The sequence below is a fragment of the Dreissena polymorpha genome, chromosome 2 (assembly GCF_020536995.1).
Source record: "Dreissena polymorpha isolate Duluth1 chromosome 2, UMN_Dpol_1.0, whole genome shotgun sequence".
Classification (NCBI taxonomy): Eukaryota; Metazoa; Mollusca; class Bivalvia; order Myida; family Dreissenidae; genus Dreissena; species Dreissena polymorpha.
The window spans coordinates 13,184,176-13,328,354 of record NC_068356.1 but is presented as its reverse complement, the minus strand read 5'-3'; the positions used below and the strand labels follow the sequence as shown (position 1 = coordinate 13,328,354).

Here is a 144,179-nt window from a genome sequence, read left to right as displayed (position 1 = left end):
GTAGATCGGTGCAGAAATGAAGAAGTTAATGTAAAATAACATAAAAAAATGAGTGAAAATCTTTGACCCGGCCCAGCCCCAACCCCCATAACTTTTGACCCAGTGGTCAGATCAAAATTCCGTCACTGTCACCGTCGCACATATGCTCATAGCTGCCATGTATGTAAGTTTCAAGGTTCAAATGCTAACAGTGTAGGAGGAGCTGGTGGCCAGGACAGACGGACGGACGGACAGACGCACATCAATACAATATCCCCACCTTTTCTCCGAAAAACGTGGGGATAAAAAAACAAAAATCTTGTAAACACTGTTGAAGTCACATTTCATGCTTAATCTTCATGTAACTTTGTCAAAATGTTTGTCTTAATGATATGTTGGTTGAGTTCAAAAGTGTTTCTGGTCCATTGAAAAACATGGCCGCCAGTGGGCGGGGCAGTTTTCCTTATTTGGCTATAGAGCAACCTTGTATATACACTAGAAGTCACAATTTTTGCCCAATCATCATGAAAGTTGGACAAAACATTGGTTTTATTGATATCTCGGATGAGTTCGAAAATGGTCCAGATTGGTGAAAAAACATGGCCGCCAGTGGGCGGAGCATTTTTCTCTATATGTATATAGTGAAAACATGTGAACACTCTAGAAGTCAAATTTTTTCTCCCAATTTTCATGAAATTTGGTCAGAACATTTGTTTCCTTGATATGAGAGTTGAGTTAAAAAATGGTTCCGGTCAGTTGAATGACATGGCTGCCGGGGGGGGGGGGGCAGTTTTCTTATATTTATATAGTAAAAAAAGCTTGTGAACACTCTAGAAGTCACATTTTTTGCCCAATCATCATGAAACTTGGTGAAATGATTGGTTTTATATATATATCTCAGATGAGTTTGCAAATGGTCCCGATCGGTAAAAAAAAAAAGGCCGCCAGGGGGGGGGGGGCAGTTTTCCTTATATGACTAGAGAGAAATCTTGTGATCGAACACTATAGAAGTCTCATTTTTTGCCTAATCATCGTGAAACTTGGTCAATACATTGGTATTATTGATTTCTCGGACAAGTTGGAAAATGGCTCAGATCGGTGAAACACACTTTTTAGCTCACCTGATGGCTCAGGTGAGGTTTTAGAATTGGTCTTTGTCTGCCGTCTGTTGGTCCACATTTGGTTTGTAAACATTATAGCATTCACACTTCGCAAACATTCTTTATGAAAGTTGCTGAAAGATCTCAGTCAAGTTTGATAATGAGCAAAATCACATAATTAATGCCGTAATTATTGCCCTTAGATTGTCCAAATTTTCATTATATTATACAAAATCCTTGTAAACACTCTAGAGGTCACAATTTTGTTTCAGATTTTATGAATCTTGGTCAAAATATTTATTTTTGTAAGCAAAGTTTTATGTTTAGTAAGGGGGGTCAACTCAAAATATAGGTCACCAGTTTTATAAGTTTGTTTATTGTTATTTGTGATTGACATCCTTTGCTGAACTTTGTTATTTTGAAGTGACATACACTTTTAAAAATTCTGAAGTTCAATATGTGCTAATAGAAATGTGATCTTTTAAAAGTATAAATTCAAACGCTAAATAAATAGCTCAAAAAAAGATCATAAAGACAAATATTAAACAGAAACAAAATTCAACAAATCTAAGTTTTACACATACATTAATAGGGATGGAAGACTTAACCAGGGAGGTATAACTGTCCTAAAAACTGGTTCTTTTATATTAACATGTTAACAGATGCTGTTTACATTACTTTGTTACCGGTATTCTTTTACTTCCACTCTGTTACATGCACAAACACATCAATAGGGTTGTAGAATTGTCTGTCAAAATGTGTTGATTTGACAAAAATGTGTTTGTGTTGTGGTATTGTCATTATTGTTTTACCAGTATTTTTATGCCCCCGAAGGAGGGAATATCAGACTGTCCGTCCGTCCGTCTGTCATTCACACTTTGCGTTTAGGTTTTGAAAAATGCACATAACTTCTATGTCGCTTCAGATAGCAACTTGATATTTGGCATGCATGTGTATCTCATGGAGCTGCACATTTTGAGTGGTCAAGGTCAAGGTCATCATTCAAGGTCAAATGTCAAAAAAACAAATCCAATGGAAGTAATAAGCTTTAAAGGGAGATAATTATCTGTACCTGCCAAGAGATAAAAAATTTAATAAATCAAAGTGGCGCAATAGGGGGCATTGTGTTTCTGACAAACACATTTCTTGTGATTTCAATCTTCTTGACTGAAATAAAAATTATTCTCTTATTCTATTTGTTACTTACTGGTCTGAGCTTGGTTCTTCGGTGGGCTCAATGTGCCATTTCATGTGTACATGTAAGTTAGTGTATCTCCCATTACAGACTCTGTCAGCAGCACGCCCATTAAACGTCGCCCTGTCGTCCCAGGTAGGATTCCCATCGTATGTCGCCAACTGCCACCCTTATGTCCGCACGCATGCCTGCCTTCTCACTGCATTATCCTTTGCCACATTGTTAGCCATCATGACTAGACACCAGAATCTGTTTTCAGTAGAAACTTTGCAGGGCTTTTTTCATGACTGTATTTTCATCGGACCCATGGAAATCCACAAATTTTACATTTCGGGGGTAACTTATGAGATTGATTGGAAAAGAGTGTGATGAGGTTTTCATTTGCAATATTTTTGTCAATCATCCCTAAACGTGTGTAACGTCTGTTCTAACTTCTAAGGTTATCAACAAGGGGTGTTTGAACTTTTTGAAAGCATGTTGCTACATAGAAAACCAATCCAATCTGCAAACTCAGAACTGTAATCAAAAGTCTAAACATTGTCAAAAGTTTACTAATAAAATTGGTATTTATTCACAATGTTGACTGTCAATAAAGTGCTTTCTGCGCATAAATTAATTGGGCATGGTAACGGTAAATGGCTTTCTTTGAATGTACAGTTAACAGCTGTGTTAATAATTATGAAAGCAATACTGTATTGGTATGCACACATGATCATTATCAGGAATTTGAGCTGCAGAAGACGCTGTTCAGAGCCCTGTTTTTTCTTTAGAAGGGCATGTTATGAGGTGTCTCAACCTTATTTGGTGAAAAGCATTTTATTGAACTACTTTAGCTCAGCTGTTTTCAGAGAAAACCCGAGGTATTGTCAAAGCCAGCTCGACGTCCGCGTCGTGCTTAAACCTTTACATTTTTTAAAGGTTTTGATGGCTCTAAAATCAAAGTGCTTCATCTTACAACTTTGAAACTTCATATGTAGCTGCACCTTGATGAGTTCTACATGCCACACCCATTTTTAGGTCACTAGGTCAAAGGTCAAGGTCACTGACCTCTTAAAAAAAATCAAAAAAAATCTGACAAACTTTCATTTATTCAAAACTGCACCCGCAGCCAAACATGGCACCCGTTATGCGCTGCTCTTGTTTATTGTTAATACATCTATGTGTGTGTTATAAAATTATGATACAATAATTTTTTTCTTGTTACCAAGTAACTGTTTGTTTGTGTGTGGACAGATTTAGGAATTTTCGATGTAATGAACTTATCTTGGAATGGTTTATATTTTAAGCAAAAACTCTGATTTTTTTTGCAAACAAATTAGACCCATTTTATGAAGCATTGAGCAATTTTAGTTTCATTAAAAAAAAATCTTAATAAAGAATGTCATTTTGCAAGGATTTTGAATGGGTCTGCTTGGTGTGTACTGCAGGTAAGTCGGTTTTTCTAAACTCTAGCACATCCGTAGTGAATAAATTAAAATCTTTTATGGATGACATTCAGAATGCCGCTGGTCTTGTGAAGGAAGACGCCAAGGCCTTATCCTGTCACATAACCTTAAAATCAATAGCTTAATTCTATAGCAGTCAAGCGGATGAGTATTACAGTCTCACAGTCCGTACAGATTGAGCTTATCCTTCAACATGTAATCACACAGAAATATATTTGTTATTTTGCCTTGTACAGGATGAGATCACAGAATGGCTTGGAATGGTTTTCATGCATGTGATTTACAACAAAGAGTATCGTAAGATTTCCCTTTAGTGCTTTGAAGATTGTTGCAAAAGCATAACATAAAAAGACATCATATTAGGAAAGTTATAATTTAAATGATATTTGTAAACTGTAACAAATATTCCATATATTATAATTCAGTCTTGTGTTGTTGTAATGCAACACTATCATGACAAATGCTTGGGTCTTAATGCACAAAATAAATGCTTGTTTTGTTATTCTTTCTATAACTTGTTTTGGCCAATGCTTACTACATGAATGAGTCACTGATTACGTAGTTTTGATAAAAAGTTAACTACAGTAGACTCTCTGTAAACCAGACGGTCTGGGGACCAGCCTGATCATGTACATACGTGACATTTGTCATATAGGCGAGTGAGTCGTGTTTGCTAAAAATAGCTCTGAATTAATTAAACCTCAAAGACGAGTTTGACGAATAATGATTAAAGAAGACTCATAGATTTGAGACAATTAATGCTGAAGATGCGTTTGAAATTAAGAAAAGGCAATGAATGAATTTGCAGACAGATGGATAGATATTTAACGGTCATATTTCTCACAGTTTTATCTGAGAAACAAACAAACAACAATTTAAGCGTTAAAAACATGGCTATAAGATCTTTTAAACTACCCGAGAAGATCACAAGAAAGTGATCGTCGCAACGACATGCATTAAGTTTGTAATTAAATCGTTTATCATAAGCTTATCTGAGAAACAAACAAACAACAATTTAAGCGTAAAAAACATGGCTATAAGATCTTTTAAACTACCCGAGAAGATCACAAGAAAGTGATCGTCGCAACGGCATGCATTAAGTTTGTAATTAAATCGTATATCATAAGCTTAATAAAACGATCGAGTCAATCACTTTTCGGTGTTACCGCACGTCTATTATAGACATTCACAGTTTGTTGTACATTATTTAATCGGACTTCTTTAGCGCGGTAACAACTTGCCACCTTTATGGTATGTTTAATCCGATTATCAATGATTGCGCGAGCAAAATGTGTGACACCGCACGCGCTGTGCTTACTAGGTATTGTAATTTTCACGCCTCGGGCATCATGAGAATTTGGACCGTCCGGTGTACTCAATGTATTTTACGTTGAAAATGGCCAAATTCATGGAGATATCCGTTCGGTTTCCGGTTTTCTGAGAGTACGTTTTTTTCAACATTTTTTTACAAAGAAATAGAAGGAGAAAATACGGGACTGGCCCGACTGTTCGGAATCGGGGGAGTTCCGGTATTCAGAGAGTCCGGTATTGGCAGAGTCTACTGTACACAGAAAATCAGTTTTTATTATAAATACAGGTTAAGAAGATGTGGATTTGTTACAGTTGAACATCCTTAAGCTGGGTATGGATAATTTGTAAACTTGTGATAGCTTGTCAAGCCTTGAAGAAATCTCATAGTCCCGGCAAAATCCATAAAACCCCAATAACAAATTAGTAATTTAATAATACCATTTAAAACTCAAGCATCCATAACTCTATACCTGGAGCACATGTCTCTGTCCCTTATCCTATACAATATTAAAGAAATTCATCCAAAACACGAGGGTGTTATTCACACCAGCGTTTAAGAACTGCCTGAGGGTGGGCAAATTGTTGCCACCTTGTTATAGCTGCTCTTATAGTCCAGGAGCTGTGTTCACAACACATTTCAATTAGAAGAATACTATTAACTATTACAGTATGTCTTATATTCCGGGATTGAGCATCAAATCTTGTTTATTAAATGATGGTAAACACATGTTTGTTTTTGTATTATACTAGGCATGATTTTGCGAGGTATGTTATAACCCAGCATGCATAGACTGCATAATCACTTTAGTTTTGTTCCCCATATGGCTTGGACAAGTAGTCAGGTAACTGGGTAATAGGAGTTTAATTAAGTTTCCATAAGTATTTGAACTTAAATGATGTTTCCATGAGTGATGGCCACACAGTTTGTGTTCATTTAATATTCAGGCCAGTGTTCTGTTAATAAGTTGGTTCTACATGCAATGTAAATAATATGTATAGCTATTTACATTCTTAATTACAAGATTATTATAGGACATGGCTTTTTGACAAATTGGTGAATAGACATGATTCAACATGCTGGTTACCTGTCCAATAAATCACTTGGTGTCCCAGTCCTAGGTCACAGTTTATGGGTTGTGGTTTGTTGCTTTTTAGCTCACCTGATTGCTCAGGTGAGCTTTTGTGACCGGTCTTTGTCCGTCGTATGTCCGTCCGTCCGTTATCATGTGCTCGTAAACACTCTAGAGGCCACATTTCTTGTCCCATTTTCATGAAACTTGGTCAGAAGCTTTTGTCCCAATGAAATCTCAGCCGAGTTCAAAACTGGGTTGTGCTGGGTCAAAAACTAGGTCAAAAAAAAAGAAAAACCTTGTAAACACTGTAGAAGTCACATTTCATGCCCAATCTTCATGTTACTTTGTCAAAATGTTTGTCTTAATGATATCTTGGTTGAGTTCATAAGTGGTTCCAATCTGTTGAAAACATGGCCGCCAGTGGGCGGGGCAGTTTTCCTTATTTGGCTATAGAGAAACCTTGTAAACACTCTAGAAGTCACAATTTTTGCCCAATCATTATGAAAGTTTGTCAAAACATTGGTTCAATTGATGTTTCGGATGAGTTCGAAAATGGTCGAGATCGGTGAAAAAACATGGCCGCCAGTGGGCGGGGCATTTTTCTCTATATGTATATAGTAGCAGTTTTCGCTGTTTAGCTATAGAGAAACATTTTAAACACTCTAGAAGTCACAATTTTTGCCAAATCATCATAAAAGTTGGTCAAAACATTGGTTTTATTGATATCTCGGACGAATTTGAAAATGGTCGGGATCGGTGAAAAAATATGGCAGCCAGTGGGCGGGGCATTTTTCTCTATATGTATATAGTGAAAACATGTGAACACAGTAGAAGTCACATTTTTGGCCCAATTTTCATGAAATTTGCTCGGAACATTTGTTATCTTGATACGAGATTTGAGTTCAAAACTGGATCCGGTCAGTTGAATAACATGGCTGCTGGGAGGGGGCAGTTTTCTCATTATGCCCCCCCCCCCTTTCGAAGAAGAGGGGGTATATTGTTTTCCTCATGTCGGTCTGTCAGTCCACCAGATACTTTCCGGATGATAACTCAAGAGCGCTTATGCCAAGGATCATGAAACTTCATAGGTACATTGATCATGACTCGCAGATGACTCCTATTGATTTTCAGGTCACTAGGTCAAAGGTCAAGGTCACGATGACCCGATATAGTAAAATGGTTGCCGAATTATAACTCAAGAACACTTATGCCTAGGATCATGAAACTTCATAGATACATTGATCACGACTCGCAGATGACCCCTATTGATTTTCAGGTCACTAGGTCAAAGGTCAAGGTTAGGGTGACCCAAAGCAGTAAAATGGTTTCCGGATGATAACTCAAGAACGCTTAGGTCATGAAACTTCATAGGTACATTGATCATAACTTGTAGATGACCCCTATTGATTTTCAGGTCACTAGGGCAAAGGTCAAGGTCACAATGGCCTGAAATAGTAAAATGGTGTCCGGATGATAACTCATATGCTTAGGCCTAGGATCATGAAACTTCATAGGTTCATTGATCATGACTCGTAGATGACCCTATTGATTTTCCGGTCACTAGGTCAAAGGTTAAGGGCACGGTGACCGGAAATAGTGAAATGGTTTCCAGATGATAACTCAAGAACACTTATGCCTAAGATCATGAAACTTCATAGGTACATTGATCATGACTGGCAGATGACCCCTATTGATTTTCAGGTCACTAGTTCAAAGGTCAAGGTCACAGTGACCTGAAATAGTAAAATGGTTTCTGGATGATAACTCAAGAACGCTTATGCCTAGGATCATGAAACTTCATAGGTACAATGATCATGACTCGCAGATGACCCCTATTGATTATCAGGTCAGTAGGTCAATGGCAAGGTCACAGTGCCAAAAAACATATTCACACAATGGCTGTCAAGGTCACGGTGACTCAACTTAGAAAAATGGTTTCCGGATGATAACTCAAGAATGCTGACGCCTAGGATCATGAAACTTCATAGGTACATTGATCATGACTCGCAGATGAAATAATGATGAAACTTGACCAGGATGTTTGTCTGAACAATATCTAGGTCAAGTTTGACATTTGGTAAAGATTGAATGAACTGACTCCTCTCAGGTGAGCGAACTAGGGCCATCTTTGCCCTCATGTTTAGGATGAGCATGTAAAATAAAAGTGCTTACTTAGATAAAACAATACAAATGTGGTTCTAGAATACTCATTACAAGCGTTTCGCCAGGTTAATTCTTTGATGTAGTAATTTTAATGTAAATGACATAAAGACAAAGCAGCAGTATCTGTTCCTGTTATCCTAATTGTAAAAAAAACAATTACAGAAGTGTATAAGAGCCTCCTCATGCAAAAATGTGTGTAGTGCTGTATGCTGCAAGTGTAGCTCCAGACCAGCCTGTGAAGTCGTGCAGTCTTGACAGGAGCTACCCTGTCTGGCAGAAAGTCAGACAAGGTTGCATGGTCTCATTACTGGACATTAAAGCTCCAGGCCAGACTGCACAGATGCCTGGGCTGATCTGGACACAGGATGGTGGCATATGACATTACACCCATTTTTCTACGACGAGTCAGTTTCTGAAGTGTATGAAGTGTAAACATTCCAATTTTTTTACATCCCGCTATTTTATAATAATGATGAGTAAAGGTGTCATTCTTATATTATAGCTTTATTGTTTTCACTAGTTTAACTATGTTTTCATTATATTAAATGCCAGCTTTATTTTAAATTTATTTTGTGTAGATCTATATAGTTGATAAGATTGTTCTTTTCTTTTTGATAACTTCATTCATGAACTTGCATTATGGGGCTTTGGCTCAAGGCTTCATCCACAGCTGGAGCACAATCACTGATACCTGTTTGTGCAGTACCCCCATGAAATGTACATGAATTACCGCTTGTTATAGTATGGCCTATGTTGCTCAATAGCTACTCTGAGCAAAGAATGTCCAATTGCTTTTCAGACATGCACCAGATCAGCACAGTGGAGAACCCCGCAGTGGCCAAGCCAGATGAAGAGATCCCAGAGTTGAAGAGTGAGACCAGCAAGGACCAGTGGTACGATGAGTATGATGAGTACATGGAGCCTCCTGATGCCGGTGAGATGTGCGACGACCAATCGGATATAAGTGACTTCGAGGATACGTACATCAAGAAGAAGAAAAAGAAAGGAAAGGTAAGCGATGTGCTGACAGGTGTTGTGACTTCCAGGATCAATCTTTGTTTTTAAACACAGCTCTTTCCCTTTTCTCTTCTCCATTTTGAATAATGATATGGCACACAGGTCAGTTTCCATCAAAAACAAAACTCTTACTCAATTATCCTAACTGTTAAATAATTTGCTGTCTTTTACATTGTATACCAAACAATAACAAGTTAACTCATCAAAGACTAGATAATATAATAATTATATTGGATATTTGGATAAATGTGCACATTAGAAAATACTGTTTTCGATACGATTCGGTATGTATGCATGTATTGGCGAATGACAACACAGCATGGCAATAAATAGGACCTATATTACAGTCTATACTATAACTGCAGAGCTCCAGATAACTTTTCTGAGTAAATGGGTAAATACCCACTACTTTTGAGTTCAATTGGGTATTTTCATTTTCAATTGGGTTCTACAATTGACAATTGGGTATTTTTGTATTAAAATTGGGTATTTTCATTGTCTTAAATGTTCATCTGAATGAGCTTTTTGAAGTTCCACTCTTAATTGATTAGTTTCAGAGATCTTGTGTAATTATGTAGACGTATCCATAATATACAGTCTTGATTAAAAAAGTTCGAAAATTTTTCCACCAGTTTTCTTACAATGTACCGTAATTACTCTATGTTTTCGGACACCCCTTTTTTTTAGCAAAAATAATTATTTTTCGTGACTCTTTATTTTCTGACACACAAGTTTTTGTCCATAATTTATGTCTCTAAGTTTTCGGACAGTATATTTTACACTATTTATCCAAATTTCGGTCATGTTTTCGATATCTAATGACACTTTGATCATGGGGGTTTACAACCAGATTTACATCATAAAACATGACAGGTGCATGCCTGAGGGTAACGGACCATTACATTTGCGTTATTGGGTAATAACCTTGTAAACAGGTATTAGACAATGGTTTCGCCCGATAGCATAAGCGTTATGACAATTACCAGGTGTAGTGCCAATTAACAGTTCAATTATCTTCCGCAATAAAACTACCCCTTCTCAGTAAAATAACTGTGACAAATACTAAACGCTTCAAAGTGTGATGCACTCTATTGCAAGTTTTACGAACAATGGAAGGTGTTAGACAACAACTATCTGAAATGAACAAACAAAGAATTCATAGTTTGCTTTTTTATTGCGTTAATTACAGGTTCATACTAGCGAGTATCGGTACATCACACGCTCATCTTTGAACTGGTTGGTCAAAGTACAACCTTGTAGTAAAATGCAGTGCAAACATATATAATTGTAATTTATACTGAACGGAATGGTATTTTACAAGCGCGTGCTATTACCGGTAGTCGTTGATACAATTGACTCTATTTTTTGACACTTCAATTTTCGACTCTTAAGTTTTCGGACACCAGTATTTTGTGAATATTTTTCGTATCCGAAAACATAGAGTAATTACGGTAAGCACTGTCAGCGCTTGCCTCTGACACAATATCATCAAGAATTAGTTTCACAATTATTTTTTTTCACTTCTGACTTTGTGTTGCTTGCGGTTAAATAACTTAAAATTGAGTTTTTGTGTGCCTGGGATACGATATTTCGCTTTTTACGGCCTCGCAGTTTCGACATTTTCACAACAATAACACATAGTTACATAGACGCTTGCTCCTGTACATGTTATTGTGCTGAAGGTTATACTGAAAGCGCTTGGACAAAGCGGAAAGAATCCGGGTATTTCGGACCCGGGTATTTCCGGGACAGATTTACTCGTTACGCAGAGGAAAAATACGATATGCGTAATCAGCAATTTTAATTGGGTTTCGGTATGCAGAGTTTTATTTTTCTATGCGTAATCAGCAATTTTACATTGGGTATTAATGCAAATATGCACCTTATCTGTAGCTCTGTAACTGTTTTTATAGCCCCCCCTGCAATAAATGAGCTCAAAACTTATGACGCTGTCCGTTTATAATGGGGTCGCATGACTTGGACCCCGTCATCCGCATTATATTAGAGTTACAGTGTATGACATCAGCTGCACTCATGTATTCATTTGCTGTGCACAGAATAGCATAGTGGGGCCAGAGCTCTCAGTTTCCAAGGCGCCATATTCAAACCGAAGGAAAGTGCTCATTCCCTGATAGGCCACATAACTTTTGTAAGTATTGGTCATGAAATCCATGGACATTCCCCCCGATCTCTGATCAGGGGTCTTGGGTTTCCTATAGTGAACAAACTAACAAACAAACAGAATAAAAGCTGCATTGGTATATTTGTGGGTAAGCAAAGAATATTATCCTCAAAATGAAACTTAATTATAGGGTGGTGCAAGGGGCAGAAAGAAGAAATCTGAAAAGGAAGAAAAAGAGAAACTGGATGAGGAGAAGGAAAAGCCCTATGCTTGTGAAGGTAAGTTTATTCATAGATCCTAACCTCTGAGCATTTTATTAGCTGTAAGTGAATCCTTGCATTGGGAAAATGGGTATTAATGCTTGTGCGTAAAGTGTCGCCCCAGATTATCCTTTTCAGTCTTGTTTAGGCCCTAAGTGTTGTCCGTGATTAGCCTTTGGGGACTGCACACAATTTTCAGGGATGACTTTTGTGTGCATACATTAAGCCTAGATTTCCCAGAGTTAGGCTCAACTCATTTTGAGGAATTGTGAATGGCGTGTTTTTTGTGCTATCTTCAATTTCAAATTTAAATCAGGTGCCATCAATCATCATGTTTTGCATACACAATTTATGTTAATTCTCAAGTAATCTAAATACAGTCAAAACTGACCTATCGGTCATTTGAGAATAATGGTCAATTGCAGACAACTGTCAGTCTGGTTCCCCCCCCCCCCCCCGGGCTTTTTCACAAAAGAAACAGGTGCAGATAACAATACAAATGTGTATAAGTTGCAATTATCGGCTGCATTCATAATGACTCTGCATGAGCACGTGACCAAGTCAAAAGATCTTTATCACTGACAAGTTGATAAAAACAACTCTAAGCTGGCGAGTGTTGTTATAAGAAGGCGATAAAAGGATTAGTGATCATCTGTTCAGAAGAAAATATACATTCAATTGCAACTTTTATAACAAACTAAATATTTTTTGAACAAGATTTTGGAATATTTTTTCATCTAATAAGAATGATACAGTAACAGGGGTTTTTATCTGATTTTGGGGAAAGGGCCTGGCCATTTTTGAGGGGAAAAAAATCGCGCGAAACGCCAGATTTTGGGGAAAAAAATCGCGCGAAATGCCGGAGTTTGGGGAAAATAAAGAAAGTCTTAAATGATCAATTTAACATATTTTACTGTTTTGAAAACAAATTCAAGGCAACAGATAATTTAATTATGCAATATTTTTCTATTTTCTACACTGGATCAGGTCAACTTATATATTTAAAGGTTTAAAAAAAATAAAAAATGTTTTTTTTTTTTTTTTTTGGAGGAAAAAATGAAATCTAGGGGAAAATTTACTAGCTGAGGGGAAAAAAAATCCGAGGGGAAAGGGCCGATTTTCGGCGGGTCACAAAGAAGGAAAAAAATCTGCAGTTATACTGTACTTTCGGTGTATGACAGCGAATCTGCTTGTATATTTGTTCGGACATAACGTCAATGACAGGTGACAATCTTTACTTTAAAATACAACCCAATTAATGTAATGCGAACTGTCGGATATACCGATTAAACGAGATGCATGAGTAAACAACAATTCTTTTGTTGTTAGAGTAATAGATTGAGTTTAAAAATAGTTATGAAATTAAATCGATATATAATACATCATTCTGTATTATTGAATAGAAATTATTTATGTTAGTATGCTTAGGCCTAGCTATCGGCAATGAGCCTTTGTTTTACACTGTGTGCAAACTGACCAACCATCTAAAAATGGTGATCTGAGAATAGCGGACACTCGTCGACAATGCCCACTTTGGCCATTTCCCTTGCCTGATCGCTGTTCTCAGTTTTACTGTAGTAAAATTGGGAGTCATCACTGATACGTGCCTATGGATGTTTTGTTCATATAGTGTCATTGCAGAGGTTTTTCTAAAAATGCAGCAGGTTTTTAATGTTTATCATTAATGGTAAAGCATAATTTCTTATTAAAGTGACCCTGGTTTTCATTAAAAAGCTAGGGCTTTTTTACCATATCTAAGGAAGGTATTCAGTGGAATAGAAGTTCCCCAATTTATGATTTATTTCACAGTGTTGATTTTTCCCCAAAAAAACAGCTGTCGAGATTTTGTGATGAGTTTAAATCAGTTGCTAGTTACAATATTGCAAGTAGATTGTTGTATTGCTGTATGCATTCAGTGTGCAATGCTCGATACAAGACGCGCCCCGGCCTCTCTTACCACTACAACCACTTTCACAACGGAATGATGGAACCAGAGGAACCAGAGCCCTCTCCCAAGTCTGTCGGTGAGTGCACATGTACTCATCCTTGCTATAGACTTTTGAGTAGATTAATACACAAAAGTTTAGTTTTCATTTATCTTACTGTGTTCTAGAAACAATATTGTTTTTTGTTTAAAAATTGTCATTTTCAATGAATGTGAAGCATTTACTTTGTTATTATAAATGAATCTATAATAGGTTATCGAATGGTTTTATTATCATTTATTGGAATCTTTAAGGATTTTGTAATTTATACTAAGTCAAGTTAGTGTATTGCAATTTTTGAGAGAAATTCTCTTAAAGATGGTTTGCCAGTACAGTTTACATGTACATGCTGCTCATAATAACCATTTTGTGGTAGTCTAAAACACTGTATTTGTATTTACTAGTCATTATTATTAATAATTTTGTAAATATATTTTTGGTGTGAATTTCAACAATCATCTACATGATGCAGATAAGCTGCAAATTTCAAAAGTAAATAGAAAATGTCCTTATTTTATTTTATTTCTTAAATTTTAGGTTACAAATATTAATTATTATCTTTACAGTTTTGATAACGAGTTATATAATTTTATTATTTATACATTGCACTGAAAGTGCTTTCTTTGCTAAACTACAGTTAATGTTGCTAAACAATTAGAATCTATGAGGTGAAACTCGTACACACAGTATATTTGTAACCTATCAGTTGAGATAAATTTATTGACATAAAAGTTAACAGATAGCCTTGGCACATGCATGCAGTAGTCTCTATATCTGTTAGTGAATAATTCTCCTGATGTATTCTTTTTTGTTTTATAAATGTATTTTATTTTCTGTCAGTAAAAACTCCCCCCAAACTGGACCGTGAAGAACAAGGTATGTGCACAGGGCTTTTCCTTCACCTTCTCCAATACAAAATAAGCTTCCATTTAATTGTCAACTTGAATTTAGGTTACAATTATGTTTTTACTTTTCCTTGGTGGACTAGCATGGGGAAGAACTTAATTGAGTTATACTTCTTTAATCAATTAACATGTGCACCCTTTTGTTTTCAACAGTTCTACAAATATATGCAAACAAAGCTCTTAAAGGGGCCTTTTCACAGTTTTTGGCATGTTTTGAAATAAGTCTTTAAATGCTTTATCTTGATAAATGTAAACATTGGATCTTAAAAGCTCCTTTAAAAAATCAAGAATGAAATTTAAAATAGGAAAAAAAAAAGAAGCCGCAGCTGGACTCGAACCAGTGACCCCCGGAGTCATGGAGTAACCTGGAGTAAAAACGCATTAGCCTGCTCAGCTATTCTGCCAAGCATACTTTGTTAAAGTATTTTATGCATTATATGAGCAATCTTCGTAGTTTCACAAAATTTAACGACAACAACAGAACTCTACAAATTATTCAATCGTTTCGGGTTGCAACGCTTGATAATTTTTAGGTTTTTAAATCGTCAAAAGATGCATATATTGGCTATATTAGACCATGGTAAATGTTCAGTAATACTGTTTCCTCACAAATATCATAACTAAAACAAAAATTTGCGAATCTGAAACAACTTTTTTCAATTTTGTCAATTTACCAAACCGTGAAAAGATCCCTTTAATGCTGTTTTATAACAATTGCTGATCGTTTACATTTAATTAAGACTATACTTTGCAGAGTTTTACATATGGCCTATATTATATTAAAATCTGTTTGAAGGACCATCCAAGGATGTTTCCTTATTAACTCAACTGAGCATAAGGTGCTCATGGTGAGCTTTTGTGATCGCCTTTTGTCCGTTGTCTGTCGTGCATCGTTCAACATTTGCCTTGTTAACACACTAGAGGCCACATTAATTGCCCTTTCTTCACGAAACTTGATCAGAAGATTTGTCACAATGATATCTTGAATGAGAAATGGGTCCAGTTGGTTGAAAAAAATGGCTGTCAAGGGGCGGGGCATGTTTTCTTAAATGGCTATAGTAAAACCTTGTTAAAACTCTAGATGCCACATTTATCGTCCTATCTTCATGAAACTTGATCAGAAGATTTGTCACAATGATATCTTGGACAAGAAATAGGTCCAGTTGGTTGAAAATATGGCCGTCAAAGGGGGGGGGGGGCATGTTTTCTTTAATGGCTATAGTAAAACCTTGTTAACACTCTAGAGGTTACATTTATTGTCCAATGTTCATGAAACATGGTAAAAACATTTGTTGTAATGATATCTTGGATGAGTTTTAAAAACAGTTTGTCTTTTGAAAAATATGGCTGCCAGTGGACGGGGCATTTTTTTCTTATATAGTTATAGTAAACCCTTGTTAACACTCTAGAAGGCACATTTATAGTCCAATCTTCCTGAAACTTGGTCAGAACATTTTTACTAATGATATATTGGATTAATTTGAAAATGGTTCAAGTCTTTTGAAAGCACGGTGGCCAATCGGCAGGACATTTTTCCTTCTATTGCTTTAGTAAAACCTTGTTTACTCTCCACAAATCACATTTATGGTCTAATCTTTATGAAACTTAATTAGAACTATTGTTCTGATGATAGCTCCACTGAGTTTTAATATGGTTAAGGTTCGTTGAAACATAAGGCTGCCAGGGTTGGGGCGTTTTTCCTTTTATGGTTATTGTAAAACGGTTAAACCTTGTTAATTCTCTAGTTTATATTTTTGCCAAGATTGAAAATGGTTTCAGAAACAGCTCAAAAGTTTCTAAGAGCAGTTCAGTTTCCTGAAGTCTCAGGTGAGCGAACGTGGGCCTCTTGCCCTCTTGTTTTAGTTTTGTTTTCCTTCTAACATGTTCCATTCCCCTATTGGTCTGTATGCCAGTGGCAGTATGACTTAACACCAAATATCAGCGATACCCACGTTTTTGTGATAAGTTGCATTAGTTTTAGTAAGTTTCCATATGAATTTCTGTAAATTTGTCTAGGTTTGGCTGCAACAATGAGTTCTCTTTTAGTTTTGTAAATGTATGCTAATGAAGATGGTTTGGTCAGATTTTCCTGGTTAAGCCATATTGTGCCACTCATGCTGTGTAAATTTGTGAGAAGTTGTGGGAAAAGCCCTTCCCTGGAAACCTTGTCTTTGCTTGTCACATGGCTATAATAATTGCATCATCCAACATCATGCTAAGCTGCTTCAACAATTAACTGCTACCAATATATGTTTGTTCTTAATGCATAATCCCATAAACTGCACATACTATAATAGATATATGACATAGTGATAATTCAGGTTAAGTTGAATATGAAAAATGCAATCACTTTGTCAGGCGGGCTGACTCAGTTGGTAGAGCCCTGACTTCTACTCCAAGTATTGGGTTTGATCCCCTGCCCTGTAATATTAGTTGCATGGTCATTGGTCATAAAATCCTTTCTAAGGAATTTATGCCATGACCTCTAATTCAAGTTGTACAGTTGTCAGTTACTGGCATAACTATGTGCACTTAGTACTGGTAAACCTACTATCCCAGGAAAAGCATGAGTTGGTAAAATTTAACACTGACATATGACTGAAATGCTTTTAAAAATCCAAACAAAACAAAAACATATTTTACTATGTTGGGTGAATTGATATTCATAAATGTTGAAACAAAACAATTTGTCACATTAACAATGGAGGAGAGTTTAGCCTTTTTATGCTCCCCCAAAATTTATTTTGGGGGGAGCATATAGTCGCCGCTTCGTCTGTCCGTCCGTCCACAATTTTTGTCCATGCTATTTCTCAGAAACTAATGACTGGAATTCAATGAAACTTTATGGGAAGCTTCACTACCAAGAGGATATGTGCATATTATCAGCGGGTTCTGGTCAGATGATTTTTCACAGAGTTATGGCCCTTTTGAAAATCTCCATTAACTGTACATATAGTGCAATTCTTGTCTGGGCTATTTCTCAGCAACTAATGACCGGAATTCAATGAAACTTTATGGGAAGCTTCACTACCAAGAGGAGATGTGCAAATAATCAACGGGTTCTGGTCGGATGATTTTTCACAGAGTTATGGCCCTTTGAAATTTTCCATAAACTGTACATATAGTGCAATTCTTGTCCGGGCTATTTCTCAGCAAATAATGACTGGAATTCAATGAAACTTTATGGGAAGCTTCACTATCAAGAGGAGATGTGCATATTATCAGCGGGTTCTCGTCGGATGATTTTTCACAGAGTTATGTCCCTTTGAAATTTTCCATTGTACATATAGTGCAATTCTTGTCCTGGCTATTTCTCAGCAACTAATGACTGGAATTCAATAAAACTTTATGGGAAGCTTCACTACCAAGAGGAGATGTGCATATTATCAGCCGGTTCTCGTCGGATGATTTTTCACAGAGTTATGGCCCTTTGAAATTTTTCATTGTGCATATAGTGCAATTCTTGTCCGAGCTATTTCTCAGCAACTTATTACAGGAGTTCAATGAAACTTTATGGGAAGCTTCACTGCCAACAGGAGATGTGCATATTATTAGCCGGTTATGGTCGGATGAATTTTCACAGAGTTATGGCCCTTTGAAATTTTCTATAAACTGTACATATAGTGCAATTCTTGTCCGGGCTATTTCTCCTCAACTACTGACTGGAATTCAATGAAGCTTTATGGAAAGCTTTACTACCTTGAGGAGATGTGCATGCTATTTGTGGGTTCTGGTTAGATGATTTATTTAGAGAGTTATGGCCCTTTGAAATTTTTAAGTTGCTAAGCCATCCATCGGATTATTTTGTCCAAAGTAATGCCCCTCAAGACGTTTCCTTTTATCTGAATATATAGTGCAATTTTGTGACAAAAAAAAACTTTGGGGAGCATCACCCATCTCCGACGGTTTCTTGTTAATAAAGCTTTTAGAATTATGTTGTGCGTAAAATACAATGCAATTATATGTTGAATAATTTCTCTCATCCCACTGTGTGTAAAATAATTATCTTAACCGAACCCCTGCACAATATTATACTACACTTATGGATATCACTGCTCTGACATAAAATGATGAGGTATCATAAAAACATACTGTTTTAAATGATAACTTCTGTACAGACACTTTGTTAGAATGTATTATGATAGCACTGCACATTGCAGGCATTGTAAGGATGTTTTGCGCTTATGTATCAACAGTCTTGTGTGTTTCTGCCAATCTAATGCATTTGTTTGCGTGTGTGAATGACAAGAAAAAAACATGTAATTGTACTCATGGAATGGAATGTAGCTGAAACTGTGAACAGTGCATTGCACCAAAATGACAAGCACATGTTGAGTCAATTTTAACCAAGTCTGGGTGATTTATGCATACATGCCATAATTTTTCAGACCAATTCCGGGACATTGAGTTAAATTGTCCGGGACTTTTGCCGATTTTCCGGGACATGTATAAAATGTAGCGATATTTATAGACATATGCATTTTTGGTACGTTTTTTTTTGTTTCGCATCGTTAATTGCAAAAGTTCGAAAGCCTATCCGAAATACACTTGATCTATTAACGTCAAATTAAACATTACTACTTCCGTAACTAGATACAAGCCACGTGTTTTAAGTGTAAACGTTCTAAACATAGATGGTGACGTCACTGCGTTATTGTTATTAAGGCCAGTGTGTAACGCGTAGTTGTTGATTCGCCTTTATTCATTTATAACATTTATATAATAAAAAAATACAACAATACAGTACCGTTAGATCGTCAACTCAAATCAATTCACAATACATGTCGGTTAAACGTGCGAACATAAACTGCTTTTAATTTTTTACTCAGCGATGTTGGAATTCAGATGTGTTAACAACTATCCTTTGCCCTTACGCAGCGGGAAATAATGACGTAGTAGATTAAAGTCAATTAACAACCACATTAAACATTGCCGCCTTTTCGGTTTGACTGCGAACATGAGACAATCGATATGATAGCAGGACCCCTGTTAATTGATCGATTTTGACACGTAGCATAGTCTGCCTATTCGGGTAGGCATTGTCATGGAGACGCTGCAGATATACACAGATTCGAGGTGCAGTTAAGCCTAAGATAAATTACATGTATATATGGATTTTGTAAATTCCGGGACATTTGACATTTTTCCGGGACAGCGGGACAAGTTCTTCATTTCCGGGACTGTCCCGGACAATCCGGGACGTATGGCATGTATGTTTATGTAAATGTTTTTGTTAAGCAGTACACTTAAATACTTAAAAATTTCAGGATTTTAGGTGTTTGTGTTTTGGGTGTCACTCTTTGTGCATAACATACTTCGCTGAATTTTAACATAATTTAAAAGATTTTGAAATTAATGGACTGGTACATGTTCAAGCTCATATTATGCCCTTATTTATGTAAATGGTTATCACTAAATACAAAAAATGCTAGCAGTTGATATAAAAAAAAATAAAGTACAATAATGATGAAGTTGAGTAAAGAATTTAAATTATAAAAGATACATCAAAATAAAATAAAATTGATAAATAAGGATGTAAATTCAGTACGCATATAAAAAGGTTCAAATTTGTTTCTCGGAAGGCATAGTTTTAATACCTGATTGATTTAAAACAAGATCTGTTTTAACACCGGTACATGTATATGGTGGTTGTCTCTAAATTATGTATATATGCTTATTACAGGTAAGCATTATGTTGACTTGTTTATAAATATGCATTTAATAAGAATATGCAACCACTTATTCTATGATGCAATATAATGACATGACAATAGCATTTTTCATGTCAAATTTATTTTAGGTTGATAAGCAATGAATTGTTTTCATTAGAACTGCACTGTTTGTAACAGCATCAAATATATTAGTTTAAAGATAGGATGTTAGAAGGTTAATTTACTTATAAATCATTCATATTCTTAGAAAAACTTGTTGCCAAGAAACTGTATGAAGTGTGAAAGGTGAAATTTAATTCCTTTCAGGCAAGCCCTTGCCAAGTATTATTTTCCCAGGTAAGAATGCTATAGTGTTGACCTCTGTCTGTAGTTCACGCAGCGAGAGAAATAATGAAAAGTATTCTTTTGCAGAACACTTTTTTTGCCTTTTCCTTTTGCAATGGGTCATAGGGATTATAAATGCAAAAGATGTCACATATTTATGCAGTAAATCACAAAGCTTTTGTTTGTTAAAGCCTTTTAAGATTGGCAGGGGCATCCCAATTTTTTTCATCTGTTTGAGTTTATCATTATAAAAATATATATATAACATTTATCCAAAGCTTAAATTCGCTTCAGTTGATATAATGATTTGACTGCGCTTCATGTAATGTGGCGCTATTCTGTGACCTTTTTTTCCCCCAAACTCAGATTATAAATAGATTTTATCCAATTCTGAACATGGCTAAGTGCTCATAGTTATTTAATTGAAAACTTGGAAAAGCCACAGTATAAGTTGATTGCTTGTTTTGAAGAAGTATTCTAACAGAATGTTTTAATTTTCATAAAAAAAATCGTGAAAAAATGGGGTGTAACAGGCTGGTCTGGAGCTTTGCTGGCCACATACGGCAATAGACCAGGCTCCTATGTAGACCTACACTAATGTTTTTATAACATGCTGTACCTTGCTTTGTTGTGTTATACAATCATTATGATTTTCTATATATTAAAAATTATAACATTAATATTTTGAGCTTTTTGTTTGGCTACATTTTGTGCAACTGATGAATCACATGATGTTTTAGCTAAATAACGTTGTCAGCATCAGATGACGTTCAGATCATAGACACGTTTTTGAATAGTTAGCATGCTTAAAATCAATTGTCATTTTGAAGCATTTGATAAAAAAGATCTGCACTAGCTGTCACTTTATGCCATATATTCATGACTCTACCAAACACTCCCTTGGCTATTGCATGGTTTATTGAAGGCAATTTTCAAATTTATTTCAAGATGGTCAGCTGATCTATGCACTGGTATGTTATTGAGATGAATTGGCGATACAAAAATAGAATACAATTGATAAAATGACCTTGAATTTTATATTGTTTGATGATACAAATCAGTGCAGAGGTTTTAACTTTTAGCTCCACTTTTCATTGAATAGTCCAAGCTGCATGTGTTCCACTCCACAAATGTCTTGGTCATGCATATCATAAATTTAAAAGCCATGATGAAATTTTATGCAACTGGCAAAGTTTATATGATTTTATATGAAATATGTGCCTCTGTCTTAATTTCTTTGACTGTGTAGCATCTGGCGTTATTCTGACACATGATTGTGCAGTCATTTTTGGACAACAAATTGTAACCATGGCAGCTGCCTTGGCATGCCTGAGCGTTGCTGTGACGCAGTATGAGGTTACAGACAGAATAGTATATTATTCTATTGAAATGAAAGAATAGTCAAACATGCTGTGTCTTGGGACAGGCCTTTTTAACATATTAAATGAAAATTATAATTGCATGGAAAAACACGCTGCTTAAACCTGTAATTTCTTTTGTTTTATCACTTGGACACATATTTGGATTTGCGTAAAATTATTTTTTCACTTATTTATTAAACATGCCAGATTATTTTTTTTCATACGTCCATTTTGCAAGTATTCAATTTCTTAGCTTTTATTATCAATGAGATTCACTGTAAGGAACATTATAGTTTTTTATGCCTCCGGATGGAATGATTGGGGGTATATTTTTTTTTGGGGCGGTCTGTCTGTCTGTCTGTCATTCTGTCCCAAAACTTTAACCTTGGTTTTGCGATAACTTTTGCAATATTGAAGATAGCAACTTGATATTTGGCATGCATGTGTATCTCATGGAGCTGCACATTTTGAGTGGTGAAAGGTCAAAGTCATCCTTCAAGGTCAAAGGTCAAATACACTGTAACTCCAATATAGCGCGGTCAATGGGGTCCAAGCTGCGAAACAGCGTTATAACGGATCCGCGTTATAGGTTTTGAGCTCATTTACTGCAGGGCGCTATAAACAAAACAGGTATAGAATAACCAATAATATAGGTCATGTATATATATATTGCCATGCCGTGTTGACGCAAATACATGCATATAAACCGAATCGTATCGATAACAGTATACATACCGCTTTTCTTATGTGCACATTTATCCGATAATCCAATAAAATTGCAACATCACTTAAAAATAATAATCTTGAACATTAATGACGATATATGTTTAAGAAATTCGTAAACACAACCGTACGCATATATGCCATTTTCAGAAGTGTTAAGAGTACAGTGCATTATGGGGCAGAGATTTCATTGGACGAGCAACTTTAAATTTAGATTGAATGCAATACGACTCATGTACAAAAAATTGTTATATTGCGTCATACGCATGCAAAAAACGTGTTTTCCGGGGACTTTCTGATACCGCGCGAAAATGAAAGTGAAACTCTGTTAACAATTGCCGGTACACTGCGTTCGCATGTAAATAAATCGTCTGCATTATTTAATTTCTTATACACGAACTGAAAGAGATTACATGACATAATACTAGAATGATAATAAAATGACAGAAAAAGTTGTTTTATACAGTAGGCAGTATATTTCACAGCCGCTCATTTAATATAGTCAAACTGCAACCATATAAAAGAAAGAATGTTTCAATCGTTTTGAATTACTTGAATTGTATAACTATCCCGCTTGCACTTAACTTATGGAAATTATCGCAATGAACCGCTCTGATGAGGAAAACATGTAATAAACACTGACACGCGAGTTTTTCACACCTTTATTGACATTACACAACAGATTAACACCAATTAGCTGTTGGTGTTGTTTAACCTCGAGGCGATTATAATCGGTTCAACGGACGGTTGAATAAAGCAATCAACATAACTGTGATTGCCGCCATCTTTGAATTGTCTGAAAATACATGAAGTTGCATTATACGGGTTTGAATCAGAAATAAAATGGAAGGTTGGAGAAAAAATGGGATCCAAGCACCCTCCGCGTTATATTGGATTCAGCGTTATAACGGAGCGCTTTATATTGGAGTTACAGTGTATATGGCTTCAAAGCGGCGCAATAGGGGGCATTGTGTTTCTGACAAACACATCTCTTGTTTTGGAATTTATTTTGTTGAGGATTTTGAGTCTTAACATTATGCATCAGGTAACTTCTAATCAAATATGACTAATATGGTGATGTTGTTATGAAGCCATTTATTGTCTGCTTTATGTTAATGATGATAATGTACAATATCTATTGAATTACAGCACAGAGATGACAACTAACGACACAGAGCACTCTGGGCTCTGGTGGCAAGGGTGAGGTTGCCTCCCCTACTCTTAGATTTGCCATTAACATTTGACATAGATTGATGTTGCTATGGTAACTTACTGTTCTGTCTGCTAGTGGATATGTGGATTTGTTACTTTGTTTTAACTAACATGCTAAGATTAGCAACTGAGCTTATAAAATACTTTGTTGTGTACAAAACAATATCTGTATAAAACATATAGGGGTTGGGTGTGCACCAGTCACTACTCTGTCTAAGATAGAAATGTCAGCAGATCTTGGACGCATCATGGAAAATGGGTCTTATGCATATTCTGCCTCTGAAGCTCAAGACGAGCCTGCGATTTCCCACACTCTTGTGAGGAGCTACTCTGTCTAATATAAACAGAAAAGGTCTCATTAGTGGACAGGGTAGCTCTTTACCAGACTGTGCGCATTGGCATTGAGATATAGAATTATGCTGGCAGCATATGGCATAAGGCCCATTTGGTACTCATGCAAAAGAATTACTCTGGACTTAACCATTTTTTTAATAAAAAAAATCAGGGGAAGCAGCCTCATCAACTCAAATTGTTATACACTAGGAAATTTATTTCAAGCAGTAACAAGGCCTGATATGATTCTTTTATTTAAGTCAGCATTGGTAATAAGACACATTTGAAAATACTGAAACTAATAATATGATCGACAACAAGTCTTTTTGTATTTATGTGTTTTGAACTTAGGTGGAAGGCATTGTGTGTCGTGAATTTGTCAGTTGTAAAAAGTATATAATTGATATTTGGATACTATATTAATAAGATTTGATATTCAATCTTGAATTTAAACAAATCTTTTTCGAGGAAATTATTCAGTGTAATGATTAGATCTGTTAATGAATATATCTACAATATTTTATTTGCATCATTTCTAATTCTTATTAATTAGATATACCGGAAAATATACTTAAAATTACTCATGTCCTAATCAAGCTTTGACTTTTTATGTCCCCCACCACTATAGTGGAGGACATATTGTTTTTGCCTGGTCTGTTGTTCTGTCTGTCTGTTGGTTTGTTTGCGCCAACTTTAACATTTTGCAATAACTTTTGCTATATTGAAGATAGCAACTTTATATTTGGCATGCATGTGTATCTCATGGAGCTGCACATTTTGAGTGGTAAAAGGTCAATGTCATCTTTCAAGGTCAAAGGTCAAAAAAACTAAATCAAAGCGGCACAGAAGGGGACATAGTGTTTCTGACAAACACATTTCTTGTTATGTATGATATTTGGAAAACAGTATTGATTACGTTGATTATAAGCATTTTTTTATGTTTTGGTCTTTAGCTTTTTTTACTTAGAGGGAACTACTGTTATCTTAAAGTTGTTTATTTCAAAGGTTTCTATCAATCTCTTATGTGTTTTTTTATTTTGTTACTTCATTGAAGTTTTTGATGCAATTGTGCAAAACACCAATTTGTGTAAGTTCTTTGGAATTAGGTTTATCATTTCTTGTAATCTCTAATAGTAAATTATGTGTTGGATTACTTAGAGTTATAGGATAAAAGTGCAGGATTTTTTTATTAAAAGAGCTTTTAACATTCAAATATGATAAACTACAAGTTTATGAAATTAAATTGGCTATATTAAGACAAGAAAGGTTACTATCCTTTATAAAAACAACTTCAACATGAGCCCTTGTGATATGCTTGAAGAAAAGATATGCAAGCCGTATTAAGCCATTTCATTACATGTGCTGCTTAGTTCCCTTAAAAACAAAAAGAGATGCTTATTTGGAAATGAGCAGTGTAATGATGAAATGATTTTTATGCCAAATGCGGCAAGTATAGATCCAGACCAGCCTGCACATTTTCGCACTGTGGTCAGGAAGTATCTGTCTGCTTAAGAGACCAAGAAATAATGCCTGAATTTATAGCAGACAGGGTAGCTCCTGACTAGACTGCAAAAATGCACAGGGTGCTCTAGAGCTTGGCTGGTTGCTCCCATAACATGGCTAACATGATGTGGCTCATATGATGTGGTTCACATAACATGGCTCATATGACGTGGCTCACATAACATGGTTCACATGATGTGGTTCACATGACATGGCTCACATGATGTGGCTACCATGATGTGGTTACATAACATTGCTCACATGACGTGGTTCACATAACATGGCTGCCATTACGTGGCTCAAATGACAAGGCTCACATGATGTGGTTCACATAACATGGCTCACATGACCTGGCTCACATTACAAGGCTCACATGACAAGGCTCACATGACAAGGCTCACATAATGCGGCTACCATGATGTGGTTCACATCACATGGCTCACATGCCATGGTTCACATAACATGGCTCACATGACAAGGCTCACATGACAAGGCTCACATGATGTGGTTCACATAACATGGCTCACATGATGTGGCTCATGTGACGTGGCTCACATGATGGGGCTCACTTGATTGGGTTCACATGACGGGGTTCACATAATATGGCTCACATGACATGGTTTACATGATGTGGTTTACTTAACATGGCTCACATGACGTGGCTACCATGATGTGGTTCACATAACATGGCTCACATGATGTGGTTCACATAACATGGCTCACATGACATGGTTCACATGACTTGGTTTACATAACATGGCTCACATGACGTGGCTCACATGACATGGTTCACATTATTTGGTTCACATAACATGGCTCATGTGACGTGGCTCACATGACATGGTTCACATGATGTGGTTCACATAACATGGCTCACATGACATGGTTCACATGACAAGGCTCACATGATGTGGTTCACATGACAAGGCTCACATGATGTGGTTCACATAACATGGCTCACATGACGTGGCTCACGTGACATGGCTACCATGACACAGCTCACATGATGTGGTTCACATGACATGGCTCACATGACAAGGCTCACATGACATGGTTCACATAATATGGCTCACATGATGTGGCTCACGTGACATGGCTCACATGACAAAGCTCACATGACATGGTTCACATAACGTGGCTCACATGACGTGGCTGTCATGATATGGCTACCATGATGTGGCTGTCATGATGTTGCTACCATGATGTGGCTCACATGACGTGGCTGCCATGACTTGGCTACCATGACTTGGCTGCCTTGACGTTGCTCACATGATGTGGCTCACATGACGTGGCTGCCATGACATGGCTGCCATGACGTGGATACCATGACGTGGTTCACATGACATGGCTGCCATGATGTGGCTTCCATGACGTGGCTACCATGACGTGGCTAACATGACATGGCTGCCATGACGTGGCTACCATGATATGGCTACAATGACGTGGCTGCCATGACGTGGCTACCATGATATGGCTACAATGACGTGGCTGCCATGACGTGGCTACCATGACATGGCTCACATGCTGTATGTGGTTACCTTGCAGAGCGCGGGGAGGACGGGAAGGTTCAGAACAGCAACTACTGTGACTTCTGTCTTGGTGACGCAGATGAGAACAAGAAGACAGGCACACCCGAGGAGCTGGTGTCCTGCAGCGACTGTGGACGATCAGGTTCATGCCTATTGTTACATTCTTTGTTAAAACAAATGTATTTTGTATGACCTTTATCCAGTACCCAAGTTTACTGTGTATATCCAATATGTGCTACTTATACTGTACCAATGTATACAGTGGATATCAGGTGCATGCGCCTTGTCACTTACCCTGTTATAATGCGTACATGGAACAGGCCCCTTGCCAAATACCCTGTTATTAAAGGTATATCAGGCACATGCCCTTTAGTTAACACATGCATAATATTATCACATGCCCAGGTTTACCAGGTATTTGACCCTTTTAGTATTTACTCACTGTAATAATAGAATTGTTTGCGTGTGTACACAAACTCCAAATTTCTGTTCTGGCATTCTGATTTAGTTTTATATGTTTTAATTGCCCAATAAACATATTGATGATATTAATATTCATGACCCAGATTTTGCAATTGGAAATGTTTCCTAAATAAGTAGATAACATTAACTGTTTCCAAAAATGGTAAATTATTTAAGTAAATCTTTAGCTTCATGTGGTGGTAAACATTTTATTTTCACTCAAAAATATCTCAATATTAGGGATGGCAAACCTAAGCAAATCCGTAAACAGTTAACCTTTTTCGATATTCGAGCGGTTAACCAGTTAACCGACTGTCGTTGTACCACATAAATAAAAAAAAAACATCCGAAAAAATGTATACGTTTATAAACAATTTTTACATGTATATGCAAATACATGTATGCTTTGTCTTGTTGATTGTCTTGTAACCTAATTACTTTTACCATTTTATCAATTAAATACTGTTTATTTACAAATGTTGGTCCTATAAAATGGGAATTCAAATTCTAAATTTAATATTATACATTTTGAATCTTATACTTAGTCTTTCTGAAAGTCATTTCCGACAAAAATTGTTACATGCTTGTCGGTTTACTGTGATATACCTTTGATGTAATATTACCTTCATGTCATTAACAAATAATTATTGTTCTACACCTTGATCAATAAAAGCTAGTGCAGATTGAATTATGTTGTGTTTTATTAACACTCATTATCCTTGAAGAATTACGTAAATTAACAGTTTGCTGATTAATAACAATTGTCAATTAGCGTAAATATATTTTGCAAAGGGCATAATGGTTTTCAAACCTCTGTTGTTAAGGCCTGTTTATACTCAATGTCTTTATTAGGGCGTTTAAGTTTGCAATAGTTGTTAAAACAACAGTGATCGGGTGTAAACTCAGTGTCCAGCTTTATTGATTTTATCAAGCAATGGTAGTCAACACAATGGCACAATAGAATGTAAAGTGCTTAACCAACACACTGCAGAGTAGGTTCTAATTGCTCGTGTGCCTGCTCATTAATCCGCTGCACCCCGATGGTTTACAACTCTAATCGCTTTTAATCCACATGGGATCATTGCAGGGTGGTAATTGCTGATAATTTGCGATAAGCGGATTAGCCAATACAGTGAAGAGAAGTAAAACAAAACTAACAATTTGAGCATTTATTGCGTTCAGCCAAAATTGTGTTTTCTGCAAGAGTAACCGAATATTAATTTTGTAACCGGTTAACCTCCTTAAGAACAGTTAACCGAATAACTGTTGACATCCCTACTCAATATACATGTATTTTGCATAGGTCACCCTACTTGCCTGCAGTTCACAACCAACATGACAATCTCAGTGAAGAAGTACCCATGGCAGTGTATTGAGTGCAAGTCCTGTGGGTTGTGCGGGACCTCAGAGAATGATGTAAGTTTTAATTTGGCCGTGCTCTGTGAAAAAGGGGTTTAATGCATGTGCAGGAAGAGTCGTCCCAGATTAGCCTGTGCAGTTTACAAATGCTGAGTTTAACAAAATTTGCCACATATTTTCTGCTGTATGACAAATTTCAATCTGGTTGTGTGTTATTATACTCTAGTCTATTGAAAAACAGCAAATAGTATTTGTGTTATGAATAATTGATCTCTTAATTTTGTTTTTGTACACAAGTAATATGGGCTGCAGAGATTCAAATTGCCCATGGTCATTGTGCTGACCCCCTTGATTTTCTGAAATAATTTCTTTGTCCCTCTTAAAATAACTTAAAAGAAGAAAGATGGGTAAGTGTGGTATCTTTAAATCTTTACCTCTATAGGAGTGTAAATATATAAATAAGTATATTGAATGAAAAGATAATAAAAAGCTCTGTGGTCCAAGCCATTAACTTATTTAGTGTTCAAGCATTTTTCAGTAGCCTCTGCTTATGACATATGATAACATGTATTTTAAACTAAGCTAGTATGAGTTGTTTATGTGCAAGTGCTAATGATATGTGCCAATGAAGGTTTGCTAATAACAGTATGCCATGCCTGTTCTGCTTGTACACTCTGGTTTGTTGTATGTTTCAGGAGCAGCTGTTGTTCTGTGACGACTGTGACCGCGGTTACCACATGTACTGCCTCAACCCACCCCTCTCTGAAGCCCCTGAAGGTATGCTAGGGGTCTGTGTTATTGTAGTTACCACATGTACTGCCTCAACCTACCCTCTCTGAGGCCCCTGAAGGTGGGTTTGTGTGACCATGGTAACCACATGAACTGCCTCAACCCATCCCTCTCAGAGGCCAATGAAGGTATCATATGGGTCTGTGTTACTGTGGTTACCATATGTACTGCCTCAACCCACCCCTCTCTGAGGCCTTTGAAGGTATGCTAGGGGTCTGTGTTATTGTAGTTACCACATGTACTGCCTCAACCTACCCCTTTCTGAGGTCCTGAAGGTATGTTAAGGGTGTGTGTGACCATGGTTACCACATGTACTGCCTCAACCCATCCCTCTCAGATGCCCATGAAGGTATCATATGGGTCTGTGTTACTGTGGTTACCATATGTACTGCCTCAACCCACCCCTCTCTGAGGCCCCTGATTGTATGCTAGGGTTTGTGTGACCATGGTAACCACATGTACTGCCTCAACGTATCCCTCTCTTAGGCCCCTAAAGGTATGTTAGGGTTTGTGTGACCATGGTTACCACATGTACTGTCCAACCTACCCCTCTTTGAGGCCCCTGAAGGTATGCTAGGGGTCTGTTTGACCATGGTTACCACATGTACTGCCTCAACCTACCCCTCTTTAAGGCCCCTGAAGGTATGCTAGAAGTCTGTGTGACCATGGTAACCACATGTACTGCCTCAACCCAACCCTCTCTGAGGCCCCTGAAGCAATGCTGGGGAGCATGTGAAGAATATGATTAGATTATAATGGTTGGCACTCTGCCTTTGTGCACGTTGACTGGCATTATAGCGACGAGTAATTTGCAGCATTTGATTTTACACTTGTTTACCCTTATAATCAAATTTCAATTATTTCATAAACTGTTATGTGACTTTCCCATGTGATTTTTAGCTCACCTGAGCACAACGTGCTCATGGTGAGCTATTGTGATCGCCTTTTGTCCCTCGTGCGTTGTGCGTCGTGCATCTTCAACATTTACCTTGTTAACACTCTTAAGGTCACATTCATTGTCCAATCTTCATGAAACTTGGTTAGAAAATGTGTCTTATTAATATCTTGGACGAGTTCGAAAATGGTTCCGGTTGGTTGAAAAACATGGCTGCCAGGGGGCGTGGCAGTTTTCCTTATATGGCTATAGTAAAACCTTGTTAACACACTAGAAGTCACATTTTTAGTCCAATCTGCATGAAACTTGGTGGGAACATGTGTCCCAATAAAATCTTGGACAGGTTTAAAAATTGTTCCGGTTGGATGAAAAACATGGCCACCAGGGGGCGGGGCAGTTTTCCTAATATGGCTAAAGTAAAACCTTGTTAACACTCTAGAAGTCACATTTATTGTCCAATCTTCATGAAACTTAGTCAGAACATTTGTTATAATGATATCTTGAACGAGTTAGAAAATGGTTCTGGTTGGTTGAAAAACATGGCTGCCAGGGGGCGTGGCAGTTTCCTAATATGGCTATAGTAAAACCTTGTTAACACTCTAGAAGTCACATCTTTAGTCCAATCTTCATGAAACTTGGTCAGAACATGTGTCCCAATAATATCTTGGACGAGTTCGAAAATGGTTCCAGTTGAATGAAAAACATGGCCACCATGGGGCGGGGCAGTTTTCCTTATGTGGCTTTACTGTATGGTAAAACCTTGTTAACACTCTAGAAGTCACATTTGTGGCCCAATGCTCATGAAACTTGGTCAGAATATTTGAACTTATAATATCTAGGCTAAGTTCTAAAATGGTTGAGATCCGTTAAAAACCATGGCCGCAAGAGGGCGTGGCATTTTTCCTTAAATGGCTATTTACTACAAAACCTTATTAACACTCTAGAAGTCACATTTATTATCCAATCTTTATGAAACTTGATCAGAACATTTGTTCTAACAATAGCTCGAGTGAGTTTGAAAATAGTTATGGTTTGTTGAAAAACATGGCCCCCATGGGGGGGGGGGGGGGGGGCAGTTGTCCTTATATGGCTTTAGTGAAAACTTGTTGACACTATATGAGCCACATTTATAGCCAATCTTCATGAAACTTGGTCAGAACATTTGTCCCAATGAAATTTTGCCAGAGATTGAAGCTGGGTCATATGAGCTCAAAAACTGGGTCACAAGGTCAAATATAAAAAAAACATGTTAAAAGTCACTTTTTTTGTCCAAAATAATCTTCATGAATCAGCTTGCATTTTTTTCAGAATAGTCTAGTTCCTTTGGCTTTCAGGTGAGCGCCTTAGGGCCTGATGGCCCTCTTGTTAATCGAAAAGCAGTGCACCATGTTATAAAATAGATTGGTAAAGATTAACCTTTTTTTTACCATTTACTTGAGTATAACTTCACGGTGTAGATGCATATCGGTGGCCTCTCTGTCAAAATGCTGCCTCTCTGTTCATTCTCGGCTGCCTCTCTGTTATATACAAGAAAATGGATGATCGGCATTCACAAAACAAGTAAGAAAATATAAAATTGAAACCTGTAAACACATTTGTGCATAAAAAGAGGAAGTCCATGAGTTGAAGCATATATCCAGCTAAATGTTCACAGTATTCCGCAGGTCCAACACACATATCACAACCTCTATCGAAGATGGAATGATGACGAGGTTGGTGGAACAATCGTGCATACATGCCACTTTGTCGACTTTTTATCATAGCTTTTCCCAAATATGTAAAATATCTAGTGTCATTGATAGCATCTTTTATGATCAAATCCTTATGTTCGATGTACGCTATATAGTAATTTTCATCAATTTTAATTAAAAAATGCCTACTTTCGCTTTTGTTGTGGCACGGGAAGCCTCTCCATCGGCTCACTTTTCTGGCATGGGTAGCCTATCTAGTCGTCGATTGACACTGGCATGTCAATGTTAAAAAGTCATCAAAGTGACATGTATGCACGATTGTTCCACCAACCTCGTCATCATTCCATCTTCGATAGAGGTTGTGATAAGTATTTGGACTTGCGGAATACTGTGAACATTTAGCTGGATATATGCTTCAACTCACGGATCTTCTCTTTTTATGCACAAATGTGTTTATGGGTTTTAATTTATATTTTCTTACCTGTTTTGTGAATGTTGATCATCCGTTTTCTTGTATATAACAGAGAGGCAGCCGAGAATGAACAGAGAGGCAGCATTTTGACAGAGAGGCCACCGATATGCATAAACACTGTGAACTTGTGGTCTTGAGGTTTTGCTCAATATGAATGGAAAACATCAGTAGAGTAGAATATCACCATTACATGTATATGAGTCTCATTCTGAGGAAAATGGACTTAATACATGTGCCTAAAGTGGCATCCCAGATTAGCCAAGTTGAGACGACACTTTCTGCTTTCAGGGTGTTTTTCATTTAAAGGAAGTCTCTTCTTAACAAATATGCAGTGTAGCCCAAAGTGTTGTCCCTGATTAGCCTGTGCACACTGAACAAGTGCATAAAGGACTACACTGCACACTTGCATTAAGCTCAGTAATCCTATGAGCTAACATTATTGACATGTTTCAGGTAACTGGAGTTGTCACTTGTGCATTGAGGAGTTCCACGGTGGCAAGAAGCCCGCTGGCATGGTGTAGAGGGCATCTTTGTGTGGCAGGGGTCATGTTGACATTGCAACTTGATAATATCATTAAGACTATACTGCTAGAAGCAACAATTACATAAGCATAACTTGTACTGAGATTACACATGACTACAGTATGAAGCACAGCTAGCAGTGGCTTTCAGGATTCAATTAAAATAGACCACAGGTGTTATTGCATGTGGATGCTTTTTATGTGGAGTTCAGAGATATTGTTACACTCATGGGTAATTTTTATGCCCCCTTTCAAAGAAAATGGGGCATATAGTGATCGGACTGTCTGTCCGTCTGTCTGTCTGTCTGTCTGTCTGTCTGTCTGTCTGTCTGTCTGTCTGTCTGTCTGTCTGTCTTTCCGTCACACTTTGCGTTTAGGTTTTGAAAAATGCTCATAACGTCTATGTCCCTTGAGATATAACCTTCATATTTGGTATGCATGTGTATATGGACAAGGCCTTTCCATACGCACGAAAAATTTTTACCCCTGTGACCTTGACCTTGAACTTAGGGTCTGTGTTTAGGTTTCACAATCTGCGTTTAGGTTTCGAAAAAAGCTCATAACTTCTATCAAGCGTTTATAGAGGGCATAAGTCATCCTATGGTGACAGCTCTTGTTGTAACATCTTTATATTAAATTGTTTAATCATTCCTTAAAATATATCTTAATAAATGTGTGCTAATAAATGTAAAAAAAATCACCTAGACACAGGTTTTGATTTTGATGTTTACTGTTTATACTTGTATATGTGTAGCTTATTTCAAATTTTAGTCAAATATAAAACGTAAGTGTTGTTACAATTGTCCTTGATACACTTACATGAAAGTCTCCCTTCCTGTGACTTGAGAACAAAAAGATATGTATCAAATTAACTTAATAAAGGTTTACTTCCCACTGTTGTGCACTTGTACGCAATTACCATTTTTGAAAGAAATAATGAGATAAGATTCATTTTCTTAGTAAATTACCCAAGAGATGTGCAGCGCTGTTTTATTGTCTATGTTATGTTAGTGTATGTTTATATTTTAGTCATTCAATCTTTTTTATTCTCTAAACAAATATGCCCTGAAATATGTGAGCATGTAAATGTAGATGGACTGTAAATGTTCAAATTTCAAAGTATTAACATATTTTGGATTTTGTGAACCTTTTATTGTATTAAGTGTTCGTAATAATAATGAATAAATATACTTGGTAAAAAAGGTGTGTTTTCGTTGATTGCCACTGTTAGTCAGTTTTATACACATAGACAGATGTATATGTGAAAGGGTATTGTTCACAATCACAGATTGTTGTATACTACATGTATTCAGTTTTACTTGAGAGATTCAAATATAAGAACTTATTAAAATTTAATAACAAGAAAACATTTTCTTCCACAAAGAATTACATCTGAATCCTCAGTATCAAAAGTATAAAACATAGACCACAAAGCCATTCCAGCCTGTACTTATATGGCTGCAGGTTTTATTTCATATAAACAACCTATATTGTCAGCTACTTTAACAAAAACACAGAAACTATTCCATTGTTTGATGTTACAAATGCTATATAATTTCTTCATATCAATCTCCTTGTATACAAATGGATTTGGAATGGTTTTTAGTGTTGGTAGCGTTATTTTCTTCTTTATAAGTCATATTCTTCATTCATCACACCCTAGTACATAGTGAAGGGGGTATGCAGGAATAGTCAAGATCTCTACACATCTCTGCCCAAATACCAAAATTCCTCTTGATGCTTTTTCCTACATCTTTTAATCTGCAGCAGGCATTGTTCCTTATTATAGTAAGTTTTGCATGTGCGCTTTTCATCCTGCTTTACAAATGATTAAAGTTATATCCTTTTTTGAATGTTTGCTTTAAAATTGTGTCTGGAGCATATAGCGAAGAGGTATCCAATTGGAACTTAAAAGTTAGAAACATGTGTATACTATTGAGATGTTCAGTACACAAGAACACAAATTCTTGCTCCTATATTTTTAGAAATATTGCCTTTAGTTTATTTTTGTACTTAAATTTTATCTGGAGCATTTTGTCTTGAACTAAGATGTATCAACAATAGAGAAAATTCCTCTAATGAGTTTTAATACAATGTACATAAATTTTGTTTGAAGCATATCATTAAAATAATTAGAGGTATCAACTATCATATGTACTATGTAGGTAGGTCACAATTCAGGAAAGGGTAAAGCATAAGAATAATAATTCCTGCCTTTATAGTTATTGCCATTGTGAATGTTCATTCTGAAATTTTGTAAAGGGCATATCTTAACTATAATAAGAGATATCTTTATAGTTATTGCCATTGTGAATGTTCATTCTGAAATTTTGTAAAGGGCATATCTTAACTATAATAAGAGATATCAAGATTGAACTTCCTAATTATCCCTTATTCTCATAGTATCAGCCCTCCTCATGGTATCGTGACTGTAACATACAAAAACTCAAGAAGTGCTGGAAAGTTAATGTTTTTCCGATTTTTATTTGTTGCAATTTATTTGATGGTTATCCATGACTATTAAGACGATCATTCCCATAATTCCTGGTGTTCATTGAAGAGTAGGTCATGTTTATTCCAGGGTGATGCTATGAATTTTAAATAACGTAACACACAATTATGCTAGTTTAGTTATGGATTAATAGTAGCTTTATCAAATGTTTTATATGATGCTTATTTTTTAGTAAAATGTAAAAATGTTTTTCCATTTTTTAATGTTTTTTGAACAAGCATATGCACATAGTAACAAACCTTAGCAACCAATCAGAAGGGCCGATATAAGAACCTTTGTACATGATACATCTTACTACAGGGAGCTAAGTCTAGGCAGTATTTTGTCAAAACTAAGCCGATTAAAATGCCAATAATACACATTAAACTATAGATTGACAAATAAAACGTGTTTTTGTATTTATTCACGTCCAAACAAATTCATATGTATACATTAAGAGGGCCGATACTACGGATAGACATGATAGTGCGAAATCATCTGTCAGTGAACAAGAGGGCCATGATTGACCTTGGTGGCTCACACGACTTCAACAAGATCTACCACTGTCATAATACTAAAAAAAACAACATGAAATTGGCTTTCTTGCAAGGACTTAAAGGGACCTTTTCACAGATCTTGGAATGTATTGTAGTTTGTCATTTAATGATTTATATTGATAAATGTAAACATTGGATCTAAAAAGCTCCAAAAACAAGAGCTGTGTTTGTGAAACACAATGCCCCCTACTGCGCAGCTTTGAAGCCATATATTTGACCTTGAAGGATGACCTTGACCTTTCACCACTCGAAATTTGCAGCTCCATGAGATACACATGCATGCCAAATATCAAGTTGCTATCTTCAATATTGCAAAAGTTATGACCTGAAGGTTAAAGTTTTGGGACACACACAATGAATGAATGACAGACAGACAGGCCAAAAACAATATACCACCGATTTTTCGATCTTGGCCAGGGGCATAAAAAATAAGAATAAAATTAAAGAAAGAAAAAACGTTACCTACAACTGGGCTCGAAACCACTGACATCTAAAGTAAAGGTCTAATGCTTAGTCCACTCAGCCATCCGTGCTCATAAAGTAAATTATGTTTTTTATACTATATACTAGTATAAGAGCATGGTAAATTTTTGGTATTACTGTTTCTTCACAAATATCAGAACTACATTGAAAATGTGCGCATATGAAAAAAAATCTTCATATCTCAATTTTTTTAATTTACCAAAACGTGAAAAGGTCCCTTTAAAGTAACATGAAGACAAAACAAACTCACACAAACATTAATTCCTGTATTTTTTAAAATAAGTTAATTTTACAAAATAAGAGGGTCATCCATAGAAGTTACTTTTACAAAATAAGAGGGTCATCCATAGAACATTAATGTATATTTATTTTGATTTCCTGTTAGCTTTCAATGTGTTTTTTTTATATACATATTATATGGCTATATATGTAACTTATGGTAATAAAATATAGAAACGTAATCTGGTAAACATGTATTCACATGCATGACTGCATAAAAACAAAAATGAAGATGTTAAGATGAAAATTAACTTAATTAAAATACATGTACTAAAATCCTGAGTAAATTATATTAGATGTACTCATCAAAATTTAATTAAAATGATTGATTGTTGCAGCTTTATTTGACTGATGAAATAGATATTTTCTATGTTTTCACTATTCCTGTGTCCAATTATAATGATTTATTGCTCAGTCTTTTCAATAAAACTGAAATCAGCTACCAATAGTTACAAAAATCACAAATGCTGTTTCAGTGAGGAATATCTGTGGCTTTAAATACTTATTTCTGCATTACGAAATTAAAAGTATGTTATAATTTATACATTTTTATGCTCCCCCCCCAAATTTGGGGGGGAGCATATAGTCGCCGCTTCGTCTGTGTCCGTGCATCTGTCCATGCACAATTTTGTGTCCGGGCTATTTCTCAGCAATTAATGACCAGAATTCAATGAAACTTTATGGGAAGCTTCACTACCAAGAGGAGACGTGCAAATTATCAGCCGGTTCTGGTCGGACGATTTTTCACAGAGTTATGGCCCTTTGAAATTTTCCATTAACTGTACATATAGTGCAATTCTTGTCGGGGCTATTTCTCGGCAACTTATGACCGGAATTCAATGAAACTTTATGGGAAGTTTCACTACCAAGAGGAGATGTGTATATTATCAGCGGGTTCTGGTCGGACGATTTTTCACAAGAGTTATGGCCCTTTAAAATTTTCTATAAACAAGATGCGTTTGTGAAACACAATGTCCCCCTATATGATGTGTGACATTGTAGGATGACCTTGACCTTGTGAAGGATGACCTTGACCTTGACCTTTCACCACTCAAAATGTGCAGCTCCATGAGATACACATGCATGCCAAATATCAAGTTGCTATCTTCAATATTGCAAAAGTATTCATAAAATGAGCGATTTCGGCCACATAATTGACCTCTGACCTTGAAGGATGACCTTGACATTGACCTTTCACCACTCAAAATGTGCAGCTCCATGAGATACACATGCATGCCAAATATCAAGTTGCTATCTTCAATATTGCAAAAGTATTTATAAAATGAGCGATTTTGGCCACATATATTTGACCTCTGACCTTGAAGGATGACCTTGACCTTGACCTTTCACCACTCAAAATGTGCAGCTTCATGAGATACACATGCATGCCAAATATGAAGTTGCTATCTTCAATATAGCAAAAGTTATTGCAAAATGTTAAAGTTGGCGCAAACAGACAGACAGACAGACCAACAGACCAACAGACAGGGCAAAAACAATATGTCCCCCACTACTATAGTGGGGGACATAAAAATTCTTGTCCCCCCCAACTACTGTGACCTCAAGACATTTCCTTTTATCTGAATATATAGTGCAATATTGTGACCAAAAAAACTTTGGGGAGCATCACCCGTCTCTGACGGTTTCTTGTGTTAGAAAGCTGTGAAGTTTTTGAAAAAAAAACATTGGCTTCAGTTATTATATATTTATTTGAAAATACCCAACATTTACAAATATACTTAACATATTTTATACAATAATATACAAGTACAACAACACTGATAAAATTGCATGAAATGCCAATTTGCGCTGTAATGGAAGCAACCATATTTTGAAACACTAGATTGCTTGGTACCAATGACACCACAGAATTTGCAAAGACCATGTCAAATGTAGATATATAGAATGTGTATTATAATTCAAAACAATACCTACTGAAATGACTCATTGATATTATATACCAGCAAAATGAACCATATTTATCACATGCTATATATGTTTAATTTTTTGAACTTTTTCCACAAATGTTTTTCGTCATAATTTGTTTAATAAAATATGGCAAGTAATGAAAATGTAAGTCCGTTCCAATATATGAAGTATTTGAGACAGTCTTGCACACATTGCTTTTTTTACATTTCAAATATACTTTGAATATAAATTATTGGTATGCTAAATTGGTGGTAACCAGTGCACAACCAGTGCCAACATTAACATATGACTGTACATTATTTTCTATTTACAGTTTTAGAACTGTTACATCATTAAGGACATTGTATTGTAGCATAGCCAGCCCAATGTCATGACATATGATCAACACACAAACCCCACTCTCACAACTTCTCACCAATGGTGTTTCATCAATGCATTCAATATGACAAAACATGATTGCAGGCAATTCCAGACCAGCAAAACTTCAGGAGTATTTGAGTTACAAAGTAATTTATCAAGTTGACTATGGGCCGCTCACTATGTATTAACGACTCTACGTAAGTCTTGAAGAGCATCTTGAAAGCTGTTGTCCAAGTCCAACAACACACCTAAAACACATAAAACACGATCTTATGGAATAATTATATACAAGTAATTAAAACATATTTGAGACAATAGAATATGACAGAGCTGGGCAAAACGTCTATAAGCGGCCCAATGCTGATAAAACTGCCCATTATACAGCTAAGGCCGATTAAAGACATTCAGCCCAGCCATGTCCTGTGTTATTGTTGATATTAATTATAATCTTATTTTGTTCCTCCACTTGTTATTAATAATTGCACTTATATAATTGCTTTCTTTATTTTATTTTCATTCAACTAATTTTATTACGAAATTTATTTCGTATCTTGTGTGATGCAATGTCTGTGACAAAACACAACAGTTTAACCACAAGTCACTCTTGATCTCAGAACAACAATTAGAATGTGGATTTTGAGTAAAATATAACATTGAAAAGCATTAAAGGCATCCAAAACACATTTTGGATTGTGAGTTTTTCAGGCATATTATAATTAGAAAACTTCAATAGGAATCAAATAAATTGTTCCGACCCACAATTTCGTAAATCGTGTTTTTGGTCGGAATGGTTACCATTTGATGCAAATGTTCACGTAGTTTTACACTAACTAAGATTAAATGATGGGCAAACTGAAAATATAAGTGCATTTCTGTTTAACTTTATCATTACAAGCATTGGATTTAAATCGTAACGAAGGCATGTCACTAGTCTTGTCATTTATACAAGTTTGTGACTCCAATATAATGTAATTACTCTAATAATGCACAGTTTCAGTTTAAATCAATGTTTTAATTTTTCAATTGTGTTTTCTTTGTTTAGTTAAAATTATTTTCTATTTATTTGTTGACTTTTGGCTGAATTTTATTCTTCACAGTTTGCTAAGACTGACTTTGGACTCCATTTTGGTAAGTTGATGTCGGGGGATCTTATACCTTTCAGATAGAGAAAATTGGCCCAGGGCTAAGATGATCATATTGACCCGGTGGATACAAATAACGGACTGCTTATGAATTCAAATTGTTTTTATTTATTGTGAAGATATGTTATATGATGTAAATACAATGTTCAAGATTTATTTAGTGAGCAATGTTGTCTAATCAGTTTGATTGCTCAAATTCTGCTACATGTCTACAAGTGACAAATGCGTAATAAAATAATAAATGAAAATAAATACTTCTAAGGAAGGAACACACAGCTATTATACAATAACCCATGCCTAAAAATACAAAACATCATGCAATCTACCTGTATTTGAGTCACTAGAAGCAACATATGTCAGTAGCAAAGGGGGCTTGTTTATTTGAACAACCTGCATGAAAAAAGAACAGTTTTCAGTAAATATAACAACAAAAACATAATCATATATGTTGTACATTACCACTCTTATCTGTCTTTAAAATGTAGGGGAAAAAACAGAGTGGTGAGTTGTATGTATACAACTTGTTAAATTAATTAACACATTAAATACTGATTACGTTCTCTTATCTCTCTAATCAATCCACAACAACAAAGTACCGATAGGCTTGATTATCTTTTAGTGTACCCCATAAAAACAATTGTTTGTAACATTTACTTAAATGCAATTACTAGTTTAGATATGCATGTATTTACGTAATAATTACTTTGAAGCACACGTCTTGGATCTAAATACGAGATGTACCAGTGCGCATACATATTAACAGATTTTTTATGATGACAGTGACTATTATTATCAACAATGTAGGTACCTGTTAAATCAATTGAGAAATTGAAGTGGTACATATAATAGCCTACATGATTTCTTACCTGGTAATTCTCATACATGCATATGATGGATTTGTTATCAGACATTCCCAGTTTGCTGGCCTGATTTGCAGCTAAGCCGAATGTTCCTAGAAAAGTGTGCCGCAAAACCAGCTCTGGACAGTGTTCAGTGGAAACTGAAAAATAGTTATCATTCAAATAAAATTGAAACAGTATAACATGCAAAGGATAAACTAAGCCGTCAGTCAGTACAGAGAACATAGGTAATCCCAGTTTATCTCACATTTTAAGTATCAAAAGATTTAAATAATAAATGTGACTGCTGAAACAGTTGAACAATTATATCCCTTTAATATAGTACATACGTGAAAGATTTTAGAGTAAAGGGCTTACAATAATGACAAACCTTTAAAGACTGGAACCCCATCTCTGTCAGTGATAATTATGGCCATGAGACCTTCAATACTGAAATATAGGTCAGAGCGACATATTCTTGTGTAAATCTAATCAATATAACCAAGTGATGTAAGTGCATTGAGATTTCAAATAAACAGTACTTCGACAATGACATAAATGAATTTACAGTCATAACGAAATAAAATGAATTGGGATAAAACAAAATGACAACACTACTAATGAGATTGCCAGCCATGTATGGTTTTATTAAGTCCTACTAACAATGTGATTTAACAAATATTTGATATAAAAAAAGATGTTATTTGACTGATGTTTTTCTCTTTCCTTTCCCTTTTTATTAATACTTATACTGTTAGCTTGAGAACATTTTCAGGGCACGTCTGATGATTTTCCACTTGTGCTCGCCTGATTTATAATTTTCTTATGTCACTTGCTCTAGTGTGATATAACACTTTACCACTTAGATACGTTTTTTGACCAAATTGTTATCCCTTTGAAAGTTCAATTTAATTAAGACTTTCGTACTAGATTCAAGTTTATAAGGCTTCATTTCCAACCCTTAGATACTGATGAGCAGCAAACAACATAAAACCTGAACAGACTGCGAGTTACTCGCAGTCTGTTCTGGTTTTATGCTGTTTGCACATAGCCATTTCACTTTGCTTCTGAGTGGGATAGGGTTAAATTATCCCTAATAATTATAGTTGGGCTTGTTTTTATAAAAGACTTGTATTTAACATGTTTTGTTTATTTAATTTGACAGTGCTATTTTGTGTTTATTATTAAATAAACAAGATTTCAACTAAGAGTACCTTTATTATTTATATGAGCAATGTTTTATTAGTTATTGAACATCATTTATCTGATCAAACAACAAGCCAGAATATAAAGCTCATCCTAAAACAAAGTGAAATGTCAGGACCATTGGATTGAGTCATTTCCAAGCAATTAGATGTAGGGCAACAGTAAAAAGTCGTGTGAATGTACTGTGATTTGTTTAGATTTAAATTTTAAATGTGAATAAGGACAAACAAATGTCAATGTTCCATGATTTGGTTTCTTTTGTGTAAACTCTGTGTTAATTGTGTAAATGTGCTGTGGTGTGTATGGGCTGTATATAAATACCAGTATATGTTGTTTTAAAATGTTTTAAGAAAGTATCAAAATGTATACACATAACATTTTCTTATTATATGTAATGTTTATCATATTCACATTTGTAAATAAAATCCTACATACGTTGTTTTATGACCACTGTTTAAGAGTATTTCTTATTTATTTAGTACTTATTATTCTATAACCACGTGCCTAACATAAAAACCTGAAAGTTGTGATTGTAAAAATGGTGCAATACCACAGTTCACCAACAAATTCTTATCTCCCGTAATAGTTGTTGCATTGCATTTCCACCGAGTCAAATAAAATTATCATATGCTTACAAATCTCTTTATAGATCAATGCATGTCAAATTCAATGTAAAATTGAATTATTTATTTCTATTGAAAATTATTAAGTCAATTAAATCCAAGCATCAGTAATGTAACAAATTTTACCTGAACAAGGCCAGTCAACAAAAATACATTTTGAAAAAAATGGAACCATAGTGTATTATATAATGTCACTACAAGTATGCTTACCTTTGCAGTATTTTATTAAAGTGCACCTTAAGCTCCTGAAAGAAAACAACAAATGAAAATCATTAATGGATTTTTTTCTGGCAAACTCCACACAGCTGTTATCTTGCCATGCCTACTGGTGATAACCACTGCCATCACAAGAAAATCCGTCCTGATCTGGAAGGATTTTTTTAAGAATTATGAACAGAGGTATGATTTTCTTTTATATTTGGGACTAAAATAAATAATAAGTTTAGGTTCATATTAAAGAAATTCATAACCTAAATAAAAAAACTTAAGAATAACAATAGAAAAAGTAACTGTATTGTATCACGTGGCTCGGCTATCATCATATGTATGGTTATAACGGTAGTGATTTAATATTGAGCTATGCTTGGAACCAATAAAATCCATGCGCAGTTGCTAATAACTGTGAAGCATTTAGTTTTTAACATATTTCGTTCTTGTTAAGCTGATAAATGAAGAGTTTTGGTTTAATTAAAAAAAAAAATATATTATGTTTATTCATTAATGATATTTGAACATGTCTTTCACGATTGTTTGAAATATTCACATAGTATTTTCTTCATTCAAAGCAACTCAATGCTCCTTTCTGGAATGAAATCATATAGTGCAATGTAGCCTATTCATGTGACTATCTTTTGACGTATTGTATAATAAGAGTTTTGATTATATATTTGTTCATAGTTTTTTCTGTCATAGTTTAATATAACCCAGCTTATTAACTTAACGTGCAAAGCAATCATACGAGGAATGTTGGGTGACATAACGAGAACAATTTTTTTCTCACCTCTGACATCTTGCTATCAAAAGTCTACTTTCAGTTCCGTACAATAGTTACTTCCCCTGAAAATAGACCATAGAAACATTCGATTCATACACGAAAATCATTTGCCTAACGGCCTTTAAATATCAAATAGATACTTACAAAATTATGTTAAGAAGCGATATTAGCAGATAAAATTACGATATATGATAATCAGAAAGAAACACTGCGATATTTTACTGCGTATAGGTAATGCACTATTTTTACGCGCATTTGTTTATCTCAGTTGCTGTAAGGTGAAGAATAAAATGTCTGTGATAACCAAAGTTGCCGAACCGAATCTTTACGAACAGATATGCAGAGGTTGTTGTTTTTTACTTAAATTTCACAGTTTGAAATAGTAAAAATATATTTTCAACATTTAATATCCACCTGATAAGTTCATTTATAACTTTAAATCACATCGCGAAAATATATGTCATTCTAGTGTAAACAATGATGACTTATTTATCAACAATTGGAATACCAACACAGGTATACTCTGATCGTATATATTTCTAAAAATTATTTAGGCTTTAACCATGGTGGAACAGTAGCAAATTTAAGCTTTTTTCAAATTGTATTTAGCCTAAATTACCATATGCAAAGAAACATATCTTAGAAAGCAGATAAATACAGTGCGCTAAATTCGCACTAGCCCGAAGGGTTTTGGCTAGTGAAAATCCATACGGGCTTATGGGAGTTAAAAATTTTTTATATAGTCGGCCTAGTAAGAAATGTTACTTTTTGACGATGCTGGAACAGCATCGTCTAAGGTATGATAACCATAAAAAAAAATTCACAATGGCGACCTATGTAAAAGACCAAGCCAGTCCTATTGAGATTTTTCAGTTACTTCCCTTGGGCATACGCCACTGCGTAGGAGATTGCTTGTTGATTCTCCTAGCAGAGTTGTCGTTGGTGTTTCAACATTCAACAATGGCCGCCCCCATGAGTCTCGATTCAAAACTTTCTTACTGCATAAATTGGCTTGTTTCGCTATTTAGAAGCTGTCATTTATATGATATATGAATTATTTATTCACTAAATCTCCACTAATGACAACAATGGATGGAATTCGAAGGATATATTCGATGTGAATGGATCACTTTCTACAACTCGCCCATGAGAGACTTGATAACACTCGTGTTAAAACTTTCTTACAGCTTAAATTGGCTTGTTTCGCTATTAAGTAATGCAACAATAAATGGAATTCGAAGGATATATTCAATGTGAAATGAAGCACTTTCTGGATCTCGACAGATTGACAAGGCAAAACTGGCATACTGATGATACTGGTATTTTTAGTTATCAATTTAAGTCACATTTTGCTTTATAAATTTTGTTCGAGCATTTTGCGTCTTATTGAATGGCTATGATACCCGATATCAACAGCTCATATGGAATTTGCATATCACCAAGCTGTCCTGAAATACAACATTGATTACAAACTCTTAACTCAAATTACTGGTTTGTATGAATTCTTTCTATTTTCTATTTAAGTATTTGATATCATAGTCCAAATAATTAGACGTAATTTACCGTTTAGTCCATGTATATCAACCTCATATTTATAGGAGTAGATATTATGTTAAAGGGGCCTTTTCACAGATTTTAACATGTTTTGAAGTTAGTCATTAAATGCTTTATATTGATAAATGTAAACATTGGATCTTAAAAGCTCCAGTTAAAAATCCAGAATAAAATTCTTTTAAAAAAAGTAGTCCGCCACAGGGCTTGAACCAGTGACCCCCTTAGTCCTGGAGTAAAAACGCATTAGCCTGCTCGACTTTTCTGCCAAGTATATATGGTTGACGTATTTTATACCTAATATAAGCAATCTTCGTAGTTTCACACAATTAAACAACAACAACATAACTCTCCAAATTATTCAATCGTTTCGCGTTGCAACGCTTTATAATTTTTAAATCGTTAAAAGATGCATATAATCGCTATATTAGACCATGGTAAATGTTCAGTAATACTGTTTCCTAAAAATAACATAACTTAAACAAAAATTTGCGAATCTGATACAACTTTTTTCAACTTTTGTCAATTTACCAAAACGTGAAAAGATCTCTTTAAAGTTAAATGAACTGTATCCCAGTAAAAGAGACATTAAGGTGATTGTGGCCAGTTTAGATCCAGTTCAGCCTGCAGTTGCTTGAAAGCTGTTTGCTTAAGAGCGGTTTTCTGACAATGACAAATAGTTTAATTGGATACTGATTAGACTGCCCTTTTCCTGTGACCTGGCTAATTAAATTCAGAAGCCTGGTAACAGTTTAACGTTAATGTTACCAATGTGTCAGACCAGGGCCTGGATTTTGAAATCTAGGACATGCATGGTCAGAAGATGTCATTTAAGATTATACATTTTTTCAAACAAATACAAATGCATAAAAATATAAATAGTAAAATGCACTAAGTCAGAAGGCATTTGACTTCGGCTGGTGCCTTGGCACACCAGGTGTTTCGGTTGCAATAGTTTGATGGACTCACTACTTGGATGTGTAGTTACATTATTTACAGTATATCAAACAGTATTTAGCATGAACCAATAATTTTTTCAAACATAAATAATTATTGATGTAAAATGCTTGAAGGAAAAATATTTAAGGTTTAAGAAGGCATTTTCTTTTTATTTTAAAGGATATCTTTGAAAATTATATTTTTTATAAAATTTTTGGCAACAAGGGGTAATGCATTTTTTAAAAATGTAATTAATTTTCGACAAAAAACTGGTACCATGAGTAGCATGACACATTTTTTTTTTAAACATTTGTAATTGATGAAAAATGATTGCAAAAATAATATCTAGGGTCTAAAAAAGCCTTTTTTATTTTATTTTAATAGGTTATTCTATTTTTCATGATTTTTTTTTTGCAACAAGGGGTTATGAAATTTAAAAAATGTTACTGGATTTTTAGACCAAAACTGGTACTATGATAATACTATAATGCACTTCGCCAAAACATTTATAATTATATTGTTTATTCTTGAAAATGTATTTCCCCTATTCACAAAAAATAACACTTTTGATAAGAAAATTCATATATAATGATGTTTACTTTTATTTTCAAGAAGCATAATGCCTCTTTTTAGTCGTATTCTGCCACAAGTTCTTGTCAGCCACATAATGGTTATATGTTGCCTTTCTTTTACTAAATGCAAAATAATTCTACGCTTTGAGACATTCATAAAATATTTTATGTCTTTACATCACCGACAGGCTAATAAATTTATATATCAAGTACTTCCATACTAACAGGACCATTCTAGGCGGGCAACCTAGCAACCTTGATTTGTTCATATCTTCCTATCAATCTGTTATATGTGTTATGAATCATTTGTTCGGAGAACATTTAATGTTTGTTATAACTTTTAAATAATTCAATGTTCAAAGTGATATTGTTATTGACTGATAAACCAACATACTGATTAAAAGGGAATATTTTATTAATTATTTGCATTTTATCTTACATGAGAAATATTTGCCTACCGGTAAATGTTTTTCAAACTATAGAGAAATCTATATACAATTAATAATTGACGACATTTATCAAAAAAACATTTATGAAATGGAAGTTAAAGATAAAAATAAATAATGCAAGTTTTTGTCAGATATTCGTAATAATTTCCATTATAATTGAGTGTCTGAGCAATGTGGATGAATGAATATATCGGATAAAACGAACACTTGTCTACACTTGAATTATGATTTATTTTTCAATATTGTATGCACTTAAGTTTAGCCTTTATGCTTTTTTTTTAGCATTGATAGACAGTGTCCCTCCCCAAAATCAAGGATTTATTACTTGTCATTCATTTGTTTAATGGTATACTATAATTTTGCGGTAGAATATTTGAGAAAAACATCAGTGATGAAATTTTCCATATGGTTATGGAAATTACCGATCGTCGGTTTCTGAAAAACAATACATCACTGTTTCCAAAAATATGATGGTTGTGCCCAAAGAATTTGGTGTTAATGAACATTACTGGTTTATATTTTAATAATTTCGATTCTCATTTGATTAATAGGTAATTTCAAGGCTGATAAACTTGAAATATGCAAGCTATTCTTTCGTTTTGCATATGTCTGTCGATACATCTGTACAATCCGTAATTTCCGTAACCACTCGTTAAATTGTAGCAGACACAAGTTTGAATAGAAAAAAATTATGTTTTACACTAATATTCTACCTCTTTCTTGCTAAAAACTAATGCATGAATGATTTACAAGTAATATTGCATCGTTTTCGGCCAGGAACACTGTCTATGACCGCAAAAAAAAACATAACAAACTTTTTGATTTACGATATTTACTTTATAAAAAGCTTGCATGCGGCATGGCATTGCATGTTCCGCAAGATAAATATCTCGACTTTATTAATTGGATGATTTCGGACTGTTTCATCCAATCAGAAAATAGCTTTTAAACGTAATTTAGACTCATGTTTAGCGAGATAATTAAGTACCACTTTTTATACACTGCCAAATTGTGACATAACAAGTTGCCTCCCTTGTTGGTTCATTCTACTGTATTATTATGCCCCCCTTCGAAGAGGAGAGGGTATATTGTTTTGCACATGTCGGTCCGTATGTCCGTCCACCAGATGGTTTCCGGATGATAACTCAAGAATGCTGGATGCCACGTTTATATTCCAATCTTCATAAAATTTGGCCAGAGTTAAAGTCTCAATGATATCTTGGATCAGTTCGAAAATGGTTACAATTGGTTGAAAAACATGGCTGCCAGGAGGTGGGGCATTTTTCCTTATATTTCTATAGTAAAACATTGTTAACACCCGAGAGGTCACATTTATTTTCCGATCTTCAAGAATTTTGGTCACAATATTTGTCCCAATAATATCTTGTTATCTCAGGTGAACGACTTTGGACCTTTCAGGCCCTCTTGTTTGTTCATTTTACCATTTGAAGAAAAGATATCATTGCAAAGATGGCTTTTACTTTTAGAATGTGTTATGCTGCATGTCTTATGTGGCTTGTTCGGGGTATATTGTTTAGCACATGTCGCTCAGTCCCTCAGTTGGTCCGTCCACCAGATGGTTTCCGGATGATAACTCAAGAACGCTTAGGCCTAGGATCATGAAACGTCATACGTACATTGATCATGACTCGCAGATGACCCATATTGATTTTGAGGTCACTAGGTCAAAGAGCAAGGTCACGGTGACCCGAAAAAGTAAAATGGTTTCCTGATGATAACTCAAGAACGCTTATGCCTAGGATCATGAAACTTCATGTGTACATTGATCATGACTCGCAGATGAACACTATTGATTTTGAGGTCACTAAGTCAAAGGTCAAGGTCACGGTGACCCGAAATTGTAAAACGGTTTCTGGATGATAACTCAAGAACGCTTATGCCTAGGATCATGAAACTTCATAGGTACATTGATCATGACTGGCAGATGAACCCTATAGATTTTCAGGTCACTAGGTCAGAGGTCAAGGTCACAGTGACCCGAAATAGTAAAATGGTTTCCGGATGATAACTCAAGAACGCTTATGCCTAGGATCATGAAACTTCATAGATACATTGATCATGACTCGCAGATGACCCCTTTTGAGGTCACTAGGTCAAAGGTCACGGTGACCTGAAACAGTAAAATGGTTTCCGGATGATAACTCAAGAACACTTATGCCTAGGATCATGAAACTTCATAGATACATTGATCATGACTCGCAGATGATCCCTATTGAATTTCAGGTCACTAGGTCAAGGTCACTGTGACCCGAAATAGTAAATGGTTTCCAGATGATAACTCAACAACGTTTATGCCTAGGATCATGAAACTTCATAGGTACATTGATCATGACTCGCAGATGACCCCTAATGATTTTCAGGTCACTAGGTCAAAGGTCATGGTCACAGTGACTCAACTTTGAAAAATGGTTTCCGGATGATAACTCAAGAATGCTTACGCCTATGATAATGAAACTTCTTAGGTACATTGATCATGACTCGCAGATGACCCCTATTGACTTTCAGGTCACTAGGTCAAAGGTCAAGGTCACGGTGACACTAGAGTAAAATGTTTTCCGGATGATAACACAAGAAAGCTTACGCCTAGGATCATGAAACTTCATAGGTACATTGATCATGACTCGCAAATGACCCCTATTGATTTTCAGGTCACTAGGTCAAAGGTCAAGGTCTCAGTTCCAAAAAAGGTATTCACACAATGGCTGCCACTACAACTGACAGCCCATATGGGTTGCATGCATGTTTTACAAACAGCCCTTGTTTCAAAAATGTTTTCATGTAGTATACTTATATTGATATTTACAAAATTGATGCATATGAATGATAGACTTTACTGAAATCATTTTTGACGATGCTGCGAAGCAGCTCGTCTAAGTTATCATACCATGAAAGAAATCTTCACAATGGCGACCTATGTAAAAGACCGAGCCAGTCCGATTGAGATAGCTAGATTATTCTAATCGGCATACTTCGCTTATTATCATTGATAAAGGTATAGGAAGCTCAGCTAAAAATAGGACAGCATATTCTGGGAAAAAGATTTTATAATAGTTTGAAAATGTTAATTTTTAATCAGTTATATTCAATTCATTATATGTTTGTAGATCAATGAAACAACTATGCATTTTCTGTATTGTATTTGACATTTGTCGTGATTCAGTAAATAAATTGCGAAATAAAACGTGTATAATTAACTTTCAACACGATCATGAGTGTAAAGAAAACGAATTATTTCGAACCTGCCAATTGTAAACGTTGTAGCGACTATGGTATATAAACAGCATAATAGCCATGTGACATCTGAGAAACTCGCTCTTATGCGTGCTTTCTCATTTTGCATATTTAATAAACTTTTCAAACCGAAATTACCGAGCCACATCAGTACACATACTATGTTTGATTATTCATTCGTTTGTTGGATATCGTTTGCTGTTGAAACACATATTAGGTCATATCGCGGAGATTTAGTTAACCTTACCATGTGTTCATAGGCGAACTCACGTATTCAAGTGCTCTTATGACTATGTGCTCATACCTACTTTCCGGAATCATCATGAAATTATTGCTGTACTTAACGAACAAACATGCCTAAGCTTATTGAATTAAAGAAAAAAAATAATCAAAAGATAAAAAATTTATGTTCATGCACATGGGCATGTGAAATAACGTCTGTACAGCATCATTAACTTAGGAAAGGAAACAACAAAATATAAAGTTTGGTATGATAAACATGTGAAATTAAAGAGCATGTCAAGTTTTGAATTTATATGCTGAAACGTTATGTTATAACCCACAAACATTTTACTGTAACATAACGTTTTTTTAAATAAGTGGTACAGAAAATACACGTCGAATATCTTAAAGATATTTCTTGTTATATTTGATCGAGAATGTAACCCGCCTCCCAGTTTCGCTGAATGGATCAAGTTCCCAACGGATACTACTTCCCTGTACTCCCATTTTTTTTTCGTACCCAATTTTTTTCGTACCTAATTTTTGCTCGTACCCAATTTTTGTCGTACCCAATTTTTTTTTTCCTACCCAATTTTTTTTTCATAACCAAATCTTTTTTCAACCCATTTTATTTTGCATAATTTGTGTACCCAAAATGTTGGTAACCATTTTTTTCCTACCCAAAAAGTTTGTACCTTCATATACAATTGTGGTGATGTAGATAAAATTAAATAGATGCTTTTATATCAATCCTCTTCAAAAGCATTGTCACACAAGTACTGTCAGTACTTTGATTATATATGTGTATATGAATTTGGGCTATTACTTTAAAATCTGAATTTTGCACACTGTCAATGGGGTAGTTCTGGCTACCATAACTTTAAATGTCGCTTTTTATGATTTTTGACTGGCGCGACTTGATGTACAGGTATGTCAATACTATATAAACTGTACGCTGAAGTTTCTTTAGCTATCAATGCGGCCGATATGGGTAACCTTTTGGGACCGGTGGTTCACAAGCATGATCCATATGGACAAAGGCTATAGTTCCTATGTGTGTCCCATGGGCTGCTCGTTGGTCTAGTCTAATAATTGAGACATTGGATGCAAACTTACTGATACTTTTTTAAATGCTAGGTAATGCAATATCACACTTTTTGTGATGGAAACCAGAAAATTTAAATTTCCATAAATGGCCATTGTATAAGTGCATGACAAACTAATACCGGTATTTTTCACTTAAACAAAACCACCACTGTCTAACAATTGCCAACATGTTTGTGGGACATGCATTAAATCCCTATGTAAACTTCTGGATAATGTATTTGTTTTCATATAGGCCACCATTATTTTGCCTTATTTACAAACACTAACAGGTATATGCATCAACCAATCTGAGGTTATTAACTTTTTATGAATAGAATTAATCTTTTAAATCTGATCAATTAAAATAAATTGTTTATAAATAGGGAATGGAAGTGGTAACGTAAAAATATTTATGGAAAATTAATAAAAAATAAGATATTTTTGCAGATTTGTAATTTTTAGAAATATCAAGCGCTAAATGTTATTATTAAGCACTACAAATCTTGGGGGCTAGGATGTTGAAAATGAAGGCAATTTTTCCCCCATTCTTAGGCTATAGGGCTTGATCAGTCTCAGCAATATATATATTATAGTTAGCATTTTCTGATACTTTGTCATTTAAAAGACTATATAACGAAAATTTACCACCTGCACTTTGTGTATGATAATTATTACATATTTAGTTAAATTAAATAATTTGATATGTTTATCTTACAGTCACTGGAACCTTATATTGTATGGTATTATGTCATTATCTAGGCATTTTGTTAAGTGTCCTCATTGTTGCCTAAAAGTTAATTAGTTTATATACTGCATATTTTTACAGAATTCTCTGGACATAAACGTTTCATAGAAGAGGATGAATCATCAGTTTTAACAGATTATCAGGACTTTGATCCTGCTAAACATAATCCGGTATTCTATGGGCAGATGCATACCAAGGTTAGTGTTAACTTATTATTGCAGCAATTTGCTTATAAACAAATGTATTTCATTGTTTTGGATGGGACAATATACATGTTCATGTTTTGTCAAATGAATAAACATAAATTTGTTGATATTCATACATCTTCAAACAAATGATTTTTGAAGTTTTGCATAAAATTAAATTCTTATTGGTGTTGCTCTTATTTTATTCTTGATTTTCTGAGAAAGATGGCAATCCTATCACTGAAGTCGCATCAAAGTAATGTATTACTGGTACATGTAATAGTTTTAAACCATTATTTCTGTGATGTAATATTTTCCATTTTATTTTTGCGTAGGTTCCCACAGATGCAAATCTTGAAGAGGGTGTAAATGTTGCCATCACACACCCCTCAGTGATAGGATACGCATTTACACAGAAACCAGCAAAGTCGTCAACTCCACCACCTCCCCCTATACCCAAAAAGGAACTTTGTAAGTGGTGTGACTGCTACATGCCATGTGCTTTGGCAGATTTTAGGTTGCCTTTGTTTTGATCTCAGGTATTTGATGTAAAGTTTGGTTTCAAATCAATTTTTTGAATAAGTTTTTTCAGGAACCAGTTGTGGAGTTTTGATATCAACACATTTTTATACCCCCACAAACGAAGTTTAGGGGGGTATAAAGGAGTGAACTTGTCTGTCGGTCGGTCGGTATGTCTGTCGGTCCAGGGCCCTCGTTTGGCCGTTTTTGGGGCCGAAATTCGGCACCATTCCCTCCTTAAAATAGTTTACTTTTTCCCCCTATTTCAGCTAAAAATTCCCCCCTCCAAAAACTTTTTTTTTTTTTTTTTTTTTTTAACTTTTATACCTATGTTGCCAGCTGGTTTCATGCTATAAACCTTTAGTTAAATGTATATTTATGTAAATTACATTAAAATAGAGCAATATTAAGCGTTGAATGATTGGTGAAAAGATCATCTAAAATTCCCCTTTTCGCCCAAAACGATGTGAAATTCCCCCCTCTAAGGGCCCCGGCCCCAATCCCCCAAAGTGTAGCAAGGCACCTGCGGTCCGTATTAAGTGTCCGCTCTCTAATTCAAGTAGTTTTCATCCGATCTTCACCAAACTTGGTCAGAAGAGATGTCTAGGCCAAGTTTGAACATGGGCCTTGCCAGGTCAAAAACTAGGTCACGGGGTCACTTAGTGCGTTTTAAACATTCAGCATGTTGTCCGCTCTCTAATTCAAGTAGTTTTCATCCGATCTTCACCAAACTTTGTCAGAAGTTGTATCTAGATGATGTCTAGGCCAAGTTCGAACATGGGCCTTGCCGGGTCAAAAACTAGGTCACGGGGTCACTTAGTGTGTTTTAAACATTCAGCATGTTGTCCCCTCTCTAATTCAAGTAGTTTTCATCTGATCTTCACTAAACTTGGTCAGAAGTTGTATCTACATGATGTCTAGGCCAAGTTCGAACATGTGCCTTGCCGGGTCAAAATCTAGGTCACGGGGTCACTTAGTGCGTTTAAAACATTCAGCGTGTTGTCCGCTCTCTAATTCAAGTAGTTTTCCTCCGATCTTCACCAAACTTGGTCAGAAGTTGTATCTAGATGATCTGAAGGCCAAGTTCGAACATGGGCCATACCAGATCAAAAACTAGGTCACAGGGTTACTTCGTACGTTTTACACATTGAGCATTGTGTCAGCTCTCTATTTCAAGTAGTTTAAATCTGATCTTCACCACACTTGGTCAGAAGTTGTAACTAGGTGATGTGTAGGTCAAGTTCGAACATGGGCCATGCCGGGGCAAAAACTAGGTCACGGGGTCACTTAGTGTTTTTAACCTCACCATGTTGTCCGCTCTCTAATTCAAGTAGTTTTTATCCAATCTTCACCAAAATTGGTCAGAAGTTGTATCTTGATAATGTCTAGGGCAAGTTTGAATATGGGTCATGCCGGGTCAAAAACAAGGGGTCACTTAGTGCGTTTTAAACATCACAATGTTGCCCGCTCTCTAATTCAAGAAGTTTTCATCCAATCTTCACCAAACTTGGTCAGAAGTTGTATCTAAATGATGTCTAGGTAAAGTTAGAATATGGGTCATGCCGGGTCAAAAACCAGGTCACGGGGTATCTTAGCGCGTTTAAAACCTCACCATGTGTCCACTCTCAAATTAAAGTAGTTTTCATCCAATCCTCACCAAACTTGGTCACAAGTTTTGTCTAAATGATCTCTAGGACAAGTTTGAACATGGGCCATTCCGGGCCTTAAACTAGGTCACGGGGTCACTAAGTGCGTTTTTTAACATTCAGCATGATGTCCGCTCTCTAATTCAAGTAGTTTACATCCGATCTTCACCAAACTTGGTCAGAAGTTTTATGGAGATGATCTTAAGGCCAAGTTAGAACATGGGCCTTTCTGGGTCAAAAACTAGGTCAAGGGGTCACTAAGTGTGTGTTTTAAAAATTGAGCATGGTGTCCGCTGTTTTTTGTGAAGACAACATGCAAAATATTATGTGTCAATGCGGCATGTGGGGGTATTCGTCACGTCTGTGACAAAGCTCTAGTTTCTGTTATCCTTGTCTGCTTGTTATAAACTGTAGATATTCATATTGCAGTCATAAGTGGCATAAACAATAATGTAACATTCATTTATACAACCTTTGAACCTTTCACATTCAGTTCTGTACAGGTTTAGCTGTATTTGTCACCAATTGTTATTTGTATAATAGTAAAATGTAACATGAACTAAGGAAAGTTAATGATTCAGGAAGCCTAATGCATACTTTTTGAGCACCAATTTAAATACAACATAAAGGTCTAACTCTAACTTTAAATTATTCTTACCACACTGTGAAAAGCTGTGACTTCTTTCTTGCTCCGCAGGCTCTCCAAGTGAGTATCTGGAACTGTATGTATTCCCTGTCCTGCTACCAGCAATAGAGCGAATGCTTGAACAGGCTAAGAAGGAGAAATGCTTTGAGGTGAGAACTTGCCTTACTTTTGCTGTTGACTGACTAGAATACTGAAATGACCCATAAAATAAACAATAATAAACAAAATATATCTTTGTTATTTTGAGATGACTCACACACAATACACAATAGACAATAAACACATTCTGTTGCCAAGTACATGTAACCAAGATATAATTGTGAGAAACCCTTATGAATCTATGGTCAATATTGTAATTGCAAATGAAGGTGTTTGTATGTTTCTACAAATTTCTTTTCGCAAGTTAATATATTGTAAATAAACAATCATTTGTCATTTCAATGATTGGCATCAACAGCTTTTCATGCAGTGTACTGTGTATATTAGGTCATACAATATAAGACCAACGTCATGCAAAACTTGGTCTTATGTCATATGCTGCCAGTGTAGCTCCAGACAAGCCTTCACAATTGCGCAATCTGGTCAGGAGCTATGCTGTCCCCATGAAAGTTAAGCAAGATTGAGTGTTGTCATATGTGGACAGGCTAGTTCCTGATCAGACTGCGCGGATGCTTGTTGCATACATCATGAAGTGCTGTGACATGCCTTGTTGTAATTTCAGAGGAAGAGAACAAAATTTGATGCTCTGGACTTCTTAACACAGTTTTTGTACAAGTATGTTTCCAGTTATTACTAATTTATAATACACATATTGTGACATTGAGTGAAATAGAAGACTGATTGAAATTTTTAATTTTGTATACAGCTTATCAAATTGCTCAGTATTGATTTGAGCAATAACTTGCCATAATATTTTTGTGTTTACCTTACTATTGACTAAAGGGACCTGTTAACTGATAAATTGGTAAAATGAAAATGCTCTTTAAAGCATTAATTAAAAAAATGATAGTAAACCTTGTATTCAATCAGGTGAAATAAGACTCATAAATAAGAATATTATAAAATGTAGTTTCTATCACAGGTACTTGACAATTGTTTTTAGGTCCTTGTGTATACATGTAATTTCTTATTATATATATTAGGACCAACACAATTTTTTTGAGTACCTGTGGTTTCTATTATGTTTTTTAAATGGATAGTCATCTATTGATATTGAACAAATTATCAAGCATAAGCTGTCGGTACCCTGTAATTTGCAAACATATGATCGATCCTGTTGCCCCATGGTACCTTGTTAGACTTTGCTAACACATTTATTCAACTTTTTTATTAGTTTTTATTAGCACGGCTGTTTTCGGAGAAACCCGAGCTATGTTCATAGCTAGCTCGTCGTCCGCTGTAGGCGTCATGCTAAAACCTTAACATTGGCCATAACTTTTTGAATATTGAAGATAGAAACTTGATATTTGGCATGCATGTGTATTTCATGGAGCTGCACATTTTGAGTGGTAAAATTTCAAGGTGAACATCATCCTTCAAGGTCTAGGGTCAAAAAAACAAAGTCAAGGGAAGTAATAAGCTTTAAATGGCCATAGTTATCTGACCTGCCCACGTATATATTTTTGTTAAATAAATCAAAGCGGTGTAGTAAGCGGCATTGTGTTTCTGACAAACACATTGTGGTAAAAAGTCAACGTCAAGGTCATCCTTCAAGGTCTACGGTAAAAAATACACATTTAAGGGAAGTAATAAGCTTTAAAGGGAGATAATTATTCAATATTAAACATAGCCACATTATAAATTTGGCATGCAGGTGTATCTCATGGAGCTGCAAATTTTGAGTGGTGAATCTACAGTCACGGTAGTGGCTTTTAATTATTTGCTACTAAAAATAGAGATTTGTTAGAGACAATTATTTTCAAGGGAAGTAATTTATATAATTATAAATCTCATATTATATATTTCCTTACCAAGAATTGAAGTTCTTTTCACACTTACTGTATAGATTTATTATTTTGATTACAGTCAATCTTGTGGATGCGACCACTTGTATTAAGCGACCTTTGTCTTATGCGACCATTTTGAAATCCCACGGAGCTTTTTCGCTATATAATGATATTGTATTAAGCGACTTTTGTCTTACGCGACCAGCGACCGCTGATTTTTGTGTATTTTGATGTCCGAATCTTGAATTAAGCGACCACTAGGAGGTAAAAGTGGTTAATATATTGATCTTTCAGGGACAAATCCGTGTTAATTGTTTATCTAAGCCGATAAGATGTACTGTTACACCTCTGCTTTGTTTTCACACCAACCATTATGATTATGCTTTGTCATGTTGACCGGTTCTGACCGGTATTGTTGTAGACTGCGTATCAATTTATTGAGTTGAATAATAGAGGAACGTATTAAGCACAGTCTACAGCTTAAATAGTTTACTATGTGGAACGTTAAGAGAAAACGCCGATTTTTCTCGAGTTTAGATAACAGGTGCAGAAACAATGCACTGTACGTGACAAACATTTCCTGAGAAGTGCGGAAAATAAACTATTAATCGGCAACATCTGTTGAAATCCGTACATTACCAATTTGTATTTATGCTAATTAGTAGATATTTGTTAGCCAATCACATTGTTATTTATTTAATAAATTTTACAATTAGGTCTGTTTGTTTGTTTTCAATTGACGTGTTTTAATTTGTTCAGCTCATGATGTAATCGAGTCAGATTTCTATAAGCGTACATGCAGATATTAAAATGTAAAAACGAAAAGTGTTAACGTTGAACGAGAAAATTCGGGTTTTGGAATTGTCAAAGAGTAAAAGTGCACGTAAAATCGCAGATGAGTTTGGAGTCGGTAAAACTCAAATTCAGAACATTCTTAATCGTAAAGCCGAGGTGCTTGAAGACGTGGAAAATAATGTGTCAGGTGAAAAAAAATGCGAAAAATATTTCCTTGTCTATGTTGTTTGTGCAAATAAATATGTACACACAATTCATTTATAATACATGATAATTTATAATAAGTGAAAAAGTAAAACACATTATAAGTAAAATATTGTTTATGTATTGTGTTTATATTCATTTTATTATAAATGTTAAAATCATTGTTGACAAAAGAGATTAACCTTCTTATAGATTAAAATTGAGGGTAAGCATTCTTCCAGAATGGCCTTTTTTATTTAAAGACCATTTTATTAAGAGACCACTTTTGATTACTCCCTTGAGTGGTCTCTTAATACAAGATTGACTGTATTTATAACTCAAATGATTGATTTGTTAAAGGTTTTTTTAATGATATAATTATCATTTCTTTCATGTACAAAGTTGTTAATAGTATTGTTCATTACATACCTGTGGACTTATGTCCATAGATACATGATAAACTCTGCTCTCTTTGATAAACCACAGGCCTTGGTTGCAACTTGTCAGTGATGTCTGACTTGGTCATTTTTTACTGTCTACAGACCCCCCTCCCCCTCTGTTGGATTGGACAAAATCGAAGGGAAGTAATAAGCTTAAAAGGGAGATGATTTCTATACCTGCCAAATGATAAATAGAAATTTTATTTCAAAGTGGCGCAGTAGGGGGCATTGTATTTCTGACGAACACATCTCTTGTTGGGTCACTAGGTCAAAGGTCAAGGTCACTGTGACCTCTAAAAAAAAAAAAATCTGACAAGCTTTCGCAGTTGAGCGTGGCACGCGTTATGCGATGCTCTTGTTGTTATTTTAGATCAATAAAAGTACTTTAGTTAGTAAACTCATGTAATGACAAGTTAAAAAATAATAACATTTGTAAAGTCCCTTTAATTAAACAGAAACTTTAATGGAGGCAGGGAATAAATTTGAAGCCTACCTGGGGGCCGTTTCATAAACGATCGTTCGACAATTTTAACTTAAAAGAGAATTTTGTAATCGAAATAAGTAGATGAACTCACTCGCCATGCTCATCAAATGTATGTCGTTTGAGAGGCCAATGATATTAATAAAGTACTGAAAATTTATAATCATATGATATGGACTTGCGCAATTATGCATCTTTGAAAAATGTATCATATTGTAAATGTGTACTATGACGTTTATTGAAACGGTCCCCTGAAGATAATCCATTTAATTTCAGTAACAATCCGAATCAGGCTGAGCGATCAAAGAGAGACCTTGAAGATATTCCATTTGTTAAGGAATGGCTCAAAGATCAGTAAGTCAAGTTAAATGTACCATGCTACTTTTTTAGACATTATGCACTTTGCAATTTTTTCCGGATCCCAGTCTGAAATATTTACAATAATTTAAGATTTGATTATTGATAATGATAACTGCATAGGACGAGTCAAATGGACTAGTTTGTAAACTCATGTACTAATGTGTTGATTTGGAATTCAACAAATACTTCAGTCGCAGTTGTGTAGTGGATATGGTGTCCGCATAGCAACTGAGAGGTCATGGATTTGATCCTTATTGTGGGAGCAGTTTTTAATTCTCCCTCATAGACACCAAGGACAGGTTCTAGTCCCAGAGTTCTAGTCCCAGAGTTCTAGTCCCAGAGTTCTAGTCTCAGAGTTCTAGTCCCAGAGTTCTAGTCCGAGAGTTCTAGTCCGAGGGTTAAAGTCCCAGAGTTCTAGTCCCAGAGTTCTAGTCCCAGAGTTCTAGTCCCAGAGTTCTAGTCCCAGAGTTCTAGTCCAAGAGTTCTAGTCCCAGAGTTCTAGTCCCAGAGTTCTAGTCCCAGAAACGGACTCAAGAGCTTTCATATAAGCCTTAGATGTTCAATGCAATTGAGCTAAAATAAAAAGGTTAAAACTTAAGCAATACTTTTATTTTTGTCACTGAATTAGTTTAATTTATTGACATGGTTAATCAATCAATCTTCCCATTTAAAAAGAGTTGAACAAGCAAGCACCATTAAAAAAATTGGTAGAAATTGCAGGTGGGTTTAAGCTGAACTTTTTGAAGAAAATGCAAGTTATTCAACGCAACGGCATCAGGGTTGGCTTCAGTGGCAGCGGCCTTGTTAGTTTTTTCTGTAAGCAGCGTTAAGGGATTTCACTCCAAACTAAATTATGTACACAAAATCATATGTTTGGCTGACCTGCGTGAGTTATTAAATATTAGCAATTCTAAATTGCTTACATAGGGTTATTATGGATATTGCTAAAGTTTGGATCCGTGATGATATGTAACTTTGTATACTCTGAACGTTTGCCTGTTTTGTTGCAATGCAGTTAAATCATGCCCAGGAAACCCAGTGTATTTTTTTATTGTTACCGAAATCAACATGCATCCTGAGGCACATCTTGCTATGTTGCTAAGCCTCATTCTGGGAAAACTGGGCTTAACGCATGTGCATTAAGTATCATACCAGACAAGACTGTGCCGGAATGACACTTTACACTTGTATGGTATTTGTCGTTTAAAAGAAGTTTCATATTATAAAAAATCCAGTTTATGGAGAAAGTGTTGTCTTAGATTAACCTGTTCAATTTTTTACAGGCTAAACTGGGACCAAACTTTAATCAAATGCATTGAGCCCAGTTTTCCCAGAATGAGGCTCATACGGCTTGATGTTTCAGTCCTAGACCCCCATTGCCGCTGTCTCTAATCTGGACAGAGGAGGAAGCTGCTGTCAAGATACAGTCCTTCTGGAGAGGCTACAGGGTGAGGTCTCCATCCTTAATATGGAACATTAAGCATCTTGTTAACCCTTTACCACTTAGATACATATTTTTACGCATTTGTAGTCCCTAAGAAAGTTAAATAAAACTTGAGACCTTTCTTACTAGATTCAAGCTTTAAAGGCTTTATTTCCAACCCTAAGATACTGATGGGCAGCAAACAGCATAAAACCTGAACAGACTGCGAGTTACTCGCAAGTTGTTCTGGTTTTACGCTGTTTGCACCTAGCCATTTTCACTTTGCTTCTGAGTGGGAAATGGTTAAATTAAGTCATCCATTGTTATGCTCCACATACATTTTTGGGGCGCATGTAGTTGCCAGTTTGTACTTACTTCCTTCCTTCCGTCACACTTTCCGTCACACTTTTGTTACAGTTTCACATAGCGCCTTCAATATTTTACAGATCTCTTACATATTTGGCATGTAGGTTCCTTGCATGGACCTCTACCTTTTGATGAGGTTTGAGGTCACTGGGGTCAAGGTCACCAAGGCTAATAATAGATTTTCTCAAGGTCACTCTTTGGTTACAGTTTCTCGTAGCGCCTTCATAAGGGGAGCATCCATCGTTTTCAACGATACTTGTTTTTTGTGTGACTCAGTAGAGTGCTGGTCTACAAAATTGAGGATTGATGTTTTATTTTCTGGCTTTCCACATAATTTGTGTGGGGATTCATCATTAGATTATTTGTTTGGCAAATTTAACTCTCATTCAAGGTAGTAGTTGTCATTCATTGAAAGAATTATATTCTCCAAGTGTTTGTGACTGAGAAAAGTGTGAGTAGTATAACTAACTGCCATGAAGTAATGTTGAAAATGACAAATATCCAAACAAACAAACTATTGGTGGTCTTAAGATAACATGCTTTTACAAGCAACCAATTCTGTTTTTATTGTTGGAGAAGTTAAATGCTTTTAACATTGTAAAATTAGTAAACTCTATAACTTTGGGTTGGAGCTTGCTTAAACTATCACAGTTGAATAAACCAATTGTTTATTGATCTTTAAAAAGGAAATCTGATTGTGACTTTGGTCTGGTTTTTCCTTATGGAATATATGTGTCATGTTCTGAGAAAACTGGGCATAATGCATGTGCGTAAAGTGTTGTCCCAGATTAGCCTGTGCAGTCCGCACAGGCTAATCAGGGACGACACTACCAACTAAACTTGATTTTCGGTAAGGAGAGACTTCCTTGAAACTAAAAATACCATAAAAGCGGAGAGTGTCGTCCCTGATTAGCCTGTGCGGACTGCACAGGCTAATCTGGGACGACACTTTGCGCACATGCATTCAGCCCATTTTTCTCAGAACAAGACACTTATTGTGTTTATTTTTAACTCCACTTTACCTACTGGGTAAATTTACTTTTAAATAATAAGATGTCTTAACAGGTTCGAAAGGAGCCGGAAATTCAAGAGTTGCGCCAGTGGCAGGCAGAGTGGCGCGAGGAAAATGGCGGAATCCAACGACGCGTCAGTGACTTTTGGGAGAAAAAGGAAAAAGATGTCGGAGACACCTGACTTATCTTAAATCTTTTAAGACAAAAGACAATATTTGAAAAGACATCAGTGTAAATTTGTGTTTTACCATGTTTGTTTAAACCGTTTTGACATGCACAGATTGATAAACTACTTGACATATAATTGAATGGTTACTAATGTAATTAAATCTAAAACGGAAGAAGTACTATTAAGACTATTTTACTTTTATATAACTTTGCACCTTTATTGTATTTTCAGTGAAAAAATATCTACAGGGATTATTGTAAAAGATCTGATTGAATCAGTTTTCAATATGGATTGTCTTACTTATAAGTGAATATGTACATGAACAAAAAATATTAGTGAAAAGGTTGCAGAGAATTAAATTATATATATGTTGTACTATACCTGTGATAATTCTGTTATTTATAAAGTTATGTCAAATTATCTAGTTTTTCAGTTTATGAAGTTAAGTCTTATTCGTAGGTTTGAAACAAGTTACTTAAGCATTTACTGGTTAACCTATTATTGTTACCAGTAAATTAACAGGTTAACTGAAAATACGCAAAATGTTTAAGATAAGGTTAAACAAGAGGGCCTGAAAGGCCAAAAGTCCCTCACCTCAGATACAAAGGAACTGGTCTGTTTTTGGCAACTCAGATTATTATTAGAACAAATGTTCTGACCTAGTTTCATTAAGAGTGATCTATAAATGTAACTTTTAGATTGCTAACAAGGTTTTACTATAGCCATATAAGGATTAATTCCCTGCCCCCTGGCGGCCATGTTTTTCAACAGACCAGAACAATTTTCGTACTCATCCTTAATCATTAAAACAAATGTCCTGACCAAGTTTAATGTAGATTTGACAATAAATGTGCCTTTCAGAGTGCTATAGCCATATTAGGAACAAGAAATATCTTTAAAAAAGATAAACGGCGTTGATAGTTCAATGAATGAGATCAAGGATAGCGAATGTCTTTTTCTGTGCAGTTCTTAGCTGCATCACACGCAGTACGGGATGTTGCGCGGAGTTTTCGCGGCTTATTTTACATTATTACATATTGCTGGTCATAAACCTATAGATACAAAACAGAAAACCAAAAGAAGAATGGAAGTGAAATTAAAACATATGAGTCAACCGGCCACACGCGAAGTATCCGTATTTATATGCGCGTTCTTCGAACAAACCTGTTTTAGTGGTTTGTCGGGCATTGCTATTTGATTCGATTATTAACAGAATCGAGAATCATCGAGCTCATGCTTAATACATTAGTCAATATAGTGGAATAATTATTGTTAAATTAATCAAAAATAATATTTATCATTGTATTGTTGAAAACACATTAAGAATCTATTATTGACATACCATAATTATATTGCTGAATATCTTCATTTAACATATTCTGGTCTAAAGAAAACTCCAGGTCACCTAGTTCACGGATAGCGTCTTTATTATATAAGGATTATTTTACTTGCCGCGAACTCCGGTGATGACCTGTATATAAACTCTGACATTCACACACTGGCCGCGAATTGACCCGATACCTCGCGGGTTGAAATGCAATGCATTAAAGTGAGGCCTCGCTTCCACTGCTCTTTATACTTTTACATGTTGACAGGAATATGGAAGTAAGTACTAAATATGAGAACATAGCCTTTAAGTATAAACGCTTTTGCCCTGGCAATCCTCTGAAAATAACAGGTGCACGCACAAACTGTATTGATGTCGAGAATTAAGTATTAGGCTGTTCTATCTAGTCTTTTCATTAGAGATAAAATTGTTTCATGCAGTAAAACAGTGTAACAAAGACGCGGATATGTTTCCAATGTTCTGGTGGTATACTCAAATCAGCCAATGGAATAAATGAAGTGTATTCATCCGCGGGAAATTTTATTTGAATTTTATTGGACACTTACAAAGGTCAGGTAAGGAAAAAATGCCCCGCAGCCTGGCAGCCACGTTTTTCAACCAACAGGAACCATTTTCGAGCTTGTCTAAGATATAACTGTGACAAATTTTCCAACCAAGTTTCATGAAGATCGGACAATAAATGTGGCCTCTAGAGTGTCGACAAAGTTTTACTATAACAATGATATAAGGAAAAATGCCCCGCCTCCTGGCAGCAGTTTTTTTTCAACGACAAGAAGCATTTGAAAAGTCATCCAAGATATTATTAGAGCAAGTATTCTGAGTAAGTTTCATGAAGATCAGACTTTAAATGTGACCAAGTGTTCACAAGCTTTGACTATAGCCATATAAGGAAAAATAGCCCCGCCCCCAAATGACCATGTTTGCCAAACAAACGGAACCAATTTTGGAACCCGTCCAAGATATTATTGAGATAAATCTTCTGACCATGTTTCATGAAGATCAGAAAATAACAAGGGCTGTTTGTAAAACATGCATGCCCCCCCATATGGGCTGTCAGTTGTAGTGGCAGCCATTGTGTGAATACGTTTTTTGTCACTGTGATCCTAGACGTATGCATTCTTGAGTTATCATCCGGAAACCATTTTACTATTTCGAGTCACTGTGACCTTGACCTTTGACCTAGTGACCTGAAAATCAATAGGGGTCATCTGCAAGTCATGATAAATGTTCCTATGAAGTTTCATGATCCTAGGCCTACGTATTCTTGAGTTATCACCTGGAAACCAATTTAATGTTTTGAGTAACTGTGACTTTGACCCAGTGACCTGAAAATCAATAGGGGTCATCTGCCAGTCATGATCAATGTACGTATGAAGTTTCATGATCCTAGGCAGGGTTTTTTTTGGCCCGATTTTATAGCCGAAATTCGACTATATTCCCAATCGCAAAAAGTATACTTTTTTCTTAACCAAATTTTCAATTTTCTTAGTATAAAAAGGGCACATAATTCTGTCAAAATGCACGCCAGAGTTATCTAACTTTGCCTGCCCAGTCCCCTCATGATAGTAAGTAAGTGTACCAAGTTTGAATGCAATAGCTTTGATACTTTATGAGAAAAGTGGACCTAAACACAAAACTTAACCGGACGCCGACGCTTAAGGTGATGACAATAGCTCATAACTTTTTTTTCAAATGACCTTGAAGTTTCATGATCCTAGGCATAAGCGTTCTTGAGTTATCATCGGGAAACCATTTTACTATTTCGGGTCACCTTGACCTTTGACCTAGTGACCTGAAAATCAATAGGGGTCATCTGCGAGTAATGATCAATGTACCTATGAAGTTTCATGATCCTAGGCATAAGCGTTATTGAGTTATCATCCGGAAACCATTTTACTATTTCGGGTCACCCGGACCTTGAACTTTGACCTAGTGACCTGAAAATCAATAGGGGTCATCTGCAAGTCATGATCAATGTACCTATGAAGTTTCATGATCCTAGGCCTAAGCGTTCTTGAGTTATCATCCGGAAACCATCTAGTGGACGGACGGACCGACCGACGGACCGACATGTGCAAAACAATATACCCCCTCTCCTTCAAAGGGGGGCATAAATATGGCCTCTAGAGTGTTAACAAGGTTTTACTGTAGCCAGATAAGGAAAAATGCTCCGCCACCTGGAAGCCATATTTTTCAAGCTACTAGAACCATTTTGGAAATGTCCAAGCCATCATTGGCACATATCTTCTGACCGAATTTAATAAAGATCGTACAATAAATGTGGCCTCTAGAGTGTTAACAAGGCAAATGTTGACCACCCACCACTGATGACAGACAAAAGGCGGTCACAAAAGCTCACCATGAGCACATTGTGCTCAAGTGAGCTAAAAATGTCCTGCCCCCTGGCTGCCATGTTTTTCAAGAAACCAGAACAATTTTTTAACTCATTATCGAAACAAATCTTATGACCAAGTTTCATGATGCTTGGACAATTAATGCGGCCTCTAGAGTGTTAACAAGGTTTTACTATAGCCATAACAGGAAAAATAGCCTGCCCAATTCAACTTACAATCAACTAACTTGCAACTAATGTGTGGGCTTGACTGAGCTGTAGCTTTGTTGAATAATTGTTGAATCAGCTTGTCCAATATGCAGTTATCAAATGAGCTGCATCATGGGAAAACTGGGCTTAAAGCGTAATTTCAGATTGGCTTGAAGAGTCTATACAGTCTTATCAAGGACAACGCTTTATGGTTTTTTGAAATTGTTCATTTAAAGGAAGTCTGTTTAAAACAGCAATCCAGTTTAGGCGAAAGGTGTTGTCCCTGATTAGCAGGAGCGCACTGCACAAGCTAATCTGGAACGACATTTTACCCTCTTGCATAATAAGCCTAGTTTTCCCAGAACAAGACTCAACTATTGATTTTTTGGGCACTTTTGTTTGATCAAAAACAAAATCATTAAACAAGGTTTTAAGACATCGTGCAGAAACTAAAGAGTCTACTGACAGTCGTGAGGTAAACTTCTTTTACGGGGCATATCAATACAGATGTGTTAACTATACTGGCCGCAAAAGGCACATCACAATAGCTTAGGTCGTATATTGCTAAAAAAGAATTGGATAAATGGTACCACAATTCAATAAGAATAACAGAGTTATACATTCGCTGAATTTATGAACGACTTATTCTTAAGACCAGAAAACATATCCAGTGTAACAAGACGTCTTATATTCTGCTTATTCAAGCCAAATTGAATATAAATGATAAAACAAGAGCACCGCATAGCGGATGCCAATGCTCGGCTGCGGGTGCAGTTTTGAATAAATGAAAGCTTGTGAGATTTTTTTTTATATTAGATGTCACAGTGACCTTGACCTTTGACCTATTGACCCAAATATGGGGGGTGGCGTGTAGAACTCATCAAGGTGCAGCTACATATGAAGTTTCAAAGTTGTAGGTGGAAGCACTTTGATTTTAGAGCCAATGTTAAGGTTTTAGCACAACGCAAACGGCAGACGAGCTGGATATGACAATACCCAAGGTTTTCTCCGAAACAGCCGAGCTAAATATTACTTTGTGCTAGGACGACTGATTCAACCCTTCTGCAATGGTCTCAATGACCGAAATATTATAACCAAGTTTCATGTTAATCTTTAAACAAGAAAAGTAGACATGGACCATACACAACAATAGTTGCTTGAACTTTTCACCTTTAAGTATTTAATTTAATTTTACCTGGATCCAGCATGTCTTTCTCGTGCCTTCTGGACATAGTCGCATTAACCTTAAAATTTCATGAAATTCCTTTAACTGGTATTGGAGATATGGACCCGTAAAAAAATGGCTTTTCAAACCTTTGACCTTTGATCATAACCTTGACCTTGAGCTTCTATAATCAACTCATGACTTCTGCACATCATCATAAAGCCTTCAACATGTATCATTTGATGAAGGTTTCATTAGAATCTTACAAAAGGGTTAAGCACATATGAAGCCGACATGCAAGTATTACCGACATGCAAGTATTACATACAGACGGATTAACAGACCGGGAGTGTAGTTTTCTGGAATAAACAAGAGCCGTCAGAAAACAGCACGCTCGACATTTCGAGTGCTTGAAAGTATAACGTAAGCCATCATGAGGATATTGTTCAGATTCAATATGGTCAAGGTACATTGTAATATAGTCATATTCTTACTGGAAGAGAACCATAATTGAAACATATTAATATATTGATTCGCTTATGTTTTAAAGAAGTGGTACATTATAGACGATTCTGAGTTCAGGTATATTTCCCACAATCTATTGAACATTTGTAAAGACATAAAACAAACTAATAACATTAAATTTCAAGTTTGATAGAAATAGCTTGGGTTGGATGGTTGGATGGTATTTCACAAATAATATAATAAAAATAAGAATTTTTTTTTACCATGTTTAAAAAAACAACAAGAGATGTGTTTGTCAGAAACACTATGCCCCCTAATGCGCTGCTTTGATATTTTTTTTAACCTTTGACCTTGAAGGATGACCTTGACCTCTCACCACTCAAAATGCGCAGCTCCATGAGATACACATGCATGCCAAATATCAAGTTGCTATCATCAATATTGCAAAAGTTATGACCAACGTATAAGTTTTGTGACACATACAATGAATGACACATACAATGAAAGACAGACAGGCCAAAAATAATATACCCCCTATCATTCGATCCGGGGGCATAAACATTTATTTTTGTGTGTGGGGGAATGGAGAGGGGAAAAAATGTGGGGGTGTGGTCATTTATTAGATGATATTTCAAAAATAAGAAAAAAACAAGAGCTGTCTCCATAGGATGACATATGCCCCCAATAATCGCTTAAATAGAAGTCAAGAAGTTTTCGAAACCTAAACGCAAATTTCGAAACCTAAACACGGACCCTAAGTTCAAGGTTAAGGTCAAAGGGGTCAAAATTTGTGTGCGTATGGAAAGGCCTTGTCCATATACACATGCATACCAAATATGAAGGTTACATATGAAGCGACATAGAAGTTACGAGCATTTTTCGAAACCTAAACGCAAAGTGTGATGGACAGACAGATGGACGGACGGATTGACGGACGGTGCGATCACTATATGGGGGCATAAAAAAGAGAAAACAAATTATTTTTTTTTTTGGGGGGGGGATAGGGGATTCTGGGGTGGGGCGTGGGGGATGGTTTGGGTGGAGTCCATTGTGGTATGTCAGGTAAGTGTTGTTTTGTCAAAGTATGAATCAAATCTGATCCTAAATAAATAAGTTATAGCAATTAAAGCTACACTTATTTATTTGACCTCGAGATTCAAGGCCATTCAAAGGTCAAGGTCAAATTCAACTTGCCAGGTACAGTACCCTCATGATAGTAAGAAAGTATTTGAAGTTTAAAAGCAATAGCCTTGGTACTTTAGAGGTAAAGTGCATCTAAACAAAAAATTTAAATAAAGTTACAAAGTCAAAAAAGGGCCATAATTACGTCAAAAGGCCAACCAGAGTTATGTAACTTGCCCTGTACAGTCCCCTTATGATAGTTAGCGAGTGTTCCATGTCTGAAAGCAATAGCTATGATACTTTAGGAGTAAAATGGACCAAAGCACAAAACTTAATCAAAATTTCAATTTTCTAAGTATAAAAGGGGCCATAAGTCTGTCAAAATGCCAGTCAGAGTTACATTACTTTGCATGCACAGTCCCCTTATGATAGTTAGTAAGTGTTGCAAGTATGAAAGCCATAGCTTTGATACATAAGAAATAAAATAGACCTAAACGCAAAACTTAACCAATTTTTCAATTTTCTAAGTATAAAAAAGGGCATAACTCTAAAAATAATGCTGACAGAGTCATGCACCTTGACCTACACAATTGTCTTGTTGCCATAAGGAAATTTTCCAAATTTGAGATTTGACTGAACACAAAACTTTAACCAACGGCGACGCCGTGGCGATCAGTATATCTCTCATTTTGTTCGAAAATAGAGCTAAAAAGGGCGGCTATTATGATTACTTATGATTACATTATGAATTTTCGCAATTAAGCAGCAATGATGGCATTTATCAATTTAAAACGTGCACTCACTTTTCAATTCAAAAATTAGAAGTAAAAAACTGCAAGTTATACATGGTAACTTATGATAAATAGACAATCATTGCCCATTTAGTGTTTTGTAGTCATTTATCATGTAAACACATGACAATCAGAACCAAACATGGATTGAGGTGGAAGGGGTCTAATTGAGTATCAAAAAGTATCTGGCTAATGCTAGAGATTCTATGTGTCAATTTAAACAATACCAATAAATACACAAAATGCAAACAAATTTAAACTGATCTTCTTTTATTATCCCCACGCTTTTTGAAAAAAAGGTGGGGATATTGTGGTGATCTCCGCCGTCCGTCCGTCCGTCTGTCCGTCCGTCTGTCCGTCTGTCCGTCCGTCCTGGCCACTATCTCCTCCTACACTAAAAGCACTAGAACCTTGAAATTTACACACATGGTAGCTATGAGCATATGTGCGACCCTGCACTATTTGGAATTTTGATCTGACCCCTGGGTCAAAAGTTATAGGGGTTGGGGTGGGGCCGCGTCAGAAATTATCACTCATTTTTTTAGGTTATTTTACATTTACTTCTTTATTTCTACACCGATTCACTTCAAATTGATACTGGACCTCACCTATGACAATACGGTCAATCTCAACCATGCATGGCCCCATTCCCAACCCTGGGGCGCCCCGCCCACATAGGCCACACCCACCAAAAATTTCCATTTACTATAATTTTTTCATTTCTACACGGATTCACTTCAAATTGATACTGAACTTTTGTTATGACATTAGGGTCAATCTCAACTATGCATGGCCCCAATCCCAACCCTGGGGCGCCCGCCCACATAGGCCACACCCACCAAAAAATTCCATTTACTATAATTTTTTCATTTCTACACGGATTCACTTCAAATTGATACTGAACTTCTCTTATGACATTAGGGTCAATCTCAACTATGCATGGCCCCATAACCAACCCTGGGGCCCCGCCCACATAGACCACACCCACCCAAAATTGCCTTTACTATAATTTCTTCATTTCTACACCGATTCACTTCAAATTGATATTGAACTTCTCTTATGACAATACAGTCAATCTCAACTATGCATGGCCCCATTACGAACCCTGGGGCGCCCCGCCCACATAGACCACACCCACACAAAATTGCCTTTTACTATAATTTCTTCATTTCTACACCGATTCACTTCAAATTGATACTGAACCTCTCTTATGACAATACGGTCAATCTCAACTATGCATGGCACAATTACCAACCCTGGGGCGCCCTGCCCACATATGTCACACCCACCCAAAATTGCCTTTTACTATAACTTCTTCATTTCTACACCAATTCACTTCTAATTGATGATGAACTTCTCTTATGACAATACGGTCAATCTCAGCTATGCATGGCCCCATTACCAACCCTGGGGCACACCTAGGTCAAACATTCGGCGTGGGGATACGCGTCGGCCTCTGCCGCGCCATTTCTAGTTCAAAATTTCTTTTAAAACCGTCATCTCAAATAGAGTATAAAACAAGCAGTGCCAATGTGAAACTTAAAAAGCGAAACTAAACATGTATTGTAATAAAAAGAAAAATATCAATGAATAAATCACAATAGAAAAGTAAGCTTAACAATAATCTGCTTCCTTTGCAGAACATTAAACATAAAACAAATCAACATGTTAAATATGAGATCAGTATCAAAAACAAATAAGCTAAACAATCTGCTCCCTATGCAGAATAAAAAACATAAATCAATGTACACATAAAATATCAGATCAGTATCAAAATACTTCTAACACTCTAAAATTCACAGAGAAAGATGGTCAACAAGCAACCTGTACTCATACAAGCATTTCTTTCATAAAGTAGAACATACATTAACACTATTTATAGAAGATACAACTATATGGAAAAGAAGAATCTCTAAATAAAACACTGCATATGTTAATTAAATTGTATGCCATTTCTGTACTAAACATAAATTTTGTATGGAAAGGGAAAAAGTTCAGCTCAGAACACATAACAAGGGCTGTTTGTAAAACATGCATGCCCCCCATATGGGCTGTCAGTTGTAGTGGCAGCCATTGTGTGAATACGTTTTTTGTCACTGTGACCTTGACCTTTGACCTAGTGACCTGAAAATTAATAGGGGTCATCTGCCAGTCATGATCAATGTACCTATGATGTTTTATGATCCTAATCCTAATCATATTTGAGTTATCATCAGGAAACCATTTTACTGTTTCGAGTCACTGTGACCTTGACCTTTAACCTTGTTACCTGAAAATTTATAGGTGTCATCTGCCAGTCATGATCAATGTACCTATGAAGTTTCATGATCCTAGGCGTAAGAATTCTTGAGTTATCATTCAGAAACAATCTGGTGGACGGACCGACATGTGCAAAACAATATACCCCCTCTTCTTCAAAGGGGGGCATAAATATGAAGTTTGGAACTTGCTTGGAAAGATATTTTGAATGCATCCTCTATTACAGAACACCCTCTACATTATGTGATATAAATTACATATATGTATTTATATGAGTTGCTATTGTATATGTAATGTTTTATTGAATGCAGTCTGTGCTTAAAACAAAGCTAAAACAACAACATGTCTTAAAGTAACAAATATGAGTGTACTTAATGCATAAAACTGTGTGACTCACAAGCAACTTACTACTGGTGCTTTTTAAACAAATTTCTACATTTGAAACAAAACACCACCAGAGTAACAAAAACACTTACTTAAAAACAACATCAAATTGAAATAAAATTCACTTATAATACCAATCTTATTTTAAGCAAAAACATTTCAAAAACAAATTGCCATGTTTTCTAGCAATAATATATTCACCAACCGAAATAAGTACCTGATTACAAAATGTTAACAAAATAAAAAATGCATCTTAAAATCACCATCTAAATACCCGGTATAACGAGTATAAATCAACAAAAGCAAAGCACAAATCATGACAAATGATACATCAATAAGAATATGGAAATAAAGTTGTTTTAACAACACTCCCAAACCATTACATACCGTTTAAATCAAACTATGATTAAAAAAGAACAGTTACAAGCTCGTTCTTGGTAAATTCTGTTCAATTTGTTGTGCTAACATTTCAATCATTTCACCTGTGTCTGTACTGACATCCACTAAGGGATCAAGGCCACACCTGTTCCCAGCTGATTCGTTGTTACCATCAAGTCTAAAACTCTCCTTACTCAAAGTCTCAACATTCTCAATCACACAGAACCCTTCTAGGATTGGATCATCTACCGCACTACTGCATGTGTACATACAATCCTGATCAATGTCATTGTCATGATACGAATAGAAATGTTTGGAGCAGTCCATGTCAACGCCTTCGAAGATCATTTCTGTGTCACTGTTGTCTGCTGCAAGATTATCTATAATTTCAATAACATTAGATCCCGCACTTTTTACTATGTTTATATCTATTTTGTTGGTACTGACTGACGTATCTTTTTCTTCTCTATCACTTGGAAACCTGTAAATCTGACAATGCTCATTATTGTTCATGTCTGCAGAGATGTTTTTGATTAGTAACGCAGGACTGCACATTTTGGCCTTGTGGTCTCTAGCCTTAATGAGATCAACTGTGTTAACAGGTCTTAGTTTTAATTTCAGGATGTTGCGATTCTGAACGACATCATAGCATCCCTCCTCCAGCACTGAAACAAAGCATACCAGTATGGAACATTTATTATATAACGACATCATAGCATCCCTCCTCCAGCACTGAAACAAAGCATACCAGTATGAGAACATTTATTATATAACCTAAATGTTCAAGAGTAAGGGCAACTCCAACAAGTGTTTGACATTTCACTGTCTAGTTGTCGGTTTAAAAAAAAATCTAATTCTTAAGTTTAGTTTATAAATAAGGTTCCTAGTGTCAAAAGTTTGACAGGCATTCTGTAATAGTCATGACCATACTGCAAAGACCATGAAATTGGAGTTCTAAAGGACTTGAGCTGCACTTCTGAAAAAAGGTCTTCATGCATGTGCTTTTATGGAGTTATCGTTAAATTGAAGTCTCTGCAGAACAAACAGCCAGTCTAGGCCTGAAGTGTTGTCCATGATTAGCCTGTGCCAACTGCACATGCTAATGACAACACTTTATGCACATGCATTAAGTCTTGTTTTCTCAGACTGTGGCTAATGTATATTAAAAGACATTCAAGCCGAACATGTTAATATTTTTAGTATTAAATACTTTTCTAACAGATGATGCATTTTTTCTCACCATTTTCACTATCCATTCCACAGTTCAAAGTCCCTGAATGCTGAGACTGTTCAGCTGAACCATCTTCCCAATCTGTAGCATCTGAATTATATGTGCAAGATGTCTCTGATGCATGTGGGCTAGATTTCAATGAGATGACCTCATCTATTTCTTTCTCTATGCTTTTATCTTCATTTTCTTCATCAAGTTCACTTTCATCGCTGTCTTCAATAACAATCGAATTCACATTGTTCTCGTGCATCTGGGATTTCAAATGCTTGTTGAAATATTTATAATATTTCTGACAAGCTAAACATAATACTAAACCATCCTCAGTTGTCTCACCCTTTGGATCAAAAACTCTCTTAGCAGCATTTTTATGTAACTTTGGGTCCTTCTCGTGAGTCTTCTGTTTCTTTAGCGTCTTTTTTCCATCCTTAATATCAAATTTTCTCTTGATTGTCTCTTCTTCATGGTTCACATTTCTAGGATGGCTCTCTTCTCCATTTTCATCATCGCTGCTGATGGTTACAGTGTGCAACAAGCCTCGTTGCTGCTGCTGACGACGTTTTTGGAACTCTTTTAGGTTCTTGGCATGAATGGAAGATGTCATGTGGCGCATGTAGTGAGCCTTGTAGCAGAAGACAGAATTGCAGACACCACAGCAGATTAAAACGTCATGGTTACGCTTTTTGTGAAGATTCAGCAGTTCCTGCAATAATAGGAAATGTTTGTAAGACATGTATGCTCTCCTAACTTGCAGAAAAGCTATTCATATCAGCAATTGTTTTATTAAAAAGTTGATGTCTTAAATATAAATACACCCAGTATTTAATTATGCTGGTTACTCTTGAGGATAGGAAGATGACTAACACTTTCAGGTTCAACAGCTCAAATATAAAGGTAAAATGAAAATTATTTCCACTCAGTATTTAGAGAACACTTAGGATATTATAAATCAGTATTGTATGCTTGTTAGTCTTAAGGGAAGTTAACCAGTTGGATTTTGAGATAAAGATCTAAGGTGAAGGTCACTGATTGTTTAGTCTATAACCATAATATTTTTATTTTAAATTGCCTCATAAAGAGCAGAGTAAAAGTTTGATCAAAATTTCAGGACAAACGGAGGTGCAAGTGCAATGCTTAATGTTACCTGTCTAGAGTGACATAATAAAAGCCTCATTGTGGGAAAACTGTAATTCATGCATGAGATTAAGAACCATCCCAGATTAGCCTCTGGAATCTGCATAGGTTAATCAGGGATGACACTTTGCGCTTAAACTAGATTTTTGCTAAGAAGAGACTTCCTTTCAACAAAAAATACCTTTAAAGGGTAACGTGTTGTCTCAGATTAGCCTGTGTGGACTGCACCGGCAAATCTGAGACATTTTACACAGGTTTTAATGATTGCAGGATGAGGCTCATACTAGTTCTTACCACTGATTCAAACAGCTTGCTGCAGGACAGGCACCAGCCAGGATGCTGCCGCAGGTAGTGCTGGTCAACCTCCTCCTTGCGCTCTCCTACAAGGCCACACACTTTACACGTAAGCACCTGAGACAGAAACTGCTTCTTCTTTTCATTTAGGTCCTCTGAATCAGCACTTTGGTTACTATTTCTTGAGTCATTATCAGGGTCTGATTTTCCACCACCACATTGTTCCATCTCTGTTCTGGACTTCTTAGAATTTTTCATCATACCTGAATCTGACATTGTGTCGTCCTCTTTGTTTGAGATAGCAGATTCTGTTGACTTAATATTGGTAGCTTCTTTGAATGACCACATCTTCTTTTGGTTGATATGCTTAAGTGATTTTAATTTTAATGTTGGTAGTTTTGGTAGAGCTACCAAATCTTTCTCAACTGTCTTCTTAGATGCATCATCTTTTTTACTTTTGGCTGTATTTTTCGTTTCTTTAGGACCTCTTGTATCACTGATACCTTTTCCACCAGATGAATCTTCCCATCCAACTATATTTTTTGACTGTTTGTTCTTCATAGTAGCAGTATGTGTTCTGGTCACTCTTTTGACTGGCTCATCCTTTATTTGGCTCCCCTTGGTATTCTTAGATTCCTTAACACATTCTGAAGGTTGACATTCATTTTGTGATTGATCCACCCTTTTGCTTTCATGGCGGGTTCTTTTGTTCTTTTTGTCAAAATCCTGTAAGAATTTTTCAGCAGATGCCAGCAGCTCTAGCTCACTTGGTTTTGCTTTTGCTTTAGGCAAACTAAACGGGAATTTCTTTTCAAATTTAGGATGCCTTCTTTTTGAAGGAATGTTCTCTTGTTGGTCATTAGATTCATTGTGTTGATTTCTAAAGGAATCTGCACCAGCATTATTTCTATTGAATTGCAATGTAAATCCATCACATTCAGATAAAGCAAAACCCTTTTCATACCCTTCACTCAATTTTTGGATTTCAACTGGATCCTCACTTGCTTCGTGTTCAGGATTACTGTTTGGCATAACAGACTCAAGATCAGCTGCTGAAGTTTCTGGTTTATCATGAAAATCATTGAATTCAAAGTTATCACCTTTAGCAAAGTCATCAGACAGGTCTTGGATTAAATTGGAGTCTTCATACATATTGAGAACAATGTTTTCAAGAATCTCATCATTAGATTCAGCCAAGTTTAAGAAATCATCATTTTCAGCAGCACTGAACATGGCATGCCTATTCTTGTCAAAAATACTGTCTTTTGTTTGTGTTTCATTTTGAGAACAGTTGACATTTTCAGATTTGCTCGAGTTGGAACTACTTATTGAAGCATTCAAGACCTCTTCTCCATATGAGCATGAAGTATCAAAAGAACTTTCATGCAAAGGTGTTGCAGTATATATCTCTGTGGTAAGGTTTTCTTTACTCGTTTCTGTTTCAATAATTTTAGTTGTTGTTGCACATGCCTTTTGTTGATTATCAGACAAACTTGTTTGCTCTGGGCTTGAAAGAATGTCTTCAGTTTGAAACTTACCATCTCCCCCATCTGCTTGTATCCGTTCTACCATTGACTTTCTATAGTTGCAGAAATCCTCTAGAGTTGGACAGTACCAAACACTGGAGCTAGAGCCACATAAAGGCAAAAGGGGTGGAAGCATTTTACAATCTGACTTGTTGGGTAGTTGGTTAATACTTGACAACTCTTTCCTTGCTTGCAAATATTTTTCATCTTCATTAATGAGAGTTGTTTCACATACAATTTCTGATGTACAATTGTTTTCCAGTTTGGTCTGATCTAACTCCAACTGATTATAACAAACAGCTTTGTCTAATTTTCTATCATTTACCACTTGTTCATATTCAGGATTACATGCATTAACTTCAAATACTAATTGTTTGGCAACCTGAAATGTGCATTCATTAGCAACCACTGGTTGAGGACTCTCATTTGACCCATTTGACTGGCCAAAAGCTTCAGCAGATTTCAGGATCATACAACTACTTGTTTCAGTTCCAGTACTTGAAGAACCGGTATAAATTATGCACTCATTAACTTCATGTGTGTCATCTAAATCACTCTTGTCAATGCCTTCAACTAAGCCAGTACTGTCACAAATATCAAGAACATTTTCAGTACATCTTTCCTTCTCCACTGAACTTTTACACCTTTCAGTATTGGATATTATCATACCATGTAAACTCTGTGATATTGCCCTGCTTGTAGACGATTGTAATGAAAAGGAACTGGGTGCCTCAATCACAGCTTTCGAGGATTGGCTTCCATCAAAATTGCCCACTTCTAATTCAGCTCCAAACAGTGACGCAATGTTTTCTGCAGAACATGCAGAGGTATCAACCAAAGTATCAGTTATTGGCTTAACACGTTCAGAAGTGTCTTGGGATTTAGCCAATTCAAATTCACAGGTGGTTGTGTCAACAGATTTTTCCGCCATCTTGTCATCCTCCTGATCTGCAGCTTTTGATTTCCACCTCATTAATAACCCTTTCTTAGCAGCTTGGCAACCTTTATCGAGTAAATGTAATTTTAAATCGGTGAGTCTAATATCAGGTACTTTCTTATTGGGATTACTAGATCTTGCAGTAGACTTTAGTTTTGTCTTCAGCTCAAACTTGTCCAGTGATATATGAACAAACCTTTCGCGGTTTTTATTTCCATTGAAACTCCTCTCTTCCAATTTCCTATCTTTGCCTATCTTAAGTGACTTGTCAATCTCATTTGAACTAGTCACATTGGCTCTTCTTGACAATTCACGCACTGTCGCATCTCCATCTCCAACAAACTTCTTAACTGTGTCAATACTATCTTGGCATACAAATGATCTGTTTTCTGGCAATTTATGGCGCAATTTTGGATGCATAGCTTGTAATTTTGATTCCCTGGAAACATAACGTCCATCCTTGTTTGTTTGCTTTGTAGCCTTTTCGGAATTTAAAGACACTGGTATGGACCTGAAATCAATTTCTTTATCAGTTGTGTTAACTTTCAACTTCTTTGAATCCAAACTGAAAGGAATGTCATGTTCTTTCTTTCTCTTCAAACTATTTGATGACTCAGATTTTGCCTGAGAAAGATGATAATTCCTCATGTTTTTGTCTACCTTTCCTAATGCAAAAAGTTCCGAAGTTAATTTGAACTCTCTGTATGATTCAATGATATTATTACGAAGACAAATGCTTGGTCTTGCAACAGTGGAGAGTGAACCAAAAGATGTATTTACTCTTGGGTAAGCTGCGGTACTCAAGGAACATAACCTTGTGTCAATAGATGGCATTCCAACTGAACTAAGCTTGTATTTCTGGCAGATATCAATTGGCTTTAGGCCCTTTTTACTTCCTCTGGTTCCATCAGATTTACGTTTGAAAGCTTTTTTTGATGTGGAATCAGCTTTTTGTACACATGTATTTTCTCGTGAAATTTGTGTTTTTGCATCTTCATTTCTTGATATGTGGTCATATTCCTTTCGGCTGCTATCAGATGACTTTGAGAGGGAAGCTTTATGTGTCTGGTCCATTTTTCTTTCGCCAGTATCAACAGCTGATCTATTATGTACCTCTGTTTTACTTTTTATTACACGTTGTTGCTCATTATTCATCTCAACTGGCCAATCACATTTTGAAGTTGTATTACTTTTACACAAAAATCTACCATGATCGCAATTATCCCTGTTTGTTTTTAAACTATTTGACTGTGATTCCCAAGGCCGAAACATGTTTTTATCTTTTTCCCAGCAATCCCTACGAGAACAACTTCTTTCAATATCTGTACCATGAGCACAGTGCTTATCATACTGACTAGGCAAAGGAATTAGTTCTACAGACAAAGCCAAAGGTTCGAAATAAGACCTGGGTGTCTCACAGACACGTTCTGCGACAGATTCATTACCACTCTCTTTACTGCTTTTACTGTTCATGTCTTGAATGTTTGTGTGTTCAAATGATGCGTAAGAATTCACAGCATGCATGTCTGAATGAGTGTTCCTGGAATTTGCTACAGCTCCTGACAATGTTTTACCTATACTTGTGGTGGATTGGCTAACAGGAAGAGCCTGTCTAATATCTTCATCCTGAGCTTCCACTGGTGGAATGTATGTGTTCTCACAATCTGGTCCAGTTAAATGCCTGTTACAATCTTCACCTGATTCTGACAGAGGCACGCCTGTAGCAAAAACTGGTTGGTTCCGAACTAATAAACTTGGAGCAGCTTTTGAATGCCTCATGTTTGGTTGCATCACAGAACAAGCCATCTTAAAAGCTACACAGTTACCTTCACCATAGTTAGGGCAGGAGTGGGTCCCAGAAGTTACAGGGATCACAGGGGATACTGGAGGTGGAGGTGGTGGTGGCAATACCAATAGGGACATGGGAATTTGCTGTGAGACTGGCTGAAGTTCTTGTGATGATGGCACAATCCCACGACACATTTCTTCTTCCACAGTCCACTGTGGTTCTACTCCAGGCATCTGGTCAAACCTCTTACATTGTTCTGCGCACAAACCTTGGTTAGATTGTATATTGTTGACAAATAAACCTTTCTGTGATAGTTTTTGCTCATTCAGGGTAAATTGATTATTTACAGAATAATCACTGATCCTAACAGAAAAACTGTTTATACTCCTTTCTCTAAGGCAGCTGTTGTTTATTCTAACAAAGCCACGATCAACTCGAGGTACCATCTTTCCTGACAGACAGTTCACTTGATGTTTAAACAACGCATCGTTGCCTTGCCAACCTGGCTGCTGCTGAGACCTCTCCTTGCATTCAACATCTGCTGGTCCTCTACGTTCTCTTAACGCTGTCGCAGACGGATATGGATGTGACCGTTCACGATGTGAGATGCGAAATGTGTTCCATCTATCCCTCTGGTGATCTGTATGCAGTCTGTATAGGTTTCTTGACCTGTCTTGAGACCATTGTCCATTGTCAATTGATGTCCATTGCGGTCTAGAGTCCCTGACACCTAGGTCTGTGAACATCTCTCGATGACTGTTGTTTATGATGGCTCTGAAAAGCACATACAATGACAATAGAATAAGATATTATATATAAGATATTATTATCTCCAGACTTTATTGATGGGCTTCAGACCATCTGGGATCATCATTTAATGGATATGAATACAACTATAAATATTTTCTTATCTTTCTTATGTCTCTGATGTTTCTCAAGCACAGTGTTTTTAGCTCACCTGAGCACAACATGCTCATGGTGAGCTTGTGTGATCGCCTTTTGTTCATCGACCGTTGTGCAGCGTCAACATTTGCCTTATTATCACTCTAGAGGCCACATTAACTGTCCAATGTTCATGAAATTTGGTCAGAAGATTTGTGCCAATGATATCTTGGACAAATTTGAAAAGGGTTGAGGTTGGATGAAAAACATGGCCGCCAGGAGACAGGGCATTTTTCCTTAGGATAAGTATTTCATGTTGTATTAAATTAAGTTTAGTCTTACAACTTTGAAGCAGGTCAAATGGATTTTTTGTTTACTGTTCGACCATATGTCTGAGTGAGAACCACTGAGTTCCATTATTACTGACAGTGACCTTTACCCAACAAATCAGAAATACAATCCAAAGCAAGGTCTCCATACTATCTTTCTATATGCAAACTTACATATAGATTGGTAAACACAAACTTAAGTTTTTTACCGGACATCTACTATTTAAATCGCCTGCCGCCCAGCCTTACATAATTCAAGCTAATAATCAGTCTTTCAACTTTGTGAAAACCATTTTAACGATAGTTCACATACTTAACACATTAGTGTACTACTGACCAAGGACATGAATGCTTTTCTGCAATAAACAACACTCAGTTACTTCCCTTCAATTATACTTCAACAGTACTTTACACCATTATGCATAATTTACAACAGCAAATTTAATGATATTTTGATATGTTTTGTATACTTTCTTTTGGATTAAAACTTTCAAAACCATAAGCTTATAAAACCAAGGCCATAAACCCACCAGAAAACAAAACTTGATCAGGAATCAAAACAAGCAATAGCGCAGTCCTTTTTTTACTGCTCTCAAGGGCTGTTAGTAAAACACGCATGCACCCCAAATAGGCTGTCAGTTGAAGTGGCAGCCATTGTGTGAATACGTTAGAAACCATTTTACTGCTTCAGGTCACTGTGACCTTGACCTTTGACCTAGTGACCTGAAAATCAATAGGGGTCATTTGCCAGTCATGATCAATGTACCTATGAAATTTCATGATCCTAGGCGTAAGCATTCTTGAGTTATCATCCTGACACCATTTTACTGTTTCGAGTCACTGTGACCTTGACCTTTGACCTAGTGACCTGTAAATCAATAGGGGTCATCTGCCAGCCATGATCAATGTACCTATGAAGTTTCATTATCCTAGGCCTAAGCATTCTTGAGTTATCATCCGGAAACCATTTTACTGTTTCGAGTCACTGTGACCTTGACCTTTGACCTAGTGACCTAAAAATCAATAGGGGTCATCTGCAAGTCATGATCAATGTACCTATGAAGTTTCATGATCCTAGGCCTAAGCATTCTTGAGTTATCATCCGGAAACCATTTTACTATATCGAGTCACTGTGACCTTGACCTTTGACCTAGTGACCTGAAAATCAATAGGGGTCATCTGCCAGTCATGATCAATGTACCTATGAAGTTTCATGATCCTAGGCCTACGTGTTCTTGAGTTGTCATCCAGAAACCATTTGGTGGACGGACCGACTGACCGACATGTGCAAAACAATATACCCCCTCTTCTTTGAAGGGGGGCATAAAGATTGGACAATAAGTGTTACTTCAAGAATGTTAACAAGGTTTCACTACAGCAATATAAGGAAAACTTCCCCGCCCCCTGGCAGACATGTTTTTCTACAGACCAGAACCATTTTCAAACTCAGCTGAGATGTCATACGAACAAATGTTTTGACCAATTTAAATGAAGATTGGACCAAAAATGTGACTTCTAGAGTATTAACAAGGTTTAACTATAGCCATATAAAGGACTGGAACGATTTTCGAAATCAGTCGAGCTATCATAAGAACATATATTCTTACCAATTTACAAGAAGATTCTCAACCAAGCAAAACCATTTTTGAAAAACATTAAGACAAATGTAATGACCAAGTTTCATGAAGATTGGACAATAAATGTGACTTCTAGAGTGTTAACAAGCGTTTTCTTTAATTTAGTTTTTTTACCTCACATGATCCAGTTTCAAACTCGACCAAGATATCTGACAAAAATTGTTGCCTCTAGAGTGTTAACAAGGAAAAATGTTGACGACGGACTATGCACAATGGACAAAAAGTGATCTCAAAAGCTCACCACGAGCCACGAGCACGTTGTGCTCCGGTGAGCCAAAAACAGTTAACTAGACTGAAAAGCAATTTTCATTAAGAGATGCACACCTCTTGCGGTAAGCAATGTCTTTTATATTGGCATAATAAGCTAGGAGTACATGGATTGAAATTAATTAAAATTCAAATATTTATGATGGTTTAAATAAAGAAAATTGCAAAACTGAAATTTCATTTCTAAAAGTGAATTTGCAGAATAATCATATATAACTTGTTAACTTCTTATCTGAGATAAACCAATTTATTTTTATCACAACTGCATTGAAAACCTTAGCCTTAATTAAACGGTCTTGAGTTTGTTTCCTGGGAATAGAACCAGTGCTTGGTGTTTTTGGGGGGAGATCGAAGGAACGCTCCAGGCAATAGAACCAGTGCTTGGTGTTTTGGGGGGAGATCAAAGGAACGCTCCTGGCAATAGAACCAGCGCTTGGTGTTTAGGGGGGAGATCGAAGGAACGCTCCTGGCAATAGAACCAGTGCTTAGTGTTTTGGGGGAAATCGAAGGAACGCTCCTGGCAATAGAACCAACGCTTGGTGTTTTGGGGGGAGATCGAAGGAACACTCCTGGCAATAGAACCAGTGCTTGGTGTTTTGGGGGGAGATCGAAGGAACACTCCTGGCAATAGAACCAGCGTTTGGTGTTTTGGGGGGAGATCGAAGGAAGGCTCCTGGCAATAAAACCAGCGCTTGGTGTTTTGGGGGGAGATCAACATGTCTCCCAGTGGGGATCTTACCAGTGACCTCCTGATCCCAAGGAGGAAACCATATCCACTACCCCACTGCAACATACAAGTCGTGTTCTGAGAAAACTGGGCATAATGCATGTGCGATAAGTGTTATCCCATATTAGCCTGTGCAGTCTGCACAGGCTAATCAGGGATGACACTTTCTGCTTTTATGACATTTTTCATTTAAATGAAGTCTCTTTAGCAAAAATCCAATTTAGGCAGAAAGTGTCGTCCCTGATTAGCCCGTGAGAACTGCACAGGCTAATCTGGGACGACACTTTACGCACATGTCTTATGCCCTGTTTTCTCAGAACGCGACTCATATAATCTGAGAATAACACAGTGTTGAGTTCACAAGATACTATGTTTATCATTATCGTTCCTAAAATGTCAGAATAAATTCGCAATTAACTTTTCTGATGATATGTTACTAAAGAACTAAAACCTGACCATCAAGCTGAAGGCAATGACAGTTACCTAATTGCCTGTCATTATCCTAAACTACTATTCAGCCTATGCTTTATGGTTTACCGAATCAATGACGCACTTGCAATCATTAATTGTCCATGCTGCCACTTTTTCACTTTATGCTCGACATTTGACTTCACACACACATACATCCATATAAAAGTACAGTGAACTGTGTCTGACAATCTCAATCTTTTCAAAAATATGTTTTGCTCTTATAGAAGTATGCACAATGAAATTATTAATTATATGTCAGATATGCCATTTAATAAACTCTCCTTAACAAAAGTATGACATTCTTCATCTTTAGTCAGTTTCTTCAAATAGGGTCATAAACATGGAAGAAGTAAACAATTGCTTTTACACAAGAATGTGTACAATTGTATGGGCATTTAATTTTCAACTTGCATAATTATCTCAAGTAATTTTACATAATTATTTCAAGTAATTTTCAATCTACATCGAAAATAGTCTGCCATTCCCAAGAATTACAATCAGCTAATTGTAAAGGTATCTTAGATCAGTGTCCACCTACAACAATTTCATACTGTCATTGATCGAGCAGACAATGTCACGGGCAAATAAACATAAATGCTCATTCAACATCATTACTAAAAGTTCGCTCTTCCAAATGTTGGATATTGCAAAAAGTGTTATATCTGGAAAAGTCAACAAAAAGTTTTTGCATTACAAGAAATGTACAACTGTACAACTTACCTCATTGCAGAACAAATGTAGCGACTTTTGGACCGGACATGGGACAGGTTTTTATGTTGCAGATTCTGAAAATATAATATTTCTGTCATAATTATTATTATGCAGAGTGGGTTCATATTTCACTAGCCCTTCAGAAAGATATCCAGTCCACGATTAACAAACAAGACATAAAAAGACAATATTGAGAAGACTTAATATATAAAAAAAATAAGAAAAATCTGTTTTGCAATGAATGCCTTGCCATGAGAATGCATTTAAAAAAAACTGGTACCCCCATGTCTCAATTTTCAATTCACAAACAACTCTTTAGGACGAGAGTTTAAAGGGGCCTTTTCACAGATTTTGGCATTTTTTAACTTATTCATTAAATGCTTTATATTGATAAATGTATCATGTGGATCGTAAAAGCTCCAGTAAAAAATCAAGAATAAAATTTAAACAAGAGTGCCAAACTGTCACAAGATACGCCCGTTTTAAGACTTTGGACAACTTGATAACTTTACCATGACCCATATTTGAACTTGACCTACATATCATCTAGACACAACTTCTGACCAAAGTTGGTGAAGATCTGATGAAAACTACTTCAATTAGAGAGCAGACACCATGCTAAATGCTTGAAATGCACTACGGGACCTCGTGACCTAGTTTTTAACCTGGCAAGACCCATATTTGAACTTGACCTACATGTAGATATTGTCTAGACACAACTTCTGACCAAAGTTGGTGAAGATCGGATGAAAACTACTTCAATTAGAGAGCACTTGCTAAAGGCTTGAAATGGTTTAAGTGACCCTGTGACCTAGTTTTTGACCTGGAATGACCAATATTCCAACTTGACCTAAATACTGTCTAGATACAACTTCTGACCAAGTTTGGTGAAGATTGGATGAAAACTACTTCAATTAGAGAGTGGACACCATGCTAAATGCTTGAAATGCACTAAGTGACCCTGTGACCTAGTTTTTGACCCAGCATGACCCATATTCGAACTTGACCTAGATATTGTCTAGATACAACTTCTGACCAAGTTTGGTGAAGATCGGATGAATACAATTTGAATTAGAGTCCGGACAAAGTGGCGCCGTTGAAAATGCACTAATTGACCCTATGACCTAGTTTTTGACCCGGCATGACCCATATTCGAACTTGGCCTATATATCAACTAGATGCAACTGCTGACCAAGTTTGGTGAAGATCGGATGAATACAATTTGAAATAGAGTCCGGACAAAGTGGCCCCTTTGAAAATGCACTTATTGACCCTATGACCTAGTTTTTGACCCGGCATGACCCATATTCGAACTTGGCCTAGATATCAACTAGATGCAACTGCTGACCAAGTTTGGTGAAGATCGGATGAATACAATTTGAATTAGAGTCCGGACAAAGTGATGCCTTCCGCCCGCCGCCCGCCCGCCGCCAAGGGGTTTCACATAATACGTCCCGTATTTTATACGGGTGTATAAAAAGGAAAAGAAGATTGCCCGTAGCAGGTTTCGAACCAGTGACCCCTGTAGTCCTGACAGAGTCCTGAAATAAAAACGCTTTTACCTACTGAGCTATTCCGCCGAGTACACATTCTTGACGTATTTTATACCTTATATAAGCAATCTTCGTTGTTTCACAAAATTTAACGACAAAAACAGAACTCTCCAAATTATTCAATCGTTTCGCGTTGCAACGCTTTATTATTTTTAGGTTTTAAAATCGTCAAAAGATGCATATAATGGCTATATTAGAGCATGGTAAATGTTCAGTATTACTGTTTCCTCACAAATATCATAACTAAAACGAAAATGTGCGAATCTGAAACAACTTTTTTCAATTTTGTCAATTTACCAAAGCGTGAAAAGATCCCTTTAAGTACAGTACAGCCAAAGCGGCACAAACATAATCCGCGGCTACACCACGGCCAGATTATTAGTACGCCTCGGCCAAATCGTGTGTTGACGCGGCGTATCGCCGTGGCACTCGGCATAGATCCGCGCAACGACGCCGAGTCTGTATTAACCTCGCGTACTTTCGTGGAGTAAATCCGCCGCATACGTACGCGGCGGATCGAGTGAAAAGACATCCACCTACATGTATGTGTAGCCTAGAATTAATCACGCGCAACTGTTAATGTTTCGTTCGATTATCATTATTAAATTTGAAATCCAAAACACAATTCTGAATTTTAATGCTAACGCGACATTTGGCAAATTCTAGCGTCAAATAAACAGTGCTAAAATATCCTTTGTTTCATAAAAAGCGCACGAAAATTATGCAGACATGTAGAACGTCGTTTGGAAAGTTTGGGTGTATTTTGTGTTGTATAAATACATGAACATCACGTCAGGCGTAAATCGCGTGTTCAGTGGAAAAAAAACACACCCCGATTAGACGTTATTTCATCATCTCTATAAATAGTAACAAATGCCAAAATGTATTTGATACTAAAGGAAATATCGTGAATGTTTGTGTATCGTAAATATTTACCAGCATGTGCTTCAAAACTGGAATATACAGGATTATCGGGTAATTAGTAGCGATATTAACTAAATAATATGAACAAAATAAAACGTGTTTATATACACATATTCAAACAATAGTTATAATAACAAATACGTCGTCACCGTCTTGATTATTGATGTGGCTTCAAACTGCTAATTTTCTCAGCTTAAATATAATAGCAAAATCAACATGCAATTAATTTATAAATCCACCATATGCTGGAGCCTTGACCACTTGTATGTGCGAAAACATGACTTGTTTATGTGTGAAATACATACACTACGTGCGGGAAAAAAACTTAATTGGCCAGACACATTAACGTTGCTTACATGTATATGCTAATACAATCCGCGCACAATAAATTTATTATGATTTTAATTATTATTATAATTGTTCTTTCAAAATTTGTTAACTACACGTAACTAATAATTTTTAAAAGGTTTTTTATTTCATAATGCGCATCGACTCGGCATCATGTCGCGGATCGCGGCATGCCTCGGCGGACAGATGTTAAGTTTTGTGGCGAAATGCGACTTGCCGCCGCATACTGACGCGGCTTCAACGACTGACGCTGCATCAACTCGTTTCACCTTGCCGCCGCGGATCGCGAAATACGTTTGTTCCGCTTTGGCTGTACTGTAAATCCAATAATTACCATGTTTTAGATCTGGAGTTATAAAGAAAATATTAAAGGACGTACTATTAAGTTATGAACAACAAACATGCAAATTGTACATGAAGCCTCCGTTGATTGAGACTGGACACAATCATAAATGAGTATTGGGTTGAAAGTCATCATATGAATGTGGTTTTTTTTAAGTTAAAAATTTAGAAAAATGGCAGTAACTATAAATAGGGGAGAAAGAGCTATGGTGCAAGGAAAATACAATCAACAACATCTACTTACACTGTACCTATAAAGTTTCAATTTGATACCACTGAGTGATAAAAAACAAAATTAACGAACCAAGTACTCTAACAAGAGCGCCGCATAATGGGTGCCACGCTCGGCTGCGAAAGCTTGTCAGAACTTCTTATTTATTTTTTACAGGTCACAGTGACCTTGACCTTTGACCTAGTGACCCAAAAGGTGCATCTACATATAAAGTTTCAAAGTTGTAGGTGGAAGCACTTTGATTTTAGAGCAAATGTAGAGCCTATGTTAAAGTTTTATATTAGAGGTCACAGTGACCTTGACCTTTGACCTAGTGACCCAAAAATGAGTGTGGCGTGTAGAACTCATCAAGGTGCATCTACATATGAAGTTTCAAAGTTGTAGGTGGAAGCACTTTGATTTTAGAGCCAATGTTAAGGTTTTAGCACGACGCCTACGGCGGACGGCTGACGGCGGACAACGAGCTGGCTATGATAATACCTCGGGTTTTTTCCGAAAACAGCACAGCTAAAAATAGCAAAGCAAGAGTAATGGTAATAGTGCAACAACATTGAGCCAATTGCAAAGAGCGGGCCTATGCCCAACCAAAATCCTGGGCAAAGGTCTTGCACATGTCAATTTTGTTTTATGTAAGTTTTACATGTATATCGTTAATTATCAATTACGAACACTGCAAAAAAAAAACTCATTTAAAATGGCCTACATGTCTTAAAATACAGACCTTAAAAAATTGTACACACTGGCCATGAGAGCACATTTCCCACATGTTTTTGACTGTGACACAGAAGTAATCATCAATGTCATCTTTGGCAATTTTAGCAGTTTCAACTAGGCATGTTATCTCCTTGGCAATAGCGTCTGGTATTCCTTTCAAACTAAAGTCCTAAAAAAATATAATAACATGCATTTCTTTATGGTTTGATTATAAGCTTGACATTATCTACTGCCTTCAGTTTTACATTAATTGTCTTGAATTCTAAGAGATAACAAGAGATGTGTTTGTCAGAAACACAATGTCCCCTATTGCGCCGCTTTGAAGCCATATATTTGACCGTTGACCTTTAAGGATGACCTTGACCTTTCACCACTCAAAATGTGCAGCTCCAGGAGATACACATGCATGCAAAATATCAAGTTGCTTTCTTCCATATAGCAAAAGTTATTGCAAAAGTTTAACCAAGGTTAAAGCTTGTAACAGACCATACAATGACAGACACTGGCTAAAAATAATATACCCCCGATCATTTGATCCGAGGGCAAAATAAATCTCAGTGTTTGATACAAGGAAATATAAATTACCAATAATCACTTTTTGCACCAATTCCCAAACTTTCCATACTGCTCACAAATATCACTTTGATATAACTAGTTAGTTAATAACAGTGATATTTATTTACTTTATAACAACAAATTACTATTAACAATTGTGTTATCAGTTTTTTGTTCCCGTCAATTATTATGTTGACAAATTTGACTTTTCTAACCTAAAGTCACTTAATCCATGGTTTTCTTAATCTATAGAAATCCATGCTTACATTATTGTTATTGGAGTTATAAGTTTAATTGATGTGGTATCTGCTAATCAGGAGATTGAAATGTTTAACAAAGACATGGAGGGATCAATAAATTAAACAATTCTCAACCAATCATAATTCATAGACTATCTCTGGAACCTTCCTAAGACAGAATAGAATTGTCAATTCAAAACTTCAGCTTTCCGATTGATAACGGTATTTGTGTAAAGTTTAATTTGTTAGTATTTCTCCACAAATGACTTGCCATTTGATGTCGATTATAACAGGTAAATGTGTTCGTTACGATGTATCAGGCTGATAATGAACTTGATTTTATAAGCATAATTAATTTACATGAAAGAATTGGTTATCAAGAAGAACTCTGAACTGTATGTATGTACTCATAAAAGCTCAAAGCATTCAAGAAGAACTTGAGATAGAGTTTACCTGTCTCAATGTAGGTGACCTGATGATTTGAATGTAAGTGGTTATTTGTTGAAAGAAAAAGAGTCCCTACAATGATAATATTATTTTGTCATGTATGTTTTCAATGTACAAATTCATAACAAACTTAATTTTACAATTTGACAATTGTGTGACTCATTTTTTCACAAAGTGAGGGAGCAAGGGCCGCTTCACAATGAAAGGGGAATAAACCCTGACAACTGTGTTTTTTTGTTCTAGGTATTTTACACTGTATGACACAGGTTTGAAATGGTATTAGAAAGTCTTACAACAATTGTAAGTTAAACAAGAGCACAGCAATACGGGTGCCACGCTCGGCTACAGGTGCAGTTTTGAATATATGAAAGCTGGTCAGATTTTTTATTTTAAGGTCACAGTGACCTTGACCAAAAATGGGCGTGACGTGTAGAACTCTTCAAGGTGCATCTACATATGAAGTTTCAAAGTTGTAGGTGGAAGCAATTTGATTTAAGAGCCAATGTTCAAAACCTTAACAAAATGCTAAGGTTTGAGCACGACACGGACGTCGGACAACACGCTGGCTATGACAATACCTTGGGTTTTCTCTGAAAACACCGAGCTAAAAAATCCCAATATATTTTTCAAAGTGACCCCTCGAGAGGGGCACATTTTGACTCCAGGGGCATGATTTGAATTAACTCAGTAGAGGACCACCAGATGATGTCAAAAACCAAATATTACACACTTAATCCTTGAGATTTCAGATAATACAATTATAACAAGGGACAAAATTGTCACAAAACCAGGTTTTCAATTTGAAAAAAAAAAGTCTGGTAAAGGTAGACAACTCAAACTGAACTGATTGTTCATAGTTACCCCCATTGTTTCAAAATAAATCTATTTTTAGTCGTGGCCACCTTGACCTTGGCGAAATTGACGTGTTCTTTCATGCGACACACGGTCCAATGATGGTGAACAAATGTGCCATATGATTTTCAAATCTTACAATGAATGACATACATGTAGTTATGGCCCAGACAAGCTCATTTATGGCCATTTTTGACCTTTGAACTCAAAGTGTGACCTTGACCTTGGAAATATCGACGTAATTCTTTCGCCAGACACACCGTCTAATGATGGTGAACAAATGTGCCATATGATTTTAAAATCTCACAATGAACAACAAAGTTATGGCCCGGACAAGCTTGTTCCGCCCGCCAGCCCGCTGACATTCGCCAATCTAATAATCTCTCCGAAAACAGCCGAGCTAAAAATTATGCATGTAAGCACAATTTCCAGGAGGATTACATCTGGTTTCCATCATCAGTCTCTTATGTAACTTGCCACGTTTTTATCATACGGGAGCACACCGTTCAATCGCGAGAAAGCCAATACCCAGTCAATTACACTTGTTTAAATTAGCCTACCAGTGCCAAGGCTCGCAAGACATAAAATGTGACACTGTCCATTTATAGGTATAAAATGTAATTATAATACTGCGAGGACTGTGTTGAATTCTACTCAAGTCTGAGCCCTCTGATTAATATCTTTAAAAGCAAGTCACCAGCAAAAAAATAAGTTTTGGCAAAAAAAAAAAGATAGTCGGCAAGACATTGTCAAGCTTTGAACGGAACATAACATTTAATTGGTTTTGTCAAGTCATTAGACAAGGCTAAGTAAAACAAGAGCACCGCCTTGCGGGTGCAGACCGCTTATCTATTTTCTTTTTAAAGGTGAAGGGACTCTCATTTTCAATCACAAAGGAGGGAGGGGTGGAGTGAAGAGGGATGTATAGTGTGGGGTTGTGGACATTTATTACATTATTTTCCAAAACGGCGAAAACAAAAAAAAATATCGGGGGGGGGGGGGGGGGGGGGGGGTATAGTGTGAGAATGTGGTGGTAATTTGTGAGATGATCTTAAAAAAAAATAAAAAAAAAATAGAGGGGGGGAGGGCACGGGGGATGGTTTGGGTGGAGTCTATTGTGGTATGTCAGGTAAGAGTAGTTTTGTCAAAGTATCAATCAAATCTAATCATAAATAAAGAAGTTATGGCAATTTTAGCAAACTTTAATAATTTGACCTTGAGAGTCAAGGTCATTCAAAGGTCAAGGTAAAATTCAACTTGCCAGGTACAGTAACCTCATGATAGCATGAAAGTATTTGAAGTTTGAAAGCAATAGCCTTGATACTTAAGAAGTAAAGTGGATCGAAACACAAAATTTAACCATATATTCAAACTTACTAAGTCAAAAAAGGGCCATAATTCCATAACAATGACAACCAGAGTTATGCAACTTGTCCTTTTACTGTACCCTTAAGTTATGATAGTTTGCGAGTGTTCCAAGTATGAAAGCAATATCTATGATACTTTAGGGGTAAAGTGGACCAAAACACAAATCTTAACCAAATTTTCAATTTTCTAAGTATAAAGGGCCGATAATTCCGTCCAAATGCCAGTCAGAGTTACATAACTTTGCCTGCACGGTCCCCTTATGATAGTTAATAAGTGTTGCAAGTATGAAAGCAATAGCTTTGATACTGTAGGAATAAAGTGGACCTAAACACAAAACTTAACCAAAGTTTTCAATTTTCTAAGTATAAAAAGGGCACATAATTCTGTCAAAATGCACGCCAGAGTTATCTAACTTTGCCTGCCCAGTCCCCTCATGATAGTTAGTTAGTGTACCAAGTTTGAATGCAATAGCATTGATACTTTCTGAGAAAAGTGGACCTAAACGCAAAACTTAACCAAAATTTTCAATTTTTTAAGTATAAAAAGGGCACATAATTCTGTCAAAATGCACGCCAGAGTTATCTAACTTTGCCTGCCCAGTCCCCTCATGATAGTTAGTAAGTGTACCAAGTTTGAATGCAATAGCATTGATACTTTCTGAGAAAAGTGGACCTAGACGCAAAACTTAACCGGACGCCGACGCCAACGCTGACGCCGACGCCAAGGTGATGACAATAGCTCATAATTTTTTTTCAAAAAACAGATGAGCTAAAAAACGACAAATAATAAATAAGTCACGGTCTCATGGGGTCCCTAAAGTTGCAGGGCTTATAGGCAGTTGCCTACAATTCCTAATGGGTAGTCTGGGACTGCCTTTAAAGGGATAAACAAGAGGGCCAAGATGGCCCTAGTTTGCTCACCTGAGAGGAGTTAGTTCATTCAATCTTTACCAAACATCAAACTTGACCTAGATATTGTCCATACAAACATCCTGGTCAAGTTTCATCATTATTGAACCAAAACTCTGGCATATGGAGTGATTTTGTTTTTGTAAGATTTGACCTGGTGGCCTATATTTTGAGTTGACCCCCCTCACAAAACATCAAACTTTGCTTACAAAAATAAATATTATGACCAAGATTCATAAAATCTGAAACAAAATTGTGACCTATAGAGTGTTTACAAGGATTTTGTATAATATAATGAAAATTTGGACAATCTAAGGGCAATAATTATGTCATTAATTATGTGATATATATAAATCCAATCTTTGTACCAAGTTTCATGATGATTGGGCACAAAAATTTGACTACTAGAGTGTTCACAAGCTTTTATATAAATATAAGAAAACTGCCCCCCCCCCCCCCCCCCCCCCCCCGCCAATGTTATTCAACTGACCGGAACCATTTTCAAACTCAACTCTCATATCAAAGAAACAAATTTTCTGACCAAATTTCATAAAAATTGGGCCAAAATGTGACTTTTAGAGTGTTCACATGTTTTCACTATATACATACAGAGAAAAATGCCCCGCCCACTGGCAGCCATGTTTTTTCACCGATCTGGACCATTTTCAAATTCGTCCGAGATATCAATAAAACCAATGTTTTGACCAACTTTCATGATGATTGGGCAAAAATTGTGACTTCTAGAGTGTTTACAAGGTTTCTCTATAGTCAAATAAGAAAAACTGACCCCCCCCCCTCTGGCAGCCATGTTATTCAACTGACCGGAACCATTTTTTAACTCAACTCTCGTATCAAAGAAACAAATGTTCTGACCAAATTTCATGAAAATTGGGCCAAAAATGTTCACATGTTTTCACTATATACATATAGAGAACAATGCCCCGCCCACTGGGGGCCATGTTTTTCACCAATCTGGACCATTTTCGAACTCATCCGAGATATCAATAAAACCAATGTTTTCACCAACTTTTATGATGATTGGGCAAAAATTGTTACTTCTAGAATGTTTACAGGGTTTCTCTATAGCCAAATATGGAAAATTGCCACTATATACATATAAAGAACAAGATGTGTTTGTGAAACACTATGTCCCCGTATATGACGTTTGACCTTGAAGGATGATGACCTTGACCTTGACCCTTCGCCACTCAAAATGTGCAGCTCCATGAGATACACATGCATGTCAAAAATAAAATTGCTAGCTTCAATATTCCAGAAGTGACATTACATGAGCAATTTTGACCCATTTATTTGACCTTGACCTTTCACCACTCAAAATGTGCAGCTCCATGAGATACACATGCATGCCAAATATCAAGTTGCTATCTTCAATATTGCAAAAGAACTCATAAAATGGGCGATTTTGGCCACATATATTTGACCTCTGACCTTGAAGGATGACCTTGACCTTGACCTTTCACCACTCAAAATGTGCAGCTCCATGAGATACACATGCATGCCAAATATCAAGTTGCTATCTTGAATAATATTGAAATATTGCAAAAGTGTACATTAAATGAGCGATTTAGACCCATATATTTGACCTTGAAGGATGACCTTGACCTTTCACCACTCAAAATGTACAGCTCCATGAGATACATACAGGGGACAAAAATTCCACTCGTCCTCTGGTATTGACGAGTGAAATCTTGAAAGGACGAGTGAATTTCCCTAAAGCTCTCGTCCTGCAGGACGAGTGAAAAAAAATTGATGTTAAAATATGTATTTTCTGACCAGTAAGACTCTTTTTCATTAAATAAAATCATTTCTTAAAGCATATCTTTTCCGAAAGTAGATCGCGAATGAACCGGAAATCGTAATTGTAAATTTCATACAGCAGGTGCGCATTGTTATGCGAGACTGTGTCCCGAGTAAATATTGGCTTTTTGGTGTAAACTTTGCGTGTCCATGTTGACAGGGAACCATCTGACTTCATTCACTGTAAGTATTGATTTTTTTTAAAGAATTATTTTACTGCGAAGTACGGTTTTAAACCAGTCTGAATTTCATCTGAAAAATGTCTGACATACAAGCGTTCTTTAAAGGGGGCAGGAGCGATGTTCAACCATCCGAAATGGAAAGCACGCAAGCATTAGAAAAAGGAAAAAAACAAATTTGTCTTCATTTATTTATTTTGTGTTCCTCATAAATAAAGTAAGTTAACATTTCTTCTGTGATCAGCTGGCATGAATAACTAAGTAAGCAGCATTTTAGCAGTGATATAGGAAACATTGTTTGTCATATCAGTCCTTTGCAGTTTTCATCAATATTTTCTTATTCAATATAAAGTAATTATTTTGGCTACAATAACATATTCTTTGAAACACACAGTTGAAATTGCAAACACTTGTTGCCTCAGTGTAGATTGATAACTTTAAATTAAATTGGAAACAAAAAATACACATCAATTCACTTTCTCAAAATTATCACATACTGGTAATATAATAATTTAAGTGTTTCCAAAATGGCTGAAAACTAGAACTGGTTGGTCGACTAAACATGCTTATTCACTAAGGGTATTTCACCCAATAAACATGTCATAAAAAGCCTGTATATGAGTTTAACTAATTATTTTGTAATCACATATGACTTTACTCAAGTGATTATTTACATTGTTAACAAGTACATTTAATACCTTTAAACATTTTCTTTTCTCGCCTGTGTTCTTTGTATTATGCATTGCGTTACAATTGTCATCATCTGTAAACAAATACTTTTTGATAACACATGTATGCAGTTGTCTTCAGAAATATGAACAAAAAGATGTGTCTTTAATATTTTCAAAAATTTGCTTTTAAGTGTTAATGTTATAAAGCTTCAATTCTGTATGTGTTAGCCTTTTTTATATATCCCTGTTTCTCATAGTATCGGCCTTCCTCATGGTATCATGCCTTTGACGAAAACCCCTTAAGAAGTGATGGACAGTAATTTTTTTCCATTTTTAAAAGTTGAAATTTATTTGCTATTTATTAATGACTATTATTGCGATCTTTTTCATGATTTCCAGTTTTCATTTCAAAGTAGGGAATGTTTATTCCAGGCCAATGTTATGATTGCACACGATTGTGTAAGTTTGTTTTTGGTTAATTAGTAAGTTTATCAAATGATGTTTTAAGTGATATTATGGGCATTGTTCACTGTTGAATTGAGCTGAAAAGAATTAACAGGTCAAAATAATTAGTTAAAATGTGGTAACTGACCAATTATCAACAACTCATCTTGCTACCAGTTTATAAAAAATTTATTTTTTTTCAATATTTTACATGACTCACCCAGTCCTCTAAGCCGAAATGATCCATAAAACAAAATTGTGTTGCATGAATGAATCTGCATGAAAACTACATTTATACTCACATCTTACATCGAATCATTTAAGTTGTCAGTTGTCAAGACGAAAGTACGGTTCATATTCAAATGGATTATTTTTCTCTTTCCGGGATATTGTTTTAGTATGTTGATGTTGCATTAACAAATATAAGTGTATATGAAGTGAAAACACCAAAAGTAAACAATGGTTGCGATTGTCACCTATAATAATGTTAGATGCCCATAATATCACTTTAAGCCACTTTAATATTTGAGAAAAACAAAAAATAATTTAAGAGCAACATGAACAAGAGTTTTTCGTTTTTCCATTTATAATAAACTATTCAGAGAAAAAGAACATGCGCATAGAAACAAACCTTAGCAACCAATCAGAAGGGCCGATATTATGAGAAACACTCACAGTGTACATGATGCTAATTACTACATGGAGCTTAGCCTTGCCAGTATTTGGGCAAAACATAACTGATTTAATGCAATTTTTGTTGTAATGTCCATGAATACATAGATTGACATATTAAAGTACATGTATGTTTTCAATCTTTTCGCTTAAAATATGGTAATCCTGTAGTTTAGCGTCGTTTTTTTTTTTTTAACAAACCGGTATTTAATAACCTAGGGGTAGTGTTAATGTTATTGTTAAGGTTAGGGAAGGTAGGGTAACAAGAAAACACATTCTGAGAAAGCTGGCCTTTATTCATGTGCCAAAACTTTCGTCCCAGATTAGCCTGTGCAGTCCACACAGGCAAATCAGCAACGACACTTTACGTTTAAAAAAACAAAACGTTTAAAGGAAGTCTCTTCTAATTGATAATCAAATTTAAACAGAAAGTATCGTCCCCGATAAGTTAAACAGAAAGTGTCGTCCCTGATAAGCCATTGCAAAATGCACAGGCTAATCTGGGTCGATACTTTGAGCACATGCATTCAGTAGTTGCAATAATTCAACTCTCAGCTTTATAACCCAAAGGGTTGCAGAGAGTTGCAATGTGCGGTCTTTTGTACAAAGGTGCAAAAAAATTGTATCACCACTGCAAAGGCTAAGGAACACTGATACTGCAAAAACTAATCAATATTTACCTGTTCAAAGCACAAAATCATGCAAATGGTACCATTAAAGCAAGAAATAATTTCTTTTTATTTACTTTGCTATTCTTTTGTACACTCTATCCACCATATCCGGAACTGTTGTATTGTTGTCGACAAAGTGTCGCTATCAGTTAGGTCGCAGTACACCAATCTTTTGCACATCGTGATATTTGATAAGCCTTTAGTCTATTACGATGTCGAATGGTTATCGAATATTTACACTGTTCGTAATTTGAATTTCTAAATGAAAGTGTCAGCAAGAATAGTGTGTTGAAATATTGTGGTGTTTTTTAGGTTTCATGCAAAGGATAACATCCGTAGGCTGCCATTTAGGTAAATTTAATATGTTTGTGAAGTTTATTCATCACTTTCCTCAATTGATAATGAACTACGTCTTTTTAGTGATGCGCACAAAATCTGTGCGCAAAACTGCAATTGTGTTCATGAACGGGGAGCACCCTTATATAGACTAATGCATTAAGCCCAGTTTTCCTAGAACAAGGCTCCAATTAACAATAACCCTAACCATAATCCTAGTAATAAATAACTAATCATCCATCATTATATTTTGTAGGTAGCAGTCATCCTTTGAAATAAAAGTGATCAAGGAATTTGACAGTGTCATTAATGATTGATACCCTACAAGTGTCTGCTGAACAATCCAACATGCCGCGGTTACAGTGCCCGATAGAAGGATGTGATTGGCAGTCTCAAGACCTGGATACAGCATTTGCGGCTGGCTTAACAGCTGCGCTCCAGATCCATGACAGAACCATCCACTCGACACCAGCCCCTGTGGCACCGCAAAGGCTTCAGTTGGACCCACCTACCATTGCTGCAGGATGGGATATCTTGACCAGTGGTCAGCATTCACCCGACAGTGGGACATGTATAAGGTCGGGATGGCAATTGTTGACAATGTCCTGCCTACTGCCCTATTCTACTGCTGTAATTCAGATCTACAAACAGACATAATAAGCGTTCTCCAGCGGGATGTAGCTACCATGGCAGAGGAAGACCTTCTAGCTGCAATCAAGAGACTGGCTGTGAAGGATGAGAGCATCTTAGTTCATCGCACAAAACTAAACAAGATGACTCAATCTCCAGGGACAGGGATTCGAACATTTCTCGCAGGCCACATGTAAACAACCAGGTTGTGCACACGTGTTTAACAACAGTAATGATATAATCAAGGACAACCTGATAAGGGGTATCGCCGATCCTGAGATCATGTCTGATTTACTGGGTGACCCAAAGACAGATAGAACACTGGAGCTCAGAAAGAACAAGGTAAAGTCACCAAGAGTGCGGTTGGTGATTCAATGGGTGCAATGTCTACAACGTGCTCAAATCAAAGACAAACTCTAGCCCCTGGATGGAACTGCTGGGCATGTGGTGGCCCTCCTCATGGACAGAGAAACGACCACAAGGCTCGATCCAAAAATTGTGAGGCTTGGACGTTCAAATGTGGTAAATGCTTCACAAAAGGACACTACACCATGAACTGTAGCGAGTTCATTACTTGTGGTTATTGGGGTCACCGTGACTCCTTATCACGAGCCTGCCCCAAAAGTACTGCTGGTGGTAGGAACCCTGTGTCAAAGGGGTCAAATAAGAAATCAGAGCATGACGTAGGTTACATATTTGACCAGTTGTGTTCAACAACGGAGCGATGAAGGCCAGAAGGTAAACCCAGTCGACCTGCGGCACCGGTCTCTTCAAGCACAGTATCACCTATTGAACATCACATCTTCGATGGGCAGTGGGTGCCTAGGCTGTCAAAACCGCACCCCATGGTACTGGTCCGTTTAACACCAATGCCGGAAGAGCACTCATCTTTTGGACATCCTATGAAAGATAAATTCCAATCTCAAACCTATTACCATATCCATGGTTGCTGATACCGGATGTCAGAGCTCGGTCATATCCTTAGGAACTGGGAACAGCTTGGGGGCAGATGTGCAGGACCTCATTCCAGTCAAGCTTGTTATGCGTGGAGCTATTAAGGAGGACCTCGGAAAAATGGGCGCCATTGTGCTCAATGTCGACACCAGCACATCAGATGAGACCATCAGATCAACACGTTTGCTTTGCTATGTATCCAATGCCATGGAAAAAGCTTTTCTTTGCAGGGAGGCTCTCCCTTCTCTAGGGATAATCGCCAAGGACTTCCCTAAGGCAACAGTGGTGACACCCCCCAGTGTCATAGCATCAGCGGACGATTGTGAAGAAGTTTCTACTCCTGCCCAAGACGTCAACAGGAACCACCTCCTATGCCAATGTCTTAACCCAATGGCCTTAATGATACTGAAGACAATGTGGAGGTCTTGAAACAGCGGCTACTTGAATACTATGGTGTAACTACCTTTAACGTGTGTGAGCATCAGCCGTTACCACTTATGAAGTGTGAGCCTCTTTGACTACATTATGACCCAAGGGCTGTACCAGTAGCGCTCCATAAGCCAGCACTTGTTCCCATTCACTGGCAGGACCAAGTTTATGCGGATCTTGAGAGAGATGTTCGTATTGGTGTTCTTGAACAAGTAGATCCAAACACCCCAACAACATGGTGCTCGAGAATGGTAGTAACCAGCAAGGCTGATGGCATCCCAAGGCGTACAGTTGACTTGCAACCTCAAAATCGAAATTCCGTGCGCCAAACCCATCATGTGCCAAGTCCATTTCATCTGGCTGACCGGGTTCCTCCAGGAACGAAGAAATGTGTGACAAATGCATGGAATGGGTACCATTCTGTACCAATCTGCGTTGAGGACCGACACATAACCACATTCATTACACCATGGGGCAAGTGCAGGTACAATGTGGCACCGCAGGGGTTCATGGCCATTGGCGATGCATATAACCAGCACTTTGATGCCATCATCGCGGACTTCCGAAACAAGGTCAAATGTGTGGATGATACATGCATGTGGGAAGACTCCATTGAAGCAGCATTCTTCCAGGCATGTGAGTGGCTTGACCTGTGCTGTCAAAATGGGATCACCCTCAATCCTAAGAAATTCCATTTTGCTCAGGACATAGTTGACTTTGCATGGTTGACTATCACACCCACAAACATACAGCCTAGTGCGAAGTTCCTTGATGCAATCAGAAACTTTCCTACACCAACTGACATTACTGGTGCTAGAGCTTGGTTTGGGCTGATCAATCAGGGGGCATATGCATTTGCCATGACGAAACAGATGCAGCCTTTCTGGGCTCTCTTGAAGCCGTCAACTGTGTTTCGTTGGACAGATGAGCTGGATGAACTGTTTTGCAAGTCCAAAGAAGTCATCATCAAGGAAATGAAAGAAGGTGTTCGCCTGTTTGATCCCACTCGTGTAACATGCTTGGCCACAGACTGGTTGGTTGACGGCATTGGTTTCTTCATGATGCAGAAGTACTGTCAGTGTCCCAACAAGACTCCTACCTGCTGTCAGGACGGCTGAAAACTGTGCCTAATTGGGAGCCGATTCACTCATCCTGCTAAAAGCCGGTATGCTCCAATCAAAGGTGAGGCCATAGCAGTTGTATATGCACTTCATCAGACACGCTACTATGTCCTGGGATGTGTGGACCTCATTGTAGCTACAGACCACAAACCACTCCTCCAAATCTTGAATGACAGGTCACTCACTGACATCAGTAACAGACGACTTCTCAACCTAAAGGAGAAGACGCTCGGCTATTATAAGGTTCACAATGGTGCATGTTCCAGGTAAGAAGAATCTTGGACCAGATGCAGCTTCGAGACATCCGACAGGATGTCCTGAGTGTCTGGTATTGCCTGGTGAGTCACCGGATACAGATAAAGAAGTGGACACATCTTGTCACGACGCACTGCCCTGCTTGTACCAGCATGCAAACGATATTGATGTGGCTGAAGACTTCTCTACAGTTGCAGCTGCAAAATGCACTCTTAATGCTGTTGTTTAAGTTGTCACATGGGACATGGTACGTGAGGCCACAACATCAGACCCTACCTTTCAAAGCCTTATCAACTTCCTGGAGAGCGGATTTCCAGATGACTGTAGAGGACTACCAGCAGCACTGCGAACTTATCATCGATTTGCAGCAAGCTTAAGTGTCGTGGACAGTGTGGTTCTAATGGGCCAAATAATAGTCATTCCCCCAGCACTTCGTCAGTCAGTTCTCAATGCACTCCATGCAGCTCACCAAGGAGTTAGTGCAATGCGTGCAAGGGCCATGGATTCTGTGTACTGGTCAGATATCACAATTGACATTGCAAGGATAAGGGACCAGTGTACGCATTGCCATCGGACAGCTAAGTCAAACCCTATGCAGCCCCCATCAGACCTAACCCTGCCAGACTACCCGTTTCAGATGATATGCAGTGACTATTTTACCTTTAACTGTAAAGAATATGTGGTCATTGTAGACAGGTACTCCAATTGGCCTATGGTACACAAATCAGAGTCAGGTGCAGAAGGCCTTGTGAAACGGCTAAGGGAGACATTTGTAACGTTTGGCATTCCTGAGGAACTAACGTCTGATGGGGGACCACAGTACACATCTGGAAAGACTTAGCGTTCTTAAAGGCCTGGGGAGTTTGACACAGAATTTCATCCGTCGCGAACCCACATGCCAACTATAGGGCTGAGCTAGCTGTGAAAAGTGTCAAGCCGTGCTGATGGACAATATTACTGCAACAGTGTCCCTGGATATAGACAAGTTCCAGAGAGCTCTACTGATGTACTGTAACTCTGTCGACCCGGAGACCAAAGTGTCCCCTGCATTGATTTTGTTTGGATGTCCGATCCGGGATGCTATTCCAATACCAATGGGCTGATACACTCCTCATGAATCTTGGACTGAGTTGCTGTCTCACAAGGAGTTGGTGCTGGCCCGACGGCACTCAAGGGATCATGAGAGATGGAATGAGCACACCTGGAGGCTGACACCACTCCAGGTGGGTGATCATGTGTACGTACAGAACCTGGTTGGGAACCATCCTCGAAGATGGGAGCGCACTGGGACTGTAGTGGAGTTTCGGCAGTATCATCAGTATGTCATTCGGATGGATGGTACAGGCCGGGTAACCATCCGCAATCGCCAACATCTCCGAAAGTTCACTCCTTCCCCCACCCCCTGCACACCAGGCTTATCAAGAACACCCACTGTAGAACTATCAGGAGAGGTAGTCACCAATGGCTCGACTCCAGTCACAGCTACTCAGCCAAAGGTGTCTGTTCCTACTACTCCACCTGGTGATTTGGGCACGCCTGTCAGCCCTGGCACAGATCCAATAAGGACCACCAATTACGGGCGTCAAGCAGGGATGCTATCCACACCATCATCGCCAGAAGTTCCACACACGCCTCTTAACCACAGCGCAGCACCGCCAAGGGGCTCATCGACAGGACTACAAAGACCACTGCCAAGCAGTGGTTCCATACCAAAGTCGACCGACAATCCAGTGCTGAATCCCAAGCGCCTTAGTTTTGGTCAACCAAATGGTAAGACCCCTACGCCAACTGTGACCCAAGTACCGCGTGCTCTTGCTCATCTTCAACCGCACAACCAGGCTGGGCGTAAAGAAGCACCTCTTCAACCTTCGAGACAGGACAATGAGGGAAAGCCTTGTATTGATAAGGAATGTGATTTGTGATCAATCCGTGTAGTAGTGCTGCAACAATACGCCAAAAACCGTATTGCAATATATTGTCAGTTCAAAAACCCGTATTGCAATATATCGCAATATATTGCTAACTTGTACCAAAATTATAACTTGCCAATTACCCGATAATCCCGTATATTCCAGTTTTAAAGCAAATTCTGATAAATATTTACTATAAATGTGCTCAAGAATAACAAGAAACGCAAACATTTGCAAATTTTCTTAAGTATCAAATACATTTTGGCATTTGTTACTATTTAAAGATGTGATGAAATAACGTCCAACCGGGGCGTTTTTTTCCACTGAACACGCGTAATTCACCTGACGTGATGTTCCCATTTTTATACAACACAAAATACACCCATACTTTCCATGCGACGTTCTACACGTCTGTATAATTTTCGCGCGCTTTATATTGAGACAAAGGATAAAGCCCTTTTTATGATGCTAGAATTTTTTATTGTCGCATTAGCATTAAAATTTGGAAGCGTATTTCTGAAATTCGGATTTCAAATTTAATAATTCTCAATTCAGAATCGAACGAAACATTTACAGCTGTTCGCAATTAATTCAACAATAATCTGTTCAAAAGCATCGAACGAATGCTCCGATGTAACAACGCTACTCCGTATAATACACTTTCAGAATGTTATTTTAACGAAAAAAAAAATATTTACACTGCTTTGTTTTGTTTACCTTGTTATCATTATTTCGGATGGCTTTTCTGGGCGAAATGTGAATGAATTTTGTAAAATTTTCGTACCGGTATGATGAAAATCGTATCGCAATACAATATGCAGATTGCGTATTGCGATATATACCGATATACCGGTATATTGTTGCAGCACTACCGTGTAGACAATCAGACTTTGAAGGCCTTGTTCCATAATTGACTATTCCATCAATTAGTTTTGTTTATGACAACATTCCATACACTGATAGTCTTTTTATTTCATTTAATAAGTTTTTGACGTACCCTTAAAAACTTATCCCTGAGGGAGGAGATAACTAATCATCCATCATTATATATTGTAGGTAGCAGTCATACTTTTCCATACTCCTTCATTTTGATATGTGAATAAGACTATTAATCATAGAAGGGGGAGAAGGAATAACCTGGCAAGTTTTTTATTGTGATTGTGTTTTGATTTACATGTCATTATAATAATGGTATCATTTGTACGTCGTGATGGAAAAGAATTTCATCCTTTGAAATAAAAGTGATCAAGGAATTTGACTGTGTCATTTAATAAACATATTTCTGTTTAAAAAAACAAGCAAACAATTAACGACTCTAAACTACAGGATAACCCAAAATATTAAGATGTTTTCATTAAAGGGGCCTTTTCACAGATTTTGGCATGTATTGAAGTCATTTAATGCTTTATATTGATAAATGTAAACATTGGATCTAAAAAGCTCCAGTAAAAAATAAAGAATAAAATTAACAAGAGGGCCAAGATTGCCCTATTTCGCTCACCTGAGATGAGTCGGTTTATTTAATCTTTACCAAATGTCAACCAATGATTAGGCAAAAAATGTGACTTCTAAAGCGTTCGATTACATGGTTTCTCTCTAGTCACATACGGAAAACTGCCCCAACGCCCTGGCGGCAATGTTTTTTTACCGATCGGGACCATTTGCAAACTTATCTGAGATATATACAAGAGGGCCAAGAGGGCCCTAGTTCGCTCACCTGAGAGGAGTCGGTTCATTCAATCTTAACCAAACGTCAAACTTGACCTAGATATTGTCCAGACAAACATCCTGGTCAAGTTTCATCAATATTGAACCAAAACTCTGGCATATGGAGTGTTTTTGTTTTTGTAAGATTTGACCTGGTGACCTATATTTTGAGTTAACCCCCCCTTACCAAACATCAAACTTTGCTTACAAAAATAAATATTATGACCAAGATTCATAAAATCTGAAACAAAATTGTGACCTATAGTGTTTACAAGGATTTTGTATAATATAATGAATATTTGGACAATCTAAGGGCAATAATTATGGCATTAATTATGTGATATATATATAAAACCAATCTTTGTTCCAAGTTTCATGATGATTGGGCAAAAAATGTGATTTCTAGAGTGTTCACAAAATTTGTTTACTGTATTAATAAAAGAAAACTGCCCCCACCCCCCCCGGCAGCCATGTTATTCAACTGACCGGAACCATTTTCGAACTCAACTCTCATATCAGAGAAACAAATGTTCTGACCAAATTTCATGAAAAATGGGCCAAAGATGTGACTTCTAGAGTGTTCACATGTTTTCAATATATACATATAGAGAAAAATGCCCTGCTCACTGGTGGCCATGTTTTTTTACCGATCTAGACCATTTTCGAACTCGTCCGAGATATCAATAAAACCAATGCTTTGATCAACTTTCATGATGATTGGGCAAAAAATTGTGACTTCTAGAGTGTTTACAAGGTTTCTCTATAGCCAAATAAGGAAAACTGCCCCCCCCCCCCCCCTGGCAGCCATGTTATTCAACTGACCGGAACCATTTTCATACTCAACTTTCATATCAAGGAAACAAATGTTCTGACCAAATTTCATGAAAATTAGGCCAAAAATGTGACTTCTAGAGTGTTCACATGTTTTCACTATATTCATATAGAAAAAATGCCCCGCCCACTGGCAGCCATGTTTTTTCACCGATCTGGACCATTTCCAAACTCGTCCAAGATATCAATAAAACCAATGTTTTGACCAACTTTCATGATGATTGGGCAAAAATTGTGACTTCTAGAATGTTTACAATGTTTCTCTATAGCTAAACAAGGAATACTGCAAACCCCCCCCCCCCCCCCTGGCAGCCATGTTATTGAACTGACCAGAACCATTTTCAACTCTCATATCAAAGAAACAAATGTTCTGACCAAATTTCATGAAAATTGGGCCAAAAATGTGATTTCTAGAGTGTTCACATGTTTTCACTTTATACATATAGAGAAAAATGCCCGCCCACTGGCAGCCATGTTTTTTCACCGATCTAGACCATTTTCAAACTCTTCCGTGATATCAATTAAACCAATGTTTTGACCAACTTTCATGATGATTGGGCAAAAATTGTGACTTCTAGTGTTTACAAGGTTTCTCTATAGCCAAATAAGGAAAACTGCCCCGCCCACTGGCAGCCATGTTTTTTAACAGACCGGAACCACTTTTGAACTCCACCAACATATCATTAAGGCAAACATTTTGACAAAGTTTCATGAAGATTGGGCATGAAATGTGACTTCTACAGTGTATACAAGGTTTTTCTTTTTTGACCTAGTGACCTAGTTTTTGACCCAGCATGACCCAATTTCGAACTTGATCGAGATATCATTGGGAAAAATCTTCTGACCAAGTTTCATGAAGATCCGACATGAAATGTTGCCTCTAGAGTGTTTACAAACCAAATGTTGACGACGGACGGACCGAAGACGAACAAAGACCGGTCACAAAAGCTCACCTGAGCAATCAGGTGAGCTTATAAAACCAATCTTTTCACCAAGTTTCATGATGATTCGGCAAATAATGTGAACGAGTTCTAGAGTGTTCACAAGCTTTTTTTACTATATAAATATAAGAAAACTGCCCCCCCCCCCCCCCCCCCCCCCCCCGCTGCCATGTTATTCAACTGACCGGAACCATTTTTGACTCAACTCTTGTATCAACCAAACAAATGTTCTGACCAAATTTCATGAAAATTGGGCCAAAAATATGACTTCTAGAGTTTTCACATGTTATAGAGAAAAATGCCGCGCCCCACTGGCGGCAATGTTTTTTCACCGATCTGGACCATTTTCAAACTCGTCCGAGATATCAATAAAACCAATGTTTTGACCAACTTTCATGATGATTGGGCAAAAATTGTGACTTCTAGAGTGTTTACATTAACAAGGTTTCTCTATAGCCAAATAAGGAAAACTGCCCCGCCCACTGAAGGCCATGTTTTTCATTGGACCGAAACCACTTTTGAACTCAACCAACATATCATTAAGGTTAACATTTTGACCAAATTTCATGAAAATTGGGCCAAAAATGTGACTTCTAGTGTTCACATATTTTCACTATATACATATAGAGAAAAATGCCCCGCCCACTGGTGGCCATGTTTTTTCACCGATCTGGACCATTTTCAAACTCGTCCAAGATATCAATAAAACCAATGTTTTGACCAACTTGCATGATGATTGGGAAAAAATTGTGACTTCTAGAGTGTTTACAACTTCAAGGTTTCTCTATAGCCAAATAAGGAAAACTGCCCCGCCCACTGGTGGCCATGTTGTTCAACGGACCGGAACCACTTTTGAACTCGACCAACATATCATTATGGCAAACATTTTGACGCAGTTACATGAAGATTGGACATGAAATGTGACTTCTACAGTGTTTTCAAGGTTTTTCTTTTTTTTGACCTAGTGACCTAGTTTTTGACCCAGCATGACCCAGTTTCGAACTTGATCGAGATATAATTGGGACATATATTTGACCTCTGACCTTGAAGGATGACCTTGAGCTTTCACCACTCAAAATTGGCAGCTCCATGAGATACATATGCATGCCAAATATCAAGTTGCTATCTTCAATATTGCAAAAGTTATTGCAAATGTTAAAGTTGGCGCAAACCAACCAACCAACAGACCAAAAGACAGGGCAAAAACAATATGCAGTGTTCTCCAGAAAAATTTGAGAAGCCAGTTATATTTTCAAAGTAGCCAGCGATTAAGCAATAAAACATGTGCATTTGCACCATTTCAATTGATATTTTGGGGTAAAGTAGCCTGCATCCAGATTAAATGTAACCGGTGAAATCGCCGGCTGCTGGTGCTTCAGGAGAACTCTGCAATATGTACCCCACTAAAGTGGTTGGGGGACATAAAAAAGTAATCCTCCACAGGGCTTGAACCACTAGCCCCTGGAGTCTTGGGAGTAAAACTCTTCCACTTAGACTTGGCCATCCGTGCTCACACAATGAATTATGTATTTTATACTTTATATAAGCAATCCTCATAGTTTAACAAAATATAACGACAACAACAGAACTATCCAAATTATTCAATTGTTTCCGTTGCAATGCTCTATAATTTCCAGGTTTTTATATCGTCAAAACATGTATAGAGTAAAGTGGGTAGTTATCGCCCATTTAACATTGTTTTTGCAATAAATGTCACTAACTTGCGATTTATTCGCAATCAATTTGTACACTTAGGTTATTTTGCAGTTGTACGTGAAAATGCTGATATGCTTACTTTAGTCTTAATGTGTTTGATGCAAGAATGCACTAACAAAAATACAAGGTGTATGGTGGCAGTTTTCGGACACTCGAGGTAGTTATCGTCCACTTTACAAGTTTTAAAATAAAATCAAATTCTTATACTGAAATTGACAGTTTCTTTTATTCTTTTTTTTCATAAAATTGGTTCTGAACAAAATCACAAAGCAATTCAAAGAAACATTGTACGATTGAGTTACAAGCATCTTTTGCAGTGGCATGGGTAGCTGCAAACTTGCTGTGTGGGTATCTCTAAGATCATTGCGTCCCCTGTGCAGGTAATATGCCATGTGGATCCACAGGAACTACAGCTACTCCACTCACCGGAAGCTCCCTCGTTGGATTATGGGATATACAAACCGGGCATGCATTTAGTTCATTGATGTCCAAGCTTCATGGGGGTTCTTCCAGTTAATTCAGAGTGCAGACTTTTAAATGCATTAAACCAATCTCTGCTAGGAGTATTGTTTGGAAAGGGGTTTGTGCGACCATAACAATTAATGACTGTTTTCACCTCGAGCCAAAGTTCATTGAGTGTAACTTGATAACCGATGGATGCCATCCCTGTACAGTACTTAACCAATGCATTTTCTTCGGCTGCTGTCAGGACGGAAGAGCCAGGTTTTGCTCTATGCTCTTTCGTTCGACCTGCGAGTTTGTCCATTAGAGTGGATTAGGGATCGCGAACATTTCTGCTGCCTTCCGCTTCGACACAGCGCAACTCTTTGCCATAGTTATAGCCAGTTTTTAATTGGAATCTGGATAATTGTTTGTCGCTTTTTGAAACATGTAGTTGCTTTGCCATGATTCTGCAAAATAAAAGAGGCCATATATAGTTGGGGTATACTTACTTCAGCACGGACGATATTTCTCGCAATGGACAATTTTTAGTGGAAATTTTCGTCCATCCAAGTAAACAGACAACGGTGCTTTTTTTTGGCATTAACGATTAACAGTCATTATATTAAGGATACAAACTATGATTTCTCACTATTTTTGAACTTTATAGCATTAAACAGATGTTTTATGACTAACAATGATTTGGTACCTACCTTACAGATGCTGATAAAACGCTCCCATTAAGATACGGTTTTGATTTTCATAGACCGAAAACAAAATGCGCTGAATGGAACCGGTAGAAGTCGTTCTTAGAAATTATGTTAGATGTATGATGTAATCATAAATGACGTTATTTTTATCAAATACGTAATAAAAATAACAATAATTTAAATGTGTCCGATAAATACCACCAGGTGATATTACCCGACCTTACTCTATAATGGCTATTTTAGAGCATGGTAAATGTTCAGTATTACTGTTTCCTCGCAAATATAACTATAACGAAAATGTGTGAATCTTAAACAACTTTTTTTAATTTTGTCAATTTACCAAAACGTGAAAGGGCCCCTTTAAGATGGGTGGCAGACGTTTCCCCCCCAGACGTTTCCTCCCTAGACGTTTCACCCCCATTTTGGGGGTGAAACGTCCAAGTAATATGAAAATGTAAATAAGAAGTAGTTATTTGTAATAATTCCAGGATATGTGAAAAAAATAACTTTATCGATTAGTATTAAAATTCAGAACATTTTATGTGTCTTAATAATTAATTTAAAAAATAACAAGGGACAAAATTGTCACAAAACCAGGTTTTCATTGTGAAAAAAAAATCTGATAAAGGGAGAAAACTCAAACTGAACTTTTGATATGACCAAAAAAAATTAACCCCCTTTGTAAGTTTTTTTTTTTTTTTAAATCTATTTTTAGTCGTGGCGACCTTGACATTGGAGATATTGACGTGAATCTTTCGTGGGACACACCGTCCCATGATGGTGAACAAATGTGCCAAATGATTTTAAAATCTCACAATGAATGACATAGTTATGGCCAGGACAAGCTCATTTATGGCCATTTTTGACCTTTGAACTCAAAGTGTGACCTTGACCTTGGAGATATCGACGTAATTATTTCGCGCGACACACCGTCCAATGATGGTGAACAAATGTGCCAAATGATTTTAAAATCTGACGATGAACGACATAGTTATGGCTCGGACAAGCTCATTTATGGCCATTTTTGACCTTTGAACTCAAAGTGTGACCTTGACCTTGGAGATATCGACGTAATTATTTCGCGCGACACACCGTCCAATGATGGTGAACAAATGTGCCAAATGATTTTAAAATCTGACAATGAACGACATAGTTATGGCCCGGACAAGCTTATTCCGCCAGCCCGCCAGCCCGCCAGCCAGCCAGCCAGCCCGCCAGCCAGCCAGCCCGCCAGCCAGCCAGCCCGCCCGCATTCGCCAATCTAATAACCAGTTTTTTCCTTCGGAAAACCTGGTTAAAAACATATGTAAGTTGAGTCTCAGGTGAGTAAAAGCAAAGACCTATAGAATACATTAAGTGGAATAGTATGCTACTTTAACAATTATAACTATTGTATTAATAAATTGAGTAAAAGCACACCATTGATGTTCTTTGATGATCATTTTAATGGAATAGTATGTTACAAATAATAGTGACGTAATGAAGATAAGCCATAAGTTGTGATTTTTAATGAAGAATAATAACTATCTTTAAATTTTAACTGAAACACAAATTATTTTGACTAAATAAACATCATATTGGGATATTTATTTTGAGTAAATAAAATTGTTATGTAACATTTAATTTATAATGGCCCAATACAGCTAGTTTGAACATTTTACATTGATTTGTAGTACTCAGTTGTTACCTCTCAAAAATATTCTTTATAAATTAAAGGAAACTCAAGGATGAAAATATTTTCAAAACCAGGCAAATAATAGGAAAGTTATGTTTCTGCTAATATTAAGTAACAACACACACCTACCATTAAACAATTTATCAGGCACTTATGGTGCAATATACAAGCGTTAATTGGATTAGCAAGTGTATATTACAAGATAACAGCTATTGTATAAAGGGGTACTTATGGTGCAATATACAGGCCCATTTATCAGCATTGATGAGATATGGCGACATCTTTGAAGGGGGATAGTCATTCATAAGATGAGATTAGCACATTATCATACAAAAACATGTTTAAATAGTTTATCACCTTTTTAATTATTATTAATGAATTGCTTTGAATTGACTTTTTTTTAATTTATTAAGTTATTAATTTTTCCTTTAATTCCATGAATTCATTTAATAAAAAAGTGTATTTGTTGTTTTTGCTTTTAAATATTATTAATATCATTAAGGTCAATTATTTAAATATCAATAAGTTTTTATTACATTTGCTAATTATATTATTAATAATAAAATAATGTGCAAGGAAAGTTCAATTCTGTTTTAATTAGTCTAAATTAGTTATTAGTAAAACAAAAATAATATCAGTGACATCTAATTTGATAATAAATATATGAATGCATGAAAAAAAAGTTGACAGTTACAAAGTTTATTTATATTTCATATTTAACTGTTACAAGAAAAGCAGTTTTGAATTAATTTAAATTTGATTTAACCACTTTTCAATTCACCAATTGACCATATTTAATTGGATTAAAAACAACAAACAACTACAATTGCACAACCCTGCCCAGGTTTACTCAAACTGAAATATGGTGTTAATTGTGTATTCAAAACGGGTCTTGATTACACATTATTCTTGGTTGCATTTGTGTTCCCAAATGAGCAACATGTATAAGATACTCAGTAAGATTTTGAGAATATTCCATTTATTCCACTAGTACACCAACATGCACTTACTTATGATTTACATGCAATCCTTACACTGTTAAACCCTCCAAAAAACAATTCTAAAACCAAAAAATAACCATACTGCTGCTTCATAGATATTAAAAGTTAATTAAAGTCTTCATAAACAAAATAATAATTTTGATAATAAACAAAGATTTTACTTCAACCAAACAATTATAAATTTATTGGGGGGGGGGGGGGGGGGGGGAAGGTCTGCACTAAAACTAAAATGGGGGGGACGTCTGGGGAGGAAACGTCTTGGGGGAGAAACGTCTTGGGGGGGGGGGGGGGGGGAACGTCCGGCAACCCTTTAAGATGACCGATACTACGGATACACTCAAACACATGCTATCAAATTTAAGCAGGCTTCAAAATTTATTCAATATAAAAACTTTTCACGCGGAAAAAAATAATTGCAACCTCATGATTCTGCAAACGTTTTCGGCATTTATTTCGTATTCTTCAGAAACCAAATAAAACAAACTAACCAATGTTCAGCAATCCGCATTCACTATCGTGTGCTCGTTGTTTTATTTTCCCGCCAAATGTCAAGCTCAACCGGATGTAGGTCAGAGTGTATGCAATTTTAAGGTGCGATTTTATCAGCTGTAAGATAATGCTTCAGTAGATCTCTGGCTTCAGTTGGTGCGGGTGACATATGCGATAAATATCATTGATTGTTTTAAAGTCTATAAATTCGCAGAGAAATTAGTGGTCGGCTAAGCAATTATATTTCTTAATGATATAATGGACATACTGTAAGTATAGCTCATTGGGTCATTGTCGAACTGAAATGGCTTGAAGTCACCCGGGGGTGACTAGAAGCCGTCTCTTGTCACCCAAAGGTGACTTCAAGCCGATTCATGTCACCTTGGGGTGACTTCAAGCCGACCGGATGACTAGAATCGGCTTGAAGTCACCACAGGGTGGAATGAATCGGCTTCTAGTCACCCCAGGGTGACTTGTAGCCTTTTCAGGTCGACAATGACCCAATGAGCGTAAGTATAGGTCCCTGTGTAAGGTTAGCCGTTATGATGCCAAGCTTCTCAAGCTTGTGACAAGTAACAGGACAGGCTATCGCAACAAGACGACCTTCACATGGTCGCAGTAAGTCCGTCACTACTGCCGTAACGACATCTACTGGCATAACTCCTTTCTGACTGTTACTAGTTTCCGTGCGTGAAGCCAGCTTACAATGAACCTCACAGGCAGCTTACATTCACTGTAAAGTGCATATGTCGTCGAGAATTTTTATTCACATTAACCGGTAAGTTTAATTGATATTTTGTGAATCTTTGCCTATAAAATAAGCGAACATAAAAATACTAGGGAAGATTTTTCTTTAAACGTTTGAAACATTTAAATCCAAATGAGGATCGGACACGTACATGATTCATTCGGAGTTGACAGTAGCTAATGATTTAATCACCTTGGTATCATGCTTGATAAGAAGTAGAGTTTAACCTGTCAGAACTACTAACGAGTGTGTCGACAAAACGTCAACGAACAGGGCCGGCGAGATCCAACCCAACATACAACTTCAGTTTTATCTCAGAGTTTGTCCATTCTTTCTTATCATATACTATAGCTCATTGGGTCATTGTCGACCTAAAATGGATTGAAGTCACCCGGGTGTGACTAGAAGCCGATTCTTGTCACCCTAGGGTGACTTCAAGCCGATTCATGTCACCCTGGAATGACTTCAAGCCGACCGGGTGACTAGAATCGGCTTTAAGTCACCCCAGGGTGACATGAGTCGGCTTCTAGTCACCCCAGGGTGACTTCAAGCGATTTCAGGTCGACAATGACCCAATGAGCTATACTATATCATGTAGACTAACTATTATATGGTAGTTATTTAAAAGATTTATCTCAAGAACTTCTCGTTGAGACCCTTTTTCAAGCCATAGTTCAAATTTGCGCAGTTAAGCTTATAGAGAAAACATATACAATGGTACCTAATTAGAGTATGTTATGTTTTCTTCTTTTCGCACCTTTTACGCTAAATATTGTTTGAACACCGTGTGTCAATGGTATGAATTTACCAGAATATCTATGGGTTGGCTACAATAGTACAAGTTAAACGTGTTTAAAAATCAAGTACATAAAATATACCCAACTATAAGCAATACATTCGGTATTGTGTTAACAGACTCGTCTGAAAGAAGGTACGGGTATTGGTCTTTTGGATTTACCAATTCTGCACTGTGGAAATCGTTCCCCCGGTCTTTTGCCTGAAAATGTACTTATAGAAATAACAGTCACTAAAATAGTTTCACGATATGCTCAACAATGTAAAAACGTTTTATATAACTATATAAACTATAACAAAGTCTTTCGGAAAATCAACAATAACATGGAGAATATTCAAGGACCTAATGCCATTGTGTACTGGAAGGTGAGTTAACATTTTATCCAAATCTCGTGCCGTCCCATTATGAAGTGGCCAACTTTAAAACAGTGTTTGTCTGCGATTGTGCAAGTCTAGTTTCAATTAAAATTAATATGTAAGCTTTTAAACAGTGTGATGAAGTAAATGTATCATTTTACTTCTTAGAAAATCTATTTCGCGTCAATGCAGGCAATCTCTGTAAATAGGGTTTGGGCAGTAAAAGTTCGACATAAGCACAGTCCATCAATAAACGCTCAAAACATTTATCTATTTATCATAGCTCAAATGAAAAAAATCTAGGCATTTCAGGCTCGCGTGTTATATAGAAAATGCACCACGTGTATGAAAGGAAATATCTATTAAAACATCCTTTATAGTGATATCTATATCAGAAGAGGAAATGTACAATTGAGAAATATATACTTCACATTCGAACGTACGTCGGAGAATCCACAATGATTTAGTAAAAATACCAAGAAATCAGTTTATTTAGGCACCATGTCGCTGATCGTTAAACCAACCATGATATCGATATATATAAACACCTATCAATCAAAATGTCCATGAAACCACCATCAGTAATAGAGCATGATGTTTATAAACCTTCAGACAAGTATGATGATAGAAACGGGGTGGGGGACGACCAAACAACGGAAATATTTATAAATATATCGTCTAAAATATCTGTTTAAAAGTGCTTGCCAGCGTTAACACTTTTGCATCATTTACTGTCCTGTAAGGAGTATAGTGAAGTTCATATTCTGACCTTGCAATTTCTCATCACCTCAGTTCATGATCCAGATTTGACATTATTAATTGTTATCTAGGCAGACCAGGGCTAATTCTCGCCATAACTAATAAACTCTGACACAATGATGCCACAAATGATTGAGAATAATAAATACCATATTAAAATATGGCAAATATCATCATTAAATGTGCCTTATTCGTGTCGTTTACGAAGCCTTTGACCTAAAGTATACACTAACAGTATAGTGACTCTTACACTAAAACGAAACAAGTGACTATCGTGTTAACAATTGCAGGGTTTGCATGTAAGGGTGACCTAGAAACTGGAAGGAACACCTGTGCTTATTTCAACGAATGACATGCCCGAACTCATGAACTCATGGCAACCATCGTCACCAGTACAATAAACGTCGCTCAACACATTTTACAACATGTGATTCCTGACACGTTTATGCAAAAATTTCACGAGATTTTCCGTCTTCTTAGCGTATATAAATGCTGTTCATCTTCTATAAGTCGCACAAGGGAACGCCGGTCTTAGAAATTCTACAGTCTGAATCCTTAAGGTAAGTCATATTTCTTTCATGTGGGTTTAGAAGGTATCATTTGTTTCATTGATATTATTTAAGAGTCGTATGTGAAAAAAAATTAACAAGACTTCCAATGAAGATATTATGATAGAATAAGCCGTTCAATGGATCGTAGCTGTTAAGGTTTTCGTTTTTCGTAGAAGTATTGGCAGTTATGAGAGAAGGTATTATCTGATAACATCAGAACGATAACGTCTTTAGCATTTTTTCGACGTATTCTATAAATGGACCGATTGCATGATAGTTTTTATTTGGGTTGTAATATATGATGTATATTTGTTTATATCATTTTAAGATCGATGTCATGAATTGTCAGATCACACATATTTTCACAAGTGACGGAGAAAATCGAAACTTCATTCAAACGGACCTTCATGCAAAACGCCTATTTAATATTTTTTAATTTTCTGTTCTTACAAATTGGTTAGAGAAATTTACAATAGGAACGCGAAAGGTTACAGTTGCTCCGTTATGAGCGAAGAGCCTAAAACGCATATGGTAAATGCACGCCATAATAAGTAATTTAGTTAACAGCACCAGATTTGGTAGGATTTTATTTTATCCGTTTCAGTATTATATAATGAAAAGTATTGTCATTTTCTTTTACATTTTGAAGATAGTTTAGGTTCATAATAAACAAATAATTAACTAAATAATCACGTGGTTGCTTATGAAGGCAGGGATTTGATACAGCTATGCTGGTTCCCGTCAAATCTCTGCGCGGAGGTTGATCAATCTTCACGCAGAGTTGTCGTTCCTTGCTATCACATACAATTTGTCGAATTTGACTCACCTACCGGTATGCTGGAATCTCTGCGCGGATGTGGTCAATACATAATTATCTAGTGCATCAACAGTCTAAAAAGACAATCGTATAATTATATATGGGCATAATACCTAAAAAATGTATCGAAAATAACGATAGTTTATTCAGAATGTATTTTGAGTACGGCCACATTGACCTGGTTCTTTACCTGGCACTATTCAACTGCGTAAAGATAAAGTATTATTGAATTGTTTTCTTTATAAGCACTCGGGTTTGTTCGTGCGCATTTTCCACGAGTGTAGTGAGCTTCAATCGCTTTCATTACGGAAAACAGTGTATTAAGCGTAACGGCATTTAACTGTATTCATGCAAAAATGTTATTACCAGGTTAAGATTGGCGAGCTATACTCAAACATATTTTTTTTACAATGCTTTATTTTTTGTAATAGTTAACATTCATATTTACATGCTATGATATTAAGCAGCAATCAGTTGCTTAATTATACTGTCTTGGCAGCTCCCCAGAACCATGAAGTTCCTCTGCTTGCTGCTCTGCTTGGCTGTGGCCAATGCGTACTACAAGGGCGGAAAATACGGTGGAAACTACGGTGGAAACTACGGGAGCGTAGGAGGATACGGAGGCGGTTACGGTGGAGGCTATGGCGGTTATGGAAACGAGGGCAAATATGGCGGTTATGGAAACCAGGGTGGATATGGCGGCTATGGAAACCAGGGTGGATATGGCGGCTATGGAAACCAGGGTGGATATGGCGGTTATGGAAACCAGGGCAAATATGGCGGTTATGGAAACCAGGGTGGATATGGCGGTTATGGAAACCAGGGCAAATATGGCGGTTATGGAAACCAGGGTGGATATGGCGGTTATGGAAACCAGGTCAAAAATGGCGGTTATGGAAACCAAGGTGGATATGGCGGTTATGGAAACCAGGGCAAATATGGCGGTTATGGAAACCAGGGTGGATATGGCGGTTATGGAAACCAGGGTGGATATGGCGGTTATGGAAACCAGGGTGGATATGGCGGCTATGGAAACCAGGGCAAATATGGCGGTTATGGAAACCAGGGTGGATATGGCGGCTATGGAAACCAGGGCAAATATGGCGGTTATGGAAACCAAGGTGGATATGGCGGTTATGGAAACCAGGGTGGATATGGCGGTTATGGAAACCAGGGTGGATATGGCGGTTACGGAAGCCAGGGCAAATATGGCGGTTATGGAAACCAGGGTGGATATGGAGGCTATGGAAACCAGGGTGGATATGGCGGTTATGGAAATCAGGGTGGATACGGCGGATACCAGGGAGGTTACGGGGGATATGGATCGTATGGAAATCAGGGAATCTTCGGTGGCAAATACTCCAAGGGATGGTATTAAACATCTCCAACAATCTATCCCGGTAAAAAATAGTATTTTTTTTCAAAGTCTTTGATATTTTATATTAAATAAAACAATCGATGTTCTAAAGTTTATATGGGCACATGTGTATTTATGAAATTTTATCCAGTATATAGTGCCATTTATTTTTTAATGTCGCTCCAGATGATCTAACATATATATATACTCATTGATTCGTTTGTATATGTTCCAGAATTGGTGGACCACATGCAAGACGCGAACAAACGACTCCGATATATATGAAAAGATGTACATATACCTAGAATTGTTATACCTGCAAGTAAAAAAAATAAAATTAATTTATGCAACGTTTATTCCAATGTTGGTTTCTTCTTCTAAATAAGACTTTATATATCATAAATGGTCACTGTTAAACAATAATTAGAATGCGTTGAGTAAATATTATACTGATTACAAAAGCCCGTTCGATCTTTGTAAATATCGGCAAGAACATCGAGAATAAATAGTCCCTAAGACAGAGAAAAACGTCTACAGTTAGAAGTGCATTATATGAGTGCTACATATAAATATTGTAAAGCGACGCAAAACTTGCATTTTGTCTGACAAAACATAAAGTTGACCATAGGTACTTGCAAATCAAGCATCATGTCGACCAAATATGAGGATACATAATACTGTTAAATAAATGCACATAAATGCATAATATAATCGATTAACTTTAGAGATATGAAAAACATAATGAGAAAAGCACTTCGATCTATGTCCACTTTATAGTTGCTTGAATAATAGAAAGAAACAACTTATTAACGCAATTACGCCTGGGCAACTCACTTTTTATTAACACGTATTCCTCGGTCAGTTCTCTAACAATTCACCATATCAACGCATGCATCGAAATCATTTATTAACGCAGTTTTCAATCTGATGACATGACCACTTGCTATGTGATGTAACTACAATTCGAGCCTGTGAATACACGTGACGGAATGGCGATATAATTGTCTTAAAGATTTAACAAACTTTGCTTCAGATGTTAATTTTACTGGAGTTCAAACATGCACAATATTTCATAAAGTCGCAGCTAGGTTTTAATTGTTCATCAAACAAATAGTTACATTACAGTTAATATAAATTATTTGGCTAAATACTAACAATTCAAACAAACTTATATTAACGACTAATAGCACATGAATTCAAAACAGTTTTAGAGAGCGCCTCTTTGTTATGAATACGTATGATTATATGAGTAATTCAAATTAAACGAGGGAATAAAATATTTATTTCAATCAAATGAGTCAGTGGTCGTAAACATATCATTCACTTTACTCACTCGCACGCGCTGGAGTGATATTTATTTTTTAAATATTTTATGATTGCCTTTTTATTTCATCTGTTCGCCGCCAATTTGAAGTATCTTTGATCGATACACAAAGAGCATTAACCTATTGACATGTTATTGCAATTTTATGACGTATTATTATGAGATTGGCTTTTAGGCAGTTGTTCGGGTATTTTGTTAGTATAACCACATCGAATAAGTTGAGAAAAAATGTTTTGTAATCATACCTGTTATACCTATAATATTCAATAAAATAATAGAAGCTTAGACACTTGTTAAAAAAAATCTACAACACGCCCACGATCTACTATATATTTTATATCAGAATTGAACGCTTAATACTAATAAAAGCACCAAAGTAAAGCCCATTATGATTACCATTCACGATTCCACCTTCGTCAGAACCCACTTGCACGCAAACACGCAATTATTTTTTATATATTATGTAATGACAGCGAAATATGTGGTGGTTTCGAACGATGGAAAAGCACATATACTCAGCAACTCTAGCGCATGCGGATATCGACCTTTAACCCATTTATGCCTAGTGGACTCCCTCATTCTTCTAAATTGGATCAATTTATTTCCAAATTCAGGGATGTCTAGTATATTTATTTCTATATTTAGAATATTTCTTACAGAAACATTCCTTTAAGCAAACAGCGCAGACCCAGATGAGACGCCGCTTCATACGCTGTTTGCCAAGGCCTTTTTAGACGCTAGGCATAAATGGGCTAATTGAACAATTTAAATTTTAAAATAATCATCTGAAAACTTAAACTGATTTGTGATTTAATGCTGAAAATAAAAATTTAAACATATACTGTTGCAGTTACATTCATCTCCTTTTCGTCACATAGCAATATGAATTGCAATATTCTAAGTGCATACTGTATACGTTATGCATAAAGTACGTGAACTGTTTATATTTTAAATGTTATGTTCTCCTCACTGAATATTATTTTCTACATTCAGAAATTGTGGTCATTTACTAACAAGCGAAATCTTAAAAAATAAAGGAGCTTGACGGGAGCGTCAATAACGCGACATGTATGACTTCTATTGCTTAAACCGTATCTGAAATAAAATAAACATTCGATTAATTATTTGTAGCATTCATATCCTACCGCACGCTTCACTGGTTGCAAAATTAAATTGCTATTAAAGAAAATTGCAAACACTACTTAAAATCGATTTTCATTTATAGCCATCACATTTTCAGCAAGAAAAAATGCCGATACTTCATAGAAGCGTCAATAATTAATAAGTGTCATTTAAAATAACGACATAAATTCTGCAGATCCCAGTCGTCCGTGTCACCAGTTTTCGCGAGTCATTCCTCGTCTGCGATCGCCAAGATGTTCCCATGACATCCACACCTGTTGAAACGTTCATTTTCATCAGAGTTTAACAAAGATTGCGATGATAAAAAGAAACCACGCTAATTTAATGCTCATTTTTCATGTGGGAATAATTCACTGCACATTTTGTTCGTGGTAATAATCGATTTTTGTTTTTAACTCTGACAGGACTCAAAACATCATGTCAGAGGCAATCTTATCCTCGTTAATAATGTTTAATCTGTAATACTATCACTTGCTGCTCCGGTTGCACTTTATAAATAGTGAGCCATCGTATAATAACTGTTGACATATTTTATTAGACTGGTAATCACAATATTGTGACACTTAGTACATAATTTATAGTTATTATTCATTCAAGAGCTGTAACGGTTACGTCTGTGAACGTGAAGCGATTGTACAGTCGTATACGTTGAACGAATGACTAGTTGCTACACTAATGCTACACCAAATTATATCGTGTTCTTATTACAGCGAAATACTTATATTTTCATTGTTTTTTACGTTTATTTGTAGACATTCCTCTAGGTATTGAGTAAAAATGCATACACATAAACACATTAACCTATGATTTACTCTTATATTTTTGTCACCGATGTACAGTGCTTTCTCTGAATATTGTTTATAATTTGCATTCTATTTATTGGACGGATGTAACCAAATTAGAATATACATGCATGTAATACATTTGGCATTTGGAGGAAAAACAAGATAATTTATTCCTCAATGCGTGTATAAAAGAAGGGCGTCCATAAACATATAGAACAAATACTGAAACATTTTCAGATGAATATAATAAAAGTTGAACTGTCAAATTAAAACAAATGCATACAAGGTCAACACGTTAACATATCTCCAATAATGTTAAATCGCAACATAATTTGAATATTAATTGGCTTACAACATATTATTTTCATTATCACATTTAAAGCCAGAAGGCTATCTTACTAATGTTTAACCTTTTCCGTCACCAGGGATATATGTTTGCGGTATCAGTAAGTCAGAGTGAATTAGTATGTTTATTCGCTACATCAGTATGTGTGGCGATTATATCAGCTGCGTCATGCAAAAATGGGCATTATGCCATATGCAACCAGCGTAGCACCAGACCACAATTCGCATTAACGCAGTCTGGTAAGGAGCTTCTTTGTCCGTTAATGAGACTACGAAATGCTTGCTTGACCCCATGTTTGCCTAGCGTTTAGAAAAAAGGCCTGGCAAACAGCGTAGACCCAGGTGAGACGCCGCATGATGTTGCGTATCATCAGGGTCTGCGCTGTTTGCTTAAAGACATTTCTGTAAGAAATATTCTAAATATAGAAATAAATATACTAGACATCCCAAATTTTGGAAATAAATTGATCCAATTTAGAAGGATGGGAGAGTCCACTATGCATAAATGCCTTAAAGTGGACAGCGAAGCTCCTGTTCAGACAGCGCAAATGCAGACGGCCTTAGGCCGATTTTCGGACGAGGCTGCGCGCCGAGTCAGTATTTAGGATGGCTGATTACCTATATACAGTGGACGAGGCTGCGCGCCGAGTCAGTATTTAGGATGGCTGATTACCTATATACAGTGGATTCATGCTCAGAGGAGACTTCCCTGCAGCAAAACTGCAAAGACGGATGAAAGCTGCCGATACAGCCGGGTTTGCTCCACTTTACGAACAAAACAATTTCGTTTTCAGCGTTTAAAATGTCAGCATCAGAAAATTGCTAAAGGTAAACTGTGTGTTATAAGATTCTGAACTATATCAATACATATCACTCCCTACTCGTGCTATTCCTTGACGAAGTGTTTGGTCTATTTCTGGTGGACCGATACGTGGCGATTAGTAATTATGACATATAACCGTGCTATCCTGTCACATGCCTTTAAATCAGCCCAATAACCAGGTAACCTAATACTAGTATCCCAAAAGATATTAGGCTAGATGACAATGTGACCTCGAATATCCGTCAGTTGCTGTCCGCGCATGCGCACGCCTGTACTATTTTCTATCTATAAAATATACTTGTTTTCAATTTAAAAAAATTACAACATACGTGTAAAGTACTGTATGTTTAAAAATTTATTATTTTAACAGCATAATTTCGTCTTTGTGTATTGAATTAATAACGATTGACTCGATTTCTGTGTTGTTTAACAAGACGGAAGCTAGCCTTAGCGTTTTGCATGACGTGACGTCATAATGTTTTTGCTGCGGCGTGTTTTTTCCCATATTAAATATTTAAACAAAATTAATGGAAAACTATAAATTTTAGAAACATTTCAACGAATGTTGTAAATGTGACATGATAAATAGAATAATAGGTTGGTGACGTGGATGGAGAATGGTTATCTGGCTCGTCGGAGGATCTTATCGGGTGAGCCGAAACTTCCTCCGACTTACCAGATAACCATTCTCCATCCACGTCACCAACCTATTATTCTCTATATAGCTGTTAACTTTGTTCGTATTGAGATGGTCAAGACCTTCTGTTTATATGTAGGGGCAGGATGGGATTTTCCGCACGACCGTGTTACACATAAAACAATTCTATCGGTTCCTTATTGAATTTAAATTATATGGCAATAAAAGTAATAATGATAATAATTATAATAACAATAATAATAATTATTATTATAAGTTGTAGTAGTTATTGTATTTATTTTTTAGTGTATTGCTTGTATAGACACATGATAAAATGTGATGTACAGTTCTTATCTTATACATTTCAAATTTCATATAATGATAATATATTTGGTAAAATTCACATATTTATGAAAATAAAGTGTACAAACATATATTTAATTCAGTATCGATTTGTTATTCAAGATAACAGTTAAGTTAGTTATTCATAAAATAAATTATGTTTGGTCTGTGGATGAAAATGATCGTGTGCATCGGATGTCAGTCCCATATTTCCACGTAAATTGCTTAAGATATTTTAGATGTATTAGGTGAATGGTTGGCAATGTACCATGCGCCACATGTATTTAGTGCCCACCATGGCACACTGTGTACACTGTATAATGGGCTAAAGTCTGATAACTGCGTGCACGAGACAATGTGTACATTAGCCCATTTATTCCTAGCATCTAGAAAAAAGGTCTTTGCAAACAGCGTAGACCCAGATGAGACGCCGCATGATGCAGCGTCTTATCTGGGTCTACGCTGTTTGCTTAAATGGATTTCTGTAAGAAATATTCTAAATATAGAAATAAATATACTAGACATCCCTAATTATGGAAATAAATTGATCCAATTTAGCTGGATGGGAGAGTCCGCTAGGCATTAATGGGTTTATCTCGAACCTGCGACCCTAATAATGCTTGACCGGTTATCTGCTTGGCCCCATACCCGCAAACTATCTGAGAAAACTGGGATTAACGCATGTGCGTAAAGTAACGTGCCAGATTAGCATGTTTTTTCCGCTTATGCTAATAAGGGACGACAATTTCCGTTTTTATGGAATTTTGAATTTAAAAAGAGTGTTCTTTTAACGAAAAATCAAGTCTAGGCGGAATGTGTCGTTTAAGATTAGCGTGTGTAGATTTCACAGGCTAATCTGGAAGAACCCTTTACGCGAATGCATGTAGCCCAATTTACCCTGAGCGAGGCTCGTTAAGCACAGTCCATAATCAGCACAAAGTTAGTCACAGTTAAAAATGAGGAATGTGTAGTTAAATATACGAGAAGATAAATTTAACAAATCATTAAAATTTTCCCCTTCCTACCAACGTTTATTCAACGTATACTTAAACGCATATTTTGTGCGGATGTCCATTTATTGCATACACTGTGTACTTTTCTTCAATCTGCCAAGGATGCTTCAAGTAGTAAGCATGATGATCGAATTAAAGCCAAGATGATTAAAGTCTCGTTCTGTAAAAACGTTTGCGTAAAGTATCGTCCCAGATAAGCCTTTGCCGTCAGCACGGGCAATTCAGGGATGACGCTTTCCGCATCGTCCCATGTAAGCCTTTGCCGTCCGCACGGGCAATTCAGGGATGACGCTTTCCGCATCGTCCCATGTAAGCCTTTGCCGTCCGCACGGGCAATTCAGGGATGACGCTTTCCGCATCGTCCCAGGTAAGCCTTTGCCGTCAGCACGGGCAATTCAGGGATGACGCTTTCCGCATCGTCCCAGGTAACCCTTTGCCGTCCGCACGGGCAATTCAGGGATGACGCTTTCCGCATCGTCCCAGGTAAGCCTTTGCCGTCAGCACGGGCAATTCAGGGATGACGCTTTCCGCATCGTCCCAGGTAAGCCTTTTCCATCCGCGCGGGCAATTCAGGGATGACGCTTTCCGCTTTTATGTTTTGTTTTATTTACATGTTGTCTCTCATCGAAACACAAGTTTAGGCGAAGGGTCTCGTCCCTGATTAAAATGTGCAGAATCACAGAAAAATCTGAGACGAAACTTCACGCACAATCACTATAAGCCCCGTTTTCCCAGAAAGATATTCGTGAATATCGCCCATGTCAGAGTATATAGAGAAAACTAGGTCGGTGCCGAATAAAGCAAAGTTTATTTTGCGAGGCTGAGAAGATTTTCGTGCCGAGCAAAATAAACTTTGCTTTATTCGGCACCGACCAAGTGTTCGATTTTTATCCCATCATCAGACGTGCATTGTCGAAATAAACCACTGTGGAATAAATTTTCCTCTATTTCGGCAGTGCTGAAATATAGCTGTCACGCGCGGCGGAGAATGGTCATATTACTCGGAATCAACTATAAAGTAATCATTTTTAGTAAAATCGAATCAGATTCAACAAAACAAACAATTTGATACCAAGATGTAATATATTTTTAACACATAATGCAACTCAAAAAGCAAAAAAAAACATTATTTACAAATATTTAATGCGCGTACTCGTGACGTCATTATTAACACGTCATACGACACAATGCATGTTCCTCACGCTAAAGCTGCAATTGTTTAGTATTTTTTTCCCCATTATTTCTTAAAAATCGTGGACATAGAGGTATGATAAACAGAAAAACAGGTTAGTTACTGATCTTTTTGTAATGTATTAGGCTCGGGCAAAATAAACTTTGCTTTATTCGGCAACGACCTAGTATTCGATTTATCCAATCAATTTTCTTAGTCGTAAATTATTTCTTTAAAAATAGAATAGGAAAATCGAACTACACGGAAAATCCCAAAGTTATTTTAAGCAAACATTGTTTCATTATTTTAATCTAGCCGAGCCTAATACATTACAAAAAGATCAGTAGATAACCTGTTTTTCTGTTTATCATACCTCTACGTCCCCGATTTTTAAGAAAAAAAAACAACACACTAAACAACTGCAGCTTTAGCGTGAAAGAACATGCATTGTGTCGTATGACGTGTTAATAATGACGTCACGAGTACGCGCACTTAATATTTGTAAATAATGTTTTGTTGCTTTTTGAGTTGCTTTATGTGTTGAAAATATACTACATCTTGGTATCAAATTGTTTGTTTTGTTGAATCTGATTCGATTTTACTAAAAATGATTTCTTTATAGTTGATTCCGAGTAATATGACCATTCTTCGCCGCTCGTGACAGCTATATTTCAGCACTGCCAAAATAGAGGAAAATTTATTCCACAGTGGTTTATTTCGACAATGCACGTCTGATGATGGGATAAAATATATGCCAGACATCTCACGCCCTTTGCCAAACATAAACGACAAAAAAATTGCATTATTTTAATTATATAATAAAATATTTCTACACACAAGCACAAAGTACAATGCAGAACATGTATATCGGAAATTTAATTTCAAACACATGTGCAAGATGTACAATAAAACAACTTGATCTGTAAACAGTAACAACCGACTCAATGTATCTAGTAAATAAAATTAATTAACAGTAAAAACTATTAATTTCGCGAAAAAATGATAGCAATATAAGTACATGTATTGTGTAGACTTCGTTAAAATCATTAACGTCATAAATATAATTATGATGACCAACAAAATCAGCACTAGTCTTTTCTTCTATAAACAAACTGTGATAGAAAAAACACAATTACAAGCAATTTAAGGTAATAGAGTGTACATGTGTATGAAAGCAGTGGAAAATTGTATACATGAATATTTACTTATATAAGGAAAACGAAAAAAGATTAATACATGAAATCCTTATTCAAAATGATTATAATTAAAATTTGTCTAGATATGTTTTCAAAACGAAGGCGTTAGTTTTCAGCATTTTGATAAGCAAACTACATTAAAGTAGGAAGATCAGTATAAAAAAAACTACAAAAACAACTATGTTTACAGGTAAAACCTATGCAAGTTATATCAGTCGTCGCTTTTTGGCATATGGAACTGCTTTCATAAAATCATCTTTACTGTAACACGAACAGTACCTTCTTTGTTATCGATGACATGCATTTCGTTATGATGGCAAAAGACAATAGACTGCTAAAAATGAAATATTGTAAAAATATTACATCTGTATCACATTAACGTTATGATATAGTGCCTTTATATCAATATATCCATAACCGTCATGGAATTTAGGCACCGAAAGATTGTCTGTAGTCATTTTCATCCCAATCCAAGGCATGCACCGCCGTTTGATTGAACGGATAACTCAGGCCGCCTTGCTTTCACAGAATGTAGCACTGATTGGATATTGAACCGTCTTTTCTGATCAGTCTCATAACAAATCTTTTAAAGCCGCTATATATGACTGTGCCATCTGCAAAGTTTCGTATTTTGAGAGCTTTGTGTTATCTCCAAAAGAAGGTATAACTTCACGAAGTTTATCGAAAGCAACGTTTAAACTTTCCATTCTTCGCCTTTCTCTAGCGTTAGCGGCCACACGCCGTTTACGTAAAACGTCTTTGCTTGGCGGATCGTGACGTCGGCGTCTTGAAGAATAAATACGTTTTTGTAACCGATTTTCTAGCGTAGAGATCTTTATGTTCGATTGTTCATCTGATTGTAGCGTTGTTATGTCCGTAAACGTGAAATGCGTAACGTGTGATTTTTGCGCGGGACTTACGGGGGTGTTTGGCGTAGCGCTCGGAGTGACGTCATCCTCCGATACTGCACTTGATAAACCCGACTTCGTTTCGTCATTATCACTCAAATAGCATCTACCATCGTCGTCATAAAGCGAACTAAAATCTAGCAAGAAGTCTGTATTAGATGGTAAAATTGCACCATTCCTCACAATGCTTCTCTCAGAGTCTTCCATTGTTTTCATAGAATTAAAGCTGTAAATGTTGAAAGAGCCTATGCATGAACACAATCAAAAACAAAAGTTTTGTTGTAATTGTTCTATTTTAGTCGCACTTTATTTTCTATGTTATTCCTGTAGCGTGATTTAACAAATTCATATTTGGTTGCAACGAGTGGGCCTTACTCGGCTATATCTTCAACACCATGGGTGAATGACTTTCAAACAGCCAATTGAAGTCCAGACCTGTCAACTCTTAATCTACCAAGCGCAAATACCAATAATTATTTAATATTCGCTAGTTAAATTACTGCGGAAAGAAACGTTATGAAATTTGATTGGCTGATATTCAATGACGCTAGGCGGGCTTTAAAATGTCAATCAATAAATCCCTCTACAGAATCATTTATACAAAGTTTAAAAATCGATAATTGGTTACGGTGGCAAACCTAAACTCAAAAGGCTATGATTTATTACCAATTGTTGAATATCATATAACACATCTTTATCCACAGTATATCAGTATCACAGCAAGAATGGACGTAATGCTGCATAACACTAAAATTCCCTACGCTGATACAGTGTTATGGGCTCGAGAGGGCGGAATACTTAACCATATAGAATATTGTTTAATAGCACAAAATAACTGCTCACAGCATGCAATCGCGTATAAGGGACACATACTCAAACTAACACAGACATATAAACAACCTACATGGATCATTAACTTATTTTTTTTTAAATAAATATGTCATTCTACCTACATTTTCCCGAAATCGGCTTCTTCTGCTTCCATTTAACCGGTTTTCTTTGTTAATGAGCCGGAATGTTGCGATTATTGCGGCAAAACCTGATGTTAAATTAATATAACATATAGTACATCCTTGACTAAAATAACAATAACACATTGCAGAAAATATCAATTTCATTTAGGAATGACAGAGAATTTGTTTACATTGATGGGAGTTCAAAACAAAGACAGGATTGCATCGTGCTTTCAATTTATCTGTACGTTATTAGAGTTGATTTTAGCGAATTCGTTTCGGGGCGAAAGGACTTGGCGAAACGTTGCCGATTCATGATTGATTTGAAATCCAATAAAATATTTTTTGGCAATATCGTATTACTCACTGTATTTTTTTACAATTTACCTTTTTAACTGTTAAGTCACAAGAAACTTCTGATAATTTCCCGTCATTCGTGATGGTATGTTAAACTACAGAAAACGTCAGAAATATTGTTATATCAACGGAAAGGAGCAATTCAGCGAAAGGGATGTACTATATAAAAATAAATATGCTCACTTACTTAAACGCACAGTAAATTAATCGAGCAACTAACAACAAAACAAGCACAAAATATACCGCCTGCTTCTATTCGATGAGTGGGGCAGCAGGCGGGATTTATCCAATCCATTTTCTTCGAGAGCTCGGACAAGTATACTTGAACGAACAGAAACACAATTTTATACTGAGTATAAATAGACCTTCATTAAAATTAATAACCAATTTGCGAATTTTGTGGCATAAACTACTTAGTTTTTTTTGGTTTTCCGACAAAGTTTAATCAATGCCTCAGAATCATGTTGTGCCATTGGAAAACTTATTTGCTTGAAAAATATTTTAATTTATTTTTTGACAATGTTATCAAATTCAATGCACCCAGCTGCAACACTGATGCACACAATAAGTCGCATATTTAGTTTCGCATTTTAACGCTTATTCTACAATGGGGTTCGTATCATTGTTTATTTTGTGGCTTATCCAGAACGTAAAGTTGCGAATTGAAGCTTCTAGCCATCAAACGCGGAGTAAAATCGATGGTGTGTAAAATTGCAGCCGTAATTTTCGTGCTTTCTTTTTGTTTGGAGCAGTTCAACAAACGAAACCAGGTGACCTAATCCTGACGTTTTATCGCGATATTTTTGCCACCAATATCAGAATTCTAATGAAACGGCACATGTAATTAACTAAAGTACGGGTTCAATTTTTAATGTTCAATACTTTGTTTTCTATTATGAACGCAAATCCAAAATAGCATGCCTCTTATCCCGTAGCGGATCTTTCTAATGCCGAATGCTCGGGAAGGTGCAACAAACACGATTCGTGTGTTCCAGAAATATCTGCTACGTAAAAAATACAATGCGATTGTGAAGTTCTTTGTTTATGTTAGTTTGGCTTTAGCCTTGAACCTGTTATGTTATGTTGTTTTTTTCTTAAATAAATAACCGTGCATTTTATACTCGAACGAAACATATATATATATATATATATATATATATATATATATATATATATGTGTTCGCTTTCAAGCTGCTAGGTATCTTAACCCTTTCAGCGCTGGAACTGTATTTTAAAGGCCTTTGCGAACAGTTTGGATCCAGATGAGACGCCACAAAACGTGGCGTCTCATCAGGATCCAAACTGTTTGCTATTCTGATAGTATTTTTTGAAAAAAAAATCGAAGAAAATGCTAATTTTAGAAATTCAGCAGACGACATTTTAGCAGACGACAAATTTCCCAGCATGCAAAGGGTTGACTTCAAGAACATCACAGATAAACTAGACCTAAACCGTTAATTTCATGCGTATTCGTAAAAATGTTTACTACAAACAGTTGCGCGTTTTTCTAGTCGCGGGTTATTGAGCATGTAATTCCATTCATCCTTTTAAATAACACTCACCGCATAATTAAACATGATTTCAATTATCATTCTAGTCTCTCTCATTTCAAACAACTACGCCTCTTCTCTAAAATGTGAACGATAGTATCTGAATTGTGATGTTATACTACTAGAAGCTGGCCGGGTTATCGCGATGTTACGCTGCCTGTGACACGCGACAAAAGGTAGTCTCCGATACGCGACAAAAGCCACGGCGTCTTGTGACAGGCACGCGACAGATCAATTAACCCCTTGTCGGTGGCCTGTCTCTATTATGTCTAGGTATTTCAGCTCGGCCTGAAATTCTCAAAAAACGCTTGACATACCTACAAAGACGATGGTCTCTCATGATACATGTGTCGATACGCCTGGACGACCGTCATGGATAATCGACGATATTCTGTTATTTTTCGGATCGAGTCTTACAGTTAGGTTTTGCAGAATGTATCAAAGCATGCTAATATGAAACACATTCCAATGAATGTACACAAATTTGCGCATTTCTCTATAAGATAAAAAATACACATTAAAAAAATAAAACATTCAAAGATAACGTGCGCCAAAATGTCGCTTAAATTGTCTGAAGTGTTCACTTCAATCCACTTCAATCAGGAGGATTACTCTAAGTTTTTGAAAGGATACCGCTGTAGTGATGTGGTACCATTTCAGCGCAGTAATCAGTATTTCACGGCTACCGCAAACTCCGAAGCGTCATAAAGGACGCTTTTATATTTGGTGGTTATTCAGCCCACGCGCTAAGGGTTCATTGCTTGCCCCTGCTCACCTCTAATTCCATGGTTCTTTTAACGTCCATAAAGCGATAAAGAAGCTCTGAATAGATAACCCTGTACGATGAAAGCGTTGAAACTGTCAACATTTTTTTCGTCGGAGAGGCAACTTATTTCGGCCGTTGGGGCTCTATGCTATGTTATTGTGCAATTCAGCTGCTGTACCCCTTCTGCAGGGAATGACATGCACATGTGCTATTGCGCGCCTTTTACTTGTGCAAGACCCCTTGTATGTTTGAACATTGGTGCACATATTTTTAAACTTTTCATTTGTTTCCACGTTTTAGTAGCGTTTGAATAGTACGTGTTGTATGTAGCCCGCACGAGACCCACTAGCCTTTGGTTAACTTTATTCACGATACTAAACTATATGGTTAATATAGCGTTCTCTTTAAATAAAAAACTGTAATAGTTGCATAAGCATATGCAGTGGCATTTATCTTCGCCTTCTTTGTCTCCGTCGTTACAAAACCTTCATAACAAAACACAAGCGTTGATGTTTAGGAAATAATTCTGAGAATCTTAAGGTCCGGTCACACCGCGATTTACGGCTTAATAACGGCCACAACTCGTCAATTGATCTCCCGTGAATGAGACGATGGTGTTCGCGTTGATGTCGAGTTTAAGACGAGCTTAAGTCGATGTTCAGACGTGGTAGGACTCGGGGAAAATTCGGAACGGCGTTGGACGCGGAAAACAATTTTGAACTGTTTAAAACTGAAAACCGCGGACCACCACGGGAGATAGACGTGGTAAAGACGTGCAATACGCGTGAAGCACACGAGATAATTCGTGTTCCGGCAGTGATTAAAACTTTGGAAGACGCAGTAAGACGCGAAAGTTTAGCGGGCTGTCACGGGCAGATCACGGTCATCGGACGGGTGTTACGCGTTGGTATCAAGGGAAATGGCGTGTGTTTTGCGGCTTATCACCAACAAGCGCTCATAGCACTATCTCAGACCTTTTAAACTACGTCTCGAATAAGTGCTAAATACGAATGTTCACTGCCTTATCATGCCTGTAGCATTTCTGATTTCCGGCATATACATACAACAATTTTCTTCGACTTTTGCTCTCTCAGTCTAGATGTAAAGGGGTGAAGATGAACCTTCAACGCCATGATATTCTCATCTTTATGCTCCAGAACCAGCAGCACCAACTGAAACAGGCCCACTATATCATTGCTAACAGAAGTAGAAGGAGGATGAGGGTGGTATGGAACATATGTGTGCGTGACCGGATTGCGAGGAGACCTCAGTTGAGGCTTTGCGTCTGTCTCATGGTCGAAGAGAACTTTATGAAGATGCTTCCTGCGATGTACGATGAATTGCGCAGAGACATCAGCCCTTACCAAGGAGACCTCCAACTGGAGTGCAACCCTTGCAATAGGACGTTGCTATTACCCTGAGGCACCTTGCCTCTTGCCCCAAGTAACGTAAGATGCAATATGCCTGGAGAGTCCACCACAACACCATAAGTCTGGTTGTGCGTGAAACCTGTTAGGCCATCGTTCTTGAGTATGCTTATGCGATGCTCTCGCCGCCTGACACTGAGGCCCAGTGGCGCCAGTTAGCTGTCGATTGTTACCACAGATGGAATTTTTCTCATTTGATTGGGGCTATAGATGGAAAGCATATTTCATGTAAAGCTACTGCCAACACTTGGTCCGACATCTTCCACTATAACGGTTTATTCAGTGTTATCCTCCTAGCAGTCGTGTCCTCTGACTACAAGTTCTTGTGGATAGACGTAAGCTACAAGTGGTCCTTCTTTGGTGCCCACATCTACAATGAAAATGAGTTCAATGAGGGTCTACAGAATAATTACATCGCGGGCTTCCAAGAGCCGGGTCTCCTGTCGGGTGACACACATGATGTATCCTACTTCCTAGTAGGTGACGATGCGCGCGGACTGCGGACCTATATTATAAAGCCCTACGCTAACAGGGACATGACCAGGGAGCAAAGGGTATTTAACTATAGACTGTCGCGGGCCGGACGGAAAGTTGAAAATACGTTCGGGATAGTTACCAACTGATTTTAAGTTCTTCTGACTACTATAATGAAAAAAGCTGATACCGTAAGAAAGCTGGTCAAATCATGCGTACTCCATCATAATCTGATGAGAACACGTTACCGGGTGATGAAGAACATTCTGTAGGACTGGAGGGTCCAGATGGAGCCCTGGTGATTGGTGCTTGGCGAAAAGGCAGGAACTTTGAAGACACGATGCCAGATAGAGCATGGACCTGTTATCTGGGCCTGTGAGGCTTGAAGAGCCTCATCCTCAGCTTGTCCTTGATCTTTGTGTACTTACTGGTCGATGGCTTCTTCTTTACAGGGGAATACTTCTTTCTGGTCATTATTAAATTGAGACCAGCGAACCAACTTTGACTGTAGAAAATCTGTGAGGACCAGCCGTGCGCGGCCGCTTTTTACGTGGCAAGCTGCGCGACCGAGCCGTGATTGGACAGTGCTATGGCAACGGAGTTCCCGTTTTACGGTCGTGCTCAACACGTGATCAGCAGTGCTCCAGACGCTATAAGGCCGCGGCTAACCGTCGTAACTTGGATCTTTTCCCTCGCGTTTAAACACGCGTGAACCTATTTCTAACCTTACACGCGGCTGGAAGTGGTTAGCCGTGCTTAGGCATAGTTTCAGCAGTGGAACAGCCGCCGACGGCAAGACCAAGTACAAAGCGCATCCTAAGCACAGTCAGGCCAACATTGACAAGAAATAACCATTTACGACCACTTACACCAGACTTTCAGAACGTGTTGTACGTGATTAAACCGTAATGCGCTGTGTGACCGGACCTTTATGGATTCCAATCATGGACGACACTTTCCGCCTACACTTGATTTTTGTTTAGGTGCGACCACCTTTAAACAAAAATACTATATAAGCGGCAAGTGTCGTCCCTGATTTGCCTGTGCGAACTGGGATGACATGAATTATCCCACTTTCACCAGAACGAGGCTCATCAAAACACGCAGAAATGTTTGCATACGTTTAAAAAGGTGCACTCTATGTCGTCATATTGTATTCACCTTTAAATGAGTCAAACTATGTTTTTGGATTTCAGTCTTGTTCTTTGTATTTAACAATAAGGTAATTTTTGGCGTCAGGTTTTACCAGTAAATTTTCCTGGTTTAATTATAATACCACCAATACACCGACTCCATTCGAAGTACGTTCTGAAAAATGTGACTTAACGGGCTCGAACGTGAAACATAAATGAGAACTGGCAGGAACGTAGTCGGTTTTATAATCGCCGTGCAGAAAATGGCTGCAACTACGTCCTAACGTACTAAGAACGCAGTAGTACGGAGTGAGAACTGCCTTTGAACGAGTTACCACTGCACAACGAATAAAGAAGAACTGCGTACGAACGTAATCGAACTGGCTGAGGACGGGCACGGTCTGACTGGAAACGGTATACCAGCGGGGACAATGGGGAAATTGACCCGATTTGAACTGGATAAAGACGGACTGGCAACGGGATAGAACGGGATAGGAACGAGCTGCACGTAGCGCGAACTGTGTATGAACGTCATTAAGTCATATTGCAGATTTTTTTTACACAACAACAATAATTTTAAGTATTTCATAATTACTTAATCAAATGATTTTCCACCAAATGTACACTCGAACAATGTTTGTTTCCACGCAACTACGAATTCTAACAAATGTGCACTTTGAATTCATCACAACTATGGCGCCCACCTGTCTTGGTTCTGCAGAATTATGCAAATAGAAGCTACCTCTAAAATCTATTTGAATGCCGTTAATTAAACAAGTGATAACATGTCGCGATTGAAATTATATTTTTGATATCTAATTGATAATTCTGTTAGCTATTGTTACGGCTCAAAATGGCCACTTTCGCCTCAAATAGCCGCATTGGTTGTAACGCGTCATTAATTAACTAACAGTGATAACCCGACATTGTAGGAGGGCAATACTTCCGTCGCCCGCACACGCCCGCGTTTTGTGCGAGTTAAATCCAGCGAAAAAAGCAAGTATCATCATCATGTGGGCGATTGTCGAAAGTCAAACAGGGATGTCACTGAAACTATTATGAAGGCATACTCGGGAGCAGGCCCCTCAATTGGCGTTGGATAATTTATTATCTCATGCATGAGTTCGTCATAAAGAAGAGATTATAGAAATGATATGGATTTCAATTATAAACTTGTTTACGAATGAGTTCGTTGAGGGACACGCAATGCCTTTGTCGCCATTGTTGTGCGCACGTCCGATTTCACATTGGACATCGTTTTATACACTGTTAAATCATGGTATGGTCAATTATTATGGGGTTAAATTCTGATGCTATCAGTCGCTTTGAGATATGCTTTATTACCGTTTTATTCAGTATATGCACGAACAAATAAAAATATGGCACAACGGAAACATTAATATTAAAGCACGCATAAATAAAACATAAAGTTTTGCATTAACTTTACATATACTGAATGATGTCAAAGTATCTACAATAATGTTGGATATAGATTTACGTTTATTGTGAATACTTTGCAAATAAGAGGACAGCAACAGCTTGTGAAAATGTCTTAACCCATTTATGCCTAGCGTCTAGAAAAAAAGGCCTTGGCAAACAGCGTAGACCCAGATGAGACGCCGCATGATGCGGCGTCTCATAAGGGTCTGTGCTGTATTCTTAAAAGGAATTTCTGTAAGAAATATTCGAAATATAGAAATAAATATACTAGACATCCCTGAATTTGGAAATAAATTGATCCAATTTAGAAGGATGGGAGAGTCCACTAGGCATAAATGGGTTAAAGGCGGGTCATGATCTGTTGCATATTGGTGTATTTGGAAAACACTTCAGACATCATGAATGCAGTATTAGCATTAACACGTTTAATTTGTAAATAGTCCGGCTTGTCATTTCTTCACTCGATGGTATCATATATCAAGGAGTGATCAATTTATTGCGCTGTTAAAGTTGTTAACTCCGCCAAGGACGGTCCCAAGCCCGCGCTGAAAAAGGAGGAGGGTTGGGCGTAGGGCTAGCTACCCTACCCTGTTGAAACTTATTGCTACAGAAACGCCAAACAGAATAACAACAGACATCACGGACCTGGGAGAAGGTGGACCTCCACCTGGAGGACGTATGACACCGGACGGTGAAAGCCAGTGTCAACTGGAAGCCATCAGGCCGAATCTCCAGACCATCACCGAATCGAAGACCATCATCTCCACCAGGACCACTTCCACCAACGGTACATGAAATGTCTGAACCATGTATGAGACCGGGAAGACAGCACAAGTGGCCGCAGAGATGAGGAAGTTCAACCTCACCATCCTAGGGATCAGTGAATCAAGATGGACTGGCTCTGGGCAGAAGCGACTGATTTCCGGTGAGTTACTGTTGTTCTCGGGGCATGATCAGGGGGATGCAGCACACACCCAGGGAGTAGCCCTAATGCTTTCCAAGTCGGCACAGAGAGCGCTCATCGGTTGGGAGGCACACGGACCTCGGATCATGACGGCCTCTTTCCTTACAAAGAAGAAGAGGATCAACATGGACATAATGCAGTGCTACGCCCCATCAAACGACAGTACAGAGGATGAGAAGGACAACTTCTACAATAGACTGTCAACCATCATACAAGACAGACCAAAGAGAAACATCATTATTCTAATGGGTGACTTCAACGCCAAGATCGGCAGTGACAACCGAGGATATGAGGAGATCATGGGAAAGCAAGGGTTAGGCAAGATGAACGACAACGGGGAGAGATTCGCCGACCTGTGCGCCACAAGTAACCTGGTCATTGGAGGAAGTGTTTTCCACCACAGAAGGATACACAAGGCAACTTGGGTGTCACCAGACCTGTCATCGGAGAACCAGATTGACCACTTGTGCATCGCAAGGAGTTTTCGTCGCTCTCTTCAGGATGTACATGTCAAGCGAGGAGCAGACGTGGCTTCGGACCATCATCTCCTTGTCGCCCGATTGAAACTAAAGCTGAAGAAGAGTTGGACAGGGGGGCCCAACCAACGCCAACGGTACAACACTGCCACTCTGAAAGACACCTGGAAGCAAGAAGAGTTTAAGGTACCTCCTCCAACAAGTTCCAGGTCCTAGAGGAGCTGCTTGAAGAAGGGACGATAGAGCAGAAGTGGCAGAACGTGAAAGAAGCAGTGACTTCAACATGCCAAGAAGAACTGGGCCCCAAGTCTTTCACCCACAAGGAGTGGATGCCAGCAGAGACGCTTCAGAAAGTTGAGGAAAGACGAGAAAAGAAGGCAAGTGTAAACAACAGCAGAACACGAGCCGCAAAAATGAAAGCACAAGAAGAGTACACCGAAGCAAATAGGAGCGTCAAGCGAAGTATCAGAGAAGACAAGAGGAACTACCTAGAGACGCTTGCAACAGAGGCGGAAGAGGCAGCCTATCAGAACAGAACGAAAGATCTGTACTCCATCACTAAGAGATTAGCAGGAAAGTGTGCCAAGCCAGAGAGGCCAGTAAGGGACAAAAATGGAGGAGTACTACCAGATGATGAAGGGCAGAAGAAGAGGTGGATTGAGCACTTCCAAGAGCTTCCCAACAGGCCAGCCCCTGTGAACCCACCAGAGATTCTGCCAGCTACAAGCGATCTGCCAATCAAATGCTGCACTCCCACAAAGGAAGAGATCAGCAGCGCCATCAAACAATTGAAGAACGGCAAATCTGCAGGACCTGACAGCATACCGGCAGAAGCGCTTAAGGCTGACGTGGAGACCAGTGTGAACCTACTTCACCCGCTCTTCAGCAAGATATGGGAAGAAGAAGACATCCCAAAAAAGTGGAAAGAGGGTTACCTCATCAAGCTTCCCAAAAAAGGCGACCTCAGTTCCTGCTCCAACTACCGAGGAATCACTCTGTTGTTCATCCCAGGGAAGGTGTTTAAACTCATCCTACTGAACCGAATGAAAGACGCAGTAGACCCGCATCTCCGTGACCAACAAGCAGGCTTCCGAAAGGAGAGATCTTGCACGGATCAGATCGCAACCCTGCGCATCATTCTGGAACAATCCCTGGAGTGGAATTCGCCGTTGTATGTCAACTTTATTGACTATGAAAAGGCGTTCGACAGCGTTGACCGGGAGTCCCTCTGGAGACTTCTGAGACACGGCGGAGTGCCAGAAAAGATCACCAACATCATCAGGAGTCTTATGAGGGAATGACCTGCAGAATTGTTCACGGCAGACATCTTACGGATGCCTTTGAAGTGAGAACTGGTGTGAGGCAAGGCTGTTTACTCTCACCTTTCCTGTTCCTGCTGGCCATAGACTGGGTAATGAAGATATCAACGGAGCAGAAGCGGAATGGAATTCAGTGGACTTTCTGGGAACAATTGGAAGACCTCGACTTTGCCGATGATTTGGCTCTTCTCTCCCACACGCAACAACAGATGCAGGAAAAGACAAACATGGTAGCGGGCAACTCAGCTAGACTGGGCCTCACCATCAAAAAAGGGAAGAGCAAGGTGTTCAGGACCAACGCATCAAACAACACACCCATCACAGTCCAAGGCGAGGCGCTGGAGGAGGTGGACAGCTTCACCTATATCGGCAGCATTCTGGACAACCAGGGAGGAACGGATGCAGATGTCAGAACCCGCATCGGTAAACGAGCAGCCTTCCATCAGCTGAAGAACATCTGGGGATCCAGCGTAATTGGCATCACCATCAAGATTAGGCTCTTCAATACCATCGTGAAGCCGCTACTCCTCTATGGAGCAGAAACCTGGAGAACCACTGTCACCACCATAAAGAAAATACAGGTCTTCATCAACACCTGTCTCAGGAAGATCCTCAAGATCCGCTGGCCAGACAAGATCTCCTACGAAGAATTATGGAGAATAACAAACCAGCAGCCAGTTGAAGAAGACATCCTTCAGAGACGTTGGAGGTGGATGTCCACACCCTTCGCAAGCCTGCATCCAATACGACAAGGCAATCCCTCACATGGAACCCCCAAGGGAAAAGGAAGAGAGGGCGGCCTAGAAACACCTGGCGCCGTGACCTGGATGCAGAGGCTAAGCAGATGGGCCAAACATGGGGGCAGCTTGAGAGACTCGCCCAGAACCGAGACGCCTGGAGGAAGCTGGTTGGCGGCCCAGATGGGACCACAGGCGAAGATGAGATGAGATGTAAAGTTGTTGTTTATTCGCGAAGTTAAAGTCGTTTATAAACATTCTTAATTGAATTAATTCTTGCCTTGTGTGGTTTTCATTTATTTAAACAAAATCTATGTTTGTATTTTACATTGCTAAAATCTGTCTAAATAACAATTTACAAAATTTGTCATTTTAATTATGTTTGCAGCATTCGCGTAAAACACATAGCAAAAATGAACGCATGCAACATGTACCGGTATATGCGCACTAATCTGAAGAACAAAACATACCTTACACACCCTAGCTGTAAGCTGCTCGAAAAGTGATAATAAGCGAAGAACAAACCGTCTTTCTAAGGCACAGTAGGCGTTCCACAGGAAGTCTCGAGCAAGCGTGATAAGGATTGCATCCGACCGGAGAGAAATTCTCCTCAAATGCATTTTGTATTGCACGTGCACATTAAACAGTTGCACGTGAGCACCATGGTGCCAGTCATACTAATTGAAATCAAATAAATAACTAGTTAGTCAAAGAAAACCATGTGAAACGTTCTAAGTCTGAGTACAAAACGTTTCTTTTCACGGTCGTCTGCGAGATTTATCCTTTGATTTGCCTCACTTACATCGCTGAGCAAGTTGATTAACTACGAGAGAGCGTTTATAGCCCTAAAAGGTGCTAATGCCACCGGCATTTATTTTAACGCGCTTGTTAATGGAACGACGTAATTACCATTAAGTTGGAATTAAACAGAGATGGGAAGAACTGTAAATTGTGAGAGGTCTAGAGATTTTAGAGTCATGATGGAAAAAGGATTTGTAATTGGCACCTTTCAAACAAAGGCGTTTTGATTACCATGGCAGCTCAAAGATATATTAAAATATTAATATACAAACGGTTAAACGATTGTATTTCTGCTTTATACATTCTACAACATAGAGTATGAGCAATTATCTGCTGTAAAGTATATAAATTTGCCGCATTACTTAAAAACGTTTTAATTGACTTAATTTATATTTGTATACGAAACGCAAAACACATTGGAATTAATAAATAGAATAAACAGACCTTAACTTAAATTCTGATAAATTGAACATCGTTTAATTAATACGCTTAAACGTCTAATGCAAACTTTAAATGTTAGTTGGGAAACGTAACTTTTACCGATATTGCGGATTCTTGCATTCTCAGTTAACGATCGTCTTTCTCAGCTACTGGAGAGCGGTAATAATTGTGAACACCATATGGTTTTCGGACGCCCCTACACAGTCAGTCAGGTGGGAAGCGTCTCTTTCTGCCGCCCATTGAAACGAGAATCCATGAACATCAAACTGTAGAATTTATAATGAGTTCATGTTTAAATCCATACATGAAATACTACTCTGACAACTCGTTCTCTTATAAATGGGTTATTTAATTATTAATTGTTTTTTTCAACGAAAATATTTGTGTCTTAAGCAATCTGTTATGTACATTTACACGACTGATTGTAAGACTTCTAGTGTGCTGAAAACTCAATATCGATTATGCATTAATTTTGTTATTATGATGTTGATATGCGTAAGTAATGCGTCGCAAATTGTTATATTACCGTTCCGTTTTTCTAAAAAAAAGTCGCTATTTCATATGTAGGATATTTGAGATTATTCTCGCGATATTGCCATGAGCCCATTTTCTAAGTAAACTTTGACAAAATGAATACTTTCATTATCACTTGCGCGAGTAATTTTTAAACTTTCACGGTATACCCCGAACGCTAACATATTTAATGATGTTATTTATTCTTGTTTGATTACTTTAATTGCGTTTAATGCCCGTACCATTTTTGCGTTTAATGCCCTTACTACTTTTGTGTTTAATGCCCGTACTATTTTCTTAACGATGCAATTTGGTTTAGAAATCGAAATATTGAAGTTTAGTATATAAAACCCTTCATGAATAACGACTATGGCCGTCTTGATTTCAGTCGTATTGACCGAAAAGGTCACAGTCACACAACGTAGAAACGCAGATGTGTTATCGTAAACAAGGTACGCAAAACCGTCAAAGTTTGAAGTTGGATGAGTGCCTTGAACGTGAGAACTGGTGGGTATAACGTGTTGTTCCATTTTTATATAGAAATGTCCAAATTGATTTGAAAAGGTGGCGTTTTAAAACACACTGGCGGACAAGTGAACGCTGACTGAAAAATCGGTAAAAAATGCAATATACTCTGGACTTTACAAAAACGTTGAACAAAGATAACAAGCCACAATATCTGTTAGGTGTAATAATTAATCTCTAAATGTTTTTGGTAATAACCTGGCTCAAGACGACTGAGAAAATCCCGAAGCAATTATAATTAAAAAGTTAAGGCGAGTTGACCATATTTGTGTGCATTCGGCGTAACACCGTGATATAATTTTGTCATTCACGTGAGCAAATATTCTAATTTCAGCAGGTGAAACATTCTGTGTATATTTTATTTTTAACTGTTTTCAATAAAAAAATATTAACGGAGGCAACACTGTGAATGACAAAAATAAATAAATAAGGAAATAGACTGGAAAAAGTAGTTAAATACGTGAAAACTTGGAGGAATAATCATCGTCGTCGTCGTCGTCGTCATCTGACCAACAAGGTTCTTTACTGACCCTAAAAATTGCACAATATTCGTGAGGTATTAAACAGGCTGTCATGGTGCGTTTCATCATGACATTACATATCTTGCATATTGCCACTGCCAACAGACATCAATGACACTGCAATGCTGGACGAAAACAGTAACAATGCCATGAGATTAACCATGCACATTTATTATGTATTTATTTTAGTGTAGTAATAGCATTGACGTTTTATTTTCACAGTTATTGATCCATCTACTATAAAGCCGATTGTATTATCGTACTACGTGGTTCCGCCAATGCTGTTATGCTGTGTTTACAAAGAATTGACCAGTCGCCAAAGTATCGATCGCTCCGCCCACATTATTCGATCAGCCAATCAGATATCGATTTTTCACACACCCCTCAGCAACGCTTATCTGGCCGCCATTTTGTCCGACAAACAAAGCGTATCGTACATATGGAATGGACGTAATTTTTAAGAGTTTACACAGATTTTATATCAAATGCATGATCATTACTGTTCGATCATTATTCAAAATTGTAGGTGCTATACATACTTTATAAAAGGTTATTATTTTATCTTTATTTCTTGAACATATGAACGAGTAATGAGAAAACAAACAGAATAAATATAGTGTAACCACACCAGTTGTGTGTTCTATAAAACGTGTTATACCGTTTGATGCACACTATTGTTAAGCAGTTTGGGCAACATAAAGCGACATTTTTATTGTTTGCGGTAAAATATTACGCGCATATGGTAATTTCAACTATTGCGACCATTAATTCAAGCGTTGTTGCTGTTTATTTAATCAAGAATACGCGCACAGGTATTTTGAATGAGAAGGTAATATGATATATACGTCTTGATTTCTAAAATCTTGTCAAGTTCTATTTATTATCATCCTGTCAAAAAATGCACTTTCAAAGTTATTAAACACATGGTTTAAGAAGGGTTCTGAACAAAC

General features: G+C 37.1%; 6 protein-coding genes across 10 annotated transcripts in view; 4 read left to right on the top strand and 2 right to left on the bottom strand.

Annotated features, from left to right (window-relative positions):
- Nucleotides 1-36,272, top strand: part of LOC127865931 (zinc finger protein DPF3-like) — a 68,627-nt gene extending 32,355 nt beyond the window's left edge. Inside the window, exons 4-13 of one of the 4 annotated variants that reach the window (XM_052406080.1) lie at nt 2,365-2,409; nt 9,066-9,277; nt 11,596-11,683; nt 13,582-13,689; nt 14,491-14,526; nt 20,534-20,563; nt 27,229-27,354; nt 28,978-29,090; nt 29,729-29,810; nt 33,334-36,272. In XM_052406080.1, coding sequence (XP_052262040.1) covers nt 2,365-2,409; nt 9,066-9,277; nt 11,596-11,683; nt 13,582-13,689; nt 14,491-14,526; nt 20,534-20,563; nt 27,229-27,354; nt 28,978-29,090; nt 29,729-29,810; nt 33,334-33,401 — 908 coding nt within the window. In that variant the 3' untranslated portion in view covers nt 33,402-36,272. The remainder of the gene's footprint in view (nt 1-2,364; nt 2,410-9,065; nt 9,278-11,595; nt 11,684-13,581; nt 13,690-14,490; nt 14,527-20,533; nt 20,564-27,228; nt 27,355-28,977; nt 29,091-29,728; nt 29,811-33,333) is intronic. The other 3 variants (XM_052406082.1, XM_052406081.1, XM_052406083.1) reach the window with 3 other exon arrangements.
- A 2,629-nt stretch (nt 36,273-38,901) lies between these two features.
- Nucleotides 38,902-44,372, bottom strand: LOC127865909 (ragulator complex protein LAMTOR3-B-like). The gene is made up of 6 exons (XM_052405971.1): nt 44,311-44,372; nt 43,521-43,555; nt 41,873-41,931; nt 41,509-41,642; nt 40,969-41,032; nt 38,902-39,748 (listed from the first exon to the last, which is right to left on the bottom strand). The coding sequence occupies exons 1-6, from the start codon at nt 44,317-44,319 to the stop codon at nt 39,678-39,680; spliced, it is 372 nt and encodes a 123-aa protein (XP_052261931.1). The 5' UTR covers nt 44,320-44,372; the 3' UTR covers nt 38,902-39,677.
- LOC127865907 (IQ domain-containing protein K-like) lies at nt 43,512-63,712 on the top strand. 2 transcript variants are annotated; one of them, XM_052405970.1, is made up of 8 exons: nt 43,512-43,709; nt 53,202-53,317; nt 53,641-53,776; nt 56,168-56,265; nt 56,838-56,890; nt 60,238-60,315; nt 61,685-61,769; nt 63,176-63,712. In XM_052405970.1, exons 1-8 carry the CDS (start codon nt 43,700-43,702, stop codon nt 63,302-63,304), a joined length of 705 nt encoding a protein of 234 aa, XP_052261930.1. In that variant the 5' UTR covers nt 43,512-43,699; the 3' UTR covers nt 63,305-63,712. The 2 variants fall into 2 exon arrangements, with proteins under 2 accessions (XP_052261930.1, XP_052261929.1); XM_052405969.1 differs by lacking the exon at nt 43,512-43,709 and adding an exon at nt 44,517-44,649.
- Nucleotides 63,713-72,205: 8,493 nt separating this feature from the next.
- Nucleotides 72,206-113,837, bottom strand: LOC127865906 (uncharacterized). The gene is made up of 7 exons (XM_052405968.1): nt 113,761-113,837; nt 96,856-96,920; nt 89,799-89,960; nt 85,688-85,752; nt 76,403-81,428; nt 74,987-75,677; nt 72,206-74,411 (listed from the first exon to the last, which is right to left on the bottom strand). The coding sequence occupies exons 2-7, from the start codon at nt 96,898-96,900 to the stop codon at nt 73,789-73,791; spliced, it is 6,612 nt and encodes a 2,203-aa protein (XP_052261928.1). The 5' UTR covers nt 96,901-96,920; nt 113,761-113,837; the 3' UTR covers nt 72,206-73,788.
- A 4,459-nt stretch (nt 113,838-118,296) lies between these two features.
- LOC127866165 (uncharacterized) lies at nt 118,297-119,501 on the top strand. Its single transcript, XM_052406577.1, has 2 exons — nt 118,297-119,188; nt 119,381-119,501. Exon 1 carries the CDS (start codon nt 118,300-118,302, stop codon nt 119,164-119,166), a length of 867 nt encoding a protein of 288 aa, XP_052262537.1. The 5' UTR covers nt 118,297-118,299; the 3' UTR covers nt 119,167-119,188; nt 119,381-119,501.
- A 14,500-nt stretch (nt 119,502-134,001) lies between these two features.
- On the top strand, nt 134,002-134,508 carry LOC127866479 (uncharacterized). Its single transcript, XM_052407016.1, has one exon. It carries the CDS (start codon nt 134,002-134,004, stop codon nt 134,506-134,508), a length of 507 nt encoding a protein of 168 aa, XP_052262976.1.
- The last annotated feature ends 9,671 nt before the right edge of the window (nt 134,509-144,179 follow it).

What these genes read in the sequence shown, in the direction of transcription:
- LOC127865909 (XM_052405971.1), bottom strand. An exon ending in TGGGGTTCCAGTCTTTAAAG is followed by an intron (nt 41,643 to 41,872) that starts GTTTGTCATTAT and finishes ACTATTTTTCAG; the next exon opens with TTTCCACTGAACACTGTCCA. An exon ending in GCATGTATGAGAATTACCAG is followed by an intron (nt 41,033 to 41,508) that starts GTAAGAAATCAT and finishes TTTTTCATGCAG; the next exon opens with GTTGTTCAAATAAACAAGCC.
- LOC127866479 (XM_052407016.1), top strand. Translation starts at nt 134,002, where the DNA reads ATGCTCTCGCCGCCTGACACTGAGGCCCAGTGGCGCCAGTTAGCTGTC.
- LOC127865906 (XM_052405968.1), bottom strand. Translation starts at nt 96,900, where the DNA reads ATGCATAATACAAAGAACACAGGCGAGAAAAGAAAATGTTTAAAG. An exon ending in AGTGTGTACAATTTTTTAAG is followed by an intron (nt 85,753 to 89,798) that starts GTCTGTATTTTA and finishes TTATATTTTCAG; the next exon opens with AATCTGCAACATAAAAACCT. An exon ending in TACATTTGTTCTGCAATGAG is followed by an intron (nt 81,429 to 85,687) that starts GTAAGTTGTACA and finishes TGTGCTTTTCAG; the next exon opens with AGCCATCATAAACAACAGTC.
- LOC127865907 (XM_052405969.1), top strand. Translation starts at nt 44,595, where the DNA reads ATGTCTGTGATAACCAAAGTTGCCGAACCGAATCTTTACGAACAGATA. An exon ending in ATGGGCAGATGCATACCAAG is followed by an intron (nt 53,318 to 53,640) that starts GTTAGTGTTAAC and finishes ATTTTTGCGTAG; the next exon opens with GTTCCCACAGATGCAAATCT. An exon ending in TATACCCAAAAAGGAACTTT is followed by an intron (nt 53,777 to 56,167) that starts GTAAGTGGTGTG and finishes CTTGCTCCGCAG; the next exon opens with GCTCTCCAAGTGAGTATCTG.
- LOC127866165 (XM_052406577.1), top strand. Translation starts at nt 118,300, where the DNA reads ATGAAGTTCCTCTGCTTGCTGCTCTGCTTGGCTGTGGCCAATGCGTAC.